Source organism: Myxocyprinus asiaticus, chromosome 31 (assembly GCF_019703515.2).
Source record: "Myxocyprinus asiaticus isolate MX2 ecotype Aquarium Trade chromosome 31, UBuf_Myxa_2, whole genome shotgun sequence".
NCBI classification, from domain to species: domain Eukaryota; kingdom Metazoa; phylum Chordata; class Actinopteri; order Cypriniformes; family Catostomidae; genus Myxocyprinus; species Myxocyprinus asiaticus.
Window position 1 is genome coordinate 15,493,395 of NC_059374.1, and position 111,277 is coordinate 15,604,671.

General features: G+C 40.1%; 2 protein-coding genes across 3 annotated transcripts; both read right to left on the minus strand.

Annotated features, from left to right (window-relative positions):
• Window positions 1–1,212: 1,212 nt before the first annotated feature.
• Window positions 1,213–53,034, minus strand: fxyd6 (FXYD domain containing ion transport regulator 6). 2 transcript variants are annotated; one of them, XM_051666184.1, is made up of 9 exons: window positions 52,727–53,034; window positions 20,643–20,696; window positions 16,005–16,028; window positions 10,031–10,066; window positions 8,501–8,575; window positions 4,975–5,011; window positions 1,874–1,923; window positions 1,738–1,776; window positions 1,213–1,652 (listed from the first exon to the last, which is right to left on the minus strand). In XM_051666184.1, the coding sequence occupies exons 2-8, from the start codon at window positions 20,689–20,691 to the stop codon at window positions 1,748–1,750; spliced, it is 300 nt and encodes a 99-aa protein (XP_051522144.1). In that variant the 5' UTR covers window positions 20,692–20,696; window positions 52,727–53,034; the 3' UTR covers window positions 1,213–1,652; window positions 1,738–1,747. The 2 variants fall into 2 exon arrangements, with proteins under 2 accessions (XP_051522144.1, XP_051522145.1); XM_051666185.1 differs by having other exon boundaries at window positions 52,722–53,034.
• Window positions 53,035–59,193: 6,159 nt separating this feature from the next.
• tmprss13a (transmembrane serine protease 13a) lies at window positions 59,194–89,940 on the minus strand. Its single transcript, XM_051666193.1, has 13 exons — window positions 89,812–89,940; window positions 83,141–83,306; window positions 79,336–79,449; window positions 78,871–79,212; window positions 77,581–77,707; window positions 76,453–76,548; window positions 76,294–76,337; window positions 71,016–71,178; window positions 70,082–70,251; window positions 69,682–69,780; window positions 67,739–67,881; window positions 60,108–60,263; window positions 59,194–59,988 (listed from the first exon to the last, which is right to left on the minus strand). Exons 1-13 carry the CDS (start codon window positions 89,827–89,829, stop codon window positions 59,974–59,976), a joined length of 1,653 nt encoding a protein of 550 aa, XP_051522153.1. The 5' UTR covers window positions 89,830–89,940; the 3' UTR covers window positions 59,194–59,973.
• Window positions 89,941–111,277: the final 21,337 nt, after the last annotated feature.

The window sequence follows — 111,277 nt, forward strand, 5'->3', positions numbered from 1 at the left end:
AAAGATTTTCAGTACAAATTACCAAAATTTCACACTTTTCCTCACACAAAGCTATCGAACAGCTTCAGGGGACTTGGAATATTATGCATGAGTCATATGGAATACTTTATGGTGCTTTTTTTTTTCCTTTCTGGAGCTTGACAGCCCCAGTCCCCATTCACTTCCATTGTATGGAATAGGGCAGCTTGAACATATGGCAAAAAAAAAAAAAAATCTCCTTTTGTGTTTCACAGAAAAAAACAACAACATGAGGGTGAATAAATGATAACATACTTTTCATTTTAAGTGAACTATCTCTTTAAGAAAGTGAATGCATTAGATACACTATATGAGAGATGAGAAGGTACAGGACACAGGTTAGCGGCACTATGGTGAGGTGAATTGCTTCTTCGGTCTTGATGTCTGAGCCTGTTCTCAGGCTGCAGACGTTTAGACTGTGAGTCCGAATGAGGGCACAGAGCCCGGCAGTGTTGCAGCTGATCAGAGGACAGAGGTGTGGTGCCCCCTGTGGTACAGTTATGGTACTGTTCTGTTTTTGTGCTTTGTCTGGGTAGTGGTTGAAAGATTGTCAGGAGGGGGGTGCCCACACCCACTGTCTCAAATGAATATGGGCACACACACATACACACACACATTCATACAAGCTCATACACTCATGCATATACTGTATATTCAAATATATATTCTGCATCACATGTGAATGTATACCTATATTAAATACTATATGTATTTAAATAAGTCTGCATATAATCAATACAATCTACAAGATATAAAACAGCAGGTGAGACACAAATAATGATAACAAGTGGTCACACCACCGATAACAGTAACAGGTATTCACATTTAAAGGGACAGTTCAACCAAAAATGAAAATTCTGTCATCCTTTACTCACACTTATGTCCTTTCAAACCAATATGACTTCCTTTCTTCCATGGAGCACAAAAGGGGATGTTCGGCAGAATGTCCAAGCTGCTCTTTTCCGTACAATGAAAGCGAACGGTGACCACAAAATTGTCAAGGCAAAATTTTCCTTGAATTACAACTTGAATTTCAGTCTGTTCCTCACAAAAAGCTATCAGCAGACTTCAAATATAGTGCACAAGTCGTATGGACTACTTTTATTTCCTTTTTAGACCTTGACAGCCCCTGGTCACCATCCAATTTTATTGTATGGAAAAGAGCAGCTTGGACATTCTACTAAACTTCTCCTTTCGTGTTCTATGGAAGAAAGACAGTCTTAAACATTTGGAATGACAATGAGGGTGAGTAAATGATGACAGAACTTTAATTTTCAGGTGAACTATCCCTTTAAGGATGTGAAAAACAAAATGATTAAACCAATTGCACAAGTTCAGTTAGGGAGGAGCCAAAAGGTTAAGAATGATCTGCAAGATGTGGCTAGTTTTGCTAAACAACACACTCAAGACGGACTGTCGCAAAAGGGCACGGACGGAAAGACAATTACGGTTACTGGTCACGTGACAGGACTAGAGGTCTACGTACAAGACACTAACTCATTAATAACCCAAGTCATAGTCTCCTCCTCCACCCAAATCTCTTTCTCCTCCATAGCCATGGCCTGGATCAGCTTCATCATCATCACCATCCCCAGCATCAGTGAAGTCATTCAGCCAGGGCTTGTTCGACAACACTGAAGAAATAAACCAGACATTATGCAATAAAGCAAAAAGTTCTACTCTTTAGAAAAGTCTGATTCTATTGCTTACACTAATTACCTGGACTGTCTTAGTTCTCTGCCTTAGGAGTCTCCTTAGCTTTATGAGGAAGAAGAAGAATAGGAGAAAGGCAGTCAAATAATGTAGATGTAGATATGAACAAAACACATTACTAACGATAGTACTGCAATCTCACCCTTGGAGGCCAAGAGGTTCTCGGCTGGAGCTTCCTCATCTCCTGGGGCCCTGAAAACAAATTTTCACAAAATTTAGAGACATTTACAAGCCATTCTCAATCTCAAGGCGTCAAATACTGACACTTGTGCAAGAGCCCTGCATGTCACTTTATATTGTAGATGCCAAAATTGTCCCTCAGCATCTGTTTAGAAATGTGGCCAGTAAACCCATTGCTTTCAACGGGAAAACTTTCAACAGTCAATAGACTGACACAAAAGGCATAGATATTTTTATGATCATAAAGCTAGTTTCTCAAAATATCTTGAGAATTTTGCTGGCTATAATGTGTTCACGCTTGTAATTGTTAGAGATGTACCAGGTCTAGTCGATTAGTGGGGTCGACTACTAACATAAAATTATTAGTGATGATGGTTTCAGCCTGATCTCATGAAATTTATGTGACAATGGCAAAAATTTTGCAAACCAAAATTACGTGCTTCATTACATGCTTGTCTGCAGTTTCCCAGCGAAATATACAGCGGGGGGTGCCAAAAGCGAGTGAAAAGATGTTGTAATCGGACGAGGTTCTTACTCTTAACCAAGGCCTAAACCTGACCGACAGTGTTTAAAAAGCAAGTTCGACATGAAAAGCACAATTACAGAGGCAACTATGTGTCATGGCTCTAGCCTTTGCCGGTTCATTCTGTTGTTTGTTTTTCTCTCTCCCTCATATTTCACAGGTGGAGTCGGTAAGCATAATCGATGTTTCCATGGGAATGCTGATCGCTCCGGGGAGGCGTCGTTTACAGTAATAGGTTTCTCACACACTCCACCTGTCTTCCTCTGATTGCATGCCCTACTTTATCCCTTGTGTGTTCCCTGTATGTTTGCTGGTTTATTGTTTGCTGTACCTTAACGTTGTTCTCCTGTTTAGTGTGAAGTTCTGCTCTGTTGGTTGCTTTGTCTCTGAGTGGTGTTTGCCCATCAGATCGTCGTTGCCTGGTGATCGCGCTCGAGGAGAATTAGTTGGATTCTGCCGGCATGTCGGGAGACTTGTTCTGGGCTCTGCTTCACACCACACCACCCTTCAATGGATTGTCCAGACCTCCACAGCACTACACACTGACGAACACACTATCCTCGCCTCAGTGGCTTCCTTATTGAGCTTGATCGAGCTGGCGCTGAAGCACTTTTGTGTTGACTGTCCAATTAAAGACTTGTGAGCTTTATCTCTGCATTTGGGTCTCGTCTGTCCCCCAGTGTGACACCATGTCATTTTCTGTCACTTCTATGGCACTTTCGCTTCACTTTCACTTTCGTTTCGCGCGTTCATGGCTGGAATTGAGGCTTGGTGCCCGAGTCCAAATTCCAACACTCTATTAGGTGAGCTACCATGCAAGCTAATCATGTTGGAATAAGTGTGTGAATCTAGGTCTGTAAAACAAGCATTAAAATGTATAGTTTTTCAAATTATGCATTAGAGTAATAGTGTTTTGATACAATAATAGAAGTGTGTGAGTAATTGTGCGAAAAATAAGTGTTTCTAAAGTCATAAACAGCCATAGTACCCGTGATTTGTGTAAAAGTAAAAACTGTTGTAGTGCCTCTAGAGTACATTTCACCAGGAAACTGCAGCAAAACGAAGAAAGCGGCACGTAAAACTAGGTTTGCAAAAATGTATTTATAGTAATGTTCATTTTATGAGACTAGGTTGGGTGGTTTTAATAAGAGACGCATTTCTCAAATTAAGAGATTCAACTTCTTGGAGAGCTGTTTTGCATGATGATAACTTGCTGTGTTTAACAGTGAATAACAGTCAGCATAGTAAGACCCTCTGCAAGATGTTTCATCTCTTTAATGCTTTAGGTTTAGTCTTTTTACTGTATCAACAATACATTTCAAGACGATCACTGTCGGACATTAAATCCTCTGTTGTGAGTATGTTACCATATTTGTGAGGTGCTTTGGAGAGATTAAACTGCTGATTCTGTCTGACACTGCTTAAATAAATAGCTGCAGTAATAAAAGGTTTAAACTGTTTGATTTTGTGAAATAGATGTGTACCTGCAATATTATCTTGCAGTTCTGTGCTTTTCAATGCACAGTAAGGATCGCCCTGAGGCACATACATTGAAGCATGTCATTCTGCGTTTAGCATGCGCATAAGCGGTTTTGTGCCGCTCTGGATTGGAGCCTTTCTTTTTTTGTAGTTTTCATACTTTGATCGTTTTGTGCAATATAATGTTATAGTTATTTAGCCTATTTATTTGTTGAATATCCATTCGTTACCATGATGAAGTGCTGCGCTTGGCATCTGTATATCCCTCTGAAGCGTGTCTGATCGTGGTCCAAGAACATAATGGAGCCTCATTATACATGATTATCCTTAAAACCGACTAGTCGACAAATTGGAAGTTTTGCACATCCCTAGTAATTGTATATGATTATTTTTTTTAAGAAAGCTGTGTTATACTATATAGTGATTACACATTTAATCAGCTGTTCCTCTTTCAGAAAAGAGTTGATAGGGTACAAATAGAGTTGTCATATGCCACTCCAAGATGTCTTACAGGTCGCCAAATAGAACATCATACCCCAAAATATATCTTGATGAAACAATTGTACCCCAAAAAATAACTTAATGATGATATCACTCCGATGCCGTTTCTCATTGAAAGCAGTAGGCTTACCGGCCGGGTCACAATACAGATGCTAAAGGGAGATTTTGGCATTTGAAGTACAAGGTTACAAGGCTCTTGCACAAGCGTCAGTATTAGACGCTATGGGATTGAGATCCCATTTTCTTATTGAGTTTGGTTTACAGCAACATTTTGTAGGGTAGAACAGGGCTTAAAGCCCACCTTGAGGACAATTTGATTATTTTCTCTGGTCCCACTCCCAAAGCGTATGCCAGTACAAAAAACAAAAAACATATTCTAACTGAAAACTGATGGAGCAACATAACTTGTAGACAAAGGAAATGATAAAAAAGGAACAAATCAAAATAGTCTTGTCGCAAAATATATGTGATAATTTGCGCATACCCTACATGTCTACCAAGGAAATAACCAATGAGGCCATGCAAGACAAAAGAATGATAGAGACTGGGATTGGACTGACCTGGACTTCTGGTTGATACTGCAGCGGCACCTGCGACCTGCACAATACACAAAAGCAAAAACGTTATCATCATTAATATTGCTTGTGGACTTCTCTATAGAACAGCTTGACAAAGAAGTTGGAGTTATCACAGTCTGATGATTCTTTTAAAGGGAATCACTTGATTTTTAGCTTAGCTTTTACACGATCTTTATCATAATGGAGGTGCAGTATGTCATTGTTTCTACTTAAAATAGGATTCATACATAAATATGAATAGTAAAATAGTTGAAATGAAGACTAGTTTGCCACTTTTGACTAATATGCCAAACATGATGTACACTAACATGAGATAAAGACTCAAGTCATATCAGAGGTCTAGAAAAAGCTGGTTTATTCTACATACTGTAAAAGTGTTCCCGCTTAAGTGGCTGCCATATTCAGATTACATGACCAGCTGACTAGCTACTACTCAATATTTGGCAAACACCCCCTATTATTGCTTCCAGTTGCAGAATGAATTAATCATGGATGAAAACTACACCTGCAAATTTCTCCAGTGGCATTGGTAACTGAAAACCAGGGCGGTCAATTGATTAAAATATTTAATCAAATTAATTACATGATACCTTAAAATATGTACTGTGGGTGTACTGTATGTAATTGAAGTGGCACAAAGCGCAATTTGCTATTTCCCTGAGAAATATGTCATGGCGCTAAGATGTTTCAATACCACCTCTTAACTCAGCGCAAATTTCAAATTCAGTTCCTGCATTTGCAGTTTGGAGATTTCACCAGCAGGTGGTAATAAAGTTCATGTCCAAATTATGAAAGTACAGAACATCAAATAATGTCCCTGATGATTGTTGTGGAAGCCGTATGTTAAAACAAAAAGTTATGAGATTTGTGTAACATTTTCTAGAGGTCATGGTTTATTTTTTCAATTATTATTATTCTTGTTATGTTTATATGTTATATTATTATTGTTTGTTTGCAATTGTATTTATTATTTATTTGTAGCCTACTAGTAATTTTCTACATGTTGTCGTAGAGTGATTTAAGTCACTGCAAAAGGGGTCGGTGGAACAAGGAGAGAGTAAAATGTTTGGATTTGGTATGAATTTTTTGACTACTTTGTTATTTTGATTATATTTTCTTTCGTTTGAAGTGCAATTTGAATTTAGTTTCATTTTTTCATGTTCAATAAATTAATTTATTTTTTCAAAATCAATGTCGACCGGTAGAAGTGAAGTGTGTGCCGATACAATCACTGCCCACCACAAGCCATTATTTGTGTGTCAGTAGATGAAAATGATTAATAATATTTACATTCTCTTTCATTTAACAGAGCGTACATCCAAATTTTTACGAGAATCACATTTTCCATGCATATTATAGGATCGTGTCACTGTCATAGAAATATGCCTGACATTCATCAAGTACGCAGTTAATGCACAAAAGAGCATCATTTTCGATTCTTCTAAATCATTGCATACAGTCCATTTACACTACCAACTTCTTTTGAATGTGCTGTCTTTGTGCTTCTCCTTTAAGACTTGAGAGTAAATGCCCACTTGTATGATTGGCTCTCTGTTCTTGGCTGACCTGCTCTCTATAGGCCTTTTTCACACTCCGGGTTTTGGAACATGGAAGTAAACGTTTGCAGGGTAAACTTCGACAGTGGTGAATGGGAGATCACAGCAAATATTATTTTCATTTACCCATTTGCTCCAAGACCAAAAGAAAAAATCCACTATTACATTTTAATGACTTTCCAGAAGAGGAAAAAAAATAGAGAGTGGTGGATGAAGACAGTCAGATGGGAGAAGATGCCAAATATACTGTCACTCTCTCAGCAGCTGTAACAGAAACCCCCTTGCATGCCATGGTAATTCATGTTTTAAAACTAGTTCCAGGGTGATATAACACAAAACATAATGTTATAAATTTACACTCAATATTTAAAAAATGCATAATATACACTGCTAAATAAGGCGGAAACACGTCATCACAGTCTGTGAAAAAGGTCTATTCTTGGCATCTCACTGCTCACCACTATTGGGCAGGCTACGGAAGTGATTAAAGGTAAAATAGGTATTGATGTGCTGTTGTGGAGGCATTCAGATGCAAATGTCTACCACAGTGTTACATCACAATGTGGAGGAAGTAGAGAACAAGTCGTTTTGGCTGCTTGGTTTCAACAAATGCTCTTTTTGAAGTGAAGAGGTCGTTTTAAGTTCTGAAATTTACAGTATGATTGTAAAATACAAGGACTTCTTATATGTCAAATGATCAAGTAAAAATGTATTCCTAATGTCACGACCCATTTAAAGGTGCTATATCAAAAAGAGTATTATTATTATATGTCAATTAATTAATCGAATTATTGAATCGCAATTAATCGCATATATAAATATTTGCTGAGAAAACCCCTCAAATAACAAAAATTCTATATATAATGATTAACTATAAATAGTTATATTTAAATAATTCTAAATACATTATATATTATCAAAATAATAATTCAGATAATTAAAATGCATTACATTATTGTGACAGACATGTAAAGCATTGATAAGAAAATACAAAATGTGTCTTTAGATGGCAATATATTGTTTATTTTCATATTATTAAACATAAGCCTGCCATTGGCCTACAGTTCACAGCAAATCCATTTTGCAATTTAATTAGTCAATCCATCCGAGATAGGTTTATTATAAGAGCTTGTCAAAGAATGTGTCAATGTACATCAGCTTCAGACGGACTTTGGTTGTGTCCTGTCATAAACACAGTGTTTTAGAAAGCTGTGTTAAGTTAAACTGAGTTTGAAACTAAGAAAAACACATTCCGAGATCCCTGCATTCAGGATTGTGCCATCAAACTGTGTTTGAACACAAGAACACTTTCTCATCTTCTGCTTGTTGCTAGTGAGCTTATTTGTTCTCTGTACAGCTGCACGTTGCCTATACAGCTGGAGTTTCGCATACTTCCCCCTGCTGAAAACAGGTGGTACTTCAAGCTTGAATTGCTCTGATGGTTGGAATATTACATGTTACGATCCGAAGACTTGATTTATTGTGTACATTTGTTTAACGTGTTATTTTTATATTATTAACAACGCTGAGTTAACGTGTTAAATTGACAGCCCTACTGAGAACCTTTGCTTTGTGTGTGATGCTGCATCCACTCCAATAGGGGTCAGTATAAAGTCCAAGACCAGTCAAACCTTTAAATGAAGAATTTGTGTAGTTACTATTTTAGTATATTTTAAATGTGTTACAATATTATTTGTGCGGCTAATGACTGAAACTTTTCCTAATGATTAGTTGCTGAATAAAACCACTACTGCATGATTGATAACTGCAGTGGGGGAGCTCAGTTTGGCCATTGTACTCATGATCTCTTGTTTTATAGTAATTTATGAGTGATTCAGCTTTTGAATGAAGCTGGTGAGCCTGTCCTAGTGAGAATACTTGAAGGTAATGAATGAATGTGTTGTGAATTAATTAATAGGCTATAATAGGTAAAAAAGAAAAAAGTTGCTTACTGAGGATAAGAAGCACTCCCAGAGCGAAGAGCACCACTGCCAACACCAAACCTCCAATCCTCAAACTCTCATAGTCTAGTAAGGAAAAATATAATTTTTAAAGATATATTTGCATTCTCAGTACTATCAAGTAAGATCAAAGCTTATACAAAACCATTTCTACAGTGCCTTTAGAATGCATTAATCCTCCTTTTAATTAATTCACACTTGAATAGCACTATAAATTCAACACATTTTTTACACTTCCAACATATTCAACACATACACTTTTTCAAGTCATGCCGCATATTTGCAACTTTATATAATATGGAATCACGCAGAGACTTTAGAAAATACTAACCACCTTTTTTTTTTTTTTAAATCAATTTGAACACAGTGGATTCATGCACTTTGAATCATAGTCTACCTAAAATAAATGTATTGTTGCCCTATGCATTTAGGAGACATTTTCCTATGCAAAGCATTTATTTATTTATTTATATTTTTTATTTTCTCCCCAATTTGGAATGCCCAATGCGCTATAAGTCCTCGTGGTGGTGTAGTGACTCGCCTCAATCCGGGTGGCGGAGGATGAATCTCAGTTGCCTCCACGTCTGAGACTGTCAATCCACACATCTTATCATGTGGCTTGTTGAGCGCGTTACGCGTAACACGTGTGGAGGCTTCACACTATTCTCCACGGCATCAACGCACAACTCACCACATGCCCCACTGATAGCGAGAACCACACATTATAGCTACCATGACTCTTCCCTCCCTAGCAACCGGGTCAATTTGGTTGCTTAGGAGGCCTGGCTGGAGTCACTCAGCACACCCTGGATTCGAACTCGCGACTCCAGGGGTGGTAGTCAGCGTCAATACTCGCTGAGCAAAGCATTTATTAAATGGACAATGACAAACTCTAGAGCAACATGAGATAAGGGTCCTTGCTCAAGGTCAAGTTTAATCGCTACCACCACCCAGCCTGGATGTTATGCAAAACATAGCACCTACTTTAAGACCAAAGAGCTCAACTTTAGTCTCAAACCACACAATAGAAGATTTCACATGACTTATAGCAAGGTGGTGTAAATTTTTTTGTTGTTAAAATAGATCTCATATACGAGTTCAATATACAGATCTTTAAAGCACTGTCTTAAATAAGATGAAATATGACTGTATATGAGGAACTACTATGTCTATAGATAATGAAAGCACCTGCCTAGAAAACAAGAGATCAAATGTGAGTTGTTAATTTGGTGCATGTCATGTGTTTGAGAGAGGGACTTCTTAAGTACATAAACATCTAAATTTGAATCTCTCCTTAATTTCCTCTCAGTGATCAATGAAGTACAGCTATCAGACCAGCATTTCTCTAATCCTCTTTGGTCTGCAGGAGGGGTCTTAACTTAGCTCAAGTTATTGGCTACCAATTAGATTCCACTGTTATTGACTGCATGCTGTTTGAGAAGAATGTAAAGTCACAGAATCCTATTTGTGTTTGTGAGTAAATATTGACCTATGTAAGATTTTGTAAAAAGTGATTCTTACCATATGCAAATGGGTTCAACACCTTATTCTTTCCATCTGATGGAAACAAAAGTGTAATAACCACATGGTGTAAATAATATCTGAATCAATATTTTCACTTGCAGTCTAAGGATAAAAAGATTGTGTTATTATGGTATTTTAAAACTTGAAATGAGAAGTTACCCTTCCGTCACTCACTCGAAGTTGTGTCGATGAAGTGACACTAGGGGTCGCTCCTGGGAGCCCCAGACATCTCTGATCTTTGAGAAAAGGCCAATGAGAATTGGCAAGTGGAATTTGCATGCCACTCCCCTGGACATATGGGTATAAAAGGAACTGGAATGCAACCCACTCATTCAGATTTTGTCTTCGGAGCTGAGTGGTTGTGTTCATTCAAGCTGAACTACTACTGGTCCATTCATCTCTCTTGCTCTCACGAGCTGTTGGTCTTACGGCGCATTAGAGTGGTTCTCCCCTCTTGCCGGCGTTGTGCAGAATACATCCCTGGGCGCTTCAACAGTGAAAAAAAAAAAGAGTATATTTTCTCTCTAAAAGAGAATATTTCCAACTAAAAGAGTGGCACTCACGAAAGCGTCCTTTCGTTTGTGTATCCTTCCAGGTTGCGGTCGCTATCTCTCCGCTTCTGATGGCCACGATCGCTGTATCTCGTGTTTGGGTGCTTCCCATGTGGAGACATCGTTCTTGGATGGTTCATATCCTCATTGCGAGAACATGACCATGGCTACGCTGTGGTTGCGGCTTTCTTTCATCAGAAAGTCTCGGTCCTTCTACCTACGGGCATGAGGCTGGGTTGGTTAGCACTGGGGGCGGTTGGGGGACTTCAATGGGAGCTTCTCCACCGGGTAACCCCCCACGGACCTCCCATTCCCCTGCACGCTTGTATGCCCCATCCGGGTTCTGGGATGAGACCGCGGGCCCGTCTCAGGGCGGGTTCGCGGCCTCGTTCGGAACTCGCGAAGAGGATGAGATATCCATTGCAGCATTGGAGAGTGGGCTCTCCGTGTCTGATGTGGAAGACTCGGCTGGACTCCCACCCTTGGCTACGGTGGTCCAGTCACAGGCGGACCTGGCGGTCATGCTTGCCCGGGCAGCTGTGAGTGTCGGGCTGGAGTGGAACCCTCCGCTCCCCCCCAAACCCTCGCGGCTCGACGATTGGTTCCTGGGGCCGGAGCACCACTTACGGCCACGCTCCACACTGTTCCTTTCTTCCCGGAGGTACATGAGGAGCTTACGCGGTCATGGCAGGCACCTTTTACTGCCTGCACCCGATTTGTGAACTCCTCCGCTCTCACTACCCTCGATGGTGGGGCAGCGAGGGGGTACTCGGCGATTCCTCGGGTGGATCAGGTGGTCGCGGTGCACTTGTGCCCACAGAGTGCCGCCACCTGGCGGAGTCGTCCGAGGCTCCCGTCCAGGACCTGCAGGCTTATGTCATCACTGACGGCTAAAGCCTATGGTGCTGCTGGATGTGCTGCCTCCGCCCTGCATGCCATGGCTCACCTGCAGGTGCACCAAGCCAAGGCACTTAAAGAACTGCACGAGGGTAGTTCTGATCTGGGATTTATGCAGGAGCTGTGCTTGGCGACCGACCTCGCCCACCGAGCGACGAAGGTCACGGCGTGGTCTCTCGGGCAGGCGATGTCCACCTTGGTAGTCCAGGAATGCCACCTTTGGCTCAACCTGGTCGAGTTGAGAGAGGCTGACAAGGTTCGATTCCTTGATGCCCCCATCTCCCAGGCTTGCCTATTCGGTGACACCGTCGGAGACTTTGCCCAGCAGTTTTCGACAGTAAGGAAGTAGACGGAGGCCATACAATATATCCTGCCTGGCGTGGCTCGAGGCCCCGTACCCCGTCTGCTCGTCGCCAAGGGCGTCCCCCTGCGGAGGTAACACAGGCTCCGCCACAGACCGCCCCAGTGGGCCGGCCCCGGCATGGAGCCACCCGCAGGAAACAGACATAACCCATCTCAAGGCCGGCCGCCAAGAAACTGAGGAAGACTTTGAAGCTCCCCTGAGATGGGCAGCCCAGGAAGTCGGGAACTCACCCTTCAGGAACTGGTAAAGAGACCACTTTATTGAGAATGGAGACTTTATGGAGAATCCTTATTTTCTTTTTCTTTTGATTTTGCCCAACGGGCTGCGGTACCCATTTTGTCAAGAAAAGAGCAGTTCCCTCACTTCCTGGGCCTCAAATTCGGTGTTCACGCCGGTACATCCGACACGGTTGTTCCCTTGGTCCCCCTCGCATGGAGCTTGGGGACGTGGCTCGTGCTCCCCAACCTGTCACGTTGGCTGATCAGGACTGTCTGACTCGGCTATGCGATTCAGTTCGCCAGACATCTGCCCAGGTTCAACGGCGTCCGCTTCACTGCGGTGAAAGGCGAGAACGTCGCTGCCTTGCGCGTGGAGATCGCGTCCTTCCGTAGGAGGGATCGAGCCTGTTCCTCCAGCCAAGATGAAGAAGGGGTTTTACAGCCCCTACTTCATCGTACCCAAAAAAGGCGGCGGGTTGTGGCCAATCTTGGACCTGCTTGTTCTGAACTGGGCTTTGCACAGACTCCCGTTCAAGATGCTGATGCAGAAACGCATTCTAGCGAGCGTCCGGCATCAAGATTGGTTCGCGGTGGTAGACCTGAAGGATGCGTACTTCCAAGTCTCGGTTTTACCACGACACAGACCCTTCCTGCGGTTTGCTTTCGAGGACCGGGCATACCAGTACAAGGTCCTCCCCTTCGGTCTGTCCCTGTCACCTCGCGCCATCACGAAGGTCGCAGAGGCAGCCCTTGCCCTGCTAAGGGAAGTGGGCATCCGCATTCTCAACTATCTCGACGACTGGCTGATCCTAGCTCACTCGCTGTACTTGTTGTGTGCACACAGGGACCTGGTGCTCATGCACCTCAGCCGGCTGGCGCTTTGGGTCAACAGGGAAAAGAGCAAGCTCTCCCCGGTTCAGAGAATCTCTTTTCTCAGTATGGAGTTAGACTTGGTCTCAATGACGGCACGCCTCACAAACGAGCGCGTGCAGTCGGTGCTGAACTGTCTGAGTATGTTCAGACAGAAGACATCAGTCCCACTGAAATCTTTTCAGAGGCTCCTGGGGCATATGGCATCCTCAGCGGCGGTCATGCCACTCGGGTTGATGCATATGAGACCACTTCAGCACTGGCTCCAGACTCGAGTCGCGACATGGGCATGGTGCCACGGCGCACACCGTGTGCTCGTCACGCAGGTCTGTTGCCGTCTGTTCAGCCCTTGGTCTGACCTAGCGTTCCTATGGGCAGGAGTTCCCCTAGGGCAGGTCTCCAGGCACGTCGTGGTTACGACGGATGCCTACAAGCGTGGCTGGGGCGCCGTGTGCAACGGGCATGCAGCTGCCGGCCCTTGGAATGGTCCACGACTATGTTGGCACATCAAATGCCTCGAGTTGCTGGCAGTATTGCTCGCCCTGCGGAGGATTTTGCCGTTGATCCGGGGCAAGCACGTGTTGGTCCGGATGGACAACACGGCGACGGTTGCATACATCAACCACCAAGGCAGTCTACGCTCTCGTCGAATGTCGCAACTCGCCCGCCGTCTCCTCCTCTGGAGTCAGCAGCGGCTCAAGTCGCTGCGAGCCACTCATATCCCGGGCAACCTCAACAGCATAGCGGACGCACTGTCGTGACAGGTCATGCTCAGGGGAGAGTGGAGACTCTACCCTCAGGTGGTCCAGCTGATCTGGAGTCAATTCGGTCAAGGGCAGGTGGACCTGTTCGCTTCCCGGGAATCCTCCCACTGCCTGCTCTGGTATTTTCTGACAGAGGCTCCCCTCGGCACAGATGTGTTGGCACACAGCTGGCCCCTGGGGCTGTGCAAGTATGCGTTTCCCCCAGTGAGCCTACATGCACAGACGTTGTGCAAAGTCAGGGAGGACGAGGAGCAGGTCATCCTAGTGCCACCTTATTGGCCCACCCGGACTTGGTTCTCGGACCTCACGCTCCTCGCGACAGCCCCCCCTGGCGAATTCCCCTGAGAAAGGACCTTTTTTCTCAGGGACGGGGCACCATCTGGCACCCGTGACCAGACCTCTGGAATTTCCATGTCTGGCCCTTGGACGGGACGTGGAAGACTTAAGTGGCCTACCACCGGCAGTGGTAGACACAATCATTCAGGCCAGGGCTCCCTCGATGAGGCGCCTGTATGACCTGAAGTGGCATCTGTTCACTAAGTGGTGTTCTTCCCAACGCGAAGACCCCCAGAGATGCGCAGTCGGATCAGTGCTTTCCTTTCTTCAGAAGAAGCTGGAGGGGCGGCTGTCCCCCTCCACCTTGAAGGTGTATGTAGCCACTATATCGGCACATCACGATGCAGTTGACAGTAAGTATTTGGGGAAGCACGACTTGATTGTCAGGTTCCTGAGAGGCACGAGGAGGTTAAACCCCCCCAGACCGTGCCTCGTTCCCTCGTGGGACCTCTCTGTGGTCCTTCGGGGTCTACGGGGAGCTCCATTTGAGTCCCTAGAGTCAGTAGAGTTAAAGGCGCTCTCTTTGAAGACTGCCCTCCTGATGGTGCTCACCTCCATCAAGAGGGTATGGGACCTACAGGCGTTCTCTGTCAGCGAACTGTGCCTGGAGTTGGGCCCGGGTGACTCTCACGTGATCCTGAGACCCCGTCCGGGCTATGTGCCCAAGGTTCCCATGACCCCATTCAGGGATCAGGTGGTGAACTTGCAAGCACTGCCCCAGGAGGAGGCAGACTCAGCCTTGGCATTGCTGTGTCCAGTGCGTGCTTTGTGCATCTACTTGGATCGCACGCAGAGCTTTAGAAGCTTGGAGCAGCTTTTTGTCTGTTTTGGGGGACAGCGGAAAGGAAGCACTGTCTCCAAGCAGAGGATCGCCCACTGGGTCATTGATGCCATCACTATGGCATATCACACCCAGGACGTGCCCCCCCCCCCCCCCCCCGTGGGGCCGCGTGCCCTCTCTAGCAGACATTTGTAGAGCAGCGGGCTGGGCAACACCTAACACATTTGCGAGGTTCTACAACTTCTGGGTTGAGCCGGTTTCGTCCCGTGATGTCAGGTTCAAACAGGTAAGTCTCTGGACAGCTGGCCGGGTGTACCGCTTGCACATAGCGCCTTTCCCCTCTCTTGAGGCAAAGATGTGCGCTATTTCTCCCAGTCGCGTTCACAAAAGTGTGGACCCTGGATGTCCTTCCTCCTTAGCCCTATGGCTGGCGAGTTTTCATAGAAACTCGCCATCGGCTCAGTACTTGTGCTAATTAGGCCCTGTACTGGGGTAGGTGCTCCACATGCGCTGGTTACCCCATTGGTAAACCACGTCTTCCTTGGGCAGACGCCCCTCTGCTCCGGGTCACCGTGTCTGTAGAAACTCCTCCCCCCTCGGGTAGGACCTACTACGGGACCCTTCCACATGACGTGCTTCTGACTAGACTCGGTAAGACTATGTGACGTATTTCCACTTTTAAAGATGTCTGGGGGTCCCAGGAGCGACCCCTAGTGTCACTTCATCGACACAACTTCTCGTTCCCTCCATCAGGGAACGGAGGTTATGACAGTAACCAAGACGTTTTAGATTAAGCAATAGCCACACTGTAAATACACTACTAGTCAAATGTTTTGACACACCAGCCCATTCTTTATTATTAATATTTTACACATATTAGAATAACGGAGTTCCCATATATGCTGGACACTTGTTGACTGCTTTACTTTTACTACCAATACATCTTATTTATTTAAAAAAAAAAAAAAATATTTAATTAAAATTGTAATTTTGTAAAGAAATTCATTCATAGACACAATTCATATTTGTCTAGAAAAAAATATTCAATAACTTCAGCAATAGCCTTTAGAACAAAATAATTTTAAGGTCACATTTAGACAAGTGTGTTGAAACATTTGATTTATAGTGTATGTTTTATTAAAAAAGGTCATACACAGTGATGATGTACCTAAAATAAAGTGTAAACTTACCTTGGGCAGCGGTGTCAGACAAAGCTTAGACAGCCAAGATAAATACAGATACAATGAAGTGAAAGAGAAAAAAAGAAAGGAATCATTAGTATTTTGTTTCATATTCACAAAAAATAAATAAAACCACTAACTGAAATAAGAGTGCTACACATGCCACATGAAGGGGTGAATTCACTAACTATGAATTGCAGCTAGAAAAAGTGCCATGTATATTAATGCGCTGTCTGCACACAATTTGCTGTCACCAATTCTTAGACTTTTACCCTAAGAAAAACCCTAATAAATCAATTAGACTAAATCAGTGGCTGTGAGACAAGGACAAGTCATAAAGCTTTGCATTTTAGAGATTTGTCCACACTGTAGTACTAAAAAATAGAGAAGAGAAGTAATATTTTCTAAGCAATATAGTCATTTCAGCTGAAGTAATAGAAACCATTTTTGCCCTTAATTGTCAGGTGATTATAAACAAGTTTAGAATGACCATCAAAATAATAGCAAGCTTGAAATATGCTTTAAAGGTGGGAGAGAATAAATACAAGCCTGTCCGTGTATTCAAAAAATATATATATTTTTTTCTCAATAAGACATTTTATAGGTTGCAGTTAGACATTTTATATTTGGATGTATTTATTGGATGGACTTTGCTAATCTGCCCTCCTTTCGTTAAAGGCTTGTTGATTATTTCATTCTGCTCTAACAAATTTTGGTCTGTCTACATATTTCATTATTTCATAATGTATTGTACATCTCAATATAGCATATGTGCTAAGCTGCATTTGTCTTTACATAAGTGAAAGAGGGAGGGAATGAAAGGGAAGGAAGGAACAATGAAGGAAAAAAGTAATAAACGATGAAGGAAGGAAGGGAAAGCAGAAAGAAACAATGAGGGATGAACAGAAAGAGGGAAGGAAGGATGGAAGGAAGGAAGGAAGAAAGTAGAAAGGGAAGGAATGAAGGAAAAAGGGAATGGAGGAGTTAATGGAAGACAGAGAAAGGGAAAGAAGGGAATAAGGAAGGAAGAATAAATCAAAGAAGGCAGGAAGGAAGGAAGGAAGGAGGGGATATAGTAAGGCAGGAAAGAGGGAAGGAGGGAGGGAAGGAAAGGAGGAATGAAGGAAAGAAGGAAGAAGGGGAGATAGGAAGGGAGGAACAAGTGAAGGAGGGAGGGAAGAAAAGATGGAAGGAATGAAGGAAGTGGTGAAGGAAGGAAGGAAGGAATGAAAGAAGGCAAGAAGTAAGGAAGGGTAGATAGATGGAAGGAAGGAATGAGGGAAAGAAGAAAGGAAGTGAGGAAGGAAGGAAGAGTGCAGGAAGAAAGGAGGGAGGGAAGGAAGGAGGGAAGGAATGAAGGATGGAAGGAATGAAGTAAGGAGGAATGAAGGAAAGAAGGAAGAAGGGGAGATAGGAAGTAAGGAACAAGGAAGGAAGGAGGGAAGGAAAGATGGAAGGAAGGAAGTAAGGAAGGAAGTAGGGAAGGAAGGACAGAAGGAAGGAAGGCAGGAAGTAAAGAAGCGTAGACAGAAGGAAGGAAGGAATGAGGGAAAGAAGAAAGGAAGTGAGGAAGGAAGTAAAAAGTGCAGGAAGGAAGGAGGGAGGGAATGAAGTTAGGAGGAATGAAGGAAAGAAGGAAGAAGGGGAGATAGGAAGGAAGGAACAAGGGAAGGAAGGAGGGAAGGAAAGATGGAAGGAGTGAAGTAAGGAAGGAAGTAGGGAAGGAAGGACAGAAGGAACGAAGGGTTGACAGATGGAAGGAATGAATAAGGGAAAGAAGAAAGGAAGGAACGAAGGAAGGAAGGCAGGAAATAGAAAGGGGAGGAATAAAAGAAGGAAAGAAAAAGAAGGAAAGAAGGAAAAATAAATGAAATGAGGCAGGAAGGAAGGATGGAAGGAAGGAAGAAAGGAAGGAAGGAGGGAAGGGAGGAAGGAATGAAGGAAAGAAGGCAGGAAGGAAGGATGAAGTAATGGAGGAAGTTAGGAAGGAAGAAGGGGCGGCAGGAAGGAAGGAATGAGGACAGTGGAAGTTTAACAAGTCTGCTTTTGTGAGGAAGCACAGGAGCATCCTTTGCGGACAACTTTTTGGTCGAAGCACCTGATGCTCGCATGAATACTCCTCCCCCTTCGAAGATGCACAATTTCAGAAATGAGAAGAATCCAGGGTGGAAAGGAAGGAAAGAGAAAGGGAAGGAAGGAAAGAAAGAAGAAAGGAAGAAAGGCAGGTAGATAGGAAGGAAGGAAAGACAGGAGTTAGGAAGGAAGGAAGGAAGGAAGGGAGTTAGGAAGGAAAGAAAGAAAGACAGAAAGAAAGAGGGAAGGAATGAAGGCAATGAGAAAGGGGGTAGGAAGGAAAGAGAAAGGGAAGGAAGGAAAGAAAGAAGGAAGAAAGGCAGGGAGAAAGGAAGTAAGGAAGGATAGATGAAAGGAAGGATAGAATGAGGGAAAAAAGAAAGGAAGGAAGGGAGGTAGGAAGGAAGGAAGGAAGAGAAAGTGAAGAAAGGAAAGAAAGAGAAAAGGAAAGAAGGAAATAAGGAAGGAAATAAGGAAGGAAGAATACATGAAATAAGACAGGAAGTAAGGAACGAACGAAGGAAGGAAGGAAGGCAGAATGGAAGGCAGGATGGAAGGAGGGAAAGGAGGAAGGAAGAAAGACAGGAAGTTAGGAAGGAAGGAAGGATGGAGGGAAAGAAGAAAGGAAGGAAGGCAAGAAGACAGGAAGGAAATGAGAAAGGAAGGGAGGAAGAAGCAAATAACACATTAATTATTCTTTTAAACTGAATAGACTGTGGTTGCAATGTAAAAAAAAAAAAAAAAAAACTGGATGAAAACAATCTGAGCCTGACAGTTAGTGCACTCAGCAGCAGTGGGCCGACTGGTTTGTTAACAGAGCAGGAAGATAGATATTTTTTTTTTTTTTTTTACCAGTGTAGAGAGCTCAGTGTGTATGAAGTATGAATATAATTCACATGTGCTGGCAGTTTCATGTGGCCTAATAATGTTTGGGGTGGAGTGTCTCAGAGGACAGAAATGGATGAGAGTGTTTTTAAAACGATGCTCTAATTTCACAGATGAATTTTGTTTGCCCCAAGCAGAACAGCGATGCACAGACAAATTAAAGCACACATTTAGTACAAACACAGAGCGTTAGATGTGTCTGTATACAGAATTTAAGAACTGTATAGAATGCACACACCACACACTGATAAGGGGGAAAAACAAGCTGCTTTTTAAAGGCATAAATGCAAATTCTGTCATCATTAATACACCCTCATGTTGTTCCAAACCCATATTAGGTATGGGAACAAGTACTCGAGTACCGAGTACTCAGAAGTGACAGCAATGATCGATCATGAAAATGATGATTAATAATAAAAATGCTTGACATGACTTGACATGACTTTTCACTGAATTCGAAATTCAGTGACAAATACCTGACAACTATACACAAACGTGTCAAAGAGGGGCCTTTTTTAATTTTGAGACTAATTACACTGTGTTTTTCAGCGGTACCTTGATTGTGAACAGAGACGTCTCATAGCAACCAAACTAATAAACGATGCTGCAATGCTAGCGTTTGTTCTACAGGTTTATGATAATCAAAAGAAAATTTAATCCACCATGTTTTGAATATCTGTCTCTGCAAACGTTTGCTAAACAAGGTTTATTGTTATATAATGTAGAAACTTTGACTCATTAATGTATATTTAATAAAAGTGCAGGTTTATCATTGACTGTAAATCTCCCTCGGTGCCGACTTATTTGCGAAATCAGAGCTGAAGGTTTCTGCACGAGTTGTATGTCCAACATAAAGTGGCGTCCCATTGCATGAAGTTTAAAATTCTGAGTTAAATGGGAGGAAGCATGAATCATCACAGCACCAAACTCCAACAGAGCGCAGCGTGACTTTCTGTCCGGGGCAGAGACAGCACTCTAAACTCTAGAGAAGCACGTGCACAAACACACAAGGCAAAATCTTTCATTCAAACCTTTAGATGAAGCACAGCTTAATGTAACAGAACGCAGGGTCTTCAAAACTATTTTCAACTAAATACAGCATTTTAAAAACACGATGGTTATGGTGTCTCCAGTCACGCCAACCGTGGTTTGCAGATACACGGTTCAGAAACAGTGGTGCGCACCTACTAAGCTTATTACGGTAACCTGAAGGAAGAACAGAGACGTGTTCTTTGCATTGTTTCAATTACTTGGCCAGCGAGTCTTTACATAATGTCAAAATATCATGTGAGTAATTACTTTTCTTCGATGGAACACAAGCTATAGAATTGAACACAAATGTTAGGCAGAGTGACAGCCTCAGTCACTATTCCCTTTCACTGCATCTTTTTTTTTTCCATACAATGAAAATGTATGATGACTGAGGCTGTCATTCTGCCTAACATCTCCATTCGTTTTCCACCAAAGAAAGAAACAGGTTTCTTTGGAACAACATGAGGGTGCGTAAATGATGAGACAGTTTTCATTTTTGGGTTAACTATCCCTTTAATGAGAGGTCACTCATCAAATTCTCAGAACTCTAGGCTTGCGGTTATGTGTCAAGTTATGGCTTTTTCCCCATCCTATTCCAGTACTTTTGAAGCCTAGAGGATGCAAGGAGCTTGAAGAAATATGGAGGGGGGCACTTACCCTCCACATAGACTAGGAGGGAAAAAAGGAAGACCAGAACAGTTTCCATGGTAACTGCAAAGGGGAGAGAGAGATAGTAAATAGAGTGAGAATTGGTGTTAGTGGGTTACATGCTTACCACTTTCATAAAGTCTAGAAAGATTGTGAACACAGTGTGTTATTATTTGACACACACACACACACACACAAAAAAGTAAGGTCTGAAATATCTTTATATATTTATAATATATGCTGGATGTTATAATATATACCGGTTATTAACCGGTTAACTGATAAGCCATGAAACAAACAAGTGACCAAACAGGCATGGTCTATACTGGCTGAAACAAAACATGCTGACATGACACATATGCATATTTAGCAATAGTTAATCAACATTTGAATGAACATATTTCCATCCTATATTTCGTATCAAACTAATGTTTAATGGATCGCTTGCATGCCAAATAAACCTACGAGGGGATAACTTTTGGCAATTTAACAATGGAAGAATAAAAACATAGCCTACCCACATATTGTGCTGCAGGGCAATCCTAATAATTTATCAAATTGTAAATGCTATAAATATTAAATGTACTTCATAAAGCTGTTTAATGCACAAAAGCTGCTGAAGATAAGAAAGCTGCGTGCACTATGTAATGCAACAGATGATTACGCTGCTATAGTGGAGGTTCCCTTTACATAAGATTTCGGGGTTCCCCCTACGCACTTGAGCACATACACACATGCGCTCTATTAAAAAACATATTAGAACTTTGCTTATCCGTTAACATGAACACATAAACGGTGTTCTCTGACAGAAGCCATGTGTGTTTAAGCACTCTCTCATAACACCCTTTAAACCCTATAATGGCTACATTTGCATCAATGTGACATTTCAGAACGCCGCTTTTTGCAAAACCCCAGAATAAACAGTTTTCTTAAGTGCATGTAGACATGGTCAAAGTCTTGATAGAATGAAATATATATACGGAATAAAACATATCGAAGCCTTAGCGAAGTCTAATGATGTCCACACAGCAAATTAACAAGGAACTAACCACACAGATTTGCGATGCAGTTTGCAAACGTTTGTTGGAACTACAGTTTCGGGAAATACCAAATCGTTGAACTATGTTGGTAATGATGGAATTTGTGACCATAGTTAGATGGTTAGATGCTTTTGGGAAATGCACCCCAGACTGAGTGAAAGACAGTGGTTTACGTGTTAACAGCACCCTCATGTGTACATAACATGCCCTACCCCAATCATTAAATTAGCTCTCTGTTGTTTCTTTATTTAACCTCTCAGTCAATTTTTAACAGAAAGTATTAGTCGAACAAATGGTTAATGCTGGTTAATCAGTTAACTGGTTAACCGTCTACATAATATTGGCATATGCACATTTATCATAAAGCCAGAAGTCAGGTTATTCTCAATGTTTTTTCTTTCCACAAGGTTTGGCGATATATCAGATATTCACAATATAATCGCAATGATTATGGGCTCTTGTTTTTAGCGCTTTTAGAGCAGTTGACTTGTATTGTGAAAGAAAAGTACTGAAGGTTCAAGCATTCACCCAATTCCAAACATTAGTAAATGCTACAAGTTATTATACAAATATACAAAGGTGGTACAGTATAACAGATAAGATATATCAAATTTCGTCAATAGTAGAGATGGGAATCTTAAGGAATTTAAATCCATTTGGATTTAAATAAGCAGATACTTAAGAGCCTATGGTTGGATCATTATTGCAGTGATTAATATGTTTCAGCTGGCAACAATTATTTTAACCCTAACTGATGCAGAGTGTAGCTTCTCATTTCTTAAACAACCATGTTGGAAGATGTATCCCATGGTCGTGGAAAAGATGTTACTGTGTTTCAGAAGGGGCAAATTATTGGCCTGCATCAAGCAAAGAAAACAACTAAAGAGATCAAAGGAATTGGGTTAAGAACTGTCCAACGCATTCTTAAAACCTGGAAGGTTAGTGGTGAACCGTCAGTTCCCTATCTGTCACTCATTCGAAGTTGTGTCGATGTAGTGACACTAGGGGTCACTCTTGGGAGCCCGAGACACCTCTGGTCTTTGATAAAAGGCTAATGAAAATTGGCGAGTGGTATTTGCATGCCACTCCCCTGGACATACGAGTATAAAAGGAGCTGGTATGCAACCACTCAGTCATGCTCATTGAACTGAATTCTACTGTTCATTCACCTCTGCTGGATCTGACGGTGCATTTCAGCGGCTTCTCCCTCCTCTGCACTGGTGCACTGCAGAGAACGCCCCTGGGTGCTTTGGCAGAAAACAAGAGAGTATATTTTCTGAAAGAGCTTTTTTCTCCTCTAAAAGAGTATATATTTCTCTAAAAGAGCGGCACACACGGAACGTCTTTTTAAAGACGCGTCTTTTTAAAGATGCCTTTCCGATTGTGTGTTATTCCTGGTTGCGGTCGTTATCTCTCAACTTCGGATGGTCATGATCGCTGTCTTTCGTGTCTGGGCGCGACCCACATAGAGGCAGCGTTTGTGGATGGTTCATGTTCTCATTGCGAGAACATGACCATAGCAACGTTGCGGTCGCGAATTGCTTTCGTAAGAAAGCAAGCCACCCCAGCGGCTCCCTGCCTCGGTTCTTCTACCTACGGGTATGAGGCCAGCGCGGCCAGCACTGGGGGCGATTTGGGGACCCCAATGGGAACATCTCCGCCGGGTATCCCCCGTGGACCTCCCATTCCCCAGCACGCTCGTCTGCCCCAATCGGGCTTCCGGATGACTTCGCCGGCTCGTCTCACGGCGACTCTGGCTTCTTGTTCGGAGCACGTGAAGATGATGAGCTCTCGAGCGCAGCATCGGAGAGCGGGCCTGTCCAGTCGGACGCAGAAGCCTCAGCTGGGCTTCCCCCTTCGGGGATGATTGCCCAGTCACAGGCCGATGCCAAGATGACGGACATGCTTTCCCGGGCGGCCGCGAGCATCAGGTTAGAGTGGAACCCTCCGCTCTCCCCTGAACCCTTGCGGCTTGATGATTGGTTCCTGGGCTCGCGGCGCCGCTCAAAGCAGCCACGCCCCGCTCCAGTGCCATTCTTCCCGGAAGTGCACGAGGAGCTGACGAAATCGTGGGAGGCACCTTTTACTGCCCAGCCCCGATTCCGCAGTTCCCCCGCTCTCACTACCCTCGATAGCAGGGTGACCAGGGGCTATACGGCGATTCCCCTGGTGGATAAGGTGCTCGTGGTGCTAACTAGTTTGTGAAATACATACTGGAAAGTTAATAAAAAATGACCCCATCATTTTATATACCTAATATAACGTTAACCCTATCCCTGACAACCATGTCACTCATGTTTATCACATCTGTTTGCTGTTAGCCAGCTATAGTTTATCAGTGCAGTCAGTAATGTAGCAGATTGAAAGGTAAACATCAGAGCATCTTTTTGCAGCTCAGCAGACAACGGTGCGGTGATGGATTGTGTGTGGTGAGTATTGATTTCACGCTTCGCTGTTACCTAGTTGGTAAATCAATTCCATCTTTTACTCTCCGTGGCAACAAGCTTACAGCTAACTAGCTAACCATGTAGCTACTTTCATACCTTGTCAGCATGTAAACGTATTCACCAAAATGTTTTTTTCAGGATTCACAGTTTATTACCTCCTTCAACCGAACAATTCCAGTCGTTGCATTTATAAAATCTAATATTTAAAAGTCTGGTTTTCCAGACATTAAAATAGGATATGTAATAAAAGTAGATTTAATAAATAGTATATTTGCCCTGTGTAAATAATAATATATAGCAACTGTATCTAAAATAAATGAGGGGTGATAAATACTAATACAACAGGCTGAAAAAATAGACATTTATTCATTTTAATATCCTATATATATATTTTGAATATGTTGAAACTTGACACCAGGTGACGCACCTTAAAAACAGCACTGTTAGATCGGTTTCATGCTGAGGAGCTGCTTGAAAGTACGTTTTTTTTTTTTTTTTATTCTCTCTCGTAAATATAAATGAGTGTAAATGCCAACACCATCATATATGTCAAAAGGACTGATGCCTGTCTACCAAAACATGAGCTCATTGAGGTCATTAAATGAGTCTGCTTTTTTATTCCATCAGTTACTCCCAGACGGAGGCTGCTGTATATATTTAGTTTATATGTAGGGTTACGTCCTACATAAATTTAATGGTGCAATGCTCAAATATTTAGTAGAGTGTGAATTGTGACTTAATGCCCATTTACGCCACAACTAGGCTAAGTTGTAACGTAGCTACAGCTGGTGCAACCAGACCCTGATGTTTATTTAGCTATTTATTTATTTATTTATTTTATTCTTTATTTAAATGGTCAGCATTTGACTGATACAAAACAGTACTGATGTTTATTTAGCTATTTCTTGTATTTTTATTCTTTATTTAAATGGTGAGCAATTGACTTATACTAAACAGTAATACTGATGTGTATTAAGCTATTTATTTTATTTGAATTTATTCTTTAATTTAATGGTCAGCATTTGACTGATACTAAACAGTAATGATGTTAATTAAGCTATTTATTTTATTTGTATTTATTCTTTATTTAAATGTCAGCAATTGACTTATACTAACAGTACTAATGTTTATTAAGCTATTTATTGTATTTTTATTTATTCTTTATTTTCTCAGTGTTGATTTCTAGAATTTGATGACAATGTATAATAATAATGTCAAATATTCTTTGATAAAATATTTGTTTAAAAAAGCAGCCTTCTGAGTAACTTTGCATAGTCATATCGGTGCAAAATCGGTGAACAATCCACATAGAAAAGATCTGTTTTCATTCCAGCTCAAAAATTAGCTATATGCTCACCATATCAGTAATCGGTGAATTTTCCCCCTCTAAAATCGGTATCAGTCTCAAAAATCCCATATCAGTCGGGCTCTAGTACACGAACTGTTAATGGAACTGAAAGTCGTGAAAATATAACGGTTCCGGTATTTAAAAAACAAAAATGGAACCGTTTCTCGGTACACAACCCTTGTCAATAAGCTAAAAAATACCTAGATTAATTTTTATATACAGGTATGAAGCCATATCGCCGAGCCCTACTCAAGGTACAAATACCATAACAAATGCAGTAGCAGACTAGCAAAATCAAGTAGTGTGTTGTTTCAGTAATTGACTTGATTTACATTTGACATTGCTATTTGACGAAGAAGCAACATGGAAGTAAACTAAAGCAAGTACAACACATGAACAGTATGATTTGTCTATTGACATTTGGGTGTACTAATGATATTCTGTAAATTGTACATCTGTTTAGACTTAGTAAATGCCAGAGAAAATACATGTGCAGCTTATGTGTATCTTATATGTACATTATGTGTTATGTGTAGCTCAATATGCATTTGACAGCCAGTTGAGTCTAATAAAAATTTAGCGTGGAAGTAATGAATCCCATTCTATCATTTGTTGCATCATCTCTTTGATATATGAAAAAGAAAACACCAAAATATAACTAAATATAATTTCTAGTTGTCTTAAAAATCTGGGCTCCATTTCTGCTGTGTTATCGAAATTGAAAGCTGAGACTAAGATCGTGTTTCTCCAAAAACTACTTCCGACCTCAGTTGATGGTGCGCAACACATTTGTTGATATATAGCTAATGGTAAATCCATATTACTGTTTAAGCAGTCTAAATGCAGTTTGGAACAAAAGACTATGTTTGTGATCTCCAGGATATACAGTTATTTTTTCCATAAAACTTCAATATATTTTGGAGGTGGGGGTTCCGATGTTCTACATGCTCTGGTGATATCATCATAGGATTATCGAATCGCATATCGCATTATCCAATAAGTTATCACATATCGCATTTTTCCTGCATATCATGCAGCCCTATTTGACCATTAAGTGCATGGAAAACAGTCTTGAAGACTTCCCCTTTTTGGTTCCATGGAAGACAGAAAGCCATACAGGTTTGGAAAAGCCACACAATGGCTTTTATGCACTTCCCTTAAATTTACATTAGTTAATCATTCATCCTGGTCCCTCAAATTAATATTCTTATGCCCTTCCTATGAAACTAGAACTGAATACCAACTTCCTTACGCTATCCAAAATAATCCAAAACCCCCATTGTATATGGTACATAGATCTATATACACAATACTCATATAAGGCCTATGTTCACATATCTTTTATACATTTCCAGTGCTTTGGCTGTCTGACAGTGAGTGTCTGTACTAACGACATTTGATAAAAGATGGAAAACACCATTAGTTCAGTGTCGTGGGCAGGATATTGCTGGATTCAGCCACCAGTCCTGTGGCCCCACAATCCCTAAGACAGCTTTCAGGGACCCGGGCAGACTGGTGTCATTTGCTAGAACATTAAGCACTGGAGAGCCTTTAACAGGAAAATGAAACAAGGGTAGAGGAGATTACCTTCCCACAACCACAGGGAGGACATTTATCCTTCTCTTAGTGTTTTCCGAAATGGATGGTGCGTCACAGAAACAATAATTTTAGATGGGCTATTAATTCACAAAATTATGACATAGTCGTTGAGCTCAGCTTTCTATCCATCATTCTAGCATGTGAAAACTTTAGCTCCTCTAAAAGGCAAGGTACTGAAAGCAATCTAGACCTTAGTTGTGAAGAACTAGAAGCAGAAAAGATCTATAACAAGCAACATTTCTAAGAATCAATAGGTTTAGAGTTAGTCTATACAGTGCATGTCGTTTTACTTTAAGAAATCTTTATTGCATGTTGTTGTAATTCCATTCACCACTGTGAAGCATAGGGCTGGGTGATAAAACAATATTGATATTTATCATAAAAAACGTTTCTTTGATATTGATGATGAACTTTTTTGTAATTATCGATATTTAGCATATGTTCTACATCTAGACGATCGGATCAGGTACGTCTCGCTAAAAACGCAAGCAGTTCGGCAAAGTTATACACACAACTGGATCAAGGTCATTAAACCAACCTGTTAGGAAATATAAGCAGGCTGGCAGCTACATAGCCCTGCTGTCATGAAAACCAGTAATAAGGCTCGGAAGCCACTAGCTAGCTATCCGGCTAATATGATAATTGTTGTGTACCAAACAAGACAGCACTGACAATGCAATACAGCTATCGACTAGGGATGGGAATCGTTAGGAATTGAATTAACAATTCAGGTTCCTTAACGGTTCCAGTAATGATTCCAGTAGTTCTTTTAGTACTTTTAAAGAAGACTTATTTGAAAATGAGAAATGCAATTCTTATTGGATTTACTGTCCTCTGCAGTCTGTTGCCAAATGATGAGATCATTTATGAAATCTACAGAGCAGATATAACAAATCAGAAATAAATTTAATACAATTCTTGTAAAAGGTGTGTTTGCTGACTTTTTAGAGACATATATCCAATACAATAATTTATCCTAACTAGGCTATAGCTGGACTGTATCTTAACAAACAAGAAATGTGATGGCATATTTAATTCATTCATTCATTTTTTTTATTTATTTTTTTTTTTATACAAAATTCCTTGTATTACAAAACTTGTGTATCTTTAATTAAACATTGCCATATGAACAACTTGTCAGTAACTGCACTGCTTGATTAAAGTCTCACAGGTCTAACTAAAGTCACATGACATAAAAGTAACAGTTCCAGAGACAGTTTGGACTGTGTTCTGTTGTCTAATTTTATACTTCAAACTTGTAAGACTTCAACAGTTCTTAATTAATTTTGAGTTGGACATTCATAACTTGCACATCAGTGTAAGATTAATACTATACCGGACTAGACCGGAAGCGCTGTATATTTTGTGCTTTAGATGAAAAAGAATCAGCTCATATGAGTCATCCTTTTGGTAATCGCACCATCGTGATAATATTTTTGGCCATATCGCCCAGCCCTAGTGAAGCAGTGGGGTTCAAAAGTCTGAATCCAAATTGAGGGTCGGGGTTTCAAATCTAATTTAAACCTGGGATAAACAAAATTTTTGGCTTTTGACCATTGTAGCATTGACCATGTTAACTCTTGTTCTTTGTCAGATTTTCAATTGAAGCACACAAGATGCTCTGTGGAACATTCTCAAATCATGCTGGATAATCAGGTTTTCCAGTCCATGTCAGCTCAACTGCATACAGTCACTGAAGCAAAATTTCAACTTTTCACTCAAATTGTTATGCTGATTATATAATTTGTAATGAGAAAACTGTATTGTATAAGAAAAAATAAGAATAGAATAATTTTCAGAAGGGGATTCCTTCCATTTTTCAGAAAAGACTTTTGAACCGCAATGTATGTCAATGTCAGTGAGAACATTAATTAACAGAAGGCTGCATGGTCTCTTCCAATATTGATTTTATCAACTGCAAGTCATTGTCTTTATCAAATATCAGGCAACATGGCATGTTAATGCAACTGTTAATGCACCCTGTATCTCTCACATGCAAGGTAAGTGCTGAGTACGGGTGGGTCAGAATGGCTGACAAATCGTCCCGACATGTTTATAGCAGTGTATTTCCGTTTAAAATAAAGGTTATTTCTCCTGTTTAACCTTTGCTGAGGTCTACTCAAGCTCACAGCTGATTGGTCTGTGCATTGGTCACATCATTTAGAAGGTTAATTTTGATGCACACAGTGTAGACAGCCTTTGCGGATGCATCACATCAACGGATGCACCCAGTGTAGACAGGGTGTTAGGGTTGGGGTTTGTGTTAAAGGGGTCGTGACATGATGAATGAAATTTTTCTTGATTTTTTGAAGAGGTCATTGCACTATAAACACATACTGTACAATCTAACATTTCAGAACTCAAAACTCCTGCAAAAACAGCTTGTTTGGATTTTACCTGATTTGTGACATCACACAGATAAATACATAAACACATGACTGCCTCTACAGCAAGACATAAATGCCTAACTTTACTTCATGACACCCTTCAATCCACCCACTGTGACTCATTTTGCTAAAATGAAGAGGACTGATGGGTCCACTAATCCTCTACAGCAAAGGTGATCACCATTTCATCTGAGAATTGGAGCTTGCACATGCCTTAACATTCAACACTTCCATCTTTAACCACTGTGGGGCATTGGTTTGAATTTCAATGTAAAAAAAAAATCACCAAAAGAACCTGAAAACAATAGTTTACACAAACAAAACAAATTTTAAAGGTCAGATCAGGTAGAAATAGCTCCTTAAGGTAACAATTGCCACTCCTTAAGGTAACAGGTTACCACTTTTTTTCCAGTGTATAGATGGTTTTATAGAAAAATATTGTAATAAAAAATTATATTCTGAAAATGCCAAATATCCTACTGGATCTTAACTGGATCTCAACTCTTCAAAGCCAAATCTGCCACCCTGGTGTTAAGTACAACATGATCACATTGGAAGTCGGGGAGGAGACTGTTTCGCAGCTCTCAATGTTGCTTTGCTTGGTTTTAACCACACATTTATTTATGTATCGTACGATACATATGATATCAAACCGAGAGCGTCGTATCATATGATGCAATACGATACAATATTTTTTTTCACCCCTAACTGAAAGCAGGAAGTAATCATGCTTGCATAAACAGTGACAAGTGCAATTCTAAGGTTGCATTTTTCCCTCTAATTTTTCCTCCACTGAGAGTTAGGTTAAGGTTTGGTGTTTGGGTTCGGGGTACTATAAGAAATTAGCGACTTTGTGGCAGGGTATATTTACAACTGCCAGCATTCATCACTAATAATATGTAAGAATTTATATGTAAATTAGTTTAGGCCGCGTTCGACCACCATTATATGAAGGATAATTGACAAATGATCAGATTAGAAATCTGAATAAAAATTCTCCATTAAATATGTAATACAAGAGGCTCATTGTATCTGCTCACAATTTATATGTAATGGATTTTAGCTCAAGAAGGGAATTATGATTAGTTTGGGGAACATTGAAAGAATTAATGTGTAACTTTGCATTCCGAGCTTTCCTGAACTCTACATTGTCGGGAACCTGGGTAGAGGGGCGCCAAAGTGAAGCCAGCTGAAGAAGGACTAAGAGAAGAACAAGAGCCAAAAGAGAAGAGAAGAGGCAGAAGAGAGCGGAAGAGGCAAGAGGAAAGTTTGTCCTAGGCGGGGAGGTTTTGTTGAGTTGAGGTTGGCCGCACCCCAAAGGTGTCTTGTGCAAATCAGAAGTGTCTTTTCAGATACCATGTGATCATTTCTCTGTCCCTTCTTCTGAAGGTGATTAATGAGTCTTTGTTCTTAAGATTTCTGTTTCCAAATATTTAAGCATGAACTTTTATATAATGACATCGCTAAGAAATATTAGAAAATACCCTTCATTAGCATTCGAGACATGCAAAATGAAACTCAACAATAGTACATATGACATACTTTCTAGTTACAAAATATGAAAATACCTGATTAAAAATCATAATGGTTAATTCATTGGTTTTACAACATGGATAATACATTACACATTATGAGAAACATAATTGGCAGGGTTATTATTTTGTTAGTACTTGGATGAGAAACATAATTTTCAGGGTTATTTTCAGGTTAAACCTTGAATGAGAGTTCTAGGCATTTTGGCACATTATGTGCAGGATAAATTACAGTAAAGTAAGTTTTGCGATTGTGTCAAAGTTCCTGGATTATGATGAGATGTCTTGATATGTGTTTACACTTGAAAAGTTAATTTTGTTCATTTGAATTTATGAGCAGAGCATTAGTTTTGTGTCCTGCTAAAAAAGATAATATAAAGGGATCATTTCAAAGAAAGCCTGCTTTCTTCAAATTTTCAAGCTCTTTTGTCTTGGTTGAGTTTTTAGCATATTACGGTCAGGCGTTTCACAGGAAATGTCTCATGCTCCCTTATTTGTCTAATTTAAGTGTAGAAAATTGTTTATATCAAAGGATTTCCATGGCAACCATGGGGGTTCTTCAGAAGAGTCTCTCGCAGATGGTCGAGATGGCCATGTCATGTGATGACCATTAAGTGTGGGTGTTACCTGATTTATAACATGAGTGAGAAGGGGTCTGAAGGAAGGTTATGTGCTATCTTGAAAAGTTTCCTATGTTCAGACGATGGTTGAGAATAAACAGATGTGCATTTTACACCAGGTTGATTCAGACTTTAAGGGCACCATCTTGGCAGAGTCTTTAATTTATGACATTGAGGAATTTCAAACAACTCGCTTTTCAACTTGCTTTTGGCTCCCCTCCACGTGCCCATGCGCCCAACAACACTTACCGCTTAGGCCAGTGTTTCTAATTTAGGTAAGCACACATTTTAGCTAAAGAAAATTCAAACTACTTTTCCGATTTCACTATTAGATCGGTCTAGTTTTGTAGGGTGCCGTCATCTCTAATTGGTGTCATGGTGAACTTGTAAAGTGAACTATGTAATTGTCTGAAAACTATGCCATTTGCACCTCATTTGTGTCCACATGACTTACTACTGATATATTTAACAGGATACTGAACTTAGTCACATTATTTGCTAGATTTAACTCTGTTTATTGTGTAATGTAAAATAATGATTATTTGAAATATTTATTTTTTATTGGAACTTTCTGTTGAAGCCATTTATGGTATGGCATTTCCCCGTTTGAAAATAATGGTTTGATCTTTCTGACATAATATTTGACGGTATTTTTGTCCATATGGTATGAAAAGAAATTTGCCTAAAAGTCTTCATGAATATTTCATATGGTTAAAATTAAACTAGCCTTGGAAAAAAATCACAGTGATCAGTTTTTAACCATATTTTGTTCATGGAACAAATTACAATATTGACAGTAAATAATGTGGTGTGGTGCGATGATATTCATTGGTCGAAGGCCATTTTTAGATATTTTTTGTATATCTTTTTTCCATTATGTTTTAAAGTGTAACAACAAGAATCTCGCGAGCCCCAGTACTTGACTCCCTTACAAGTTTTCGGCCTATCATTACTGCCCCCTTCTTCCCCGGGCCCCACTGCAACTGCACACCCCCTACAGCCTGTAGTTATGCCACTGGTGTGTTCTAATGTGTATGTAAATTTAACTTTACTTGTTACCAGAATGGCTAACCAAATGGAAATTATGGATCTCATGTAAATATGGAAATTGTATCCCATGTCTTCCAATTAATGGCTCCAAAATGTCTTTTTTCCATAGCTGTAGCTACGACTAGCTTATTCGTGATAATGTTAACATAGTGTAGCTTGGTAAATACCTCCCTTATCTCGGCCTGTTTTAAGTGCTTCAGCCTTTTTAGCATGTCATACAATATCAGCTCAAAGATCAACAGACAGAAAGTATAAGTAGTCTTCTTGTTTTTTGTCTCATTTCATTGGAGCTTGACCTATATACCATACCACAACCTTCAAATGTTCTCACAGATAACATTAAATGACCCCTGAACCAGTTGAATCCTCTCAGTGATATGAGTATATTTTGCTTGTCTGATGCACTAGGGTCACTAATACACCAAACACATTCATGCCTGACTCTACCAGGAGTAATCCTGATGGCTATTACAGACCTTCAATCATGTGTCACAACAGAGCAGTGTGGGCATATAGAAAACACTCTGACAGATCCTCCATTTCATTTCACTGCATCCAATGACAAGCAGTCCCTCAGAGATATGACTAGAAACCATTACCACTTTTGTATCCATATCTGTGCCAGTAAAAACTGAGAAGAGAGCAAGACTTAGTGTTGATTGTCTGTATTAACCATTACAATATTCTGTCAACCCCAGTCTGGATTTAAGCATTTCACCTTGCAGGAAACTTCACCTCCTCCAATAATATTCCATCTGTATATAATAAGCATGAAATCACTGATATGAAAAACAGTTGAAAATTATATACAGTATATTGAAAATTATTTATTGTTAGAAAAGTAAAATAGCTTTTGTACCTCTTTGTACATTTTTAAGCATTGCTAAGTAAAACAATAATCAGTTGAAAAAAAAAAAAGGTCAGTGGCAATATATATATATATATATTTGTGTAGTATAATAGTATAAATAGTATTTTTACATTTTCTTTCTAAATCAAATAGGATGCCAGTAGGCAATGCTTGAACCACCAACTTGTATTTGTTATCGAAAGTTGGCAAAAAGATCTAATTCGATAATGAATTTGCACTGGGCAGTGCAACGACACATTTAGCTTTAGTTTTGGTATTCGATGAAGTTCAAAATGAATGAGAACTCTAGTAAAATAATAATAATAATAATAATATGAAGCAATCATAGACATAACTATTCGGACAGGATAAGATTTCTCAGAGCTCACCCGAATTAGACAAAAAACAATAGATAATTTGCTCTGTAATTCCTTCAGAGGTTGTGTGAGAAAAACGGGATGGGATTAAAATAACAAAGTATGCCTGTGTAATACGATTTTTCAAAATGCCCTAGGTAAATCTAGTCCCATCTGAACAGGGTTTATTAGTTGTAATGTAGAAAAACCAAATGATGTAACGTCATGGTTACTTTCGTAACCTCCATTCCCTGAGCTTGATATGTCATAGCGATGGCGTCAATGACCCAGTGGACGATCCTTTGTTTGGAGACAGTGCTTCCTTTCCGCTGTCCACTAAAGCAGACAAAGAGCTGCTCAGAGCTTCTAAAGCTCTGCGTGTGATCCAAATAGATGCGTAAAGCTTGCACAGGACACAGCAATGCCAAGGCTGGGTCTGCCTCCTCCTGGGGCAGCACTTGAAGGTTCACCACCTGATCCCTGAAAGGGGACGTGGGAACCTTGGGCACATAGCCCGGTCGGGGTCTCAGGATCACGTGAGAGTAACCCGGACTGAACTCCAGGCACGATTTGCTGACAGAGAACGCTTGCAGGTCCCCTACCCTCTTGACGGAAGTAAGCGCAGTCAGGAGGGCAGTCTTGAAAGAGAGTGCCTTAAGCTCAGCTGACTCCAAGGGCTCAAAGGGAGCTCCCCGTAGACACTGAAGGTCTACAAATCAAAATCAAATCAAATCACTTTTATTGTCACACAGCCATATACACAAGTGCAATGGTGTGTGAAATTTTTGGGTGCAGTTCCGATCAACATAGCAGTCGTGACAGTGATGAGACATATACCAATTTACAATAACATCAAATTAACACAACACAATTTAAAGTCTAATATACACATAATTACACACAACACAATATACAAATAATAACATACACTGTACAGTACAATACACACAATATAGATACACATTATTCTATAAAAAAAGTATATATAGTATATATAGAATGTACAGTAGGTTGTATTGTACTGTATTGACATTCAGGCTGTCGGTTGATAGTAAGTTGTTAAGAGAGAATATAATATAATAATAATAATATAATTTATGACAGTCTGGTATGAGATATAAGAGTAAGAGTAATAAAGTGCAGTGCTGATGTATTTTGATCGTGGGAGATCAAGAGTTCAAAAGTCTGATTGCTTGGGGGAAGAAGCTGTCATGAAGTCGGCTGGTGCGGGTCCTGATGCTGCGATACCGCCTGCCTGATGGTAGCAGTGAGAACAGCCCATGGCTCAGGTGGCTGGAGTCTCTGATGATCCTCTGAGCTTTTTTCACACACCGCCTGCTATTTATGTCCTGGAGGGAGGGAAGCTCACCTCCGATGATGTGTCTGGCAGTAAGCACCACCCTTTTTAGTGCTTTGCGGTTGTGGCTGTGCTATTGCCATACCAGGCGGAGATGCAGCCAGTCAGGATGCTCTCTACAGTGCAGGTGTAGAACCGTGTGAGGATGTGGCAGTTCATTCCAAACTTCCTCAGCCGTCTCAGGAAGAAGAGGCGCTGATGAGCTTTCTTCACAACGACTTCAGTGTGGATGGACCATGTGAGTTCCTCAGTGATGTGGACATCCAGGAACTTGAAGCTGCTGACTCTCTCCACTGGTGCTCCATTGATGGTGATGGGACTATGTTCTCTGTCTTTTCTTCTGAAGTCCACCACAAGCTCCTTTGTCTTACTGACATTGAGGGAGAGGTTGTGCTCCTGACACCAGTGTGTCAGAGTGTGCACCTCCTCTCTGTAGGCTGTTTCATCATTGTCAGTGATCAGACCTACCACCGTCGTGTCATCAGCAAACTTAATGATGGCATTGGAGCTATGTGTTGCCACACAGTCATGTGTGTACAAGGAATACAAGAGCGGGCTGAGAACACAGCCCTGTGGGGCTCCAGTGTTGAGGGTCAGTGATGAGGAGATGTTGCTGCCTATTCTAACCACCTGGTATCTGCTTGACAGGAAGTCCAGGATCCAGCTGCACAGTGAGCTGTTTAAGCCCAGAGCCCGGAGTTTCTCATCTAGCTTGGAGGGCAATATGGTGTTGAATGCTGAGCTGTAGTCTACAAACAACATTCTCACATAAGTGTTCTTTTTTCCAGGTGGGAGAGAGCAGTGTGTATTGTAGATGCAATGGCATCATCAGTGGAGCGGTTGTTGCGGTAAGCAAACTGCAATGGGTCTAGAGAGAGAGGCAGCACAGAGCAGATGTAATCTCTGATTAGTCTCTCAAAGAATTTGCTGATGATGGGGGTCAGAGCAACAGGACAGCAGTCATTTAAGCAAGTGGTCCCACGGGGGAACGAGGCGCGGTCTAGAGGGGTTCAACCTCCTAGCGCCTCTCAGGAACCTGATGATCAAGTTGTGCTTACCATCTACTGCATTGTGATGAGCCGAAATAGCGACTACATACACCTTCAAGGTGGAGGGGGACAGCAGCCCCTCCAACCTCTCCTGCAGGAAGGAAAGCACCGATCTGACTGCGCATCTTTGGGGGTCTTCCCTTCGGGAAGAACACCACTTAGCAAACAGATGGCACTTCAAGGCATACAGGCGCCTCGTAGATGGAGCCCTAGCCTGAGTGATTGTGTCTATCACCTCGGGCGGTAGGCCACTTAAGTCCTCCGTGTCCCGTCCAAGGGCCAGACGTGGAGATTCCAGAGGTCTGGTCGCAGGTGCCAGATGGTGCCCCATCCCTGAGAAAGAAGGTCCTTCCTCAGGGGAATTTGCCAGGGGAGGCTGTCGCGAGGAGCGTGAGATCCGAGAACCATGTCTGGGTGGGCCAGTAGGGTGCTACTAGGATGACCTGTGTGGCATTCTCGCCCTTTACCGATGTGAAGCAGACGCCGCTGAACCTGGGCGGGCGCCTGGCGAACTGAATTCCGTAGCCAAGTCAGACGGTCCGGGTCAGCCATCGCGACGGGTTGGAAAGCGTGAGCCATGCGTCCAAACTCCGGACGAGGGGGACCAAGGGAATGATCACGTCGGACATACCAGCAGGTGGGGCCTCGCTGCGGGGCAGAGCTCGAGGTGCTACGTTGAGAGGACTCAAGTCCTGTGGCCGTACTGAGTCCAGGGACATCGAAGCACTTACCTGGCTCCTGCCGCCCACCATAAGATTGGTCGAGGAGGAGGAATCTCGTCCCCATAGTCCACTGGAACTAATCCCGTGTGGTCGTGACGATGGCCATGCGCACCGGATATGTGACCCAGGAGACAAGGGAGCCATTATTTTGTCAGGCTTTTGGGTGCCGCAGCCTCCTGGACATGCGACGACAAAAGATTCTCCTCTCGGCCCTCCACCAGGGGATGGAGTGGTCTGTTGACCAGCCCAAAGAAATGTATCTCCTCGCCCCTGGGTCGCCCGTCTCGGGGGTGCTTCGAAGCCTTCCTCGGGTTCTTAGCGGCCAACCGCAAGATGGGTGGCGTCTGCTTCCTGCGGAGGGCTCCACGCCGTAGCCTGGCCAAGGGGGCAGGCTGTGGTGGAGCCGGTGTTGTTGCTGCAGGAGGACGCCCTTGGCGATAAGCAGACAGGGTGCGGGGTCTTAAGCCACGTTGGGGCAGGATATGTTGTAAAAACTCCGTCTGCTTCTTCACCGCCGATAACTGCTGGGCAAAGTCCTCGACGGCGTCACCAAACAGGCCGACCTGGGAAATGGGGGCATCAAGGAACCGTGCCTTGACCGATTCTCCCATCTCGACCAAGTTGAGCCAAATGTGGCGCTCATGGACCACCAGGGTGGACATCGCCTGCCCGAGAGATCGCGCTGTGACCTTCGTCGCCCGGAAAGCGAGGTCAGTCGCCGAGCACAGTTCCTGTATCAATCCCGGGTCAGAACTACCCTCGTGCAGTTCTTTAAGCGCCTTGGCTTGGTGTACTTGCAGGAGAGCCAGGGCATGCAGGGCAGAGGCGGCTTGTCCAGCAGCACCGTAGGCTCTAGCCGTCAGGGACGACATAAACCTACAAGCCCCGGACGGATGTCTCGGGCGCCCACAACAGGTGGTGGCACTCTGCAGACACAAGTGCACCACGAGCGCCTTGTCCACCTGGGGGATCACCGAATACCCCCTGGCCGCTCCGCCATCAAGGGTAGCGAGAGTGGGGGAGCTGAAAGACTGGAACAGGGCAGTAAAAGGTGCCTCCCACGATCTTGTCAGCTCCTCATGCACTTCTGGGAAGAAAGGAACAGTGGTGGGGCATGGCCGAGGGCGTGCCCAGGAACTGATCGTTGAGCCACGAGGGTTCAGGGGAGAGTGGAGGGTTCCACTCTAGCCCGACAATTGCGGCCGCCCGGGAAAGCACGTCTGTCATTTCTACGTCAGCGTGAGGCTGGGCGACCGTTCCCGAAGGATGAAGCCGAGCCGAAACCTCTGCGTCAGACTGGATGAGCCCACTCTCCAATGCTGTGCTCGTTAACTCATTGTCTTCCGGAGCTCCAAACGAGAAGTCAAACTCGTGCTGAGATGAGCCGCCGGTCTCGTGTGAGAGCCCGATCGGGGCAAGCGAGCGTGCTGGGGAATGGGAGGTCCGTGGGGGATACCCGGCAGAGGTGTTTTACAGGATGATCCAAAGACTTAATGCAGTGTAAAAACTGCAAATTCAGCAGTTCAAGCGAAGATGTCCTTCTGAAGCACTATCAGCTGCATCATCAAAGACTTTCCAACTGGCCTTGCATTCATACGGAGTGCGTTTGTGTCTTTAGAACTGCAGGTGCTTTAAGATCCCACCTATCTAAATCACACCATATCAGTGACACGATCAATTGAGAACTTTCAACATTTAATTGTAAAAGTGAGAAACATTTTATCATTCGTTGATGTCCATTGATTCCATACAGTTTTGGAGAGAAAGTGTTTGTGACCCTGAGGACATATTTGCAGCACTGAAAGTGCCTTATAATGGTATTTGCCAAGTTTGTTTAGTTATTTATTTATTTTTTATTATATAATTTTTTTAATTAAGTAATTGAAACTGGCTTCTTGATTTACAGGCTTTACTACTGCGAGTCATCATTTCCTCCACTGAAGCCCTGAGAGTCCAGCTTCCTAAAGTGCCTGAATCAGTGGACTCTCTCATCAGTATTCTTTGAGAGAGGCTGCAACTACAAGGACAGTTTTTTTCTGCAATTTGAGGACCCTGATTTTGGGAATGCACTTTGCAACCTGTCTGAGATCTCTGCACAGTGAAAGAGCAGTCTTGCTTATTCAGTGGTGCAGGTCATCACTTCCTGAAACCAACAGCTTTCCATCTCATCTCTTGATACTGCTAGTCTCGACTCTTCTGAAGGATCCTTGCACAGCCCCACAGTCTCTGTATAAAGGTATTTATGCACTGCCTCAGAATGGCCTTTGCCATTCCCCATACCAACTCTCTCATTTGATGTTGAGCTAAAGCTACGACATGGGAATGAGATGTATGAAAAAACAAAAATAGGCACTGATGTGACTAGAGACATGAAAATTGAGATTCTTGACAAAATTGTGCAGGCTGTTTTTGACATAAAGGCATATCCTGACAACCAGGAAATTGCATCCATTGAATCTGCACTGATTTTCAAGTATCCCTGCCTTAAGGAGCCTGGCAAAGGAAAGGGTTATGAGGGATGGTTGATTAGCATAAAGAACAAACTAAACAATTATCGGGCAAAGTTGCGAGAGGCAGGTTGCAATGAAGTTAGTGTGAACAGGAAGCGAAAAGATGATGGAAATGGTCGTAGTTTCACCCTGAAGAAGGCAAAGCATGGAGAAGTCAATCATGTCCCGGAACATCTATGCAACCACACTGACACTTCAATTGAAGAGCAAAGACTTTTCTTGGTGGAAGAAACAAAAAAGGAAACAAGGAACATGGCAGCCATAAGTGAAAAAATGGAACTAACATTTTCACTCAGGAGAAAAGTGGTCCAATGATTGTAGAGGTTCTGGAGTGGTGGCCTGCACTCTTTTTTCAAGAACAGGTAATTAAGTCATTTTTTTCTTTCTTAATAGATGTTTAGATCACAGTAAATAATGTGTACTTATTATTGTTTTTTTAAGTTTCATTACTGTTAATACAAATTAATTGTTTGTTATAAACAGATCTGCAAGGAATTTTTCCACATCACCAACAAAAACCTTCTGGGAGTCTTCATGACAGCCATTGACAAGTACACACCTAAGCTCCTGAAACTTTACCAAGCCAGAAAAGGAGCTTTTGGACAGGACATGGATGAGCTCCGAGAAAGACTTGATGAAAGGGCAAGTTCAATTTCAGTATTTAAGTGTTTTGATGGTTTGATCTACATTAGTTTGGCTGATGATAAACACAGTTTTCATACTTTGGCTATTTGGTTTTCTTTTGTATGTTTTTCAAGATGACGGACATTGTTAATCACAGAAGGACTGCTGCTTTGGAAGGCCTGCCTTTGTTTCTTCGAGAGGACCCAACCAAGCTATTCAAGAAATTTAAAATATGTATCAAAGATTTCAAAAGGCTTAAAAGCAGGGATGTCCAAACCTGTTCCTGTTGGGCCAATGTCCTGCAGAGTGCAGCTCCAACCTACCTCGAAGTTTCTAGTAATCATGAGGACCTTGATTAGCTGGTTCAGATATGTTTAATTGGAGTTAAAGCTAAACGCAGCAGCACAGTGACCCACTAGAAGCAGGATTGGACACCCATAGTTTAAACTGTTTTCAGATTTGGTGTTTTCTGCTCATTATTTACTTGTTCTAGACCTGGGCTTGCCATTCTTTACGTGTTTATTATAATATTCACTTTTGCTTAATGATTTTATATTATAAAACTATCTACTACAAAGTGGAAAACTAGTCTAATGCATAGCCTGTCCATAAAACATTAAAATCCCACTTGCTTTTTACATTTGTGTGTGTGTGTGTGTGTGTGTGTGTGTGGATAACAACTTTACAACAATAACAACTATAACAACTTTATTTCTACACTCGAATATATTCTTATTGTGTTTGTGTCACAGGACACTGAAGATGGGACAAAAGGGGTCTCTGTTGGCATTCTCTATGTTTTGGAAGATAACACCCAAACAACATCACGAATGATCCAGAACATTGCTGTTGCACTGGAGGAAGTCGTTGTTCTGGAAGATCTCCCTGATCCCTCTACTGCTCTGGCATACCTGTTTGGCCTTCTCTATGCACTCAACTTTACCTATCCTAAAAATCTCAAGTACACTTTTGATACCATTCAGAATGTGTTCATGGAGCTAAGGTCTGGATGCACCCAATGTGTGCTTTCTCTTAAAATTAACTGTTATAAGTGAAACTGGAACAGTGTGGTGGCATACCTTATGTCAAAGACCTGAAGTACAGTTTGGATACCAAATCTGGGGTGTGAATGCACTTAGCATGTCCTTTCTTTTAAAAACAAATGGTTGTTGGTGAGACATAATTGGACCAATATTTCCAGTTGTTTAAATGTTTTGAATTTAAAAGGTTTAGATTTTACATTTTAGAATTTTCAAGACACTGCATTTTATTGTTGGTTATGAACAAAAAGCTTTTAAGTTTGATACAGAATGTTTAAAATGGACATTTTTACTCAACAGACATTCATATTTACAAACTGTATGCCTTGTAGTGTTGTGTGGATACAGTTTTTTTTTTTTTTTTTTTTATTATTATTATTATTTTTATTCCAGTTAAAATAGAGATTTCAAGCTCATTTAAAATGAACAAGTCATGGCATTTAAATGTGTGGAGCATTTATGTTTAGCTGCAATGGTAATGTTGGAATTGCCAAAGTGAATACTACAAAACTGGACTGCATGGTATACCTTTTTTTGTCAGCAAGTCCCAAACGAAGATCAGAAGTGCAGTTTGGTATTGTTTTGAATGTTTATGGATCTGGTGTTTGGATGCACCCTGTTTGTCTATGCATTGTTCTGAAGACATTTGAAGCTAATTTGGACAAGTATTCCCATGTTGTCTACATTAGAGTTTAAATTGTTCTTAACAATTTAAATTAACATTTGTTTAACATTTCACTTCATTTCATTTTTTGACACAATTGTTACAATTTGCATATGTGCTTACAACTGAAATAAACTGATAAAGGAATAAGTCAATGTTTGTCATTCGTAAATAGACTTAAAATCATTAAAAATGCATAATGTATTGACTTACAATACTTTATTTGGTAAATTCATTTTTTTTTTTTTCATCCATGAAACAGAAAAAAAAAAATACCTCAACAACAGTAATTGTTGTTTCTGTTGCTGTGACAAGAAAATCTTTATTAGCAAAATAAGATAATCAGCACTGAATGGACAAACAAATTTAGGTTGGCTAAACAAAGTATCAGTACTGAGAAGAACTATAAAACAATTGTTGAGACAACACAAAAGTCTTACTGCATCAAGTTGCCTTGTTTTTTTAAGTTTTCTCAATTATTTATTTTTTACAGTGTAGAGGTAGTGCATGGTATTTGCAATGCCAAAGTCATGACTTCAAGTATTGTGGAGAAAATAGACCTGGCTTTTGACACCATTTAGTGGACATTTCATTTGGAAACTAAATCGATATGTGCTACTTTGAATGTTTGCATGCTTTTGCAAAAATTTACCTATAGTCACATTATTATGAGACCAGGTTGGAATTAGATGCAGGCCCTCTTTCCAAAACAATGCCCTACAAAGAAATCGTTGTACCACTGAGATATTTTCCTTTAATTCCCACAAACAATCATTTACAACATCTTTAATGCCTTCAAATAATTCCTGGTGTGCATATAAAAAAAATAAATAGCATGTTTGAGTGAGCTGTGAACTGATGGATGCCTTTAATTATCAAACACAGCCTCTGCCCTGACAGAGGGCTGCAGTTAGACACAGCCAATCCATTTCTCCTTCCAAGTAAAATCTTCCCCAGCCAGTCACTGACCCATGTAATTCACCCCTTAAGTCAATTGTGACTATGTTTCCAGCCACAGATATTTCCGGTGCTCCCTGAGGACAAAAGAAAGAACGGCACTCTATCTGGATGGCTTGCGATCAAGACAAAATATTATTCAGCCCCAGTGACTGTCGTTTAAATTATGGATTTCTATACTGAAAAGTGGCAAATGCAAACAAACAGTTACCTGTACAAAGGTGCATATGTAATAGTATTTATATATTAATATTATTATTATTTTGGCATGGATTTCATCAAGTGCTCCTCCATTCTGTGAAAGTAGGGCCCTATGATTGCTGTAATGCAAAAAAAAAGTGGACGGAAATGCGGAATGCAGTCATAAAAATTTAACATAACAGTGTTTTCAGACCTCGAATAATGCAAAGAAAACAAGTTCATATTCATTTTTAAACAACACAATACTAATGCTTTAACTTAGGAAGAGTTCAGAAATCAATATTTGGTGGAATAACCCTGATTTTCAATCACAGCTTTCATGCGTCTTGGCATGCTCTCTACCAGTTTTTCACATTGCTTTTTAGGGCTGAAACGATTAGTCGACATTATCGACAACATCGACAATAAAAAATTGTCGACAAAAATTTTCGTTGTCGAATAGTCGTTTGATCTCATTTGACGCAACATGAGATAATTTGAAACACTAATAATGACATGCGAGAGCAGCACTGCCACTTGCGCCTGAATGAAGAGAGGAAGAAAACGCAGTTAACAGTCCAGACACACTCCAAACCTTCCAAACAGCCTTAAAGGTGATGTAGATTGCACAGTTTGAGGGAATTATGGTACAAAAATACAACATAAGTAAATACAGAAGCAGTGTCGTCCTGACGTGACATAAAGCGGAACCTTACCTGGCATTCCACTTGAGCAAAACTTACCTGCCAGAGCATCTAAAAAGGTAACACCCTGGCATTATATCTTAAATGCATCCTTTATTAAAGTTCAAATAAGGAAGTGGTTGTGTAAATCAGCACAAACTCCGAAAATGGCATTTCTCTGTGCGGTCAGAAATGCTTACATGAGTCACGTGAAAAACTGAGAGTGTTTCAAACTTCTCCCGACTGATAAACCCTCTCCTCTCACGCTGAGATGCTTATCCGTCATGGCCACTTGCTGCAGCTAAATAATAACATGATGGCTCGCGACGCAGTGATTTATAATATATTGTATGTGTCACAGTGTGTATCTTATCGTAAAGAAAATCGGTGATACGCAGCTCTATTAAGAAGAGAGTTTTTTTTTTTGTTTTTTTTTGTGAGTTAAAGTTGGATTGAAGTTAACAAAAAGGTGAGAGAGTGCAGTCTTAGCCCATTATGCGATGCAATGCAATGCAATGCAATGCAATGCAAAAAAAAAAAAAAAATTTTTTATTTGTCTTTTTTTTGTTAATTTTCCAATAAAAATATCTAAAACTCCTGACGTACATTTACTTTAGGAGCTATACTGCAGAAGCAAAAAATTGTTATCGGAGAATGTTGAATATAATGTTTAACATAATTTTAATATACATTTTTTAAAGAATTAAACAATGAATGTTATTTAGAGTTATTTTTAAAAGATGATTTTGTCCTCTGTATTGTTAGTAAGCATGTTTAATACAACCTTTTAAGTCGAGGCACAAGCTGAATAGTCGGTTAAGAACTAATGATTAATCGTTGCAATAATCGCCTGAATAGTCGAATAATCGTTATAATAATCGTTAGATTAGTCGATTATCATAAGAATCATTAGTTGCAGCCCTATTGCTGTTGGGTGACTTTATGCCACTCCTGGTGCAAAAATTTAAGCAGCTCGGCTTTATTTGATGGCTTGTGGCCATTCATCTTCCTCTTGATCACATTCCAGTGGTTTTCAATGGGGTTCAGGTCTGGAGATTGGGCTGGCCATAACAGGGTTTTGATCCGGTGGTCCTCCATCCACACCTTGATTGACCTGGCTGTGTGGCATGGAGCATTGTCCTGCTGAAAAAACAATCCTCACAGTTGGGGAACATTGTCAGAGCAGAAGGAAGCATGTTTTCTTCCAGGATAACCTTGTACGTGGCTTGATTTATGTGTCCTTCACAAAGACGAATCTGCCCGATTCAAGCCTTGCAGAAGCACACCCAGATCATCACCGATCCTTCCAGTCATTTTCTGCAAATAAATGCTCTACACTGTCAGAAAAAATGGTACGGTCGGGGTCCATTTGTGATCACATAGGGTACAGCTTATGTTGTTGTACCCTCACTGGGTCAAAGTTACACCTTAGGGTACTAATATGTTCACTTTAGGGATAGATAATGTACAAATACATTTCTGTCCATCATAGGGTCCATGCATTTACCATTTCACCCAAAATAGGTACAAAATACTGTGATCAAATTATTTGCCTGGTGGGGGATGGGGTGGTTCAAGGCTGCCAAAGCCAAACCCTTCAAGTGCATGAAATTCACTTCATTGTCCCATATGTGATCTCAACAATTCAATAAACATGCAATTGAAAATCACCCAACACCAACATAAACTTAAATAATAAATGATAAAAATAAAATGTTATACAGTAAAATAGTTCATGTTCTCTGGTCACATACAATAGGTGAAAAAACAAATCTATATCTGACCTCTGGATTTTAGTGTTTATATTTAGAGCCTCAAGATGATGATTATTATTATTATTTATTTATTTATTTATTTATTTTTTACATATAAATCAGATTCATTAAATTAAATTACAAACAGGTTTAGAAACAATGTCATTTTATTCCATATAAAATAATCAAGCTGTTTCTTTAAATAAAATCATTAAACTTTGGATCTTTTGGACCTTTAATTCATTCAAAGGAAGAGCGCAAACTTATGCACAATTAATACAAACTTTTTTAAACAAGAAAGACTGAAGAGCTGCAAGTGCAACAGGTAATTTCACAGTGTAGGGCTTTATTCAAATTCGTCCAATAGGATTGGCTCACTGCGCGTGCTGTGCGCAGGAAGTTTGGGATGTGCACGGACCGACGCTTGCTACATGATGATGGATCACTGACTGTCGATGGAGGATCTTCTCAAGTTAACAGAACCTGGAAAACACTGAAGAATCACATAAATTCAGAGGTACGTTTAAATTTAAGTGTTGTTATAATTGGCATTTCGCTTGTATTTCGTGTATTTGTCTAATTGTTATGTGTTTGTAGGTAGTAATTTTCGTTGACAGGACCATTGACAAGTTCGCGTGCTAACGCTCTCCTGCCAAAATCCATATTTAATTATACAGGCTTGTGAAAGCCAACATATTGTTTTCCTACTTCAGTTTAGTACAGAGTAATTGACAAGGAACCATCGAATTATTGACAATTATTGCACACCCATATTGGTAATCGTGTTGTAGCCTTTACGCCTCAGGTTTGTATTCATTTTCAGTAATTCGACGTTTGAGACAATCATTCCGCTTATACTAAAGCTACTACACCTAAAGACTTTTTTTGTCATGTTTTCTTCATTTAAACACTTTAGTCTGTCGAACTGCTTTCTTACACCACGTATTTAACATGTAACAGTACGTGTCCACTGGCGCGGAAGAAGTCCGCTCAACGGCGCTCACCACGCCAGAGAGCTGGAGCTTTGGGCCTGTGTACAGCAAGTGTGTATCGGCTGATTGTTTTCCATCCACAAGCAATAATATCATTTTTAATATGTGTGATTACAGTTAGAAAGATGCCACTGTTAATTCTGAATGCCCAAAGTATTAAAAAACATTGTTGATTTATTACACTTTTGCTTCCCCAGCCACAGTATTGTCAAAATAAATCACAATAAATAATAATAAAAGTATTATGACATTTATTGCCTGTAATCCTTGATCATGCTTATGTTCCTCTGTTTTTGTTAGCATACTTGGCACCAGTCTGTGGGAGTGTGTACCTCTGACTCTCAAGGAGGAGAGGAGTAAGGAGAAATTTGGGCACAGTCATACAGTCTGAAGAAACTGCAAAGAGCCTGTCAAAGGTCTGTGTCAGGGGTGATTGGATTGCTGTAGTATAACACATTAGTTAGCCAAGTGCACAATAATGTTTTACAGTACATATATTTTAAGTCTTCATTTTTATTTGTATAGTACTTTTCACAATACATATAGCTTCTAATCACTGATAGCATTAATACTCTTTATAACTGAAGAGTAACACAGTATCATTGAGTGGTTGCAAAATTTAAGTTCAAATGGGAAACATTTTTGTACATTTGAGATTGAACAAATACTTTCCTCTGCACTTTTTATTTGGCTCCACCAGGAGTTTGCTGTTACTGATGAGGAAAAACCTTTGAGGGACATGTAAATATTTTGCATGTACTGTATAGCAAGATGCTGCCAGATACCTTGATTGTTTAAAGACTGGATGCAGCAAACTTTTTCATGGTGGAGATAGAAGATGGAATGACTGGTGGATAAAAACAATCCAGTGTAAGTAATATCACAGATAATTTTATGTCAATTATCACCTTAAAATACATGTTTGATTTCAGTGTTGCACATGGAACAGTACATTAGAACTACATCGTAAAGACCAGGGAGACATGAAAATGAGAGGGGCACAGAATGTTTCTGTCACTTGGGCATTTTAGTATTTTAATATTGCTGAAAAGTTGTTGAATAGTTTACCCAAAAAGGAAAATTATGTCTTTTACTCAAACCAACATGACTCTTTTCTTCTTTGTAACACAAAAGGTGAATTTCTGGTGGTGGGACATAAACCACAGTAAAACTATTTGACATAAAAGGTGCAATGTATTCCAAGTTTTCTGTAGTGATACGATCACTTTGATGAACAGAACATAATTTAAGTTGTTATTTACTATCAAATTAAAGCAATAAAGCACTGAAAACCTCACTGCATCCTGTGAACAAACTTGGAATATAGCTTAAGTAGCACTGATTACTTTTACTTTTATGGTATTTTTCCCTCTTTTTAAGCTTTTTTTTTTAAGTCACCATACACTTACATTATGGCCAATAAACACTATGAGGATTTCAAACATTCACCTTTTGTGTTCCACAGAAGAAAAAGATATACAGGTCTGGAGCGACATAAGGGTGAGTTAGGACATATTTTTCATTTTTGGGTGAACTATTTCTATTAGACTGGTGTGATATATACATATATATATATTCAGTTATGTGATGAAATTGACCGAATCCATTCATCAAATGTCCAGTTCTTCAAGGAGGGCTTCACTAGTATTGTGCATGAGCTTGCACCAAGAATATACATTGAAGCAAGAGAGGAGATGCTTGCAGAAGATCTTCCATGTATTTTCTGTGGCATTACTGCAGATTATATGAGTAGTAGATATTGTCAAACAAATGTTTTAGTTTCGTCAGAATGTTGTAATACTGTAAGTTTTGTCATAGCAAATTTAGTAAAGCTTGGAAAGATGTTTTTGCAGATGCTTCTAATACTGTTCTAACATTATGTTTTCCTCTTACAGTGTGATGCTGATATGAAAATGTACCCAAGTACTGCCCCAGTGACAAACCACTGTACCCCTAAAGGTACAAATTTTGCAATTTTTTTTTCTGACAGTGTAAATGACAATATTTTTATTTGGAATTTGGGAGAAATGTTGTCAGTAGTTTATAGAATAAAACAAATATTTTCATTTTACTCAATCACATACCAATAAATAGTAAATCCAGAGAAACTGATAATTTTGCAGTGGTCTCTTAATTTTTTCCAGAGCTGTATATACATTCTGCATGCTTCAAAGTGAATGAGCGGCACTCTGCTCTGTCTGTAATCTACTACTCCTATATATTCCAAGCAATGCTGTTGTGCAATTATGCTGTGAAGCTCTGGATTGATGCCCTTTATTTGATAAAAAATTACACAAGGTTATGTTATAAATTAATTGTAATATTTTAAATATTAAATATATTACATTTAGGGCTGTCCATCGATTTAGAATTTTAATTAAAATAATTCCATAATGTGCCAATTAATTAATCAAATTAATTTCAATTAATTGCATTTATAAATAATTACAGAGAAAGAACCCCAAATAAAACTTATTTAGTATATAATAATTAAAATTATTATAAACATAATGTAATATAAATATAAACATTCAGATAATTCCAATGCATTACATTAATGTAAGAGCACACAAGTTAAACATTGATTAGACAATACAAAAAGTGGCTTTGGAAATCTATTTAATTTTTTATGTCATTTCCATATCATTGAATAAGCATATTATTGGCCCACTCTAGACAGCAATCCATTTTGCAATTCAGTTTGTCTCAACCTAACCTATACACCGTGGTTACTAAACAAATAAGATAGGATTGTAAAGTTAGGATCTTTCTGAAACAGGACCCCACTTCTCTGTTGCTCTCACTGGCTGTTGCCAATACAGCCCCAAAGCTGAGGCTGTGCTGACTATCTCCTACTGCCTCAGATTTGCAACAACATCAAGGCAGTACTTTAAGCTTAAAGGGTCAGAACACCCCCCTGTTTCAGCACAGTTGAGCTCTCACCACATTTTTAAAAGACTCGTGTCACGGTACTCTCTCAACTAACAACGCTTAAGAGTTTGAAGCGCTGGTCATGTGCACGGCAACAACACCTGTGGCACTCGCTTGTCAAAGGGTAAAGGCCACACCTTTTTATGAATAATATCGAGAACACCCATGACTTAGAGTCACTGAAATTCAATGGAAAGTTAAACCCTGTACATCATGACCTGTGACATTGACTTGATGTTCATTTCAAACCAGTAAGACTAAAATAACCCTTTTCCTCTTGAAATTAAAAATAACGAATGTTAACATTCTCTTCCCTTATGTGCAAGACATATTTGCCTCAAGAAATGTGTTGTAGTGTTTCACGACCCTTTAAATTGCTCCGATGGTACACTGCTAACCCTAAAGTTGTCATTACTGGAAATATCAAGTCGAATTTAATTAATAATTACTTGAAATGTCAAGTTTTATTTAAATATTTAAGTTCATTTAACTTATTTATCTTTAAAAAAAAATCCATATACTTAAGGTTTTAAGTGCTAATAATTCAAACTTTTGAGTACAAAATTGAGGCTATGGGGAATACCCATAATGCTTTGACTTTGAATTCTTTAATTATGTTCCCTTTGGTCAAAGAAAACATATGGGGAAATTTAAATAGTTATATTTAATAATGTATAGAGGTTTTAACTCTTTAGTAGTTTTATTTATGTTGTTTTGTTGCAAATAGCTGTTTCGTGTGATGTCACCAGGGATTACTGTCCCATTTGGTCAAGTTGGACCCTGTTGACTAATTCTCTTAGTACAAGTGCATTTAAAGGTATATATCTATTTCTATGGAGAATTATGTTTATTTAATGATTGACCAAGAATCAGTTATGATCTTTATTTAAGCTGCACTACTGTTTGATTACAATTATTAACAACAGTAGAAACAACAAATTTAAATAGCAAATTTGAGTGAAGTCTACTTGCGTCTAGTTAACTTAACCTAAATAGTTTATTCTATATGAACACCAAGTTAATTTAACTTATTTACATTTTTTTTACAGTTTTGGAGATGCCATTACTCAATTCAATTGAGGGAATGAGTTTACTCAATGAAATGAGTCAACTTATTATGGTTGTCAGTGTAGGAGAATACATTAAGGGTGCATGATTATTTGCATACATCTTTTAATGAGTTATTTTTCATTGAATCACACAAAACGAACGTGTCAAATGGATCGCCCAAATAAGTTTATGATTATAGTTTTAGGAATACATATGATTAGACACCATTTTGATGATAAAAGTGAATAAAACCATAAAACATAAAATCCTTGAAAACAAAGAATTTGGAACAATGTAAAACAGAATTTAGTAAAAAAATAAAAATAAAAATAAAAATGTCATAGGGCCCTACGAATGGCGTAGCTACTAGACCATGTGAGAAGCTGATGGAATATGACCTCATTGATATGACTCGCTCAATGAATGAGAGCGAATATTATCATCAAAAGAGCTCTCATGACTAGGTGTAAGATGAGTGCAGGAAGCGTTTAGACAGCATTCATTCTGCCAGAATTAGAGCAGTATCTCCATCTAATTATCTCTCTCGTTCTGCACTCATTTGGCCCAATAAAAACACCACCCGAAACCTCTCATTCCAGTTGTCATTCTCATCATCTGTATTTCATGGAAAATGTGTTGCTTTGGGAAACATGTTGGATGGAGCTCAGTATTTATTATGACTGCACAACTTGGACACATGACACTGTTACCCAAATATTATAATTTCATATCCAGATTCCAGCATGTGTGTCTAAGCCAATTTGAAAAGGAAGACATTAGTGGATATGCCATTTTCCTTACCTCCCTCTATTTTATTTATTTATTTATAAATTTATTGTATGTTTTAAAAAATATAAAATTATATCTAAATCATTTCTGATTAAGTAATTGCATCCCTTTAATAATAATAAAAAAGAGACTTTAATAGCAAAACAATCTCTATTCTGTAATGACATTTTTTTATTTATTTTTTTTATTTTATTTTTTTTATTATTAGATGATATATGGGAAGACATCCTTCATTATTCCCCAACATATTACAGTAGAAAATATGTGTTTATGAAAACAGATGCAGAATTTCAGTTTGATTAACATCTGGCTGTGAACAGTGGTTCCATTTTCGCTTATTTAAGGTGAGGCCCTTAGGCTTCATCACAACCACAACGAGGGTAAATTGTATCCATGACAACAAAGCTTTCATTGGCGCGCTGCCAGACACGCCTCAACTAGGGAGCAGAATTATTGCTATGGCAACTGTTTCCGTCAGGTGATTACGATTATTAGGACAAAAAAGCTGTAGTTTTGTAAGGGATAGTGATGGCAGCCTAGAAACAGAAAGTAATAGTCGGCTAGCATTGTCGGGAAAAGGAAAACGATGTGTGGCCTCGTTTCTTGCCGAAGCATTCCAAGTCACTCGTTTGGGAAATTGAAAATAATTTGGAAATTCGACTGTGATTGTTAGTATCCAATACAAAGTAACATGGTCATAACTTTGTTTATAGACTGAGGGCATAGGAGACAAATGCACATATATATACATATATTGTATTATTATTTAAATGCATTTAAATGCATTATTCTACTACCCCGATAATAGACACAATTTGTCGATCAGAAGATTGCGCGTTACCTGTTGTGTAGTCTATCAGACCCCTCCCAACCTGTGGATTTCATTCAGCATGCATACTAACCTACTAAAAGCTATTTTCGCCACACTTTTTTTCCCACATGCCAATACATTTTCCTCTTCGTAATCAAACTCTAATCCACTCGCGTGCCATCATCTTCCCTGCCAAATGTGTCCCGCTTTGGTCGAAGAATTTAATTGTTTAGTCATATTATTATTTTTTTCGTTATATTCATTATGCAAATATATTCAGTTACGCGGTTGATAAGTCTTTTCTCATTAGACTGTAAAACATAACATAGATAATGTAAGCTTTGGTGTGTCATTTTATGCTTTCATAAGGTAAGCACTTTATAGACAGCACAAAAAAATTCGGACACACCCTCCCGAAACAATAACAACGCACTGTATTATTCTGAATACCCAATCTTCTATACTATCTGTAAAACAAAGCATTTGCAAGACGTAGGCTACTATGAATTCAGGACTCTCAATTTTTGCTCTATGTAGCTATATTATGAATTAAAAAAATTCATAATATAGGCCATTTTTATTTAACTTTTTTGTATCATTTAGGCTCACTGTGCCAAATGAAAGATGGATTAAAAGCGAGCCTTGACGCACATCGGTCCAAAATGCGCTATTTATAAATAAAGGTGTGGGGAAAGCATGCAACAATGACTTAGCACACACTAGTTAGACAAGAAGTGAGTTCGTACCCTACCTCGTCTCGTCTTCTTAAGGGTAGTTGTAAAACAAGTGGATGAGCAACAGTGGGACAAAAAGCTGTTTCCTATTGACACGATCCGAGCGACTGTAGATCCACGACCCCTTTTCTGTTCCCTGGATTAATTTTTTATGGCGTTTGAAATGTAATGAAAAGTTATAGGTGAATAAAATCCCTCTTAAACGAGCATTAAAGCGTTGGATGTTGTATGCCAGCCAACAAGGTTTACCTCCTCTTTTTCTGATTTATATATATTGACTGTTGACTTGTCCCAGTATCCTCCCCTCTCCCTGTCGCGCGCGCCCTTGTCTCCTGTCTCGCGCTCTCTCGATTCCCGCCCAACCACGCGCGCAATGACAGACACCGGACGCATTGGTCACGCGTGTTGCTTGTCTGGTCGCAGCGTTTCTTCATAAGTCTATTATTGTCTAAACGTGTAGATGCATAACCTTGTTCTTTAAGACAAAGTGGAAGGTCTTGTATTTTTGTTTTGTTTCTGGTGCTGATTTGTTCAATCAATTTCATGGCAAGATATTCACATATGCAAATGTTTCCAGCAAGGGGAGATTGTCATAGGAGCTAGTGGTCACACTCTTTAATCCAGTGAAAATTTCTCAATTTTTGTATAGGCACATACCGTAAAGTTGTGGCCACAATTTTATTTTATTTTTTTTTTTAATCGAGGTTCCAGTGAGGCACTTACAATGGAAGTGAATGGGGCCAAATTTGGAGGGTTTAAAGGTGCACTCAGTATTTTTTTTATTTATTATTATTATTATTATTATTATTATTATTTTCCTCATTTCAAAAAATTTTGCTTCTAAAGAAATTAATTGTAACTTTAAAACATATGTAGAAAATCATGAGCACACTCACATGAGATGAAGACTCCAGTCATATCAGTAACCTTATAAAAGCTGTTTTATTCTACATGGAGAGGGTCTCCACATGGGGGTGGCCATTTTAGAATCAAATGACCAACTTAAAACTACTCGCTTAATCTCGGTTCTTCTGTTAAAACTCATGTATTATTTGAGCTGTAAAGTTGTCTAAATCATATTTTTTTTTTTTTACAATTATTTTAGGATTTTATGCAGCGCTGTTGAAAAAGAGAGTTGTGACACTGCCATAGACTTCTGTTGTAATTGGAGAATGCGGATGTGACGCATATTGTGGGGCAACCGATAGTTCCAAACACTGAATAGTTCCAGCACTGAACCCCATTCATTTCAGTGTTTCTCAAGCACACTCGCTGGTAACTTGATGAAATGACTGCATTTTTTGACATTTTAATGCATTAGCTGACCTCTCATGAATAGTGGTATTTTATGTAGCCAGCTCAAGTTAATGTTTATTGTTAGATAATAGCTAGTTAGATTCGAATTGCAGTTAGCTAACGTGAGCAACACTTCACTAGCTACCATAACCAGATGTCAGTTGGCCTACATTTACCTCAAATTAATCTGTTGCTCCAAATAAAGTCAAGAAATGTAAAGTCGGAACCGTGGCTTAATAATCACACTCGCATCCTTATGCAGGAAGGCAGAACGAAAATGGAAGAAAGATAAGTTACAGGTCTCTCTTCAAATTTTGAGAGAGAGTTTGACGAAATACCAGACAGATGTGAGGACTGCAAGAGCAAGTTATTTTCCAAACATTATTGCACAGAATTTTAATGCCCCTAGAGTTCTGTTTATATGTGTACATAAAGATTTTGTTGAGTGCAGCCTAAAGAGAACATTACAGTGTGCTTATTGGATCAACATCACTTAAGTATTTTTTGGATGACATTTAATTTGTAAGATAACACTTTTTTCTCTCTCGTTTAGGAGGTGATAGAGAAGTCTAAAGCAAGAGATATCCCTATAGTCATTGATGCAGTAAGTCTCAAGTTCCAGCTGTTGAACAGATGGGATTTTCATATTATTATTTCTTTCTTTTATTTATTTAATACAGGCAAATAATACAGTATAACCACACACACCTCTACACACATCAGGCTGGTCTGTTATTATAAGCAGGCATTCTGCTATTTTACTGATAAACAGGACGGCTTATGAATGGAGAGTGGAGTGATGACCAGGCTGGTGGAGCTTGCCATTCCTGCAAGCAGTGGAGTGGTGAAGAAGCTGGTTAGTGGGGCTATTGGAATGGTGGAGTGCTGGAGCTGGAGGGGTAATGGTGACACAATTTCTGGTTATTTTGGCTCTGTCCTTCAGTACATTGGATTTGAAATGAAACAATGATTAGGAGTTTAAAATGCTTTTATATGTATGAGCTTTAGTATGAGGGTATTATTTGGTCATCAAATTCAAAGTATCTGCAACAAAGTACTAAATATGATTATTTTATTTAGGTTTATAGGAACTTGTGCAAAAAAATTTTGTCCTCTGAAATTGGCAGTCTGTCAAATGGCTATAATTACTACATGGTTCACTTGATGCATCTGAAAATACCTACAAATGTAAGCTGAGAGTTTGCACTTGAAGTCCATAGTCATTATTTAATTTCAGATTCAATGTACTGGACAGAAATCATGCCAATGTTCAAATACGTATGGACCTAACTGCAGGAGTGTACTCTCATTTTGTAATCTCTGTCTTATTAAAATCTTTGGGAAATATTGTCTTTTGATGTGTATTTAATCCATGTCCTTCTATGTATTAACCTTAACACAGTTTCAACTTTCTTTACTACTCCCAGTTCTCTCTAGCAGCAACATTTTGAGCAGTCATCATCCAGTGAAGTTTATTGAGCGCTCATGGCCAGGTGTACAGTTCTCCTTTTCTTCCTACTGTTGCGGTGAAAGAAAGAATTCAATGGCTATTTTTAACACCTTTATGCCTTTCCTGGCCTGCTTTCTCTCCTTGTAGGAGGTCGAATGAGTTTCTAGGAAGACTGCCCATTCAAGGAAAAATTTATCTACCCTCACCCTGGATATATTATATAATAAAATGTTTTGTTGAATGCAATTGGTTGCCTTGTTTATTTTGCACTATTGACCAAACTTCTTTCTTGGGTTAAATTGAGCAATTGCTTGCATTCATTGATATTCACTTGTTGTTCATGCTTATGTGAATGTCTTAACATAAGATAACATTAGGATGTGAGTAATTATGACCATAGAAGCACGGGAAAAATATTAATACATACATACTGTAAATGTATTCTACGATATGGGAGCAATCCCCCCTTCCCTCCAAAATTAAACACAAAATCTCTCCATCACTCCCCAGAAAAAAATGCTTCTATAAATGTAGTCATTGTAGTAATCAATACACATTTTGCTTTAATATTTACCGAAATTTTTGCAAATACAGGCTCAACTCGACTCAAGACCCGGTCTCCTCTGGGGCCTATGACATGGTCTGCTTCCAGTGGTGGAACGTAACTAAGTGCATTTTACTCAAGTACTGTACTTGAGGACAGATTTGAGGTACTTGTCCTTTACTTGAGTATTTCCATTTAATGCAACTTCATACTTTTACTCCACTACATCTCAGAGACACATATTGTACTTTTTTACTCCACTACATTTGTCTGACAGCTTTAGTTACTACAGTGGTTACTTTTCAGTTTACAATTTTTCATACCCTTCCTGTCCAGTGAAAACCATGTATCTCCAAATGTGGTGATTTTGAATGTTAGTGATAAACTGAAAGATTAAGTGTTCCTTTATGTGTTGAGAAAATTATCCTACTTCTTAAGTTAAATAACCTATTTACCCCCCCCCCCTTCTATTAGCTAGAAAATGCATTGTCACAAAGATGAAAACAGGGCTGTTTTTCCGAGATCATGAAAAGTTTACTTTTTAGGTACATGGTTCTCACAGGACAGCAACGCTACAAACATATGATGATAGAATATAATGATAGAATATGATGCATTGCTGTAGATTAAACTACCCAACAGTATATAAAGTACTTAAAATGAGCTCAACCTTAAACATCTACAGCAGTAAAATGCAACATACACATTAATGCAGCAGTAATATTAATCCAAAAGCATCATATCTAATAGTAAAACACTGACAGGGAATATTTTTCTGCAGAGTAAGTACTTTTACTTTTGGTACTTTAAGTAAATTTTGCTGATATTACTTACATTTACTTAAGTAAGGTTTTGAATGCAGGACATTTACTTGTAGTGGAGTATTTTCACTGTGTGGTATTAGTGCTTTAGTACTTAAAGGTGCCGTATGTAAGATTCAGAAACCCTTGTTATTAATGACACCTGTGGCCTATAAGTGAACTGAAGCCAGCTACCTATTGCTCATGCTCGTGCACACACTCCATAGGGATGAGAGCGAGCGAGCATCAGCCAAAACAATGACGTAACATACAAAGAGACTGAATGTGATCCACCGACATCATGCTGACAGATGAGGTAAAATAATTAAAATTACACAGTTATGATTGTTTTACTACAAACTTTGAGACTAAACTAAAACTACTTATCAGCTAACATAGCATATGATACACACATACAGCTACATACTACTGAATTATACCAGACAGTTTACTGTTGCACTGCACTGTTATGTTGCACTATTGTATGTTTTGTATGTCATATGCTGTACTACGATCAAGGAACCTGCATATTTGCTTTAAATGTATCCTGTATACCTGACTTTTAGTATAAAGAGAAGATCGTTGAAATTATTTGAAAATTACGAAGTAAGGTAGCATGCAATTCGTCAGTGGTAGCAGGCAAGATCAAGTTAGCTAAAATTACACAGATCAATCCTTATGGCACTATATTTCACATGCTTTGCAGTTATGTAAGCTTACCTGTCCAATAAGACGAACGCCAAGTCAGGGTCAGTTTTGATCCCCAAAACCAAACAAAGGTACCTCCAGGAATGAAATGCCCTGCCGATGTTGACTCTAGTTTTTGCTCAACCACGATCACGTTCCCGCTTATCCAGACGGGATTCAGTAGATACATTTTTTTTTTTTTTTTTTTGCCTTACTCAGAGTTTGTGTAGGAGTCGGTGTTGTGCTGGGAGCCAGATGTTTGCTGGATTCCATCTCTAAGATAACGTTACCTAGGTGTTGCAGTTTGTTGTCGCTGTTGAATAGCGGAAGAGAAGCACTGAGGCAAGGCTCTCGGGAGCGCGCATAAACGTCACATCCTTTAGATTTTCCCGGCAAAACCGACCTGCTCCCTTCGCATGAAAATCAGTCTACAGGCTTTAGTAGGCAACCTAGGAAGTCCAGAAAGGGCTAATTTTTTAAGTTGCTTTACAAGCCGTTCACACATTGGCAAAAAAAAAAGAAAAGAAAAAAAAAGGCAAATATTACATGAAAATTGTTAAATACTGCACCTTTAAGTAGTGGAATGCCCTCACCCAAAAACTCAAATAAATGTAGCATTACTTGTGGCGTGGAGTTTGAATGTTTTTGCTATCATTGTATGGATAGGAATTTGACTCTGTGGTTCTTGCATGTGGTGTCTGGATATGTTTTGAGCAGTCATCATCCAGTGAAGTTTATTGAGCGCTCATGGCCAGGTGTACAGTTCTCCATTTCTTCCTACTGTTGCGGTGAAAGAAAGAATTCAATGGCTATTTTTAACACTTTTATGCCTTTCCTGGCCTGCTTTCTCTCCCTGTAGGAGGTCGATGAGTTTCTATGAAGACTGCCCATTCAAGGAAAAACGTATTTACCCTCACCCTGGATATATTATATAATAAAATGTTTTGTTGAATGCAATTGGTTGCCTTGTTTATTTTGCACTATTGACCAAACTTCTTTCTTGGGTTAAATTGAGCAGTTGCTAACATTCATTGATATTCACTTGTTGTTCATGCTTATGTGAATGTCTTAACATAAGATAACATTAGGATGTGAGTAATTATGACCATAGAAGCAAGGGAAAAATATTAATACATACATACTGTAAATGTATTCTATGATACGGGAGCAATCCCCCCTTCCCTCCAAAATTAAACACAAAATCACTCCATCACTCCCCAGAAAAAATGCTACTATAAATGTAGTCATCGTAGTAATCAATACATATTTTGCTTTAATATTTACTGAAAATTGTTGCAAATATAGTTGCTAATGCTGCCTGTCCTGCTTAAACCCATTCAAACAGGTTGACAGCGCAGATTTGTTTGGAACTATTGAGAGCTACATGATCCACGCGACCACGTGGCGGTGAGTTCAAATAGTGTCGCAACTCTCTTTTCAATGGCGCTGGTTTTAAGGCTTGTTGACATTACATCATCATGGCAATGAAGTTGTAAAATTGGCTATAACTTTACATGGAAAAGGTTAGTAAGTGATTTTATCACATTGTAATCATGTTATCACTGATATTGTTTATGTGTCTGTACTTTTGAAATAGTGAGGATTTTAACATTTACAGATTGGGACCATTCACTTCCATTGTAAGTGCCTCACTGTAACCAAGATTTTTTATTTTTTTTTTTAAAGAAAAGTAGGGACAAGTAAAAATTATTTTTTGTGGTAATCAATATTATTCCTTTAAATAGCTTATACAATTAAAAAAGATTACAGTAAAACAATTACAAGGTTTAGCCATTGTGACAACTTTCCTGTGCAAAAATAAACTGAGAATAAACATTAAATTGTATTTGATTTTGACATGATTCATAAAGAAACAATATGATGTTATGAGAAGACACGGAAAAAGAAGGCATGTATTTAGGCTACTCAGTGTAGTTCAGATCCTTCACATAAAGCAATACATAACATTTCATCTTAATTCATAGACACCAATTTTCAAATAAAATTAACACCCCTTTGGTTATAAAATACAGATTTGTTGAAGAGAGCAGCAAATTCATAAACAATACTCCCAATACATTTTTGTAGTAAAAATCAGTGCAAGGATCCTGTTAATTTGAAGAGGCAGCAAAGGCTCAGATTCAGCAGTGTGCTGTAAACTTACAGTACTGTACAATGCAAAGATAAGAAAGGGTAGCAAATGGAAAGCACCGCAACAGAAGGGAACAACAGGGATCTCTTCCAAGCTCTACCTTTCCAGTTTGTGTGATCATATATTATATTTTCAAAGTATAATGTGGGAACAGCATCATCAAGTTAAGTCCATATTTTTGTGTCAGATTGTGGCTACAGTATTGCAACACTGTCCCATGTCATAGTGCCCTGTTCTTCATGTCCCATCCACCACGTATATCAGTTTGTCCATTTGTGTGTCCACTGTCTTTGTTCAAAGACTCAGGGATAGACACACCGCACAGAAGAGAGGCATCAGGGCTTCTCTTGCTAATGAATGAAGATGGCACAAGATATGGAAAGTTACGAAAGAAGATTGATTGTACGATACACCTTAAAGAATGGCATATTCTTCAATCTATGGAGAGGCAACATGCTGTCCAGCTCACCTGCATTTTGCTGTAGATCCAGGGCAGTAGGTTTGTCACTTTGCTATATACTCCTGGTCTAAGTTGTTTTCCACAGCCATCTCCCCAACTCGTAATTCCTACCAGATACCAGCGTTCATTACCTCCCTTGCACACCAGTGGACCTCCACTGTCGCCCTATAGACAAGAGACAAGGAGAAAGAGAAAGAGAGACTTAAGCAAATGGAACATGAACTTTGAATCATTGTGCACTATAAAATAAAGATACTTCAAAATATTGAATATAGCAAACAACAATTGTGATTAGTAATTAAGTTCTGATATCTTAAACCAGGTTAGCGGTTTTGAGTATGATGAAGAAATATACTCCTGTAAGTAAATATAAATCTATTAAAAATGATCATACTTTTATATAGAAGTATGATAATTTTGATTATATTTATCATTTTTATCAGATACGGGTAAGGACCTTCAATTAATGTTTACATCTACCATCAGAATGGTTGAAAAAATTTGATCTCAGTGATTTCAACTGTGGCATGATTTTTGGTGCCAGACAGGCTCGTTTGAGTATTTCTGCAACTGCTGATCTCCTGGGGTTTTCACACACAACAGTCTCTAGAGTTTGCTCAGAATGGTGCCAAAAACAAAAAACATCCAGTGAGTGGCAGTTCTGCCGTTGTTGATGAGAGAGGTCAACAGAGAATGGCCAGAATGTTTCGAGCTGACAGAAAGGCTACGGTAAATCAGATAGCCTCTCTGTACAACTGTAGTGAGCAGAATAGCATCTAAGAATGCACAACACGCCAATCATTGAGGTGCCTCCAGGTACCACTACTGTCAGCTTAGAACAGGAAACTGAGGCTGCGGTGACCACAGGCTCACCTCAAAGAGTATACTTCTCTAAAAGAGTACATTTCTCTAAAAGAGCGGCACACACGGAATGTCTTTATAAAGACACGTCTTTTTAAGGATTCCTTTCCATTTGTGTGTTATTCCTGGTTGCGCTCATTATCTCTCGCCTTCTGACGGTCACGATCACTGTCTTTCGTGTCTGGGCACTGCTTCCGCGGAGACAGCGTTCATGGATGGGTCATGTACTCATTGCGAGAACATGTCCATGGCAACAATGCGGTCGCGGCTTACCTTCGTAAGAAAACAAGCCACCCCAGAGGCTCCCCGCCTCGGTCCTTCTACCCACGGGTATGAGGACAGCGCGGCTAGCACTGGGGGCAATTTGGGCACCCCAATGGGACCACCTCCGCCGGATATCCCCCCACGGACCTCCCATTCCCCAGCACGCTCGTCTGCCCTGATCGGGCTTCCGGATGAGTCCACCGGCTCGTCTTACGGCGAGTTCGACCTCTTATTTGGAGCCCGCAAAGGTGATGAGCTCTTGAGCGCAGCATCGGAGAGCGGGCTCGTCCAGTCGGACGCCGAAGCCTCAGCTGGGCTCCTCCCTTCGGGTGCGGTCGCCCAGTCACAGGCTGACGCGGAGATAATGACATGCTTTCCACTCAAAGCCACGCCCCGCCCCTCGTTCCTTTCTTCCTGGAAGTGCATGAAGAGCTGACAAGGTCATGGGAGGCAGTTTTACTGCCCGGTCCCGATCTTTCAGCTCCCCCGCCCTCACTACCCTCGATGGTGGGGTGGCCAAGGGCTATTCAGCAATCCCCCCAGTGGATAAAGGCGCTCGCGGTGCACCTATGCCCGCAAAGCGCCACCACCTGGTGCGGGCGCCCAAAGCTCCCGTCCAAGGCCTGTAGGTTTACATAGTCTCTGACGGCCAAGGCCTACAGTGGCGCTGGACAAGCCGCCTCTGCCCTGCACGCTCTCCTGCAAGTCCACCAAGCCAAGGCGCTAAAGGAACGAGCACGCACAGTTGGTGCTGACCTGTTTGAAGGCGTTCAAACAGAAAACAGCGGTTCACTGAAAATTTTCAGAGGCTCCTGGGGCATATGGCATCCTCAGCGGTGGCCACTCCGCTCGGGTTGATGCATATGAGACTGCTTCAGCATTGGCTTCAGACTCGAGTCCCGAGATGGGCATGGCACCGCGGGACACATCGCGTGGCCATCACGCCGATCTGTCACCATCTCTTCAGCCCTTGGACCGACCTCACGTTTCTACGGACAGGCATTCCCATAGAGCGGGTCTCCAGGTGCGTCGTGGTCACGACGCCTCCAAAACGGGATGGGGTACTGTTTGCAATGGGCACGCAGCTGCCGGCTTATGGACGGGCCCGCAGCTGCATTGGCACATCAACTGCCTCAAGTTGCTGGCAATTCTGCTCGCCCTGCAGAGGTTCCGGCCGTTGATCCAGGGCAATCACGTGTTAGTTTGGACAGACAACATGGCAATGGTAGCATATGTCAACCGTTAAGGCGGTCTGCGCTCCCGTTGTATGTCACAACTTGCCCGCCGTCTCTTCCTCTGGAGTCAGCAGCACCTCAAGTCACTGTGAGCCACTCACATCCCGGGCGACCTCAACACTGCAGTGGATGCGCTGTCACAGCAGAGTCAATTTGGACAGGCACAGATAGACCGGTTCACCTCCCAGGAATCCTCCCACTGCCCGCTCCGGTACGCCCTGACCGAGGCACCTCTCAGTATAGTTGGCCCCCTGGACTGCGCAAATATGCGTTTCCCCCAGTGAGCCTACTTGCACAGACCCTGTGCATGGGTAGGTGCCCCACATGTGGCGGTTCCCCATAGGTAATCCCATGTGACGTATATCTTCCGCTAATTCGTTTCCCTGTTGGCAAACTGCGTCTTCCTCCATGCTTGTAGTAACTCCTCCCCTGTAGGGTAGGACCTACCATGGGACTTCTCCACATGGCATACTTCCGACATAGCTCGGCAAGACCATGTGATGTATTTCCACTTAAATACCCCCCCTCTATCTGGGTGAGGTGTGGTCTCCGCAGTGTCCTCCCCTTGGGAGGGACACCCCTCCGACTAGACCTGGTCGGCCCAGTTGGATAATCCCCCTTTTTTTAGGGAGTGGAAAAAAAAGGGGATAAGAGGCCACGAGTGGGCTAGCCCGTCTCTATCTTTTGGGTAGTCGACTTGTCCCAAAGGGCCATTCGACACTTATAACACTGTTGGGGGAGGTTATGTGTCGGCCTGGTGCACTGGCTACAGTGGTCTGCCCGTCACACACTGCCAGTTCACGTAACACAGTTCAGCCAGTTGCGGCGTTTTGTATAGGGACCCCTAGTGTCACTACAGACACAATTTCGAGTGAGTGACAGATAGGGAACGTCCTGGTTACTTGCGTAACCTCCGTTCCCTGATCGAGGGAACGAGATGTTGTGTCCCTCCTGCCACAACGCTGAACTACCCGCTGAAATGGCCGGGACCTTGTCTCGGCTCCTCAGCATAAAACCTGAATGAGTGGTTGCATACCAGCTCCTTTTATACCCGTATGTCCAGGGGAGTGGTATGCAAATACCATTCGCCAATTTTCATTGGCCTTTTATCAAAGACCAGAAGTGTCTCGGGCTCCCAAGAGTGACCCCTAGTATCACTACATCGACACCACGTCTTGTTCCCTCCATCAGGGAATGGAGGTTACGCAAGTTACGCTCACTAAAATTATGCATACCCTACTAATAAAGTCAATTATAGATATAATATAGCTTATATAATAAATTTTATAATTTAGATAATTTAAAAACCTTACATTGTTGTGGCAGATAAGTAAAGCATGGATTAGACAATACAAAAATTGGCGTTAGAAGCATCAGATGAACACTTTTAGAGCATCTCACGGTGGTTACATCATGTTTCACTGGTGTCTCTAGCCATAAACAGCGTTTTAGGATGCCTTGTCAAATTAAATGTAGGTTAAAACTTGTCCAAGACCCCTGCAATCTGACTGCTCCCAGCATTAATTCGGATACATTTGAAAATGCTCTGAGCCCACACTGCTGTTTGCAAGCCATTTCCAAAAGTTTTTCGTCCACACTGAAACATATGAAAACTCTTAAATCCCCTTACTGCGAATGCAAAAAACTTTGTTCCATGTTCGCACTAAAACGCAATTGTCCTTGTGTTCTGTCGCTGAACAGCAATTCCGAGTAAACTTCCCATCGCTTTGAAGAAATAAAATGTGAAGGTTGTCCAAAGTAACATTTATCTTTAACAACACTATCAAAGTGAATAACAGGCACTACAGTGCCGTTACAACATGGGCCGCCATCTTGATTTTTTGGGGTTGAATGGATCGCATGACTGCTTCACATGACTACAAATACGTCATCGTTTTCAGATATCTCCTTTTGCCCTGTCCATACCACAATGTGAAGACAGCATTTTCAAATGTATCCACTCGTCTCAGTGTGGACAGTAGGCCAAAACGTTGGGAAAAAAATATGTTTTCAAACTAAAACGTACTAGTGTGGACGTGGCCTTAGAGCTTACATTTTTCTGTAAGTAGGAAAATTACTTATTAGGGAATTTAAGTATGGCCAATTCATTGCTTACATTTTTTTTAACAAGTTATTTATTAAATAATTAATAGCACTGAATTAATGTGTCAAATTTACAGCCTTAATATAAATATATAAAACAGCCCAAATCTAAGTGAATATATATTAATGTATATAGTATATTACTGTACATTAAATTAATATACATACTGTATGCAGTTAAGTAATATGTAATGTAAATGTAAAGTAATAAACATTTCATAATTAAAACCCCTACATTTTGTGATAAATGACTGTTTTGATGTTTAAAAAGAAAATGTGGTTAATTTATAATACTGTTCAGGGATCTCTTTAAAAAACGTAAAGAAAATTGTTTTTTAATTACTTTAAAAAAATAATTACTCAAGTAGAAGTAAAAGTACTAACATAAACAATTACTTGAGTAAGAGAAAGAAAGTATCCAATTAAAAGAGTACTCAAGTAGTGAGTAACTCGTTACTTTCACAAATGACATAATAGACGTTAACCCCCCTATATTCCATTACATAATACACATTTAACATGTATTACAGAATTATTATTATTATTAATGGAAATTCTGTCATCATTCACCATCATGTTGTTCCAAACCCGTATGATTTTCTTCTATGCAACATGAAGTAGATATTAGACAGAATGTTTGCCTGAGTCATTATTTACTTTCAGTGAATGTTTTTTTTTTCTTTTTTTTTTCTCCATATTTTGAAAGTGAATGGTGACTGAGACTGTCAGTCCCTAACTTTCTGTCTAACATATATTGTGTTCCACATAATACAAAGTGTCACACTGGTTTGGAACAACATCAGGGTAGGGAAATAACGACAGAAATTTAATTATGGCTGAGCTATCAATTAAAAGGAATAGTTCACCCCAAAACTGAATATTCTCTCATCATTTACTCACCCTCATGCCATCTCAGATATGTATGAATTCCTTTCTTCTGCAGAACACAAATTAAGATTTTTAGAAGAATATTTTAGCTCTGTAGGCCAAAATTTTTATGCTCCAAAAACATAAAGGCAGCATAAAAGTAATCCATAAAACTCCAGTCATTAAATCCATGTCTTCAGAACTGATTTCATAGGTGTGGGTGAGAAACAGATCAATATTAGTCATTTTTTGCTAGACATTATTTTCCCTGCCCAGCAGGGGGTGATATGCAGAGAAGAATGTGAATCACAAAAAACACAAGTGGAAGAGTGTGAAATTGATCTGTTTCTCATCCAAACATTCTCAAATCACATTGCTACTGAAGATACTGATTTAACCACTGGAGTCTCATGGATTACTTTTACGCTGACTTATGTGATTTTGTTTAGCTTTAAAATGTTGCCACCTATTCACTTGCATTGTATGGACCTACAGAGCTGAGAAATTTTTCTAAAAATCTTCATTTGAGTTCAGCAGATGAAAGAAAGTCATACACATCTGGGGTGGCATGAGGGTACATTTGATGAGTTTACTGCTTCCTTCACTCCTGCAATGTTTTCTTTCATGCTGAATGTTTTAAATTACTTTTTGACAAATCATTACTTGATTAAAATAACATAATAACATATAGAGAGGCAAAAAATATAGATACATTTTAAAATGTACTCTTTATTTGACCACACAGTATATATTAAAAATGACAAACAGAATGAAGATTTATTGTATTAATATATTATTTAATAAGAATAACAAGTGAGGCCCAAGCATTGTAAAAGTTCATATGTGATGCTGTTTCTGTGACAGCCCCAGAGATCCGACACTTTGTGTATAGGTCAGCATCCGAATTCACTCACTCATTTTGTTCACTCACTGCTGAGATATAGTGCACTAACTGCCATTCACAATATAGGAAATAGTGAACGAGTGAACGATTTTGGATACAGCCACTCTCTTTGCCAATAGATCACCTCGCGCCCCTTGCTGTGCACATGCAGAAATGCTGTCTGTTCACACCCCAATTGTCAATCACGCGAACAGCAGAGCAAAGGCATTTATTTACACTTAACTTGGATGTTTACATGGATTTATAGTTAATCCGCCTGAAGTAGCTGTGATAGTTTCCAGTACCCCTGCGAGGGCACGTGGTAAATGCGTAAATACAGCTCATGACATGTGGGACGCGGGACAAAGTGCACTGATAGATTGCTGTACTGATTTAAAAATGTACACTTAAAAACTGATGTTATAAGAGCCCAGTTACAGAATCACCCTGAAAATGACCATCACTTTACATATAAAAGCCCGCGTTATCATTAGAGCCAAAACTTACCTCAGAGTGCTGCCTTAAGTTGATTTTAATCTTGAAATATCTGCTTGTCTTGGTGTTAAATGAAGGCAATGCATGACGAAACTATTATTTTTTCACTGTGCGGAGCAAAGTGTTTCACTTTGAAGAGTTCGATGCTGCAGCAGTGATGACTTGAGTGACAGTCTGTGACAGCAATGTGCGCATCTGTGTGAACTTTCGCTGTCTCATTCAATAATCTCTCAATAAATTATGCATTAATTAAAATTAAACTCAGTAATGTAACGACGGAAACGCCGTCCATTGTAAATAAGTAAAAGTAAAAAAATGTCATTACAAATTTACTTGAGTGAAAGTAAGAAGTACCCACTTTTAAACCTACTCTAAAAGTATTTTTTCCCCCAAAAAAGTTACTCAAGTAAATGTAACAGAGTAAATGTAGCGCATTACTACCCACCTCTGATAATACTGTATGTATATACAGTGTGTGTGTGTGTATGTACAATGTAATAACATTGTAACAGTGACATATCTAGTGTGCTTTATACTGTACTTGTGCATAACTGCCTACAGTAGTTACCACTCCTGACTGAGGTGAATTAAACTAACACAACTACTTTTCACCATTTTTTATTTTTCTCAGCCAAACTTCGATTTGGAACCACAAATGCACTCCCTACAGTTCACTTAAGATCCCCAAATACCCTGTGAAGTCTACTCTGCAGGGCTCTATTGGAACAGAGAACTGTGAGGATGGGCACATTTGCCAGTAACATATGGCCAAACCACATGAGCAATAACATACAGCATTGGCCTAGACACCTGAATAAATCAATGTCAAGAGACGAAGAAACATTTGACAAGACTTGACCAGTGAATAATGACCTGAAGGCAATTTGGTGGTCGAGTATGATGGACACAATGATTGGTTGAGGCAGACTTACCTGACAGGAGTCCCGGCCCCCGTTCATATCGCCGGCACACACCATATTTTTAGAGATAGCCCCATTGTATACTCGACTGCTGTTACAAAGACGTGAGTCTATGATATTCACTGTCACTCCCATGAGACTTGTAGAGGCATGGCCTGGTGGAGAAAAGAAACACTCACAGTCAGAGGTCCAGGTCAGCTTAAAAGCTTTAAATAATATACAGTGAGAACTATGGCATGGAGAAATGTCTATATTAAAATTAGTTTCTTAAAATGTATTGAATTCTGTTTGTTTGTTTTTTCACTATTATATTGTCCTGTTTAGGTATCTTAAATGAACTGGTATAGAATGTATCTGATTAAGAGAGCTTTGCTTTAGTTGTTTTGTTTGCTAAATGTTTTCTATTATACTTGCATTACATCTTGACATGTTTCATTGCTGTTGAATAAAAGTGAATCAGTGAAGTGAATGGTGACTAAGGCTGTCAGTTTTATTTGTCACAGAAGAAACAAAGTCATATGGGTTAAGAACAATATGATGGTGAGTAAACAAATTGTGAATTTTAATTTTGGGGTGAACTATCCCTTTAATTTCTCATATGTTGTGGTCTTTAAATACATAATAAACCATTTGGCTTTGGATATATATATATATATATATACAGTTGTGCTCAAAAGTTTGCATACCCTTGGAGAATGGGTAATATATGTACCATTTTTAAAGAAAACATGAGTGAGCAGGCAAAACACATTTCTTTTATTTCTTATGGGATTCATATTCAACTGTAGGTTATAACAGAATGGCACAATCATAAAACAAATCATGGCAACAATGAAAAAAATTAAATGACCCCTGTTCAAAAGTCTGCATACCCTTAGTTCTTAATACGGTGTAATGCAAATTGTCTCCCAGTATTTTCTGATACACCCACCCAAAACATCAGTGAGCCACCACCATGCCTCACAGTGGGGATGGTATTTTTTTCACTATAGGCCTTGTTGACCCCTCTCCAAACATAGCACTTATGGTTGTGACCATAAAGCTCTATTTTGGTCTCGTCACACCAAATTGCAGTGTGCCAGAAGCTGTGAGGTGTGTCAAGATGTTGTCGGGCATATTGTAACCAGGATTTTTTATGGCATTGGCGCAGTAAAGGCTTCTTTCTGGCAACTCGACCATGCAGCTAATTTTTGTTCAAGTATCGTCATATTGTGCTCCTTGAAACAACCACAACATCTTTTTCCAGAGCAGCCTGTATTTCTCCATATCCCGAACAATTCTTCTGGCAGTTGTGGCTGAAATCTTTCTTGGTCTACCTGACCTTGGCTTGGTATCAAGAGATCCCCAAATTTTTCACTTCTTAATAAGTGATTGAACAGTACTGACTGGCATTTTCAAGGCTTTGGATATCTTTTTATATCCTTTTCAATCTTTATAAAGTTCCATTACCTTGTTACGCAGGTCTTTTGACAGTTCTTTTCTGCTCCCCATGGCTCAGTAACTAGCCTGCTCAGTGCATCCACGTGAGAGCTAACAAACTCATTGACTATTTAGACACAGGCACTAATTGCAATTTAAAAAGCCACAGGTGTGGGAAATTAAACTTTAATTGCCATTTAAACCTGTGTGTGTCACCTTGTGTGTCTGTAACAAGGCCAAACATTCAAGGGTATGTAAACTTTTGATCAGGGCCATTTGGGTGATTTTTGTTATCATTATGATTTAAAAAGGAGCCAAACAACTATGTGATGATAAATAGCTTCATATGATCACTATCCTTAAATAAAAGACAGTTTTTTTTGCATGATCAGACATATTTTCAAAATCAATGCCAAAATTTCACAATTTCTGCCAGGGTATGCAAACTTTTGAGCACAACTGTATATATATATATATATATATATATGTCATTACTCTTTGCATCTTTCTTTTCATTCTTTCTTATCTCTCTGTACCTCCTCCTTCCTCTGTTGCCCCAAAGCCGGATGTCCAGCACTCTGATGCTTCAGAAAAGTTCTGGTCAAAGCCAGGAAGACAAACAGGCTGTACAGTATCTGTATGGAAATGTGAAATCATAAGTCTGGAAATCTTAATCTCAAGATAAGGTGTCAAAACTTCACACCTGAACAGAAATACAAAACAAATTTAACAACATACAGTATTAAATAATTTTTAAAAAGATAACACAAATTCAATTGCAAAAAAAAAAAAAACAAAAAAAAAGAATTCAAACTCAAATCTCATTCATGCTTGTGCATCAAACTGCACATGAAGGCACACTGCACCAGGCTGGTTATCAATGACACCAAACGACATTGATTCCTGCTTGTCTCCTACCAATCGCAACAAACTCACTGGAGAAGTCCACAGGTTTGTTGAGTTTCAGCAAGGTAATGTCATAGTCACTGCTGCGATCATTGTAATTCTCATTCACTATAATTTTCTTCACAGGGTAAGCGGTCTGAAGTTCATTCTGGGAAATAGCTCCAACATACACACCCCAGCTTCCAGTATTCGTCTTTGCCCTGTAATCAAGACAAAATGAACTTAATGGTTACATCACAGATTTACATTTAAATTTTTTTCAACAAGGTTACAATGAGAAAAATAGAATTAAAACCCACTGCAAACTCACAGTAGCCGTAATAAAAGCCTGATCTCATGAAAATGTAAAAAAAAAATTATATTACGTGGTTAATTACGTGTATCGTGGCAGTTCCGATGTGAAATGTCCTGTGTGTTGCACTAGAAGCGAGTTACATTTTCTCCCAAACAGATGAGGTTTGAAAGGTTAATCCTCTGTCATGTTTTAAATCAACAAAACCTACATCCCTACTATAAACCTTAAACTTAAACCTAACCAAGAGTGTCATAAAAAGCAAATATGACATAAAAAAATCTTTGACTCCTTAGGCTTGTGTGTTGACTCACATACTCTTCAAGACTCGTACCCCGGTCTTTTATACTGCAAGTGCAATGCTCTATCAGTTGAGCTACTGCACAATTTGATTGCTCTTGAACTAGCTAGTAAATTTAGATGATTATGTAATGCAAAGGTTAAAATGTATCACCTTAAAAGTCATGCTCTATAGTAAAAGTTATTTGATGTCATAAGATAGCATTGTGTGAGGAACAAAAGGAACATGAACTGATAATCAGCAGCTTTACTCGTGATTAATGTAAAAGTAAAAAGTAAAAGTAGTTGTTGTAGCGCTTCTAGTGTTCATTTTACCAGGAAGTTATTGTGATACAGTATGTACAATGAGGCACTTAATGATTGAATACCAACCCTTGGAAGCAATGGGCAGCTGACACTACAAAGTCTGGAGAGATGAGTGATCCACCACAAACATGTCTTCCGTTCAAATGCAGGCTAACCTGCCAGGGCCACTGGCCAGACTTAGAAGCACTGCCCCCTATGATCCTGGAGGTAGTCTGCTGCTTGCCACAGTCTGAAAGAAAGAAACGGTTAACTTACTTTGTGCACTTCAGTACACTACACTTAAGGCTAGTTTATTCTTAATGGGTGAACAGGCTTCTTTTAGTTCACCTAAAAATATGACCAATGCACTGATGTTTTTGTTCTGCTAAGGATTTCAAATGGTTACATTTCTCTTGTTTGCGCACGTCCTGAAATCCTTGACCCAGGAGAACTCAGCTAGTCGATGAGTGTTGATGATGGATAAAACTAATTATGGCTGTGGTTAGATGGTTCTTTAATGATTATCCCCAAGAAGCAAAATTTAAAATGATGCCACATATTTTAAAGGGGTCATGTCATGAGGAATTAAATTTTCCTTGATATTTCGACATATAAGAGGTCTGTTAAAACATACTATACATTTCAGAACTCAAAACTTAATCCCCAAAGCATTTATTGAAACCAAGCTGCAAAAACGCCTCAATCTCTGCTTCCATGACTACCCTACATCACTAGGGGTACATTAATTTGTAGGTTCTACAGGTTGTTTAGATCAGTGTTACTATCAGAATAATTAATTATTTTTAAGTTATTAATTAATTTAAATTAAATAATAGAATCTAACTCAAAGCCTCATACGAGGCACCAGTAAATGTAGTGCGCTACGTTAAGGAGCAGGTTTGGTTATTAGCAATAATTAATAATTATCAAAGATAATCATCAATTATTAAAATCAATAGAACATTGATTTGAATCATTGTTAGCTCTTTTAATCCTTCATATCAACAATCAAAGATAACCATCAAATTCAATAGAATATTAATTATTATCAAAGATAATAATTAATTATTAAAATAAATGGAACATTGATTAGAATTAACACTAGCTTATTGATCCTTCAAATTCAACAATCATCAAAGATAATTATCAATTATCAAAATAAATAGAATATTAATAAAGATTAATATCGCCGGGGCACCACCCTGGAATCAGGGACTAATCACCATACAGTATAATAGTCTCAATATTAGATTATTCTCTTAAGAAAAATCGACATTCAAAAGAAAACGATGAAGGCTTGAATCCGAGCACTGACATCCCCTGCCAGCATTTGACACAGGTGTATGCAAAACAAACCAAAACACTTCTCTTTGAAATATAACAAAGTTTATTTATGCAGTTGTTGGGCCTCATGTATTCAGACAGAAAACAATGAGAGTCCAAAACAGACTAAAAATCCCATGAAGCTTTGCTCACTAAAGGATCGAACTCTCAACTCCTATTGGATGAGACACACAACAGAACGTCCCTCAACCATGACATCATTGGGAGTAGAAATATCTCTGAGATGCTTCCGGGATTTGCTTCCAGCAACTTTGTTCGCCGTGCGTTGACACAGCTCATCGCTGCTCTCAGGTGTAGCCTCGTGGCACAAGGAAGTAACGTCTGACTTGAAACTGTGGCCATACAATCTCCATCTCGCTGGACGAGTTGAGATTACTCTGTGTTCCACCAAAAACTCTAATGGATCCGAAGGTGACCGCTGAGCAATCCGCATCTTCATCCGTTTGCCTGCAGAAGTGAAGAGATAAAAGATTTCTCTTCCATCTTCAATCAAATCGATGTCGCTGATTTCTCCGCCAGCCCACCGAGAATCAGCAGCCTTACCGCCCGCCGACAGAGCGAGGAAATGGCCTCCCGTCATCACCCGAGCCTTGAGGAACCGAGTCGGAGTTAAAGAACGGATGAACACACATTCTAGCTTCATCCTCATGCAGTTCAAGTAAGAGGTTTACGTCTGGGCAGAGACAGAATATTATAGTGTGTTATTCTTGTGTATCAAGGTTATTGCTTGTACAGTTTATGGACTGCCGAGTCCGCTCATTGTGGCTAATACTCAAGGTATTACTGTAATGTACTATTATCACGAATGGGATCTGCTGTGTTGTAGTCCAACCACATTGGACTGTTGTGCATTTCCGCCATCGCGGGTGAGACCGGCACACTGAGTTTATCCATTAAAGAATCAAAGACTGCGGGACGGTTTACGAGCCATCCACTGTGTGGTATACTAACAGCTGCTTTCTCTCCCACGATCGCGAAACCGGCTTTGGGGCCGTCACTTTATTCTCTCTCTCTCTCGAACTAACCACACACACACACACACACGCGACCCCTCACAAACATTCTCGTACACATTTTTGGCTAGTAGATAACTTCTTGATAAAGCTCAGCTTTGTCCCTAAGCTATCGTACAAGCGGATACACGCGGTAAACTGGTAGACGCCATTGACCGGTTTCTCTCCGCCCACATTCGCGGCCATATTTTCTGGCCGGAAATCTCGCGTGACGTACTCTCCACAAGAGTCACTTCCGCCATTTTGTGTGCGTCCCTCCTTACACACACACACACACACACACACACACACACACACACACACACACACACACCTTCATCATGTGTAATAGGATTATTTTGGTTTCCATATCTAATCATATCACTGTTTAGTTTGTAGTTGTAAGTCGGAAGTTTATTGTCTGCATTGTATTAATTATTAATTGATATTACTGCATAAATAAACTTTGTTATATTTCAAAGAGAAGTGTTATGGTTTGTTTTGCATACACCTGTGTCAAATGCTGGCAGGGGATGTCAGTGCTCGGATTCAAGCCTTCATTGTTTTTTTTGTTTTTTTAAATAGATGAACGATAGAGAACAATCTAATATTGAGACTGTTATATTATCTGGTTATTAGTCCCTGAATCCAGGGTGGTGCCCCGGCGATATTAATCCTTATTAATATTCTATTGATTTTTGATAATTGATAATTATCTTTGATGATTGTTGAATTTGAAGGATCAATAAGCTAGTGTTAATTTTAATCAATGTTTCATCGATGTTAACAATTAACGATTATCTTTGATAATTGTTGATATAAAGGATTAAAAAAAGCTAACATTGATTCAAATCAATGTTCTATTGATTTTAATAATGAATAATTAATATAATAATTTTTTAATATATAATAATAATTAATAATAATAATTAATTCTTTTTTTAAATATTTTTAATAATAATTTAATAATTATAATAATTAATAATAATTATTATTATTATTTGATAATTATTAATTATTGCTAATAACAAACCCGCTCCTAAACGTAGTGCGCTACATTTAGTGGAGCCACATATGAGGTTTTAATGAGTTAGAATCTATTATTTAATTTAATGATTAATTAATAACTAAAGAAATAATTACCAATTATTTCTGATAGTAACACTGATCTAAACAACCAGTAAAGCCCTACACAGTAATATCAATTAATAATCAATACAATGCAGTCAATAAACTTCCGACTTACAACTACAAACTAAACAGTGACATGATTAGATATGGTAACCAAAATAAGCCTATAACACATGAGAGGAAGGTAGGTGTGTGTGTGTGAGTGTGTGTGTGTGTAAGGTGTGACATGCACAAAATGGCAGACGTGACTCTCGTAGAGAGTACGTCACATGAGATTTCTGGCCAGAGAATATGGCCACGAATGTGGACGGAGAGAAACCGGTTAATGGCGTCTGCCCGTTTACCGCGTGTCTCCGCTTGTATGATAACTTAGGGACAAAGCTGAGCTTTATCACGAAGTTATCTACTAGCCAAAATTGTGTGCGAGAATGTTTGTGAGGGGTCGCGTGTGTGTGTGGTTAGTACGAGAGAGAGAGAGAAAATAAAGTGGGGGCACCAAGGCCGGTTTTGCGATCGTGGGAGAGAAAGCAGCTGTTAGTTTATCACTTAGAGACACGGTGAACGGCTCGAAAACCGTCCCGCGGTCCTTGGGTCTTTAATGGATAAACTCAGTGTGCCGGTCTCACCCACGATGGTGGAATTACACAACAGTCCAATGTGGTTGGACTACAACACAGCAGATCTCATTCTTGATAACAGTACATTACAGTAATACCTTGAGTATTATTAGCAGCAATGAGCGGACTCGGTGGTCCGTAAACTGTACAAGCAATAACCTTGATACACAAGAATAACACACTATAATATTCTATCTCTGCCCAAACCTCTTACTTGAATCTTATGAGGACACAGGTAGAATGTGTGTTCATCCGTTGTTTGATTCCGACTCGGTCCCTCGAGGCTCGGGTGATGACGGGAGGCCGTTTCCTCGCTCTGTCGGTGGGCGGTAAGGCTGCTGATCCTTGGCGGGCTGGCGGAGAAATCAGCGACGTCGACTTGATTGAAGAGGGAAGAGAAATCTTTTATCTCTTCACTTCTGCAGGCAAACGGATGAAGATGCGGATTGCTCGGTGGTCTCCTTCGGATCCGTTAGAGTGTTCCGTGGAACACAGAGTAATCTCAACTCGTCCAGCGAGATGGAGATTTTATGGCCACAGTTTCAAGTCAGATGTTACTTCCTTGTGCCACGAGGCTACACCTGAGAGCAGCGATGAGCTGCGTCTACACATGGCAAGCAAAGTCACTGGAAGCAATGCCCGGAAGGATCTCAGAGTTATTTCTACTACCGATGACATCACGGTTGAGGGGCGTATTTAAGTTATATATATTTACAGTAGATGCAATGTGTTGGATGTGTGTTAAGTGTAACCCTTGAAATGCAGTTTTATATTGTCGTGGAGCTTGTTCATTTGCTTCAGATTGAGTTTTAAACACACTGAATTTGAGGGGCTGCATGCTGTTAGCCAATCAGAACAGTGGGCGTTTACATTTAAATTTTAAGGAGGCACTTATGCCAACACCGAGCATTTGAATGAAAAAAACAAACAAAACAAGAACATTACTAACATTATCTGTGGACGTCAGGGAAGATAAAACTATAAAAAAGAGCATTTCATGACCATTTTAAATGCAGGCTTTGTACAACTATGTTGTTTTAGTATAAATTAGGCTTTAGATTTCCATTTCCACAGTATGAACAGGAAAGTATCATTAACTGATTATCCACACATAACATCATTCATTAACAAATGGTGTACGTTTAACAATGATTGAAGGTTTACTGTGACATGTTATTGGATGATACATTCCTATTAATTATTTATATATGACATGAATTGAATCAAATATGACTGGTGGTTTAATGAAAACAGGTTTATCATTATGACTCAAGCTCTTACCATTGCACTGAAGGGAGACTGCTTGCTCATTCGGACAGGTCGAACTAAACAACATAAACATTACAGATAAGGGAATTGTTCTTGAAACTTGCAAGATAAAATTGCTATGCTCTTCTACAATCTGCTTTGCGGTTTTGGTATAGTTATTTGTCTTCTTACCCAACATTGACCAGACCCTGAATAAGACTGTCTGTTCTAGGTTTTAAAGTAAGGGCTACAGAATCTGTGTTCTCCACTGGACTTAATGCATAGGACCTAAGGAAAGGAAGCACAGTTTCAACACAGGGAAGGCATCAGTTATGTGGAACAAGAATGGAACAAGATTCACATTATTCTTCCCAGTCATGGTTAAAATTTGTTCAGATGCATTAATGGTACTTCTACAGATATCATTTTAAACCAGCATGACTTTATATCGTTCGTGGAACACAAAATAAAATATTTTAAATAATGAAAAACTTGGAATATAGAGAATGAGTCGTATGGACTACTTTTATGGTAGAGTATTTTTTTGCAACATGATCACACTGGAAATCGACATGTTGCTTCCGAAAGTTCATGTACCCTGAAATCAACCCTATATTGCTGAATTACTAAAAAGCGCCATCCCCCAACAGATAAAATACCATTAGTTCAGACATGGTCGCTTTTCCCTCTAGCGCTGCTGATAATGCATTGCGCGAGTACCCTCCAAGACACTGGCTTTGGTCCAATGGGAACCAGGAAGTAATATCCTTCACATAAACAATGTTGAGTGCAATTTGGAGGTTGCTTTTCACCCTAAAATAAATGTTTTACTCTGCTGATGGTTAGGTTTAGGGTTGGGTTTTGGGTTAGAGGGTAGGATTAATAAAATATGCATTCCTGCTGACTGTATTACATCATTTACAGCTAAAATACATCTTGCTTTTGGCACTACTCTGTGGACAATTTACACAAAAACTGGAGCTCACAAGTGCCCATTTGTTCAACATCACTTCCAGGTTTAGGCCACTGGGGGGCGGTGATTTTAATTTCAGAAAGACCGATTTTAACAGCAGACATTTTGACCTATTTTTGCTGAATTCACAGTGAGATCAGTCTGATTTTTTTGTCCTTTTTTAAAGCTTCACAGCCCCTGATCACTGAAAAGTATTTCTGTAAAATATTTCTTTAATATTTCATTTTGTGTTTCACTGAAGAAAGAAAATTGTGTGGTTTTGCAACAACATATACTGTAAGTAAATGATGACAGAATTTTCTTTTTTTTTTTTTTTAATCAACTTTGTCAAAGATAAGCGTGTTTACCTTCTAAATCCCAGTTGGGCACAGATCTGATCTGCATAACTGGTATCAGAGCCCTGATAACACACAGGCAGGAATCGCCCATCCTGAGCTGTTTTGACCTGCAAAACTCCACCATCACCAAACCTCACTGAGAACATGAATAGTGAAAGAGTAATTAGTGTAGTTTTAAAACAACCTTTTTTTGCAACACAGTAAACACAGGGTTTGCTGTGTTAACTCATATCGCAGAGCAGTAAAGTGTTTTTTGCTAATATTGTCATCTAGTTTCCTTATCAAGACATGTCTTGTCTTTAAAGCCAACTCATTATCTTAAATGCTAAACCAATAATCTCTTTACCTCTTTTGAATTGCCAATGCAGCCTGAATAAATACATTTTATGACATGGCTCTCTGGAATACTTGATTTTGATTGGTTAATTGCAGTATTTTGCAATAAGATATTTTTGTATAATGACCACTAAATCGCATAATTGACCATTCTCCCAGGTAACTATATACTGATACATAACTCCTACATAGCTGTGTTAGTTTCATGTCTTTTGTATCAATCCGCAGTCTTCTTCTTGCATAATAAAATAAATAAAATAATAAACGTACATTTATATTTCATGTCTATTTATTTGTTGATTTGGTAAGTATCCGGTCATCACAGGTTTGTGTCAAGACCCTGATCACATGTTTTTTGGGGGTTTATGGAATAATGTACAATCAGCTGGACATTATCGCATTATCGCATAAAGTTGATTTTGTGATAATAACCGGTGGCTGACTGCTGATTATTATGCTTAAATCAAGGCTACATACCAAATACACAATTAAACGGACATAAAATAATGATCTGATATGAAAATATGTTATTATGTGAGAAGAAAGAGATCACAGGGTCTCTAGAAACAGCTGAATTCTTCCTCTGGTTTGCTTCGGAGTTCTGCTGTGTTTATCCCATCTGACTGCTCATTATCCCACTTTTTATAAGACTACTGGCCAAATAAATAAATACATGGACATGAAATATTGATTTAAGTGGAAATTATTTTATTTGCTTACTTGTAGAGATCGCAGAGTGATCTAAGAAGCAGGAAAGATGACTTATAAAACCCTAATGAATGGGGAAATATCACTTTATTCCATTATCCAGAAATCAGACTGCTGGATGGTTAGCGATTGACCAATCAGAATCAAGAATTCCAGAAAGCTGTGCAATAATTTGTAATAATGGCCAGCTGGCTGTGTACATTATCCATTACCTATTCTCTGTGTGTTAGAAGGTGGCCATGTGTTCATGCTCACCGCAATTTGTCTCGTCAGACTGTTGGCAGTCTTGGATGGCGTCACATGGTACTGAGAAGTTTGAACAGGTTTCAGGTACCTTCATGTCCCCACGATGCCCTTCTTCATGTTCATGTTCATTTTCATGTTCATTTTCATGTTCATTTCCATGTTCATGTTCATTTTCATGTTCATTTTCATGTTCATTTCCATGTTCATGTTCATTTTCATGTTCATTTTCATGTTCATGTTCATTTTCATGTTCATTTCCATGTTCGTTATCATGTCCATTTGCTTGGTTGCAATCATTTCCCTTGCAATTACTTTCATTCTGGACTGAAATCACCTTGGGCCTAAAATGTACTACCCATGCAATCAGTAAAGAGAGAGAAAGGGAGGTGAGCATTTAGGGAAGCATTGATGGTGTGTCCTGTCATTACTGAGGTTGTGAATTCACAGATACACCCTCTTAAGTGGTTTCCTTACCTCCAAGCCAGATGGCCACTCCAAGGAGTACCAACAGCAAAAGCACACCTGCCAAACCACCATAAAACTTGGCACTCCGTCCGCAAGACTCCTGCTTCTTGCTACTGGCATGCGCTGATGGAGCAAGAACAAATTTCATAATAAATAATAATGATTAAAATAAAATACATTAATAAATGAAATACAAGAAATTATTTCCAATTTAATTAATATTTTAAACATTAATCCACCAAATTAAAGTCAGTGTGGTATAACCAACACGCAAAGTCATTTTGTTGTCATGTGACAAGAAAACCATAAAACAGGAAATTATATCACATAGAAGACCTGTGTAGACTCTCATGAATGTGTGTTGAGGTCTGTTAGTTGCCTAAAAACATCAGATAATTTATTATTTTTTAGTGACATGGTAAGGTTAGTCCAGGTTGTCAGATGTGAAATATTATAACCCCTTGATACTGTATTTATGATTCAAAAATCCATGCTTGAATACATTGATTTGTGAAAACAATGATGTGTATACACATGTATTTAAGGTGTAAGGAAAATATATTACTTTTAACTTCATGGTTACACCACTTGACATTTTTAGAGCCATTAAATCAAACATTATTTTAAAAATGGAATACCTTTAAAAAATGTATGAAACCAATATGAACACAAATGAGTCACTGACAAATAAGGTTGTCCGAGGTGATAAGAATAAGCAACCTTTTAAAAATCTAGTTTGAACACACATAGGAGTCATTTATGGTTGGGACAGGTGGGACATGTCCTTACCATTTTTTGCTTTGGCCAATTTTGTCCCCACCACTTTTTGACATTTTCATCAGGTAAGTCTTAGTCTAATGCAAAAGAAACATTGCTAGTTCTTGAGCAGGAGTGTCCATTTGGTTCTTTGTGTAATAAGTGGCGATTTGGTGCTGTAATTTCTTATTTTAAATGTCATGATGAGTGCTCATTGCGCTGTTATAAGAGAGTTATTAGTTATAAGATGAGTGACAGACGTGCTCTACCTGCTCTGCTTTTCCGCAGCTTGCACGCTTGTCCAGTTAAATAGCACTGAAAAATGCAAACAAATGTGTCCCGATTCATGATATACTGTGCACCAGGGTTGTCCAGATTTTTTCAGTCAGGGGCCAAATGCAGAAAAAAATAACGTACCATGGGCTGCATCGCTGTAATAATAATAAAAAGATGGCTAGAAGCTACTAGATTGCCACTATGCATAATCTTTATATTGTATGCTTAATATTATGCAAGTTTTAATCATAATTTGTGCTCTATGGTATGCTTGTGTAGGCCCTACATTTAAATAAAAGATAGGGTATTTCACTCACAGAGAACTCTTATAATGGAACAGTGATGCATCTTATACAAAATATTACACTCATTTATTCACATTTTTATCTTTTTTGACATCCATTCAGTGGCACTGCAAAGAACATATAGATCTGCTACTGAGTGTTGGGTGTGACCTGTCACAGTAATCAGAATCAGATTACATTTGATCATTTTATGAAGTGATGCAAGGAATTACACTTTATTTTTCAAGGAATTACTCTTTATAGCTATACAATTATAACTTCTGTTCTGTTGTTACTTGTGTTACATATACAATTCAATAAACTCTGTTCAGCCGCTTGCACAACAGCAGCTCTACTCCATTGTATGATACGAGGTATCGGGACATTTTAACAAGAACAAGTACATGAATAAAGTATCTAACCTAATGTCAATCCTTCAATAAATGCATAATTCTTTGTTTCATCCTTGGAAATAAGGAGTATTCCAAACTCCTGTTGAACTCGCCAGTGGATGAGGCTGGTGACGACACAGAACACACTAGTGGAGACGATGTGCTGTGAATTGCGGCTGCAAGTGATAGCGACATCCAGTCCCCAGAATATGAATTTCATATAATTTCTCAATAATTCTGTTCTATTTCTAAAGTATCTCGTGGGCCACACCGGAGCAGTCGGAGGGCTGCAGATGGCCCGTGGGCTGGACTTTGGACATCCCTGCTGTACACAGTTATACTAGGGCGGATTACAGCTGGGACCTCCTTGTACTAGAGGTGAAAACTTGACCATGATACTAATTATTCACAGTTTGTAAGCAAATTGTTGATCCATGTATTTTTCCACAGGCCCAACAGTTGCAGATATAGGGATAAAAGGATCAAATTAACCCACCTGTTGTCTTTAGAAACTGCACCCATTTTTGTCCTTTGGGTCATTTAAATGCATAAATTCTTGATTAATGTAAAACGGCAATAAAGTAAGTAAATCTTTTTAATGTGGTCCCAAAGTTTATAATAAAAGGGGACAATTAAATGTGCCCTGTTTGCAGATCCATTGCAACAAATCCATACCTTCCCACTAATGTCAAACAATTTGTTGCAGTATTACAGGGGTTTACAGGGTTGCAGTGTTACAGGTGCCATCTAATGTTTTAGGAGACAATTATATTCAATAGGTCTTTCACCACTGGTGGGCCTTTAGCCCCATTGTACCCTATCATATAAAATTATGTTAGTAAACTTATTTACTTAAATATTACCTGTTCAAAACGTATACCCTCTGTGTGTTTATGTGTGTGGACGTGCATTTAAGAGGAAAGTGTGCAATTTGTGGGAAAGATATAGTACCCAGTGAAGCAGGTGAGGGGGCTAGAGAACAGTATGGGCCTAGGGGCTAAATTTTAGAAAATTTGAAATATTTTTTGGGTCAAATTGATTCATATGTGTACAAAAAACTATTTAAAGCTGTATAATATCAAAGAATATAAGATATCTTAACATATAAGAAAGCCCGAAAGTGAAAGGTCAAAACGGGTTCTTCCCATACGGGTCAAAATTGACCATATTGAGAAAGGAAAGAACAATTTGTTTTAAATTGTTCTTTCTCTTAAACAATTATATACAAAAATATTTATTTTATTTTATTTGTTTTGATTGTCTTGACCATGTCACAACATTTGGTTCCATAATGAATTCTTTACCTGTCCCGGGCCAAAAATGACCCTCAGACAATATGAGGTTATGTGAAATATTTATTGGAGCACTTGAATTGGTCATCAAGAATACCTATTTATTAAAACAATAAAATAATATTTGAAATTTTCTGTTCATAACCAAATGAGTTTTGTGAATCACAATAGCCAAAAATCTTTGGTTACACCAAATGTGGACAAAGTTTTCAAATATTAATAATATATATATATATATATATATATATATATATATATATATATATATATATATATATATATATATATATATAGGTTCACTGTTTATTTTTTAAAGAAATAATATTAGATTATTCTGCACTACTCATGCCATTTATTTTTTAAAGAATTTCAGCATTTAATGAGACTTTACATTTTTTTAATTAGATTTGTTTTACTGTCTCCAGAAGGTTATAAAATTTGCACATGAAATATTTCCTTAAAAAAAAAAGAAAGAAAAAAAAGATTTTTTAATGTATTTAATATATTTTTTTATGTATAAATTAATAGTTCTGACCCAAATATTATATTTCTGAAAACATGGCACATTCCTTTTAAAACAAGTTTATTAAAAGGTTTTTCCTCATCTCTGACATCTTTATTTGCCATCGACCAAGTCACAGGATTTGCAGCTCTGATTGCACTCTCTGTGATGATTGTTATGCTAACCATACTTATAAACTATTCGTTTCAGCTAGCAAGAGAACATTATGGACAGAGCATATTTTGTGTGCCTGTTGCTTGTGTCATCTTAGTTGCACCAAATCTAGAGCAACCAACAAGGTTCAATACTTACAGACAGTGTGCTGTGTGACGATAATGGCTGCTACTTGTTTCGGATCCTTTTGAACATAGTACGGTACCGTTTTCTTGGTGACATCATCATGAATCACCTGTTCATAGGTCATGAGAGGGGGTGGTGAATCCACTGCCACAGAGTAGTATGGTGGAGGAGGGTCCTTCTAGAAAAGAGAACGTGACACAAACAGTTTATATGTCTGGTGAAGTTCTGTCACCTTTCAGCTGCTGTATTGTAACTGGTTTGTCTTTAATGTGGATTGTCAAGATGATGATAATTGTTTCTGAACAAGGACTATCATTTACCACGCAATAGACAGCACACAATGCTCTTGGTAGATGTAGTTTCAGTTTTAATCCAAATAGTTTAAAAGACCAGACTTTTCCTCCCCACAGGCGTTGTATGGAGCGAATGCAATTACAAATATGTCAGTGTACTAGTATTTCTGGTCTACTGTTTTCTGCCTTGACCTCGAGCATGGTTTAAAAAAATATCCCTAATTTGTTTTGGATTCAAGCGTTAAACTCATAAAAAAGTTTAGGGCTTTTTTTTTACTTTTTTTTTTTTACATTTTTTTGACACTATTATTGTTAGGACAGTTGAAAAATGCTACATGATCACACAAGAATTTGGTGTGTTGTTACCGAATGTTTTTCCACCTAAAGTCTGACCCAATGTGCTATATTCCAGACAAGCACCACCATGCGTCAAAGTCATGGGTTCAATTCTCACACTTAATGATAAAATGTATACACTGAATGCACTCTACGTCATTTTGGATTAAAGCATCTGCCAAATCCGTAACTATACTGCCTGGGCAATGGCACACCTAATATGCCAGTTTCATCAGCACTGGCTGTGGTCATGTGAACTGTTTGCTTAATTGTATTTCTTATTTTCACCCATTTGATTTTATCAGCTCAGACTACCCAATCCATTATCATCCTTGTTTCAAGAGAACAGATGCCACCAGATTTGGCAGTGGTGGGCAGAGTCTTCTGGGAGAGACTTTGTCTTGAGGAAAGGCAGGCAGATTGCCACTGACAAAACCTTGATGCCAGTCTGTGACATGTTGTCTTCACACTGAACTCTAACCCACTTAGATTGCTGTGCCCACAAGGAAGCCATCCATTCGATTTCCGTGGCCTAACTGTAAAGAAAATTGCATGGTCTACCTTTACAGGAAGATTGCTTATTTTAAAATACATCTCTTTGTTTGCACTTTGCAGTGCAGATTATTTGCAATGTAGCTTTGGAAACAATCCTGTTGAACCACATGCTTTCAAGTGTAGCATTAAGATCTATTGTGTGATGAATTTTCAAGGCCACAACCTACGTCACCTTAATTTCCAATTCAGTGGCCTCCATCTCTTTTACTTTTAGAAGATGTGCCTCTTCATTTCAGTGAGTAGGTGTGTAAGTGTTTGCTCTGTTTGACCAAAAGCATATAATAATAAACCGCTCTGTCAACACCTGCTGTGTCACCACGTCTACATTTATTTCGCACTATGCCAGGATTTCACAAATGCCTTTGGGCCTTTTAAATGGGTATTTTTCCTTTGGGCCTTTTGAATTGCTTTGTAATCATCACATATTCATCATGTATTTTTGTTTTCACAAGTGTTACATGAGTCAGCACCTTTTAACCACTTTTCATGTAACATAAAACAGCTTATATCATCAACAAAGAAGATTTTTTTTTCATTACATTAAAGCCCACATGGTCCGTTAATGATTACAATAACAGTTTCTTAAACCATTCAATCTGACCAGTCATTTTTATGACCAAAATTTAGTTTGAAATGTTTTTAAAAAAAGAGTTGATTTACACTGATGAGCCAGTACATTATGACCACTCACAGGTAACATGAATAACGTTGATTATCTCCTAACAAGGCCACATGTCAAGGTCTGGGTAGATTAGATGGTAAGAAAACAATTAGTTATCGTAATCAACGTGTAAAATGCAGGAGAAAAGGGCAGGATTAAAAACCTGAGCAACTTTTACAAGGACCAAATTGTTGTGACCAGAGGACTGGGTCAGAGCATCTCTTAAAAAGCAAGGTTTGTGAGGTGCTGCCAGTCAGCAGTGGTGAGTACCTACCGACAGTGGTCCGAGGAGGGACAAACCAAAAACCGGCAACAGGGTGTTGGGCTCCCAAGGCTCATCGATGCGCGAGGGCAACGAAGGCTATCCCGTCTGGTTCGAACTGACAGAAGGTCTACTATGGCGCAAGTCACAAATATTTTAATGATGTTTACGGGAGGAATGTTTCACAACAAACAGTGCATCGCACCCTGCTGCGTATGGGGCTGTGTAGCCGCAGACCAGTCAAAATGCCCATAATGACCCCTGTCCACAGTCGAAAGTGCCTACAATGGGCACGCGAGCATCAGAACTGGATATTGGAGCATTGGGAAAAGTTTGCCTGGTCCGACAATTTCCATTTTCTTTTACATCACGTGGACGACCACTTACATGTGCACCATTTACCTGGGGAAGTGATGGCACCAGGAAGCACTGTGGGAAGACGACAAGCTGGTGGAGGGAGTGTGATGATCTGGGCAATGTTCTGCTGGGAAACACTGGGTCCGGCCATTCATGTGGATGACAGTTTGACACGTGCCACCAACCTAAACATCGCTGCAGACCAGGTACACCCCTTCATGGCAATGCTATTCCCTGATGGCAGTGGCCTCTTTCAGCAGAATAATGCGCCCTACCACACTGCACACATTGTTCGGAAATGGTTTTAGGAACATGATGAAGAGTTCAAGGTGTTGCCCTGGCCTCCAAATGTTCCAGATCTCAATCCAATTGAGAATCAGTGGGATGTGCTAGACCAACAAGTTCAATCAACGGCGGCTCCACCTAGCAACTTGCAGGACTTGAAGATGTGCTGCTAATGTCTTGGTGCCAGATACCACAGGACACCTTCAGGGATTTTGCCTAGTCAATGCCTTGGAGGGTCGGTGCTCTTTTGATGGCACGCAGAGGACCAAAATCATATTAGACAGGTGGTCATAATGTTTTGGCTCATTTGTGCATTATACACAAAGTGGCCAACTATAAATAAAAATGTAATGGGAACATTTTTACACTTTTGGTGTTCTGGCTCACATGTGTCATGCTCACAAGAGACATAAACATGTCAATGGTCACAAAGATTAAATTGTTTATTGTTAAAAACATTATATTCGGTATTAATGACCAATTTTTGACTCCGAGGATCCTACTGGACACAAGTGTGTCCAAGATAAACTTTTCTAAAACATTGTTAGAATAGACATACCCTCACTGAGAACTTTATTAGTAAAACTATGGACTTAATAAAGTGCCCAATGTGGTCTTCTGCTGCTGTAGCCCATCTGCCTCAAGGTTTAACATGGGTTTTGCATTCTGAGATGCTATTCTGCTCACTACCATTGTACAGAGATGTTATCTGAGTTACCATAGCCTTTATGTCAGCTTGAACCAGTCTAGCCATTCTATGTTGACCTCTCTCATCAACAAGGCATTTTCATCCGTAGAACTGTTACTCACTGGATGTTTGTTTGTTTTTAGCACCATTCTGAGTAAACCCTAGAGACTGTTGTGCGTGAAAATCCCAGGAGATCAGCAGTTACAGAAATACTCAAACCAGCCCGTCTGGCACCAACAATCATGCCACGGTCGAAATCACTGAGATCACATTTTTTACCCATTCTGATGGTTGATGTGAACATTAATTGAAGCTCCTGACCCATATCAGCTTTATTTTATGCATTGCACTACTGTCACACGATTGGCTGTAGATAATCGCATGAATAAGAAGGTGTACAGGTCTTCCTAATAAAGAGCTCTTTAAGTGTACAGTGTGTTTAGGAGTAAAACACATTAGCTGAGAGAAATTTTTGATTACAGGGGTTAATTCTTTATTAGTAATGTGTTTAATTCTAAGCCCAAACTTTTATCAAAGTGCATGTGGGTCATTCATACAATGTTGTGACTTTTAAGTCCCCGTTACAAGTTACAAGGTATTTATAAAGGCTTGTTAAAAATATTAAAGATTATTTGAAATGGTTCAGACTGCTGTGGGCCTAAAAGTCACATTTTAAATAATTGAAATAATTTCTTCATGTCCCTAATGCTGCATTTTAAACACCTTTGACAGAAATAAGTAAGAGAAAAGCTATGACTAGGTGTGCGTTCAATTATTTTAATTAATGACATAGAGAGCGAAGAACCACCTGATGTAGCTCTTAGACTCACCAGACTTGCTACATTATATCGTTGTTTAAACAGAGGCATACAACTCTTGTAATGTCTCCTTACAGAGGACAGCAGAGAAGGCACATCAATATAGAACAGTGATTAAAACTGACCGGAACTACCTGTGCATTAAACGGTTTTAACGCACGCATACCAGCAAGTCAGAATCAAGTATTTGAACAGACCATGGTATAAGTGCTAACAATCACATTTCTAAAAAAACATCCATACAATTAAGTGTTTATTATTGCATTATCTCAAAAGCATGCATTTTCTGTGGTAAATGTGTAATTCTTGATTTGATTTTCCACCCCGTTATATCATGATATTGTGACTTTTAATTAAAGATCTATGTTATGAAATGACATCACACTTTGGAGGTGGACATCAACCATTCAGTAAAATAATGCTTGAGTTATTTGAAGTGTGTAACTATTCTTTTTTCCTTTGTTTTGTGAACTTATTCAGATGTGTTCAGGCATGACAAGAAGGTAACATACTTTCCACCCTGTTATGGAAATATACAGGAAAATTGAATGCAACTTTACATTTTCAATATATTTACGTCAACTAAAAAAATCATCAACATGAGTTTATAAATATGTTATCAAGATATCTCTCACAGACCATGTAGTGGCTAATTTTACCCACTGAATGTCCACCCTGTTATTTCTACCCTGACCCTGCCCACCTAACCCAATGGACATCTGAATATAAGTAATTTGGCTTGAACTGTATGATAAATTTGAAATCTTTAACATGTCCCTTTAATGATGAAACATAAAGACACCTATAAAATTATGTTTATTTTAAAAAAAACATCAAAGCCAAATGAGATGCTGTTTAGACCTCACATTTATTGTTTAATCATTGGTACCAAACTTGAAAAAGGATTCTGTTCGGCATGTTGTGGAACTGGTTTGTCAAAGGAATATTCCGGGTTCAACACAAGTTAAGCTCAGTCGACAGCAAAATTTATTTTGACTTGTTTCTCCTTAGGCTGCAGTGAGGCACTTACAATGCAAGTGAGTGGGGCCAATTTTTGGAGAGTTTAAACACAGAAATGTGAAGCTTACAATTTTATAAAAGCACCTACATTAATTCTTTGTTTTTACAGTTGTTTTAGAATTTTTAGGTTTACAGTTTTACAATGTCCTGGCAATGAAGTTTTATATTACTTTACACAGAAAAGGTTAGGAAGCAATTTTATCACACTAAAATCATGTTAACACGTATATTGTTTACAATTTGTGGCAATACTTTTGAAACAGTGAGTATTTTAACGTTTACGGATTGCCTCCATTCACTTGCATTGTACGTGCCTCACTGGAACCCTCACTGTTTTTTTTTTTTATTTGTTTTTTTTTTTAAGAAAAATGAGGTACGAGTTAAAATTTATCTTTGTGGTATTCAAAATTGTGTCACAAATACTGTCGATTGAGCTTAACATGTGTTGAATCTGGAATATTCCTTCAAACTCTCACCGTTACTCAAAAGTGCAAGACCAGAATTATACAAAGAGATAAGCAGCAAACCAGCTTTGGCAATGTACAAAATAATAAATATATAAATAATTAAATAAATAAAGAGAACAATAATGAGAAAATATTAACATTTTACTTTTTGTAATAGCATACAATTTTATATTACAAGCGGTGAATTATCACCACATTTTTGCATCAGTATAATTACTACAGTCATTAAAGCCTTTAAAAACTGCAAATTGTATACTGTTAATTGCGACTGATTTCAGGATTCCAGTAAAGTTAATCTAAAAATTTTTTTTTCATGTGACAATATCTAAATGATTTTTTTTATTATTATTATTTATTTATTTTAATTAAAAGTATTATTTAACATCACTGAATTAACTTGAAAACATTAGGGTACACCAACGAGAGGAATTTTAAGGGTTAGATCAGTTAATTAATCAGCTATTAATGAAATAGCTCATTATGGTGAAATGCCTGAATATCGACACAGGCGTCCTCTAGACCAGAAAGTCCAAAACTTGCTACAGGATAATGCTACAGGTAAAAAGTTAATGCAAAAGGTAATATTATTTATGTTATTTAACAGACGCTTTCATCCAAAGTAAATTAGTAACAAAATGGCACAATAGTGATGGTTTATGTCTCACTTCTTACACGGTTTGAACCCTACAGTTCCTGAGCTTTAGCCACAATGCCACACCAAAAACAGATTTTGCAACCCTATACTGTAGAGTCTATACCACTACATGCAAGCCAAACCCATACAAACTAAAAGGAATGACACAGTATATGAAAACTTTATGGCATCTATTAGACATGCATAAAAACATATACAATCAACATTCACACACAAATTTTGTAGTATAATTGAAATTAATCTAAAGCTTATACTCTGCAGTCAAAACTGTAATTGGAGGTCTTACCGTGTCATTGTCTGCCATTAGTGAGTGAGCACTATGGTAAGATCCAAAGTGTGTATGTTTTTGGGTGGGCAGGATTCCAACCTGTCTCTGCTGTCCCAGAGTTAAAATTAGACCCTTCTTTCTATTCCTGGCCTGCTTTTCAAGAGAGAGTTAAGACTGCCCTCTTATCCGCCCACTTTTATTCATTCGCAATTTACCTCTCACTAGAGGAATGCCAGTGTCATATCTACCTGCCCGACCAGTTTCACGAGTCCACAGCATGGTGCACCCACACCTCCCCTCTGGCTCACGTGGAAACAACGAGCTCAAAATAGTCTCAAACCAAATTCCTTCTCAGTGTAAAAATGTGAAAAAGGCCAATGTGGAGTTGGTGCAATTGGCAGGCCACTGGTTAGATTATAATGTAATCCTGTAAAACAATCACTGATTTGTTTACAAACAAAGCTAATTACCTGATATAGCTTCATAGGATTAAGTTGGACTGGACTAGCAAGTCTAAAAATGGTTTGATTAATCAAACTCAAAAGACTTTCGATTAACAAGACTTAAAAGTAAAATAATAAATAAAATTTCTCATAATTTAATCACCCGTATGCTATTTCAAACTCGTATGACTTTTTCTTCAGTGGAACACAAACACAGATATTTTGAAGAATGTTTGAGGTTGTTTTTGGTCAAGTCAATGGGGTCCAAAACTTTCAAGCTTAAAATGGACATAAATGCATCATAAGAGTTATCTATACTACTTGAGTGGTTTAATCCATATCTTTTGAAGCGATACAATAGCTTTGGGTGAAAAACAGACAACATTTAAGCCATTATTCACTAAAAATCTCCCTTTAAACTTTAATTGATTAGCAAAAATAAAGTTTATATTCTTATAAACTCGTCCTCAAAAGGATATAAGTCAAAAATATATAAATAAAGGCTATAAATCAGAACACTACTGTGATGACAATAATCTCTGAACTACTGTCGAAAATTATACCAGATTAACATTACTCCCATGGTACTTCGATATGATAACCATATTCATATACTATTGTATTTACATGGTGCTTCAAGGTAGTAGTACATGGTGAATGGTAATGCCATGGAACTTTATTTAATGTGTTTTCATGTAGGCTACTAAGTGTTTTGACACTTTTTTGGTTGGAAAAAATTTCTTACATGCAGTAGTCGTTCACAAGCTGCACATGTGTTAAGCTTAATACAGGCTTTCTTCATAACGGGCAAACAAAACGACACATTTGCAGCATTGGTTTCCATTGATATTAGATAAATATCCATTGCAACAAGCATTCTCTTTGTTCTCTGAAGTATTCCGTTAGCGTGTTGGTGAGTTAGAAACCACTCCAAACGATTCAGTGCATGCATGAGCAGTCTGAATGTGTTATTCAAACGTGAACCGATTCCGACCGTTTTGCTATCACATTTGTAAAGAACCGACTCAAAAGAGTGATTAATTTGTGAATCGGATATATTTAGTTATGATTCAAAACCGCCGACAGTAAACCCCGGATACATTGCTCGATAACATTGTAGGTTTTGTCAGTGTTACGCTGCTACTTAAAATAGCTTCGCTTCTTATAAGCTACTTGATTTAAAAATGAACGAAACTACCACCTCGCTACTAAGAAATATTGTTAAGCTAATAAGTTTGTTATTTGTGGTGAAGCTACTGCCCATCAATGTACATAGGAAGCAACTCTGCACATCATAAAAAAGCTGTGCACATGTGGGACTCACAATTGATTTCAATTGATTTTGATGTTAACATGTTGCTAAGTTATTGACGCAAAAAAGGCTAAGCCTTAAATACATAGCACACAACAATATTTAGGTAAAAAATTCATTTATTTTAATTCAATTGACTGATTTTTATAAATACAGGACATTTCCTTTGCCCTGTCACCATCTTGGATATATTTATTTACTGAGCTTGGCACAATGCACCCCACATACTTCCCTGCTAGATATTATGCAAAAAGCAGTACATCAATTGTGTAGTAGGATGTCTAAATTTGCAGTCTTCACATGGTTCCCACTTTTTGACCAATGAATTTCCACGACATTTCCATTAACTTTCTAGTCTGGGGGAAAAATATAACTTTGATTCAAACCACTTAGCTGATACGCTAATGTTTGCTAATTACAAGTTTCTCTAATTTTCACTAATTACTTTACGAATATACTGTGTTTTGGGCCACAAGGATTTAATGGTTTGCATTGTTTTCCATTACAGATATGTACTGGTCCCTCATGATATTCACTAGACATAGAGTAACATGCCACCAACAAAAGCAAACAAATTACCAGTGTGAACCAGTGGGTTTGAAGTGTAAGTGCTATAGGTACCAAGAAAGGTGTTCCTTGTGGTAAAATAATACTTGTTTTGAATGGGAATTTGGATGCAGCTGCATTCCGATGTAACCTTCTCTACAAAGGATACATGCAATGCTGCCTTAAAATCTGACCAAACAAGGCACAATAACCCAGGAGGAAGCTAGCATATAGGCTTTCTCATCAAAAGCGTGCCTTTGATCCTTTAAAAAGCTGCCAACAGAGGTGTCAGCTATATGTCAACAATGAATTTGGAACAGCAAGCACTCAGTTGACAGTACACAAAGAGAGAATGACAAAGCAATTACTAGGGCGGTAACTTGACATTTTTTTTTTTCTTCACTTGTAGTACTGTTCAACTATTCAATGTCACAGAGCTTTTCTTTTTTTTTTTTTTTACTGTATTTCCTTGTCAAGAAAAGATTTCAGAGTAACAGGAAGTGATGGGAACAATACATTTTATGAATCTCATTTACCATCGATTCATATATTTAAAGTTTGTTTTTAATTAATGATGAAAAAGCAGAACAGAACAATCTTTAAAGGAATAGTTCATAAATTCAGTAATCTTATCAATTACCTTTAAACAACAGTAAAATAATCGATACAACTCATGCACTGGTTTCCATGTCTTCTAAAGCTAAATAACAATTTTGTGTGATGAACAGAGAGAAATTTACTGTAGATCTACATTTACATTTAGTAATTTTGCATACACTTTTATCCAAAGAGACTTACAAATGAGTAACATAAGCAATTTCTCATTCAAAAGCCAACACTATCTGCAGTATACCACTGCAAATTTCCAAGAGCAGCAAGGGTAAGCTACTACAGAAATCATTATTCACTCACAAATCAAATAATTAAAGCACTTAAAAGGCTAGTTCACCAAAATATGAAAATTCTCTCATAATTTACTCAGCTTCATGCCATCCCAGATTTGTATGACTTTCTTTCTTCTGCACAAATGAAGATTTTTATAAGAATAACTCATATCTGTAGGTCCATTCAGTGCAAGTGAATGGTGACCAGAATTCCAAAAGCTCCAAAAACTAGATAAAACCATAAAAGTAATCCATAAGACTCCAGTGGTTTAATCAAGGTCTTCTTAGTTTTGTGTGAGAACAGACCAAAATGTATCTCATTTTCTAGATGGTTTCTAGATGCTAGATGGTGCTATAGGAAGTGTAATCCAGCTTGAAATCATAATCGCCAAGGAGACTGCAATCAAGATGTACAGTGAGAAATGAGTTATATTTTGGTCTGTTCTCACCAAAAACCAACTGGATCGCTTCAGAAGACATTGATTAAACCACTGGAGTCTGATGGATTACATTAATGCTGACTTCATCAGCATTTTTTAATTATAATTTTTGGAGATTTTGGAGTTCTGGCCACTATTCACTTGCATTGTGTGGATCTATAGATCTACAGATATATTCTTCTAAAAACGTTTGTTTGTGTTCAGCAGAAGAAAGAAAGTCATATACATCTGGGATGGCATGAGTGCAAGTAAATAATGAGAGAATTTTCATTTTTTTGTGTGAAATTACCCTTTAAATAAAAAATGGTTGCTACATCAATAAAATCATATCTCATTGGTTCTTGCAACATGACAAATTTTGGTCTAATATTGCAATAAGAATGAGAGAGGATTTTTGTTATTGACATATTTGATTTAAGCGCTTTCATTCGGGTTTGAAGTGACATTCGGATAAGTAATGGCATAATTTTTGGGTGAAATATTTTTCTTAGTTTTTTTTTTATTACAAAGTGTCTCTGTTTAAAAAGAATATTGCAATACATTTTGTAATTTCTATGTTTCAGTTAAATAAAATTAACAGCCTGGTTTTTGAACAGAGAGGTATTCATCTGGGCCGGTGGTTCCCAAACCTGTTCCTGAATAGCCCCCCCCTTCAGAAAAGCTTTCTGACACACCCAATTCAGGTCTTGGAGTCTCCACTAAAGAGCTGATGAGTTGAATCAGGTGTGTTTGATTAGGGAGATATCCAAAATGTGTAGTGTTGGGGGGCCTCCAGGAACTGATTTGGGTCTTGGGTAGGTCTAAGGGGGTCTAGTATTGGTCTGGGTCTTAGAAGGTCTGGTCTTGACTCCATCTCTGCCCAACAGTAGTAATTTATTGAAACAAAGAAAGACAAAAGTAACAAAAACTACCTTGACACTATGATTCGCAACAATGACTTGGAAAACATGATGACTCTGACTCACAAAAATAGTATCTACATTCAACAGTAGGTATAAAGACAAAGGCAAACATTGGGGCTAAATACACATAAACACACAAGGTCAACTGACGTAACAACACAGGTGAAAATAATTAAGATAGGGGCATTAGACCATCAACATAAACAACCTCAATACAACACTATTTTAGAGAGAGTAGGAGAGAGGGTGGCAGAGCCAAGTTTATTGACTAGCTTTACCAAGATTAAAGTTATCCGTCTACTAATACCAAACGTTATGAAATTTAGATTTTACCTTACCTGACACCCTCAGGCAACTAAGTTTAAGTTTTCGGCTTAAGTTACACACAGTAGGTTATTCCATAATGTACAGTGGCATGCAAAAGTTTGGGCACCCCTGACCAAAATTTCTGTTGCTGTGAATAGTTAAGTGAGTAGAAGATGAATTGATCTCCAAAAGGCATAAAGTTAAAGATGAAACATTCTTTTCAACACTTTATGCAAGATAAGTGTATTATTTTTTGTTTTGCACAATTTCAGAGTGAAAAAAAAGGAAAGGAGCACCATGCAAAAGTTTGAGCACCCCAAGAGATTTACAATTTTACATTTACATTTACATTTATTCATTTGGCAGACACTTTTATCCAAAGCGACTTACAAAAGTGGAAAACATAAGTGAATCATCTTAAGGAGACAGTGGTATGAAAAGTGCTGTATTACAAAGTTTCACTAGCATCATAATAGTATTCAAAACAGAATAAAGTACAACAGGAATTTTTTTTTTTTTTTAATGACTGGTTAAGTGCTCATTTTAGCTCTGCAAATTTCAAAGCTTTACAAATACTCTGACTCCTCAAACCTTGTCCCAACAATCAGCAGCCATGGGCTCCTCTAAGCACTCTGAAAATGTAAATAATTGATGCCCATAAAGCAGGAGAATTTTATAAGTAGATGGCAAAGTGGTTTCAGGTAGCCGTTTCCTCAGTTCGTAATGTAATTAAGAAATGGTAGTTAACAGGAATGGTGGAGGTCAAGTTGAGGTCTGGAAGACCAAGAAAGCTTTCAGAGAGAACTGCTCATAGGATTGCTAGAAAGGCAAATCAAAACCCCTGTTTGACTGCAATAGACCTTAAGGAAGAATTAGCAGACTCTGGAGTAGTGGTGCACTGTTCTACATTGCAGCGACACCTGCACAAATATGACCTTCATGAGAAGAAAACCTTTCTTGTGTCCTCGCCACAAAATTCAGCATCAGAAGTTTGCAAATGAACATCTAAACAAGCCTGATGCATTCTGGAAACAAGCCCTGTGGACTGATGAAGTTAAAATCTAACATTTTGGCCACAATGAGCAAAGGTATGCTTGGAGAAAAAAGGGTGCAGAATTTCATGAAAAGAACACCTCTCCAACTGTTAAGCACAGGGGTGGATCGATCATGCTTTGGGCTTGTGTTGCAGCTAGCAGCATGGGGAACATTTCACTGGTAGAAGGAAGAATGGATTAAATTAAATACCAGCAAATTATGGAAGCAAACTTCACACCATCTGTAAAAAAGCTGAAGCTGAAGATGAAAAGAGGATGGCTTCTACTACAGTATAACGATCCTAAACATACCTCAAAATCCACAATGGATGACCTCAAGAGGCGCAAGCACGAGGAGACCACGGTGGTGGGTGGAGGGCCCTGGTGGCTACATCCATCCCAGGGATTGATCTTGGAGTGATGCCATCCCCCACTTTGGATGTGCCAAGCTCCCACTACATCCCGGCTGTGCATGCAGCCACGGGTGGGTATTCTTCCCAGGGCGGTTTTTGAGGGACACTTTTTTTCCATGGACAGCTGGCATTGGTGAGTACCAAACTTTGACTGTGCCTCCCTCAATAGGGTATACTAATTTAATGAGTCCCGAAAAACAAACTCCTCCTAAACAAAAACAAAACGGCCTAAATCCAGCGATCAAGAAATATCGCAGAACGAACTTTTTCCAAACTCTTAATCAGGCAAAAATTCTCTGGTATCATCTTTCCAAACTGAAGGGATTATTAGGTGGACACTTAAATATTCACATTATTGTCTCAAATAGCAATCATCTGGAACATCTACTGACTGATTCTAACTTGGATTTTTCAGCATCTCGGAAACATGGCTAAATAAATCTAGTTGTAAATCATTGTTTCTGGGTACAACGTGTTTAGGAGGGATAGAAACAAATATAGAGGGGGAGGACTGTTAATCTATGTTAAAGAGACAATCAAATGCAGTCTCACTGAATGGTCACATGAAACAGATCTGGAATGTATTAGATTGAAAGTTTCACTGTCTCCAAAAAATTATTTTATTGTTATTTGTTTATATCGACCACCATCAGCTAATAATTTATTTTATGGACATTTACATAACATTCTTAAAGAATGCGACGGCAAAAAAGAACTAATTGTTATAGGTGATTTTAATATAAATTGGGATAATAAATCAGACAGGAAAAAACTTGAGATAGTAGACAATTTTAATCTTACTCAATTGGTGCATGGACCAACTAGAGTAACTAATTCCTCCCAGACACAAATTGAAATGATGTTTATGAACAGACCCAAGGGAATAACAAAATCCTATAACCTACTAACTGGCTTGTCTGACCATAATATTACATTATTGGTTCTGAAACTCACCAGAAAACGGTTTGAAAACACAAATTAAATAAAAAATAACCACCAGAGAATTCCAAAAAATGAAATTAATCATTTAAAAAATACCCTAATGCAAATTGATTGGTTTAATCTTTTGCTCAGGGAAGACATCGAATACAGTAGTAATACGTTCCTTACAACTATTTACAAAGTAATATCCTCCTTTACTAGGAGAGTGCAATACAAACCCAGACAAAAGAATGCTTTACCATGGCTAAATGATGCCCTCTGGCAACAAATGAAAGAGCAAGATTTTGCACTGAAAAGAGCACTTAAATCAGGTCATAGTAGTGACAAGTACATTTTCACATCCCTTAGAAATAAAGTAGTAAGGAACATAAGGAAGGCAAAAGGTGAGTTCTTTATTAGAATAATTGATGATGCAAGGGGAATGGGAAACTGATCTGGAAAAATCTTAATAAACTAACTGGAAGAAATATTGATCATAGAACAAAGGATCTTGAACTTAATGTGAACAGAATCTTAATCGAAGATCAGGATACTATTGCAAGCACTTTTAATAATTTTTTTATAAACTCAGTCAAGGAGCTGGCCCAAAGCTTCTCCTCTAGAAATATAGTGTGTAATTCCATCAATGATGACAAACCAACTCTTAGAATAACTGAAATATCTGAATCTGAATTAATAAATACCATAAGCTCCTTAAGAGACTCAAAAGCAAAGGATGCTTATGATTTGAATATTATATTTTTTAAATCACATAAGGATATCTTTGTTTGCCCTATTTGCCCATGATTAATCTGTCAATTAAGCAAGGAATCTTTCCAGACACCTGGAAGTCAGCCATTGCAACACCCGTTTTCAAGGCTGGTGATCAAACAACAGCTGGAAACTACAGACCTATTAGTATTTTATCTGTAGTTTCCAAGGTGGCCGAGAATTGGGTAGCAAAGCAGCTGACTGCCCACTTGAATAAGGGGCACAGCCCTCTGCACCCCATGCAATTCAGATTTCTTATCAATCACTCAACAGAAACAGTCAACTGCTACTTTTTGAAAATGTAAAATCAAAACTAGATGAAGGCGGTGTAATAGGATGTCTATTTGGTTTGATAACAATAGCTGGATGTTTTGACAGGATGTGTGTTTTGCTAGACAGGATGTGTGTTTTGAAACTGATAAAGTTTCATAGGATGTGTGTTTGTGGTTACAGGATGTATGTTTGACTTCTGGTTTGTCCGGTGATTGACCATTGGTTTGTGGTTAACGGATGATTGTGACTGATAAACATGTGTCGAGTGGTTTAAAAGGTGAGTGTTTTCCTGAATGTGGACAAGTTAGCACATTCAGAAAATATTCTGAAGGTTGGTGACCATGATTGTTTCTCTGGTTTGAATGCAAGTTCAGTTACCTGAAAGGTTAACTTTTGCCCCAAAGCGCAAGTGTGAGCCAAGTCTGTCCACATCAAACATTGTGAAGCGTGACTTACCCGTATCTGGTAAAAATTTTGCCAGATTCTAGTTTAATAAAATGACACGGACCGTCAAGATCTACACTAGGGATGTTGATGATGACTCGTTCGACAATCCGCCTTTGTTTTTTGCGGAAAAAGATTGGTTTTATTTCTATACTTACGTCTGGAAGAGTGTGACAGCTGCCCAAGACACACCTCTGTCCATTATCGTATGGAATTGCATAACCCCAAATGTACGAGTCATCTGTGATTTTGTGAACAACGAGCTGGACAATCATGTCTTCATAGGCACTTTGGGGGTTAATATAGAAGGTTCTAATGATGAATCATCTTTCTCAGGAAACAGTGACACAGATTCCTGCGATACAGACTCTGAAGGCACAGATTATGAAAACTATGCCCATGTTCTTGACATGCCGGTCTCAGTGTCTGAACCTGTGTTGTTCAGGTTGCGTGAGTTTGTTTCATGAGTTTGAAACAAACTTTATTTTCGACTGGTGCGATGTAATAGCACTGAATGACATTTTTCCAATAATAGACCAAATGTTTTCAAAAAAGTAAAATGTGAAGAAAAAGAAATGAATATGTTTAAGTGTGATGCTTTTATTTACCTCAATCAGCCTTATCGTTGCTGTGTCCGGTGCGTACTTTGCGCATCTTCTTGGTTTGCATGCAGAGCTTTAGACGCTTTGAGCAGCTCTTTGTCTGCTTCGGCGGACAGCGAAAAGGGAACGCTGTCTCCAAACAGAGGCTTGCCCACTGGATCGTGGATGCCATCGCTTTGGCCTACCAGACCAAGTCCGTGCCTGCCCCCTTGCGGGTTCGAGCACACTCCACAAGGAGTGTGGCATCCTCGTGGGCACTGGCCAATGGCACCTCTCTAGCAGACATCTGTAGAGCAGCGGGCTGGGCAACACCCAATACCTTTGTGAGATTCTACAATCTCCAGGTTGAGCCGGTTTTGTCCAGTGTTCTTTCAGGTATGAACAGGTAAGTTTTGTTACACGGGGCAGCTGGCTGGGTGTACCGCTTGTGTATAGTGCCTTTCCCCTCCACGAGGTGAAGCCGTGTGCTCTTCTCTCCCATGCGTGTTCATGACCTGTGAACCCTGGATGTCCTTCCTCCTAGCCCTCTGGCTCAGGAATTCAGCTGAGGAATTCGTATTTAGACCCAGTAGTTGTGCTAACGTGCCCTGTACTGGGGTAAGTGCTCCACAGGTCTCAGTTACCCCGGTAACCTCCTGTGATGTATCTTCCGCAGTACGGTCTCCTTTTTTCGGTAGACCCGCGTCTCCCTTGGCAGAGCCCTCTCTGCCCCGGTCGCTGCGTTTGTAGAGCTCCTTCCCTATGAAGGGCAGGACATACCACCGCACCTCTTCCATGTGCGGCCTTAGGCCCATATGACATATTCGCCACTTTTTTACCCTCCCCTTCAGGGCAGGGTGTGGCCTCCATGGGGTCTTTTCCCCCTGAAAGAATAGGAACAGAAAAGAATGCCTTCCCAGGCGCATTTTATGAGTATTTAAAGGCCCCAGCCGAATCTAATTTTCTGTGGAGAGAAAAACTTAGAGAGAAAAGGCCACGGCTGGCGCGGCCTGCTCCCATACTAGATACGCCTCCTTCTCCCCCTCAGGGTTGTTGTGAATTACATGACATTTTGGGGCATCTGGGGAGGCTGCGTGCAGTCCAAGTGCATCTGTTCCTACGCTCACAGTAGCTTGCCTACACCTACATCGGCAGTTCACGTAACACAGTTCAGCCATTGTGGCATTTCGTATAGGGACCCCTAGTGTCACTACATCGACACAACGTCAAGTGAGTGACAGAAGGGGAACGTCTCAGTTACTGTCATAACCTATGTTCCCTGATGGAGGGAATGAGATGTTTTGACCCTCTTGCCACAGGCTGAACTACACCGCTGTAATGGCCGGGACCTTGTCTCGGCTCCTCAGTGCAAAAACCTGAATGAATCTGCATTCCAGCCTCCCTTTTATACCCGTATGTTGGGGGGAGTGGCATGCAAATTCTACTCGGCAATTCTCATTGGCCTTTTCTCAAAAATCTGAAGGTGTCTCGGGCTCTCAAGTTTGACTCCTAGTGTCACTACATCAACACAACGTCTCGTTCCCTCCATCAAGGAACGGAGGTTACGACAGTAACCGAAACATTTTGAGTGAGATGTATAACTCACTTAAAATGTTAAAGACGAATAAACAACATATTGTTTTTAACAAGAGGGTCTACTCTTTAAATTACTAGCCATGAGCAAGCAGTTTTCAGAATCCACCAATGGTCTTCTGTATAAATTAATGCTAAACAGAATGCACTTACATTGATTATTTAACAAACTATCATGTTTAAACTTTTTATTTACAAAGTTTTTAAAGCACATACACTTAATATGACTAGGCTACTAAACACAACAATCTGTATCACAAAGTGTCAAGAAGCACAAATTACATTTAAACAAATGTTTAATTAAATTGAAATATGTCTAATTCTGCCAAGTATAATCATGTAGTGATTTTTAAACACGACGACTATGTTGTTTAACACAACATTCCATATTGTACCCTCCTCTACAAAAGTAAGGTTTAAACAAAATGTTTAATTTGTTGTAAATACTTTTTATTGTACTAAATTTAAATGAATATGAATAAGCAAGAGTATTACACTGGTCATTTAACTAACAGCCAGGGCAGGCCCAGGCTCTGGTGGTGCCCTAGGCGAGATTTTTGATTGGCGCAAACACTTATTTCGAGTAAAGAGACCAGAAGAGACCAGACATGAGCTTTACTCAAACCCAAATAAAGAAATGCAAGCACACACACACACACACACACACACACACACACATAAACAACTGTGCCTATGGTTGCACAAGTAGTTATAAAACAAAGGGTAAAAAAAGAGAAATCAATATGAAATATGTACCCAAAATAAACCTACAAAATATAGGCTATATAATTGAATGTATCTGTAGCTGTAAGCCAGCTACAGGCCTGGTTCCAGATCAAAATCACTGAGGGTGCATCTGAAAATAGTGGGGGTGCTCTATATAAAGTGGAGATTACACATCGTAATTACACATGTGTTCACAAAATGCAGGGATTTTGGTGTGTTTGCTGGGATTGAAGAAAATCTGCTTGCCAGTTTACAGTATTAGTCTTACATATTCAATTGAGCAGAGGTCTGCAATTGTTTTGGTACAGAGGCCACATCAGCTGTTAAGCAGAACATGGAAAAGAGAAGATAAAAATTCTTAGTTGTATAATTGTATCTTTTAAGCCCTGAAGTAGTAGTGCACTCATGCACTCAATGAATGATGCGCACTTTTCTGAAGTGTATACAGACTGATGGGACCATTCTGCGATTGCTTGAAGTTTTGCTGCTAATTTTCTATCATGTGTTAGGATAACTGAATAAAGGCTGAATAAAATTATTAATTGTTTATTTTACCATACTTCAATGCAGTGGTAATTTAGTGTTTAATTTAACACTACATCAGGGGCTGGATTCACGAAACATTCTTAAGAAGAAATTACTTCTTAACTTTCATTTTCTTTTTAATTTGTAACTTAAGAAAAAAAGTTAAGAATGTATTGTATCTGAGTGACTCCAGCCAGGTCTCCTAAGCAACCAAATTGGCCCAGTTGCTAGGGAGGGTAGAGTCACATGGGGTAACCTCCTCGTGGTCGCTATAATGTGGTTCGTTCTCGGTGGGGCACGTGGTGAGTTGAGCGCGGATGCCGCGGTGGATGGCGTGAAGCCTCCACACGCGCTATGGGTTATGATGTAAGTCTCGTCATTGGTTTGTTTGGCATCCCATTCAGCACACAACTGAATAAAACAGGCTGCATTACACTGATAAATGATTACTGTCAGAGTAACATTCGCATATAGGTGTGAGGGACTTCAGCATTTCACAAATAACACAAAGAACAAACATATTGCTCTCTCACTTGGTTTTGCTCACGTGTCCCCTCCGTGTGTGAATGATGCGAAGATCTATTGGGATTTTATTAAAGTTCATCAATGAAAAGGTTTGCTCGCAGACTTGGCACTAAACAGCACACGCAGCCTCACGAATGGACATGGAGTGGCTGCATCACACTTTTCTTTGAGCAGAATATTGCACTACTGAGCGCTAATATTGTATTTTTTTCGAAGAGGAGAGAGAAAGCACACACTTGCATGAATGGTTGCCAGACTGCATAAATTAAGGCATAAGGCACAAATAGGAAATATTTCGCATGTATAAATCCCTGATTGGGGTGTTGCATCTATTATCTGGAAACCCTGAGCATTTTAAAAGCTTATGGATACGTGATAGGTCCCAAAGCCAGATAAACATAAGATCTAATAAAAAAAACATTCATGATAAATTGACCTGTGGGCAGTAGTTTGTCCTGGTCTGCAATTGAGGGTGCTCCAATGGCACTTTTCCACTGCACGTTACGGTTCGACTCGACTCGACTCTGCTCACTTTACTTTTCTGAGCTTGCTTTTCCACTGCAGTTTAGTGCAGCCTCAACCTGGGTGGGATTATAGGCTGATTGTCATAGTTGCGCCTCCTCTACTGCCATGATATTATCTTAAACGCGACACAAACGCACAACAAAAGAGCAATGGAGGATATCAAAGGAATGGTGTTCTTGATTCGGCATGTGGCTGTTTTTCACAGCAAGATGACAAACTTTGTTTCAAAAGAGGCTGACGGCAGCAAGACAAAATACCGCAAAAAAAAAAAAAAAAAAAAAGGAGAGTTTGGGAAATCATACACCAAAGCGCAGACGAGGACATCACTGTGTTAGCTCAAAGACGATGAACCTGCCATCTAGCTTATAGCAATGACGCTGGTAGTGACGATTTTCTCTGATCAATCAGTGATGTGCAGGGTTTTGACATCACATTTACTATTGGCTCGGCTCGCTTGAAACTCGCTTGGTGACGTGATCGATGACAGTGAGAATGTACTCATACCCTCCTTTGCACTTATCCAAGTGAAGGAAGTCAATAGATACTAGTTCAAACAGGTAGGTCGTCTTGATGCTTTTAAGAGGCGCTCGTGCCTCCCGACATGGTTTCTTCTGCTTTATGCACAAACAGGTCCTCAGCACATAATGTTCAATGTCTTTTTGCATACGAGGCCAGAATACTCTATCATCGAATGAGACGTTTAGTGTGGTCTAGACCTTGATGACCCATTTCATCATGTAGTTCTTTCAGGACAGAACTCTTAAACTGAGCCAGCAATACTAACTGCGTTCGTTGTGATACCATGCTCATCCAATTCCAGCTTGTCCCACTCTCGCAAGAGGCCTCTAGATATTTGATTTGCTGACTGCCACTTGTGACAAAGGTCTAGTTTGTGATTGCAAATGGTCAATGGTTACTTTGAGGTCTGTGTCGTTTCTTTGCACCTGCTGGATCTCTTCCTTTGACAGTGCTTTGAAGGTTGTTTTACTTGTTTCCACGCATGCTTGTACACTCTACAGTGAGCGGTAGATCTGGGTCATTCTGAGCCTCTACTGCTTATATTGCAGCTCCTATACAATCCGACGATAGCTACTCTGTGCATTCCCTCATGGCTGTCTCGATTTCAGTTGGCATCCTGGACAATGAGTCGGCGTTGATTTTCTCTTTACCTGGACGATAGCGGATAGTAAAGTGGAAGTCAGTGAGTTCTCTGACCCATCGATATCCGGTGGCGTTCAGCTTCACAGAAGGCAACACATAGGTTAAAGTGTTGTTGTCGCTGAATACAGTGAAAGTTGGGGCGTAACAGTGGTAATCTCTGAATTTTTCAGCCATTGCCCATTTTAATGCGAGGATCTCCAATTTCCCACTGTGCAAATGATAATTTTTCTCAGGCATTGTCAAGGTTCTGGATCCATAGGCTATCACTCTCAAGTTGTCATTCTGAAGCTGGTATAAAACAGTTCCCAAACCCTGATTTGACACGTCCATGTGGAGAACGAATGGTTGGGAGAAATCCGGAAATCCCAATATCAGGCAATCTAGGAGCTTGACCAGAGTTTCTTGATGCCGTATTGTCCATTCAATCGGCTGGCTTGATGGTACCATGTGACTTTTCTTGTGAATTCTCTTTTGGTGCTGACCATTTTTCGAAACCTCTTCTTTACTACTAGCTTGACCCTTTAAGAGTTTGTATAGGGGGCTGGAGATTCTGGCAAAATATTTTAAATACTGGCGGTAGTAGCTGAGCAAACCCAGGATCTTACGCAATTCTCCCACCAAACTTGGTTTCCTTTCTTTCAGGGACATCAAAGCGACAGTCTCTGAAGGGTCCATGTAACTGCCTTCAGCGGAGAATATCTGACCCAGGTAGTAGATTTCATTTCTGAACTTTTCACGCTTTCGTGGTTTCAGCTTAACACATTATGCCTGCAGCCATTTCAGCACTTTCCTTACTGCCTCTAATTGCTCATCAAAGGACTTGGTAAAGACTACAACATCATCCAGGAAAGACACACAGATATCATCTCTTAATACTTACAAACTTTCTTCCATAAACCGTTGGAATGCTGCTGGCACGTTTATAAGGCCGAATGGAATGCGTACCCATTCATACAAGCCACAAGATGTGGCGAAGACTGTAAGGGGTTAACTCTCTGGGGCCATGAAACCTTGATGATATGCCTTCACTTGATCTAACAGAGAGAACCAGGCATTACTCCCAAGGCCATTAAGTACATCCTGCACCCTTGGGATTGGCTGACTGTCAGGGATTGTTTTGTGGTTCAGATTTCTGTAATCGTCTTTTTTCCGGACGCATATAATCGGAGATGAGAAGGGACTTTTCCACCCAACCAACCTTGAGAAATCAATTCGTGCAGGTAGTCTTTCATCTCGTTGTACAATGGTTTCGGAACTGACGTATATGTTTGAGTATCAGGGGTCTTGTCGGTCAGGGAGATGCTGAGTTGCAAATCCTCCACACAGCCAATATCATTGCCCGATTTTGAGAAAGCATTACATTCTTCTCACAGCATTTGTTTCACTTTATGTTGTTGGGATACAGTTAAATTACTCACATCGACTGGAGGGTCCCACAGGCTCTCACTGTCATCCCCATCAGCAAGTGTCCCTATGGGAATCTGAGCTATAAGAGCTGTGGTTGCCTGATGGGCCACGGTTGCTGGCAAGACAGTTTTAATTGGTTGAACTGTCCCTAAGACTTTTCTGCCTGTGAGTACAATGTCATGGTCTGTTCCATTCTGTACACTGAGGGTAACTAAAGGGTGAGCACCCTTTCTCACCATGAGGAGGGTTTCAAACAATTCAAGACCTTCAGAATGTTGTGGGTTAACATGAGGTTCAAACAGCAACACACTATCTTGTTTCACATGTGGTGTTTTGATCTGACCCTGAATCTGCATGACAGTGTGTTTTGGTATGTTCACATGTTCTTTCACGGTAGTCACTGTGTACTCACTGGACTCTTCTGCCTTCACCAGGTTTATGAAGGTACGTACTTTACTTCTCCTGATGCTTGGAAAGGCATTTCTGACTGTTTTGTAGAGCTGTCCATCAGTCGCATCAGTAGACTTCTTCATACCACTTTGTTTGATCACTTGCTCGATCACATTAAATCAGATGATGGGTTTAGATAGACATTGGTCTTTCAAGACAAGCACAGGAATGACTAGATCCTTTGCACTTTCAGCAGGAGAGGTCAACTTGAAAATTATCTCTACCCAGCCGACATATGTCATGGTGGTGCCACTGGCTGCCACAAGGTGCAGACCGTCTGACGTTTTTTTCGCCTCGGAAATATCTCTCAATTTCACTCCAGGTATGTATTTGTGCTTCCACTGCTCATCTATGATACATGCTTGGGAACATGTGTTCCACAAGGCCTCAAATTTTTGTCCTTGCAAATAACATGTTACCAGACATTGTTTACCAGCAACTACAACACTCTCGGGGGAATGAGTTACAGACTGTGACTGCATTTTTCTTAAAAGCTGCATTGCCCGTTTCTGGGATGTTTAAGCATTTCTTCCTTGTGGTTTGGCACCCCTAGCTTTACAACCTGCTGAGAAATTTTCACTACTACCACAACAATAACAATGGGTACAAAGTTCTTCAGTTACTCTTTGCTGGTAAAGGAAACACTCTCTAGCTCATTGACGTCTGTGCTGCTGGAACGCACGAGGGTGCTGTGGTTGCAGTGCTGTTGCATACTAAGATAAGGCTGTATAAGGTGATGGTTGAGTTACATACTGCGTCGTCATTGGGTAAGGGTGAGGTGGTTGAGGTTGAGTTGGATATGGCTATAGGTGGTGAGGTTGTGATGCTACACACTGCGGTTGCTGAACCGGGCTCAGTTGTGCTGGCTGCGGCTGTTGCGAATATTGGTGTCGTTCATGCACAGCGGTATCTGTCCTCCAGGGTTGGTGTTCAGGCCCTGGACTCCATTCGGGTATTGAATGGTAATTTTGTATGGGCTCTGCTAATGGCTGACGAGCTGCCGTCACTGTTAACCCCTTCTTGCTGACAGCAAATCACTGTGGAGATGCAAGTGTGGGTTGCTGAATTGTTTCTTTGATTTGCGTGATATCATCAAAGGCTCTTTAATTGTGACAACAAATCAAGCTTAGGTTGCTTTGACAGGCATTTTGGCTCAGGGGCTGGTTTTTGAAACTGGGTAACATTGACATATGCATTATACTCCGTTCCCTATCTGTCACTCACTCGATGTTGTGTCAATGTAGTGACACTAGGGGTCACTCTTGGGAGCCCGAGACACCTCAGGTCTTTGATGAAAATTGGCGAGTGGTATTTACATGTCACTTCCCCAGACATACGGGTATAAAAGAAGCTGGCCTGCAACCACTCATTCAGATTTTCTCTTCGGAGCCGAACGGTCGATGTTTACTGAGCTGACTGTTCATTCACCTCTGCTGGATCTGACGGCGCATTTCAGCGGCTTCTCCCTTCTCTGCACTGGTGCACTGCAGAGAACGCCCCTGGGCAAAGAGAGTATATTTTCCTAAAAGAGTATATTTCTCTAAAAGAGCGGCACACACGGAACATCTTTTTAAAGGCATCTTTAACCAGTGTTATTCCTGGTTGCGGTCATTACCTCTCAACATCAGATGGTCACGATCACTGTCTTTCATGTCTGGGCGCGACCCACGTGGAGACAGCATTCGTGGATGGTTCATGTACTCACTGCGAGAACATGACCATGGCAATGTTGCGGTCGCGGCTTGCTTTCGTAAGAAAGCAAGCCACCCCAGCGGCTCCCCACCTCGGTCCTTCTACCTACGGGTATGAGGCCAGTGCGGCTAGCACTGGGGATGATTTGGGGACCCCAGTGTGACCACCTCAGCTGGGTATCCCCCCACGGACCTCCCATTCCCCAGCACGCTCGTTTGCCTCAACCGGGCTTCTGGATGAGTCCGCCGGTTCGTCTCACGGTGAGTTCGACCTCTTGTTCGGAGCCCGTGAAGCTGATGAGCTCTCGAGCACAGCATCGGAGAGCGGGCTTGTCCAGTCGGATGCAGAAGCCTCAGCTGGGCTCCCCCCTTCGGGGACGATTGCCCAGTCAGAGGCTGATGCGGAAATGATGGACATGCTTTCCTGGGCGGCGCGAGCATCGGGCTAGAATGGAACCCTCCGCTCTCCCCCAAACCCTCACGGCTTGATGATTGGTTCCTGGGCTCGCAGCGCCGCTCAAAGCAGCCACACCCTGCTCCAGTGCCTTTCTTCCCGGAAGTGCACGAGGAGCTGAAAAAATCATGGGAGGCACCATTTACTGCCCGGTCCCGATTCCTCACTACCCTTGATTGCGGGCGGCCAGGGATAATACTGCGACTCCCCTGGTGAATAAGGCGCTCACGGTGCACCTATGCCCGCAGAGCGCCGTCACCTGGCGCGGACACCCAAAGCTCCCGTGCAAGGCCTGTAGGTTCACATCGTCCCTGACGGCCAAAGCCTACAGTGCTGCTGGAAAAGCCACCTCTGCCCTGCACGCCATGGCTCTCCTGCAGGTCCACCAAGCCAAGGTGCTAAAAAATTGCACAAGGGTATTTCCGCCCCAGATCTGATGCAGGAACTGCGCTCGGCGACTGACCTCACTCTCCGGGCGACGAAGGTCACAGCGCGGTAATTCGGGCGGGCGATGTTCACATTAGTGGTCCAGGAGCACCACCTTTGGCTCAACCTGGTCGAAATGGGTGAGGCCGACAAGACACGGTTCCTTGCTGCCCCTATCTCCCAGGCTGGCCTATTTGGCGACACCGTCGAGGACTTTGCCCTGCAGTTTTCGACGGTGAAGCAGCAGACAGAGGCTATCCGGCATATCCTGCCCCGTCACGGCTCAAGATCCCACAACCCGCCTGCTCGTCACCAAGGGCATCCCCCTGCGGTGACTGCACCATCTCCGCCGCAGCCCACCCCTTTGGCCCGGCCCCGGCATGGAGCCCACCACAGGAAGCAGACGCCACCCGTCTCATGGCCGGCCACCAAGAACCCACGAAAGGCTTCAAAGTGCCCCTGAGATGGGCGATCCAGGGTCAACAAAACCCACTGCCTTGGAGCTGGTAAGATGACCACTCCATCCCCCGGTGGAGGGCTGGGAGGAGAATCTTTTGTTGCCTTTTCATTTGATTTCACCGCATACCCAAGAGGCTGCAGTACCCAACAATTTAGCAAAAGAGCGGTTTCCTCATTACCTGGGTCACATACCCAGAGTGCACGGCCGTCATCATGACCACCGTCCACCTTTTTATCCTTGCAGGATTGGCGCTCCAGCGGCGGTCTCCCCGCCCCTGCGTGCCCAGCTGTGTTACAGATCCGCCCCCGATGTGACAGTCTCCATGGGTTGCGAGGACAGGCCTCTTCCTTCCCTGTCCCAGGCTGTTCCGGGGGTGGTCACAAGGAGCCAGGTAAGTGCTTCGATGTCCCCTGCCGGTACGTCCGACGAGATTGTCCCTTTGGTCCCCCTCGTGCAGAGCTTGGATGCGTGGCTTGCGCTTTCCAATCTGTCACGATGGCTGATCCGGACCATCTGACTTGGCTACAAGATTCAGTTTGCCAGGCGTCCGCCCAGGTTCAGCGGTATCCACTTCACCTTGGTGAAGGATGAAAATGCTGCTACCTTGCGTGCGGAGATCACCACCCTCCTACGGTAGGGTGCTATAGAACCTGTCCCTCCGGCCGAGATGAAGAAGGGATTTTACAGCCCCTACTTCATCGTACCGAAAAAAGGCGGTGGGTTGCGGCCAATCTTGGACCTGCGAGTACTGAACCGGCTTTACACAGACTCCCGTTCAAGATGCTGATGCAAAAATGCATTCTGGCGAGCATCAAGATTGGTTCACGGCAGTAAACCTGAAGGACGCGTACTTTCACGTCTCAATTCTACCTCGACACAGACCCTTCCTGCGGTTTGCATTCGAGGGTCGGGCGTATCAGTACAAGGTCCTCCCTTTCAGTCTGTCCTTGTCCCCTCGTGTCTTGCCCCGTTAAGGGAGGTGGGCATTCGCATTCTCAACTATGCCATGTGGACGGGCCCGCAGCTGCATTGGCACATCAACTGCCTCGAGTTGCTGGCAATTCTGCTCGCCCTGCGGAGGTTCCGGCCATTGATCCATGGCAAGCATGTGTTAGTTTGGACAGACAACATGGCAACGGTAGCATATGTCAACCGCCAAGGTGGTCTGCGCTCTCGTTGTATGTCACAACCCGCCTGCCGTCTTCTCCTCTGGAGTCAGCAGCACCTCAAGTCGCTGCGAGCCATTCACAACCCGGGCGACCTCAACACTGCAGCAGACGCGCTGTCACGGCAGGTTACCCTCAGGGGAGAGTGGAGACTCCACCCTCAGGTGGTCCAGCTTATTTGGAGTCAATTCGGACGGGCACAGGTGGACCTGTTCGCCTCCCAAGAATCCTCCTACTGCCCACTCTGGTACACCCTGTCCGAGGCACCTCTCGGTATAGATGTGCTGGCACACAGCTGGCCCCCTGGCCTGTGCAAATATGCGTTTCCCCCAATGAGCCTTCTTGCACAGACTCTGTACAAGGTCAGGGAGGACGAGGAGCAGGTCATCCTGGTAGCACCTTACTGGCCACCCAGACAGCCCCCCCTGGAGAATTCCCCTGAGGAAGGACCTTCTTTCTCAGGGATGGGGCACCATCTGGCACCTCAGACCTCTTGAATCTCCATGTCTGGCCCCTGGACAGGACGTGGAAGACCTAAGCAGTCTACCACCCGCGGTGGTAGACACGATCACTCAGGCTAGGGCCCCCTCTACGAGGCATCAGTTTGCCTTTAAGTGACGTCTTTTCGCTAAGTGGTGTTCTTCCCGATGCGAAGACCCCCAGAGATGTGCAGTCGGATCAGTGCTTTTCTTCCTGCAGGAGAGGCTGGAAGGGCGGCTGTCCCCTTCCACCTTAAAGGTGTACATAGCCGCTATAGCAGCACACCATGGGCTATGAGCCCATTCTACCAGGGATGTAGCGGCCTCCTGGGCCCTGGCCAGGTGTGCCTCTGTAACAGACATTTGCAGAGCAGCAGGCTGGGCAACACCCAACTCCTTTGCGAGGTTCTACAACCTCTGGGTGGAACCGGTTTCGTCCCGGGTAGTGGCACGCAATACAAGCGGATAAACCCGGGATAGCCGGCCAGGTGTATCGCTTGCACATAGTGCTTTTCACCTCCTCTGAGCTGAAGACATGCGCCATTAACTCCCAGTTGTGTTCACAAACTATATTCCCTGGTTGACTTCCTCCAAGCCCTGTGGCAGTCGAGTGTTTGGAGAGACTC

Bases quoted from the DNA above. Each gene is read 5' to 3' on its own strand.
- fxyd6 (XM_051666184.1), bottom strand. From the start codon at position 20,691: ATGGAAACTGTTCTGGTCTTCCTTTTTTCCCTCCTAGTCTATGTGGAG. The intron at 10,067-16,004 runs GTAAGTTTACAC...TGTTTCCATCAG, and splicing joins GTCTGACACCGCTGCCCAAG to ATGGAAAGAATAAGGTGTTG. The intron at 8,576-10,030 runs GTAAGAATCACT...TTTCCTTACTAG, and splicing joins GTTGAACCCATTTGCATATG to ACTATGAGAGTTTGAGGATT.
- tmprss13a (XM_051666193.1), bottom strand. The intron at 79,213-79,335 runs GTAAGGAAACCA...TTGCATGGGTAG, and splicing joins AGTGGCCATCTGGCTTGGAG to TACATTTTAGGCCCAAGGTG. The intron at 69,781-70,081 runs GTGAGTTTGTTG...ATTTCCATACAG, and splicing joins CAAACCTGTGGACTTCTCCA to ATACTGTACAGCCTGTTTGT.